Source organism: Tinamus guttatus, unplaced genomic scaffold (assembly GCF_059628265.1).
Source record: "Tinamus guttatus ecotype Peru unplaced genomic scaffold, ASM5962826v1 Tinamus_guttatus_pri_ptg000080l, whole genome shotgun sequence".
NCBI lineage: Eukaryota > Metazoa > Chordata > Aves > Tinamiformes > Tinamidae > Tinamus > Tinamus guttatus.
This window is the reverse complement of record NW_028288614.1, coordinates 586,950-694,044: the sequence shown is the minus strand read 5'-3', so window position 1 is coordinate 694,044 and position 107,095 is coordinate 586,950. Positions and strand designations below refer to the sequence as shown.

At 39.8% G+C, this 107,095-nt stretch overlaps 3 protein-coding genes across 4 annotated transcripts in view; 2 read left to right on the top strand and 1 right to left on the bottom strand.

Moving 5' to 3' along the window:
- ENPP5 (ectonucleotide pyrophosphatase/phosphodiesterase family member 5) overlaps nucleotides 1-4,636 on the top strand; it is a 5,760-nt gene extending 1,124 nt beyond the window's left edge. Inside the window, exons 2-3 of the mRNA XM_010227239.2 lie at nucleotides 2,856-3,032; nucleotides 4,124-4,636. Of these exons, the coding sequence (XP_010225541.2) occupies nucleotides 2,856-3,032; nucleotides 4,124-4,509 (563 nt within the window). The 3' untranslated portion in view covers nucleotides 4,510-4,636. The remainder of the gene's footprint in view (nucleotides 1-2,855; nucleotides 3,033-4,123) is intronic.
- A 6,023-nt stretch (nucleotides 4,637-10,659) lies between these two features.
- ENPP4 (ectonucleotide pyrophosphatase/phosphodiesterase 4) lies at nucleotides 10,660-15,264 on the bottom strand. Its single transcript, XM_010227240.2, has 3 exons — nucleotides 14,414-15,264; nucleotides 13,279-13,449; nucleotides 10,660-11,368 (listed from the first exon to the last, which is right to left on the bottom strand). Exons 1-3 carry the CDS (start codon nucleotides 15,234-15,236, stop codon nucleotides 11,004-11,006), a joined length of 1,359 nt encoding a protein of 452 aa, XP_010225542.2. The 5' UTR covers nucleotides 15,237-15,264; the 3' UTR covers nucleotides 10,660-11,003.
- Nucleotides 15,265-26,580: 11,316 nt separating this feature from the next.
- On the top strand, nucleotides 26,581-92,830 carry CLIC5 (CLIC family member 5). 2 transcript variants are annotated; one of them, XM_088520119.1, is made up of 6 exons: nucleotides 26,581-27,246; nucleotides 68,472-68,581; nucleotides 68,916-69,041; nucleotides 70,393-70,499; nucleotides 89,543-89,724; nucleotides 92,450-92,830. In XM_088520119.1, the coding sequence occupies exons 1-6, from the start codon at nucleotides 26,587-26,589 to the stop codon at nucleotides 92,615-92,617; spliced, it is 1,353 nt and encodes a 450-aa protein (XP_088376245.1). In that variant the 5' UTR covers nucleotides 26,581-26,586; the 3' UTR covers nucleotides 92,618-92,830. The 2 variants fall into 2 exon arrangements, with proteins under 2 accessions (XP_088376245.1, XP_088376246.1); XM_088520120.1 differs by lacking the exon at nucleotides 26,581-27,246 and adding an exon at nucleotides 43,689-44,077.
- Nucleotides 92,831-107,095: the final 14,265 nt, after the last annotated feature.

The following is a 107,095-nucleotide window of genomic DNA, read 5'->3' as shown; positions in this document are numbered from 1 at the left end:
TGAGAAATAAGATAATCTAAGAGCTTTATATAGGATGAATGCCGTTTTAGATAGATAACCAATTGGATTTTGTGTACCTTGCCTTTCAGCTAGATGCTATAGCCTTAGCTAAAGAATTAGATTTCATCTCAAACTGTAAGCTGAAACCAGATGGGACCTTATAACAAAGCCTGCACTGGTCATTCTGTTACCTAGGAGCTGTTTCATAATTCTGATTTGTTTATTTTTTCCACATTTCATGTCAAATAGACAACCAATTCTGTTCATACTGTTTACTTGGAAATGCTGGTGCGCGAATGACCTGACAGCTTCATTCGCTGCTTCAGCATGCTCATGTGCGTGCAGCTATATGCCAGTTGTCAGTGGTGCTGTGAGAACTGAGTTTGGGAACACTGTGGGTATAACACCATGGTGGTGCTAGTGGTAGCATGGTAATGCTGCCTAGAATGTGCTTATTAACGAAAGAAAGGAATTTTAAAAGTAAACTTAATGCTGAGACATCTCTAATGTATTAAATGAGAACTCTTAAAGCTGTGTAATCTGATTCTCCTCTCTCATAAAAATGCCAGAAAGAAATAGCTTCTCTGCAGCAGTCCAGGAGTGAATAGGAAAAGGCTCTTTGACTTACGAGAGCATCTGTCGTGCGAGGAGAGGCTGAGAGAGCTGGGACTGCTTTGCCTGAAGAAAGGGAGGCTCAGAGGGCTTTTATCAATGTTTGTAAACATGTGGTGCAAGGGTGTAAAGAATAGAGCCAGACTCTGCTCAGTGCAGAACAAACTGAAACACAGGGCATGCAGTTTGAACATAAGAAAACTGTGTTTTTACTGGGAGGTCAGTTGAATGCTGGAATGGGTGGCCCAGAGAGTTGTAGAGGCTCCCTCTTCAGAGATGCTTAGAACCAGACTGGAAGTGAGCAACCTGCCCTTGTTCACTCTGCTCTGAGCAGGTGGATTGAACTAAATGATCTCCAGAAGGCTCTTCCAACCGTAACTATTCTGTTATTTTGTAATGGACTACACAAATAGCTTTTTCCTAGAGGTTCTGATACTTATTATACACTATTAGTAAACTAGAATTAGCCCTGAACATAGCTAAGATTACATCCTTCTTCTTTACCAAACTACAACAATTTCATTAAAAAGCAAGATGCTTTATTCTCAGTCCAGTTATGAAAATAGCATTAATGTAAATACATAATGCTGATTCTTAAACACATTATTCCATTTGTCTTGCTTAAACCAGGGAATTGGTAAAATTTCTTAAGACATTCAAAAAAGTTTTGAACACTTAAAACAGATTTCTGCTACTCTGGCTCTATGTTTCTTACCTAGGAGATGGGTTAGAGCAGTCTAGCAAATGCCTTCTGTCTTACCAGCTACATATTAAACATTGCTTGGAATCATTATGAAATATTAACAAAAATACTATTGAACAGATAAACCTTATGGTAATCACTAAATGTAACAGTTTAGTGTGCTTTTTTAGTTTTGTAGTAAACTAAAATATTCTATGAAGCAAAATAGACAGTTTGCAGATAAAAACCTTAGTTATGTACAAAAAAATGAAAGTTGGATTGTCACAAGCTAGCTGAAGCCCCCCCCCCTCCAAAAAAAACTTTCACTTAATATGTTATTATAGTTAAAGTAGGGCAGTAACTCAGTGTACTGCATTCAGAGGTTCTTCCTCCCTGTTATCCCAAATAGGAAGCTGGCATGAGTAAATGTAATTTTGTACTAATCTAGTATTTCTAAGACTAAATTAGTTTGAGAGGGGAAACATTATATATTAAATGAATTGGGTTTCCCCCAGCATTTATACTGAACCGTGGAAACTGAAAGAGAAAGCAAAGACTGTTTAAAGACACTGGAGTCTAAAAATAAAAATCCTGAGAGATATTCAAAACCACATACATGCTGTAAATGGTAGACTGGTTTTTGCCCCTGGTTTCCTTCAGGAGATGTCTAAGGTCAGACTAAGGACTTGTTCTAGCACCTGTAGGCAGGAGTTTTCTGGGACACAGAGTTGCAGAACTACTAGCTCATGGAAACACCCACAGCAGGATGCACGGCTACGTGTGAAGGCAGAACATGCTCAAAGCGATAGGTCAGAATGACAGGATGTGCTTAAATCCCAGCACATCTGCTAAAAATATCATATTGGCCACAGAGAAAACATAGCCTTTTTACAGCCTTGTTTCAGACCTTGTAGTGCTGAAATGCGGCTTCGCAGACCAGCTGTGAACTTAGCTCTCTGCCTTAGCTATGCACGCGTGCAGCACAAAACATTTAAATAACTCGTGCAGCAGAGGTTTCCTGTCTGGTCGCAATAAGAAATGTTGCTGTTCGTCACAGCTAAGTGTGGGGAAGCTGCAGTATGGCCCTAAAGCAGAAATAACCTCGGAAACTGTTTTGAGGGTTCACCTGGCACTCGGGGGAACTGCTTTTTTCCATGGGACTGAATGCCTTTTAACTGCAGTTCTTGTGAAAAGCCTTACATTCTGACAACTATGTAATGAGGGATTTTTTTCTAAAATTAGGAAGAAAGCTACTAGCCAGAAACAGACTGTTAGAATCGCAGAATGGTTGAGGTTGGAAGGGACCTCTAGAGACCATCTAGTCCAACGCCCCTGCTCAAGCATGACAGGTCTGATGCTGAGTGAATTCTGTGAATGTCATTCTAGATTTCTCACATAGGAACTTCAGTAAACATCGTTATTGGCTCATACAGCTAAATTTAGCCTTCTAGGGAAGTACATTTTATCTTCTTTCTCCTGAAAATTTAATTACTGATTAGTTTGGTAAACATGTTTACTAAAACATATTTTAAGGTATTCTTGTTTGTTTGTTCTTTTGAAGGAAAACTGGATGAAGTCTATGAAGCTCTGGTCAATGCTCATCCCAGCATGACTGTTTATAAGAAGGAGCAGATTCCAAATAGATTACATTACAAGCACAACAGCAAAATTCAGCCAATCTTAGCACTGGCTGATAAAGGATGGGAAATTGTACACAATAAGTCTGACCGTTTTCTGTGTGAGTATTCTGCATCCATAGTGTTTTGTTGTATCTTCTCTGTCAGGTACCTTACGTGATATTTTCTCTCCTGACCTCAAACAATGTTAAATGTTTAAACTCAGGAGAGAGAACTATGACACAAATTATGTAGAGTTTACTTTATTTTTGTTTCCTAATGAAATAGGAAGCACCCACCTATTGTGAGGAGGGGAGTGGACTTTATGTTTCTGCAGTTAAATTTACTGACTTAAGATCATTCATATGTTTTAGTAATCTTATACTTGAGGTCTTCTGGAAAGATCTAGCAAAATGATAAGCACTTCCTGAGAGATAAGAAATCTTTAAAAACATACTGAAGAGAGGGTTAAAGCATTTTTTATGCTGTACTCTGCGTTTTATGATTTCTCTTTCTTTGGAGGGCCTGAAATACTGGATGAAGGTTTGGTTGCAACATTATTTTGCCTCATAGGATGAGATTTCATCATCACTCTAGATAACTTTGCTGCTTTTTATGAAGCTGAAGAGTGTTACCTGCAAGAGCCAAGTTTTTCAGCTGTTGACACTTGATAGGGGCTGCTGTTCTTAGCAGTGTGTTTACATACTCATTCTGAGTGCCCCTGTAAGGAAAGGGCACTGAACACTTAATAGTGAGATCTGTAAACTATTCTTGCTAATTGGTGCACAGTACACAACATCAGACAGGGTGTCAAGGCCATCAGAACTAAAGGTTTGTCTGCTACGAAGCATCAAGCAGAGTCTGGCCTTTTTTGGCCTTTTTTTCTCTAACAAACAAATTTGGTCCTGTTGCAGAGTGAGAGTCTTTCCTTGAGCAGAATGAAGGAAGCTTACATCTAGAATACCCTTGGCAAAGAACTTAGCTGGTTTTTTTTGTTGTTGTTTATTTTTTTCTAGAGCTCTCCGTTCTCTTTATAGTGTTTTCATTTTTCTGTGACTTGGTATTTGCATCATTAATGAAAATTATTCTGTCAAACCTTTATAGCATAAATGAGGATGGCTGTTCCTTTTCTGTGTATGCTGATTCTGGAAGAAGGTTCACTGCTTGTTCTGCAATTTCAGAATATTGACTTTTATCCTTCTTTTCTTTCCAGTGGGTAATCATGGATACGACAACATCTTACCAGAAATGCATCCAATCTTTCTGGCATTTGGACCGGCTTTCAGAACAAATGCCACCAAAGAAGCCATGAATGCTACAGACTTGTACCCTCTCATGTGCCACCTACTTGGTATTCCCCCTCTGCCGAACAACGGGTCGTTCCAAGATGTGAAAGATATTCTTGCTGAGGTGGTTCCAAGCTGGCCTCATCCTGAAGCCCATGAAACAGAGTCCTATGCTTACTTCATAGGAGTCTCTCTTGGCGGCATTCTTGTTCTGTTTTTCCTTTTTGTTTTTGTTAAGCATTTAACCCGCAGCCAGATAAATACCATGCGACTGCAACATACTGAAATTGCCCAGCCACTATTACAAGATTAATAGAATTGCTAGTGAAGGCACCATAAAGATTTGGTGCTTTATCCTGTTCGGCACTTTAAAGAAAGCTTCTATGAAATTAAGTGGCTCTGCAGAAATATGTGGAGTAAACCAAAAAGGGCACTGATCCCTTCGAACACTGGAGTACATAAATATCAGGTACATAGAGAAAGAGCGTGTTTCTGTTTCACTCTACAACCACTTAATCTTTCAGGGTTTGAGAATATTCTGGGTAAAACTGGAAAGCTATATATGTATCTCTGTACATATAGGATACATGTAGTAGCAATAGACCTTGAATACCCCATGGTGAACTGCTGACAGGGAAGTAACATCAGCTGAGCAACATGAATATTGCATGATGATTTACGTTCTTTTTTTCTCAGCAAGCTTTTAAGCCTCAGATTCTAACAAATCACTGGCTGGTTGGACTGTGCATTTGAGATTTCCCAGCCCAAGGAAGATGTGTTATAGATCACCATTAGAGATAGCTGGGTGGATTAAATCCTACAGAATACAACATTTAGAGAAGTCACATATAGTGCTAAGTTAGAGCTAGGCATCTTTCTTCTGAGTCCTGTGTAAATTATAGCACCTGTAATATTAATGTAGGTGGTACTGCCTTTAGCAATCAGCATTTAACTACCTGATTAATATAGTTCTAGGTAAATGTAGCTCTTCACTTTATTTCTTTTACACTGGACTAAGTTTTCTTGGAGTTCCTGTGGTTGTCAGATTAAAGACACAAATAAGCACAACGCCCATATATCCAAATGGAGTCGGTGGTATTTCTGTGATCAGTGGGCTCTTTCTGAAGGAGGCTAGTGGGGCAGTTAGTTAGTTAAGAAACACGCTGCACAAGCTTTTTTGAGGGCTGCAAAGCTCCCTCACTAGGTGAGGTCAGATCCAAAGCTTCACTAGGTGAAATCATATCCATCACCGAAGACAATTTGTTAGGGTGAGCTTGCCTCCTGTCTGCTGTTTTATATGATACGTGCGGGTGAGCCCTTGAAGCTTTGATTAATACCTCTAAAGACCAGACACACAATTTCAAGGGGCGGTCTTATAAAATGTACTCTTAAATCTGAAGAAAAAGAAAAAAAAAGGCTTTAGTATGAAATAAGGCATAGGAGATTATGTTGAATTTAATAAGATAGAAGACTGTTTTTCTGGGAGAAATCTGTATTTGGAAAAGCAATCCTAAATTGGACAGAGCTGTAAATTAATTACTCTGATTCTTTTGCGGGGGTTGCTGAAGTAAATCTTTTGTCTATTGCACCTTTTTTTCTGTTGGGCTCTCTTAAATGAGAGGTGAGAAGCTGCTAAGTTTTCTGTGAAAGAGGTGGTAAGTGGAAAAAAACTTTTCTAGTTGTTAGATTTCAAAAACTGATTTTCTTTTCTCTCTGAGTAGTATTTGTCTGTGTGTTTTGCTTCTGAATACAGTACATGAAGGAGAAAAAAAAATCTTTCCAAATTGACTCAAATATTCAGCCCAGTATTTCCATAAGTGCAATTTATCAGTACATGCACATGCTAGTGCTTTATTTGAAAACTGGATTATACCTTCCTCTAAACAGTGGAAACAACTTCATCCACAGCCCTTATTAGAGGGCAGAGATAAGAACATTGTGGCCTTGGATAGTCGGTGTGTCAAGAGAAACTAGTGATGTGACAGTGAAAAAGTGACTAACTGAAATCCCAAATTCATTCTGCTCAACTGAATTCTAGACTCATCAGAGGATGATGTCTAAGTGGGTTCACATGGGGATTCCACTTCTTGCTGCCTTAGTGATGATGCCACTGTGCTGTGATACTTCTGACAGAGTGAGCACTGGGCGCTTTGTCATCCCCTGGATTCCTCGGTGGTTGCAGAGACACCTGGAGAGCATCAAGCTCTGATGTGGCAAGTTTGCAGAAGCCACAGCTAAATACAGTGAAGGCTTGAGAGGGAAGGCAATGAAGTACATGAATGTCTTAAGGTAAAGGCTGAAAATCTAACATGTTGTATCTTTAAATGTCAGGAAACTATCAAATGTTTTGGTGCTTAATTTTGGGATACAGATTACTGTGTACTGTAATCTGACTCATCTCTGCAGTTACTCATGTCGGGGTACTGGTTGGTGTTCCTGCGTGCCCATTCTCTTAACAAAACACTGGAGGAAAGCCTCTGAGATAGATAGCCGTGCCTGACGTAAAAACTCATCCCCAATGAAGCAGACTGCTTACTCAGCCTTAAGTCTGATTTGTTGACACCAATTCAGACTGAATGCACAGCTAGAGGAGGAGCAGGTTGAAAGATGAATTCAGAAATAATGTTCACAGCAATCTGTAGAGAAGCTTGGGAAGTCCAAGTAGCAAATCTAGATTTCTGGATCCTTCCTCATCTTCCCTAGCTTTCTTCCAAGAAATGGGTGGCAGAGGGCAATTAATGTATTGATTCTACATTTTCTTTCTTATTTGCATCTTTAAAACTTTAGTAAGCAAGCACAAAATCTGTGTATTCCAATTTAAAGAAAGATAACAGTTTGGGTGAAGAGGAAAACAATAAATGGCTGAGATGGGCTGAGTCCATAATTAATTCCTTCCTGCTTCCAGGAGCTTCATCAGCTCCTCACTTTGGAGCATGTGACTTTACTAGAAATTTCCTAGTGATGTTTATTGCAGATGTTAAATTATGCTCCAATCTTTAAGGGGCAAAGTTGCTCAGTGTTAGTCATGCCACCATCTGTGTCCTACCTCCCGAACACGTGACAAGGGAAGTACATTTCCATTCTCTCTGCTTTTGGGAACAGAATATCCAAAATAGGAATGCAAGCATGAGAATTCTCTTTGGTTTTGTTCTGTATTGCACTGCGAGGCCCTTTTGAAGAGGGTAAAATGACACTTTATAGAAAACAGAAATTTTTCAGCAGTTGAGTATTTTGGTTTAGGTTAGAGCACATTTCTTATTGCAGTGGTATTTCTGTAAATAACCTCTTAGGTAGTTACCTTGCCAGGGTGTTTACCTTAAACACTGCTTCAAGCTAGTGTGTGTGATTACTGAACATAAAAGCACCTTTGTACCACTGGGGAAAAGAACAACTTTTCAGACTTGTGATGGGAGGTTCTTTGGAGTTTACTTTTCTAGCAGGAGGGGAGGAGGACATAGGATTTAGAGAAAAAACATCTATTTGGTGCCTTTTGGATTTATAAACAAGTTTGTCAGAAAGGGGGTTTGAATATACAATATATTGGCTTCTAGCTAAAGTTGGGGGGTTGAAAAGATTGCATGATTCTGCACTGCTTTACAGAGCTCTGGAACATCTCCTTTTTCTGCTTGGAAATGTCAAAGTCAAAATAATATATTTGCTATGTGCTATCAAACATTGTGTGATTGCTTCATTTACAGTAATTCTGGAATGAGCTTCCATTTTGGAGGAAGGGCTGGTAGAGACCTTACACCACATACACCCCAAATATTTCTAATATTCTGCACCATGCAAACTTTATTCAAGATATCTGTGTGATACAACTTTAAGAATTCTAGGTGAGAATTTTTATAGGAAAGACTTCTTGCTCCCAACTTTCCTAACACTTAAGAGAAATCATAGGTCACTGTTACCAATAGTCTTAATATAGCTTCTTAAGAAAGCTGGAGAGAATGTTTTGGTAAAAATCTGTGCTAGACTATCTGCTCTGAATTCATTTCAGTTCTCAAGGTCACTACTGCTTATTTTGAACTAAGGATGGTACCATGTATATGTGTAAAGTCACTAGTTTATTTTCCTAAGTGGTGCATCCTTTTGCTACAAGCCCAGCACAAGGATTTGCTAATCTATAGTTAGCTGAGCTCAGTTCAATTCTGGCACTTCAGCTGGTGCTCTGCACCTGCCTTTATAGACAACACTGAGACCTCACAAATGGCTCTGTGGCTTCAAACATTCATGCTCTTTTAGACTTCCATGCTGTAGCTTAAACTACGATCCACCTCTTCCCCCCCAGTTTAGGCCAGGTGAAAGACTGGGAAGTCCCACCACTTAATTCCATTCATAATCTTTAAAGCTTTTCACCTGTCCCCCAGACCACTCTTCACAGTCTGTGCCAAAGGAAGGAGGAGTAACAGGCCAGTAAGTGCTGCTGATAGTGCAGCTCAGGCTCTGCTTTCACAGCAGTTAGGCAGAGGGCCTTGCAAGCCCTGGCACACATGCTACCTTGAGCCAGAGGGCACAGTGCATTTGCACAGGCCCAGCTGTCTCCTTCTGTAACACTATTTATACTTCAAGATGGAATACTACTGCTGCCCTTGCTTCAGCATTTATTTTTTGATAATTTAAAATAGTGGCAATAACTTTTAACTGTGACCCAATAATGGTGTAAAGCACTAGGAAAACTGAAAGTACCTTAATCATGTAGTGCAAGACTGAACAGTTCTGGGGGAAGGAGGGGTAGGAAAGAACAGAGTAGAACATTTTCTCTGCTGGCTTGTTTTACTTCCAAGGAAAAAGCTCAAGCTTTGACCACAGTAGGGGTGGATCTTGCCCATACTGCCAGAAAGATGAAGCAACTTTTACTCCATATACAGAAGAGGCAGAGCAGCTCCCATGCAGCCTCCTGTCACCCTGCAAGAATGGCAGCTTTTATTCAGCAAAGTCTGAGGAAACTCTCCCAAATGGGAAGATGCCCTAAGCTCTTCCTTTTTCACAGCACTTTGATTTCAGCCCTGCAAAGCGCTTGTTAGACTCATTAACTTGACCTGTTACAGTAGGCAATAAGGTATTTCAAATCTTCCACCGGGGGGGGGGGGGGGGGGGGAGAAAAAAAAAAAAAGAATCCCATATTCAGTACAGATTTTTCAAGGGGCCTGAGTTCAGAGTAGAAAGTTATTGAGGAAGGAGCAGTCAACAAGTAGTAGCACAGGCTTTTTTTTTTTTTTTTTTTAAACATTTTGTCCCTTTAACAGTGTAACAGAAGTCTTAATAAACAGACAAATATGTTTTAGTAGAATAGATTGCAGCACATAATTTATACACATTTTTTCATATGGGCAGTTAAAATGAACCCTCCTCTCCAACACCCATACTCCCTCTCAGCTAAATCACTAAAAAGGAGACTGTAGTTAATGCCCAATTTCACTGAATGCAAGTTAGTGAACAAGAAGCTGTGCTCTTTGCTACCACTCTCACCTGTCTCACTGAAGAGCTGAGAAATTTAAAACTGACAGACTTGTAGAATAAGGACCAAGTAGCTATAGCTCATTTTTGGGGTTAGCATTAATATCTTAACCTCACCTCTCTTGCTGAAAGATGAAGCACCACTCTAGAGCTTTCTAAATTTTTTTTCCTTATACAGCAAGTTTTTAGTCTCTACTTTTAATCACCAAGGCTAGTAAGAGTTTCATTTTATAGAACCTTTAGCAGTGGTCTAGGCCAGAATTTTGAATCTTAGCAAGTCAAACACTGTAGACAAAAGATGACCTTATCTCAAAAGCCACATTAATGCTTAAAATTTGATCATTTAGCACAAGAGTTTGTCTCTGCACAAAGATTTCTCATTAAATTCTCAGTTTGTTGCTTCTTCCACGTGTCACAAGACTATTATTACCTCATACAAAAGGCAGTGCCCACCTTTATTACATAGAAACACGCAACAGCATTTCAGCAGCTGAGGAACTTTACAGGGTTTAGCAACAGTAGTTTTATTACTGCAGCCCCTCTGCCCGAGTTATCCTGAAAGTAACAGCTTAAATCAACATCCCTGAGGTAAGCGAGTAGCCCTGTCCCAGCTCACCAATGGCAGAGACTGGGGAATGGAATCAAGAGGTTTGTCAAGAGAACACAGAGTCAACAGATCTGTGGTTAGCGGCTTCAGTTCTAGCTAGTCCGTATCAACTACACTGCAGCTCAGCTGGACGCAACGAGCACAGAGCAACACTCCCTGCACCAATTCCTACCTCACTGGTTTCCTTCCCCATCTGCTGCTTCGTACAGTGCTGGCTTAGGGAAGAAACAAGAAGTACTGCCTCTTCCTTCCACCTTTTATCCCACAATTCTTAAGAACAAATGAAGATACACTGTCCAAATAGAACTTCTTCCACCTCTCAGATAAAAAAATAATCATCTTCTCATACAGGTACAAGAACATTGAAAAAAGTCATCATTAACTTCAGTTTAATACAAAAAGGCAGAATTTTCATTTCATTTACAAGTGCTAAAATTCACTAGCAGTCTATCCTCACTACCTTATAGTCTGAAATTTCATTTTAGAACCATTGAAAGGTTTGAGTGAAAAACAAAACTTAGTTTGCTAAGTATCAACTCTGGCAGAAAGCAATCTGTTCAAAATCTTTCTGAAAATAATTTTACAAGACAACTAGTCACAGAACACACAAAGTTAGCAGTTTCTGGCTGTACAGTATTTTACAGATAGCATTAAAGTGCATCAGAGAATGCTGTCCAGTGCAAGTTGAAACTCATCCCCAGAGACTGTTGCTTAGCAAGCAGGGTCGCGCTCCCTACACATTATCCGATTAAAGGATCATCGTCATCATCTTGTAACTGAAGCCGGGAGAAGGGCCGGGGAGAAGATATTCTATTCTTTGATATTATTATAATGCAGGTGAAAGCAGCCAACACTATTAGGGCCCCAACAACTATCCCGATGGCCTCAGGAAGATTTATGCACCACTGGTCAGCCAGCAGGCACTTGACGTTACCGAGGGTTCCGTTGTGGGGCTGAGGTGGTAGCCCCAGGATGTGACACATCATGGGGTAGATGTCAACAGTTCTCAGTGTGCGCTGCTTGTAACCCCGGCGGAAAGCAGGCCCGTGAGCAGCCAGGAAGGGATGCATGCTTGGGAGAGCGTTGTCATAGCCATGGTCACCTACTGGAGGAGCACAGAGTTCACAGTTAGCCTTGTGGTTTCTCCCTGTGTATTTGTCATGCTTCTCCCTCTCTCTCCCCTGTCCACAAAAGGCACCTATTTTAAACCAAGGACTAATACAGAAAATAAGAGCAAGCCTTTGATCCAAACCTGGAACTGATTCCTTCCCTCCTTCCTGCTCCCCAATAGTCCTTTTTCCCCTCACCGGCCTTCAAACATGAATCTTCCTAGTAATTATCTCTTTTTCTTCTGGTCATCAACTCTTACAGGTTTCCCTCTCCTACTGCTTATGTCAGAGTTGAAATGGTTGTTCCCAATCAACAAGAAATCAGGCTGGAATTAAAGTATGCATTCCTGAGATTTGGGGATTTGCAAGGCAGACACCTTAATTTCTTTCAAAAAAGCCAAGCACATTCCCCTTGGTAGTGTTCCGTTCAAGCATACTGAAGAACTCTCAATTCCTGTTTATTACATCAGCTTCTTCAGGCAAAGGGATACCCCCCATTTTTTTTTTTTAAAACATCCCTAAACAGTCAAAAAATAAACAAAAAACCCTAAGATCATGCCTGTGACAAGCATTTAACAAAACTGGCTACATGGTTTGGACACATGGTAGTTTTAAGAAAATACTCAGATTCCTGGTGGAATCTAAACACCTAGAGAACAGCTGTAGTCCATTATCCTAAAATCTGTTCTAGATGTCAAAAGTCTCTCTCAGCAGTCACAACAGAACTTGAGTGACTGTATTTAGTTAAGACTTCATTTCTTAAAAACAGTTTAACATATCTGCCTCCAGAATTGCCACCTTGTCTGCTTTTTTGCTGTTTCCAATTTGAATTTTTATCATTCCTATAGCTTTAGATGAAATCACACTCACCAGTTAGTATACTTAGAAATAACAGTGTTAAAGATGCTACTTGTATATCTTCTTGCTTGTTTGCTTCAACAAAATCTTGCATTTTTTATTAGTTTTTTCAACTAACTTATTTTGAGTAGAGTTATTCTAAGTTGCTTCCCTATGGAGTTTCCTGTTTGGAAGCATTTAAGTAGGAAGGCTGGTATGCACTGGCACTGCTAGGAATAGCACTGGTATAGGTAAATGTGCAGGTATTTTGCTGCCATTCTGTCCATGAAGACACATACAATGAGCACTTAAGTAGTTATTTATGCAGCTTTCTAGAGTTTGATGCACAAACCCACTCCCACTTGCTTTTGGGAAGCTTTGGCAAGTCAAATGCTTTTGAAGAGTGATTCACTTCAACTCATGTAACACTGTTACCTTTAAATACAGACTTATTAACTATTTTTAGGTAGATGAACTCAACATATAGCACACATGGAATTATGCTCTACAGTGCTGTCATTTTTTGTTAGATTCAGTTGGAAGATTTTTGAAAGTTAACATTTTTGAAGTATTTTTTTCAACATGCTATTTGATGACTCAGTGAGAACTCTGGCTTCTTCAACTATTATTGTTGTGTTGTTACTAGCTTTAATATTTTCTTCCACTTAACTTGTTTCTCAAGATGTGTATAATACCATTAAGAGGTATATCTTGCAATCTCCAATTTAAATTCCTGATATGTATTTTATATTCAAATAGTTTAAGCCATGCATCAGGGGAAGCTTGAGACACAGAGGCTGCATAACTTACTTAAGACTCCTTTTAAAGAGCACTTCAGGCTCTTAAATTGAATATGGTTAAGTGGAATATTCCTCGAGTCAATGAAATATCCCCCATCTCCTCCTCATCTGAGCAAACAGCCAGACTTGTGTGGAAAAATTTGGAAATTGCTGCCTTTGAGACGTTCCCAAAAATGCACATTACAAGGGCTCTTATCACTAAGCTAGGATCATCCTAGAGATGCTGAAATAACAACAAAACTGTTTACAAATGAGGAAGGCAAACTTACATTTTGGAAGCGACTCATTTTGTACAATTGTCCAGCCTTCATCTGCAACCAGAATAATGGGTTGAATTCGCTTATTATGTTGGTAATGAAATCTGTCAGGAATTTCTTCTTTGAGATACACTTTCATATGCTCACTGCAGTTTTTCAGTAAGTTATATACATAAGTTTTGTCTGTCAAAAAAAAGTTACATGTGAAATGGATGGAAATTACATCTTAATTACGACAACTTTCTACCAATTAACTTTAATCTATCCTTTTCAGAGCAATATTTTTTTCTTTGAAAAGCATGTGAGAATACTTTTTCCTTGTAAGAATATTTTTTCCATGTCCCCGATGAAATGCTCTACATATGAATGTAGGTTCCCCTTCCCCCCACCTTTAAACAGCAGATTAATGGCTGTGATCTAGGACCTACAATTCAGGCAACTCCTTGGAACTCTGGCAGAGGGGTGGAAGAGAAGGACCAAAATTCATGTAGAGAAAACAAAAGAACAAAATCATATACAGAAATAACCAATATTTTATCCAAAGCAGTGGAAGTATTTTAAAATTGTTATCCATATATAATTTGGTTCACGATAATCACTTCAGCAGCCATATTCAGGGAAACTCTCATTAGTATCTATCCTGACATACAAAACCTGACACTTCCTTCACAGAAGCAAAAGGCGTAGAGCAATCAAAGCTCATTTTAGATTTTTTATTCGTGCATTTGGAAGTTTAGACAGTGTTATTTTTAATTCTGAACAAACCCAAGTGTTATTCTGAATAAATCCAAGTATTTATAATGAGCAAATAAAATGCTCATTATGAATTACAAATCCATAACTGAATGACTGAGCAATAAAAGATCACACACACGATGTGCCTATTCATTTGTCAAGAATCAATCCCAGGCGCATCTTTAGCATCCATAGCAATTTGACAGGAAACGCACTGATTACCAAAACAAAGAAATCTCTAAATAAAGAGACATTCTTTCTTTAGCTTACTCATTACAACAAAGCTGTGCAATATAAACTACAGCAGTTTTGAAAAAGATGCAGACAACCTACCACACTGTGTACATTTTTAACAATAAGTTAAATAAGATTTGATTCTCAGTGTACGACTTAGAAAAATAAGAATACATACTTTGTCTCGGCAGCACTGCAGCAACTGGACTCTTGTCTACGAGAGTATAGTTTTTGCGACCAATACAGCTATCCAGGTTAATCAGCTTCTCTGCAGAACATGGGGCCATTCCATGATCGCTTGTTATTATGACATTAATAGTGTCCCACAAACCTAATGTTTTCAATTTTTTAGTAAGGAAACCAATATGATTATCCACTTGTTCTAATACTCTGCGCATGTTCTCAGTATCATCTGGTCCATATTTATGTCCACTTGCATCTGGTTCTTCCCAGTATAAAGTAGCAAAACTGACTGGTGGGTTGGAGTTGTTCAGCCATGTAACAATTTTCTCCGCTCTCTCCTCAAATGTTACCGAGAAATTATACTTCATAAAGAACTGAGGGGTTGTATTGTGAATTTTCACATCACTACCAGGCCACATCGCAGCAGCACTTGCTCTGTTTCCCTGCTGATTTGTTACCCAAATTGGGACAGCCCCATTCCACCAGAAGGGATCTGAATCATTGAACTGTGAGAATGTTTTCTTGGCATCTGCATCGTACATGTCATTAGCCACAATGCCATGGCTTTCTTCGTACAGGCCTGTCACTATACTGTAGTGATTGGGGAAAGTCTTCGTGATAAAAGAGTTTGTAACGTGGCTGACAAGCACGCCATCCTCGATGAACTCCTGGAGATGAGGAAGTTCATAGGTTTTCAAGTAATCAGCCCTGAAGCCATCAAAGGACACCAGGAGTAACCTGGATAGGGGATTACTAGCAGAGTTGCCACAACAGGCAGCTACTCCTGAAGAAAAAAGCAATGCTAACACCAAATTCATTGTTGAGGCATTCAAGTATTCCCAGCTGCTAATCTGATGCACCTGAAAAAATGAGAGAGAGAGTATTTGTAAAACAAAGTAGTTGTCTGCAATCAATCTACATTATGCATATCTTCCCAAGGCAGGTACCACAAAATAGCTCGTGCAGGAAGTAAAGCCAGTAACAAAGACAATGAGGGTTCTCCCCCCCCCCATTTAAGACTCTAAATGGAGAGAAAAAAAAAAAAGGTAATTATTTCATGGGTTTATGTGTTTTATTACAATTCTACAGTTAAAGAAAAGTGATCAGTATTCATCTCCTGTTCAGACATATGCACCTAAATAGGACTCTTGAAAATGAAGTTATGTACCCCAGAATGCCACTAGAGTTTAGACCACGAATCCATTTGCTACCATAATTCTCATTTTCCTTTTACCTCCTCAATACCTCGCCCGCCCTCAGTTTTGATCACCTTAAGCTGCTAATACAGTTTTACAGACTTTTCCTATTTATTCCCTGCTTGCTCTATACCTCTATACATGGAGTTGACAAGAGAAAATTGTGCAACAGTTCAGGAGAAGAGAAGCATATCCGCTTTAACAGTAATAAAACTTGTTCTTTACATCTCAAAAAAAAAAAGTAATCTCTGTTACTAAAGTTATAAGCAAGTTTTTCTTGATAAAAAACCCACAAGCCTCTTAATCATCAAAAATAAAAAGTATGATTTATAACATGATCATTTTTGGTTATAGACTAACATACAGCAGAAAGGAGATCTCTGAGTTTATGATGGACAGAACTGCTCCACTCAGGAAGATATCTCTCTCTATATATATATTTAAATATATATATTCCTCTATACACCTTTAAGACAGGATAAGCAAAGCTTCAGGTTTCAAAAACTATTGTTAGACTGCAAAACTACTCTGTTAGACAGTACATCTACTTCTAAAGAAAAGCCCCATTCCAGCATTTTTTCCTCTCTCATTGGCACAAACTAGGTAGATTTTAGAAAGAACTAAAAATACCTTCTTAAATAGCAGATTTCTAATAGCTCCTGCCCCATTTCAAGCCTTTTGCCAAATTACAGAGTTCTTTCAAAGTGCCATTGCTCATGGTTTCATCAAAAGTGCCAAGAGCTCAAATGTTCACCCAAGCTTTAGCAGTAAGGGGAATTCCAAGCCCAGGAAATTACTGTACTGTTTCCTCTCCCAAAGCAGAATTCTTTAAATTTTTGGAAAAAAAAAAAAAAGGCAATTCAAAGACTCTCAGATACTGAATTTAGGCATTACACATACATCAGGCTAGCACAAAACAAAACTGTGTATGGGAACAGAGCAGGAACCAAACTTCCCATTGCAGATGAAGTTTTGTCCTAGCTCTCACAGGGGATATTTATCTCCTTTTTGTTTTGGTTTCTTGTCAGTTTCTTGTCCAGCCCAGAATACCAAGCCCAGTGTGCTCCACCTCTTCCCAGGGCTTTCCTAAAGCATTAGCCTCATGCATGTCAAATCCACACTGCAGAGAAGGCATAAAACCTCACACCAGCCTGGAAACACCCCAAAGACATAACATCAGTTGCGTTTTTACTACACACAGCATTTCACAACTAACTCCAGAAAGTTTCCAGCGCGACAGCTCTTGAGCAGGGCCCCTGGCCAGCGAGCTCCGAGGCAGGACCTCCCCACCTCGCTCTGAAGGGGTTATCCCGACCTTGAAAGGGGGCGCCCGGCACGGAGGAAGCGCTCGGCGCCTCCTCGGCCGTCGCCGCCGCCTCCTCGGGAAACGGGCCGCGCAGCCCCGGCTAACAGCAGGCGGGAGCCCCGCTGACCTCATCCCCGGGACCCGGCACCATCACGACCGGCGAGACTCACCCCTTGCCCGGGCAGGGGAGCAGGAGTGACCGCCGGCGCGAGCAGCTCAACGACTCCTCCTCAGGGCAGGGGAGCGGCGCCTGCGCGGCCCCAACCGCCGTTAACGGCCGCAACCGCAGCCCGCCGCGCAGGGGTGGGGGCCCACAGGCGCGTTGTGATTGGTCGGAGCGCCCGTAGACGATGACTGATTGGTTGTAAGGGAGGCGAGGGGCGGGGCGTCGCGTAGTGAGTGATGGGGGAGCGGGTGCAGGTGCATGGGGAGCGGGGACGGGCTGATGGCCGCAGGACGGACCTGCGGGACACTAACGGTTACGCAGTTATTTGCCATATCTGCTAGCCAAGATGCCAAAACTGAGCCCTAGCTCAAGAAACGGGCAGGAACGAAGCAGTCAAACCGCCATTTCCCTAAAAAGTTTTCACTGAAATGACCGAAGGACAGAAAAAAAATGGCAAAGCAATGAGCTGTTGGCATTACCTGTCCCCTTTGATCTCACTTACGTTGTCCTGTGTATGCCCAACTACATACTGCTCAGCTGTGACCACACTGTTTTGACCCAAAACATTGACCATGCAAACTTAATGTGAATATATTCCTGAATGGAAGCGCCCTGTGCTGGCTCGAGGCAGCTCCTGCGTGTGCCAGTGGGTGTGTGAGATCAGGACGGGGTGAAGCGCTGAGGTTTGCTTTGGGTCCCAGCATTAAATTTGCTTTGTGACTCAAGGCTGACAGCCCAGATGCCCTCTGTCATCGTTTTTATTATGAGGAGGAACTAGTGAGTCTACAAAACATGCAAAGTTGCTGATGGTGAGAAAGAATGAAGTCAATTGTGTTTAAGTGTTCTTTAATAGTATATACCAGAGATCATAGCTCCCATTTTAAATTTCATCTTGAAAACAAAGACATGCATATAGCTTCACTGTTGACTTAAGTAGAGGATCTGGATTCCACTCTCTATCCTGGTGGCATGTTTATTCTGATTACTGCCTGGATTCCAGCAGGCTATTGATTTATAGGTGCCATGAGAAAACTGGTGAACAGAGTGGCACACCCCTGATTCACCCCAGCTGTGGAATGCAGCAGGTGGGCCAAAGCACAGGCACCTAAAAGGAGAAAAAACACTCCACGTGGGCTAGATGTCATGCAGCTGCTCAGATGGTTTATGTCAAATTTGAGTCAAATGAGTCAAATTCTTTTTTTTTTTTCCTTCCCCCTCCCCTTTTTTTCCTTCTTAGTTACACTAATGCAGCTCTGTAAATATGCACATGACTATTTATGACCCAGGAAACGGAAACGTCCTTTACAAGTGATCTTATTGCATTGTGTTGAGTGTTTACTACACAGAGTGAGTTTAAGGTATAGGGAATATATAATATGAAATGGCCACAAACTGAAGCACCAAAAGTTCTGCAGGAACGTAAGGAAAAAAATATTAGCAGTGAGGGTGACAGAGCCCTGGAACAGGCTGCCCAGAGAGGTTGTGGAGTCTCCTTCTCTGGAGATCTTCCAAACCTGCCTGGATGCCACCCTGTGCCACGTGCTCTAGGTGACCCTGCTGGAGCAGGGGGCTTGGACTAGATGATCTCTAGAGGTCCCTTCCAACCTTAGTGATTCTATGATTCTATGATAATATGTGTAGTCTTTTATCCTGCTCGATTTTGGTTTTATTTGGATCTTGTTACTCTCTTGACACAGATTCATTTTAAGCAACAAAACGTGTTTTGCTAACCCATTCTGGCAACACGCTTGCTCATCTATTCAGTCTTCAAAAGCGTAAGCAAATCTTCTTGTTTACCCATGGCCATGTGCTTTGAAAGGTGCTCATGGCCATATGAGCTCAGCCTAGAGTAATGTGGCCTGTTTGACACATCCTGAAGGCAGCCTACCCAAGCAACTCTGGACATCTGAAATGTGCCAGCCAGCACGTACAACCCATTTCATACAAGTCTTGTATTGTGTGTGTGCCTGTAAGAAATGCTTTAATTACGCATTTACTTAAATTAGCAGAAGAAAAACTGGGAAATACCTGTATTTTTGCCTTTCATCACCTTTATCTCTTCTTGCATTGCACTTAACCATTACATTCTTCTGTTAAGCTTGTAAACACTAGACTATACATAGTTTTGCCAGATGGTATACAGATTTACTGATGTACATCAGTTGAGCATTTGCAGCTTGAAAATTATTAGATAAATGCATTTGTGTTACTGGAATTTACTGAATGACAGGATGTAAAGGATAGGCAGCTATGAAAGATTCTCAATATTTGGCTAAGTTGAATAAAAGACTTGATTTCTGAGCTGGAAAGTATACCCCCCCTCCCCCATTGCTAATACTGAGGACAGAAAACTATTGCTTTTTATTTAGATTTTTTTTTTAAAAAGTGAGTATTTCAAGTACCTGTATTAAGAACTTTTGTAAGAAAAGGTTATTTTCAGTGCTTATAACCAAGAGGAGTGAAATTGAATACTGAAAAAAACACTTTTCCTTTTTTTTTCATGAGTTTTTCTCAATTTTATGCATATAGCAGAAGTCTCTCTGATTAGTTTTGGAAAATACCTTACTGTCAGTCATTTACTGTATTTTGATGTGTCCTTATGTAGTTGAGAAGAAGAAAAACATGAAAATATAGTTCATAAAACCATAAAAGGCAGGTGGTGACTAACAGCTGTCTAAATTTATTAGACTTTTATTTTTTAGTACCCCTTTAATCGGAAGAATAGGTTGTATATGGTGATTGTAAACAGAAAGGAACATTAACCACGTCATTTCTCAAACTGTCTGGAATGATATCCCTAGGGTTACATGACTGAGTGATACAGAGTGTTTTGGTGTCACTGTTCTTTATTTCATTTACTAGAGACTCCACTGTATAAAAGCTTGAAGTCTGGTTTCTCCAGCTGCACTTTATAAGGGTGCTCAGTTTCAGAGGTAAACAAGGATATTGAAATGATGCCAGATTTTAAGGGCAAACAAAACTGTTTTCCTTGGAGCAGTTGCTTTGTTAGGATAAAAAAGTCAACATTTCTTAGGCTATCAGATATTCTAATGGAATTTCCAACCACTGGGTTGAATAGCAAACTAAACAAAGATTTATAAAGAAGACGTATAAAAAGACCACAAATAAAGGACTTTGAAATATCCAAACCAGTAATAATTGTGTTGGTCCTCCAGTAGGTAATGTGGGCTTTCAAAGGTGTGTATTGACTATGCCTGGTATTTTTAACAACTGAAAACTGTTGATGTAATAGTTGAGTGGCCTGGACAAAACAATTTTGTATTTTGTTGTCCAGTTCCCAGTGGAGAAATGCCTGTCTCATATGGAGTCATATTTATTGGTGCATTGACTTTGTGTTTTATGTATTTTATTCAGGGTCAGTAGCAAGGGAAAATCTGCTGAAGATGAATTGTCATTATTACAGTGGAGCCCTGAATTCATGAGCCAGCCAGCACAGAACCCAGGTAAGTGCAGCAACAGATGGATCTCTGGAAACCATTTTCAAAGATGTGCTAGCTCTTTGTAAAAATGCATGATGATCAAAGTCTTCTATTAAACCAATATCTTATTGAACCTTTTTTTTTTGTCTGTTGTATTTCCTTATTACATTTGAGGTAGAATACAGAACCTGCCAAGGCTGCATATGTCAACAGTTCCTAGGAAACTGAACTTAAGCACGTGTTTCAGAACATGAACTGACTCCGTGCGCAGATGTGGAGCACTAAGGCTCAGTGCACCTAATCAACTTTCTGTCCTCCATATGGTAGCAGTTCACAGTAGCATGGTGTGGATCAGCGTGGGTGACCATCAAAAGCCTGGAGCAGAAGAGCTGCCTTGTTCCTCCTAAAACAACTCATTCCTTATTTTCAAAACTGTTGGGAGTTGCAGATGCTTGGACCTCTGGAATTCAGGGTGCTGTTGTTCGCCATCTGTCCCTATAATGATGTTCTGTGAGTGTAAACATCTATAGGTGTAACTGGATGCAAGAACTTGGGGCTGTCACTGTAGGTGCACAGAGCAGAGCCCAAAGAGCAAAGTATCTTGCACATCCTTTATTAAGATCTGAACGCTGGATAAAGATCCTGGCATTTGCATTATGCAGTCTAATGCAGTATCATTAGTGAATAAAACACGGTTGTTCACGAACAGCTGACAGACGAGGCACTTCTTTTATATAGAAGCTAAAATTGAAGATGTTGCAAGAACAGTTTAGGTAGGATTGATTTCATCCAAATAGTGCAGGGTGGAGTGAAAGTACAGTGGTATTATTTTATTATAACTCTTCTGTAATATATCTGTAAGCACTCAACAGTCTTTCTCCCAGAGCCCACAGGCTGGGCCTGATAATGTACTTGGATTGATTCAGCACAGGCTTCTAAGTTTTGGGGCTTTCATGATACGGGATTTTTGTAAAAGAGGCACCTGGAATGTCCATGAATATTCATGATTATTTCAGTTATAACTGTCAAGTACAAACTAAGGGCCCTACTATATGACATGCTAAGAACCTTTAGTTTCTACTGACATTTGAAAATAATGTTTAGCATTTTTTACTTTTAGGTTCAGCAGCTTCCAGAAATAGAGTGCTTTGTTTTAACCATTCCGTTTTCTTGCTCATCTTATTACTGGAAAAAAAAATACTTTAGACCAAATAATTGAAATAACTCAATTGGCTTAGTTTATCAAAAAAAAAAAAAAAAAAAAAAAGATTTGCAAGTTCTTTGCTTAGAATATGTAAGTATCTTCATTGAGAGTAAATAAAACTGAAGGACACTCTTAATTAAAGCAATAAAATCGTAGTAATAGCTACCTGGAAATCACATCCTGAGCAGTTCCAATAGAAATAGGTTTCTGTTTTCAAACAGCTAAGGCTACTAATTGTTAAAGCTACACGTGGAACTCAAGAATTTAGAATTGCTCGAAGTCTCGAGTACTGAATGTCTAGAAGATATGGATGTTATGGGATTTAAAAAAAGAGATACCTTTAATTTAGATGCTGAAGTTTTAGACATCTAAACTTAATTTAGTTGTTTATAAGAATGAGACTTCCTGAGATTTTACTGGTTGATAGTATCTTGGTCATATGTATACTAAGTAAAAGTTATGATCAGAATGTGACCATACTTTTGGTATTTGTATATATGTGACCATCATGTGACCAAGAACCATACTTTTGGTATTTCTTGCTATAAAATGATTAGAGTTAGGGTGAAGAAAGGAAATTCTGTCATAAAGTAAAAAAAAAAATGAAAATCAAGCCTTTTTTGGTGATATCCTCTGACATTATATAAATGTTGTTGCTTATGTTTTATATGATCATTTATCAAAGCAAATAATCAGTGTTATCAAGTCATGTGGCTCACGGGAGTACAGATAGTGCACACAGTAAAAAGTGACAACTTTAATCAAAGAACTAATACAGAAAAAAAATATTGCTGTTATCAAGCATCACTGATTTGGGACCAGAAGAATTTGGGGAGTTTATGAAATTGGAGATCTCTCTTTTTCATATCTTCCATTCTTGTGGCTGTAGAACTTGCTTGGAGGACTTCAATTTTCAATGGAGAGTGGAGTGAAAAGTGGTGCCGAGATCTCTTCTGCTTTCCTAACTCTACAGAGTGCAGAATCTCTTACCTTTTGCAACCTTTTTTTCTCTCTCAGTTCTTTGCTAAGACATTTTTGCCCAGGGATTTGAGAGGGAGCAGCACAGGGCACAGAAGAACACAAGACTAGTGTGACACGTCATGATGTGGGTATCTCCGTGTTGGTCTCTTTTGACATCGTGTATCTTGTGAGTTGTGTCTCTAAAACTATCTGTATCTCCTGTGAAGAGAACATGCAAGGGTTGAAAAGCGGCAGTGCGGTTCACAGCATCTGATTACAAATCCTTGTGATTTTCACCTGGATGAACTATTAGGTGTAACTGAGCGTGCCCTGCGGCTTCATCACTAAGCACCCGAGTGAAGTCTGGATCTTTGAGCTGAATGGCATTTTCTTTGCTCTTGGAAGCAGGGCAGAGGAAAGGAGAACTTCTATAGCTCACATTTCTGACTGAAAAAATCAACATAAACTATAATTATTTAAAGTACTAATATATGTAACACTTGCATTTTCATACCTTATGTTACCTGTGATATTTTATACCCTCCAGCAGGTGCTGCTGCATCCTGCTAATGTTTTCTTTGAGGGAAAAAAAAAATCCAAGCAGTCATTTAATTTAACACTATGCAACTCTACTTTGCTCTTGGTTTGCTCTGAAGGAGTCATGAGTGGGTCAGTATTATTTTCTACCTTAAGTGATTTGCCAGCAGAGTGACTAGGAAAGGAATTTTTACAATGTCAGAATATGAATCCTGCCATGTATGCAAGTTTTTAAGGTCAGTGGCAGTTGCTTATCAAGGCCGTGCTCAAAGTTGAACTGATACAGATGGAAATGCATTTGTATTTCTACAAAATAAGAAAAAATGCAAGTGTTTTCTTAAAGTAGAAATGTTTCCTGAAAATTTAAAGTTATGAAAGTTTCTAATAAGCTCCTCTGTTTTCCCAGTTCCTTAAACTTTGTGCCTCTTCAGTGTAGTAGACTCTGTGTACTGAAAAAAGCACAGAAACTTGTATATCTATGAACTGAGACAAAGGGACAAGGCCATTTTTTGGGAGGCTGCATTTTCCAACCTCTGAGGTATATGTGGAAAAGCTGCTTCAACCTCAAAAATTCTTGAAGTTGTTATTAAAATAAAGGCTCATTTTCATTTGTCTTTCTCTGACTCATGACTTGAATTTTGGAAGCTAAGGCTGAATTAGTGGTAGTTGGAGGCCCCCTGTTGAATGGGAGATTCAGATAAGAGAGGATCTCCATATTTCCATAAAATTTCTCTCTCCTGGGCCATGCAGAGTTGTGCCTACTCTATGCGAGGGAATGTCTGCAGGCCTCTAAGTGACAAAAGCTCTTTTAAAGCTTGTCACTTGCCATACGATTATATAGAAGCTTCCCACAGTGCTGCTCTGTGCAGTCGTTTGCTCTGGATTGCCCCTCTTTATATCACGTAATTTCATGAAATCCTTTATCTCAAGTTTCACTCTGTCCGTTATCTGGCACTTTCACATTCTTAGAGAAGGAAACTAAATTTCTCCAGAAGAGTCTTCTCAGGCGTTCAGGTTTCTACTGGGAGCTGTGCAGAAAGGGAGTGCCATAAAATCCCAGGTTAGGCAATAGTCAGTTTTATAACAGATTTTTGTCGCCAATACCACTAAATCTGTGATATTGATTTTGAATGCTGGAAGTCTGTAAGTCGGGTCATATACTGCACTCTTCAAAATCTTTTGCTTAGCATCTCCATTTTAAGAATTGTGCCTGGCTTATATCTGCAAAATGTGAAGAGTAAATGTTCTGTTTGCTGATGTATCATATGTGCTGAGCAAGATTGTGTGGGCCATAATACTTGAAATTAGGTCTCAGCTATATATCTTTGAAGTCCTGTTTTAGTGAGTTAGTCTGGAAAGTTTATAAGGGTTTTAAATGAACCCTCACCTTAGCATGATAAGTCAAATATTCTTTTGGCTCAAAAATGAGAGGTTAAGCCTAGTTAAAATTTAAGCAGTTCAGTAATCTGCATAAAGCAGGTGCTGTAAACATAGACAAAGGTCTTCAATCAGTAGGAGCTGAAGTTCTCATAATTTTCCTAGATTCAGAACGAGATCTTCAACACGTTTCATCTCCTTTGATTTCAGAGGCTCTGGAGTGCATGTCTCTTTTTAGAGGGCAGTTCGTTTTATCCCAAACCTCATGGTATTTGTCTCCTTCAGATTCTTTACAGATTATCCTGTCTCTATTCATTCATTAGTGAAAAGGAACTACATTGATAAGAGGGCTAACCCTTAGATTTCTGACGTCAAGCCAAATCAACCCACCTCCAGAAACTTGGGTATATCTCTTATAATATAAAGATATATAACCTCTACTTGAATATGTCGTCAATATATTAATTGTAAGTATATGTAAACACTTATTCAGTGTTTTTCTTTCTTTTTTTTTTTCCCTATATACCGAGGCATCTCATAAGACTTTTTACAGTTTTGGTCATACTTCATAGATAGGGGGATGAAGTGACTGATTCAAGGTCTTGAAATGAACCAGTGGTGATACTGAAAAGAGTGCAAGTTTGATATTTTTTTCTAATGGATATACCACTTTTATATTTTTTTTTATTTGTCTTTTTGGGGTGGAGAGGAACCTCAGAAAAGTTCAATAAAGGCAAGTGTGGGGTCGTGCTCCTAGGAAGGAATTGTGCCATGCAGCAGGACAGGTTTGGGGTTGACCTGCTGGGAAGCAGCTATGTGGAGAAGGGAGTCTTGGTGGACACCAAGTTAATCACGAGCCAGTGGTTTGCCCTTGTGGCCAACAAGGCCAATGGTAGCCTGGGGGCAGAGTGTTCCCAGCTGGTCGAGGGAGGGGATCCTCCCCTTGTACTCCGTCCTGTGCTTTGCCCAGTGCTGGGCTCCACAGCACAAGAGAGACATGAAACTACTGAAGAGAGTCCAGTGTAGGGCTATGAAGATGATTAGGGGGCTGTAGCATCTCTCAGCTTAAAGGCTGGGCCTATTAAGCCTTCAGAAGAGAAGACTTAGAGGGGATCTTACCAGTGTACCCACATACCTTATGGGTGGATGTCAAGAGACCATTTTCACTAGTGCCCAGGATTAGGGCAAGAGACAACTGCCATAAACTGAAACACAAGCAATTCAGTCTGAATCTGAGGAAAAACTTCCCGACTGTGAGAGTGACAGAGCACTGGAACAGATATCCCAGAGAGCTTGTGGGGTCTTCTTCTCTGGAGGTGTTAAAAAGCCTCCTTACCATGATCCTCTGCAACATGCTGCTGGTGACCCTGCTTGAGCAAGGGAGTAGGACTAGATGATCTACAGAGGTCTCTTCCAACCTCAACCATTCTGAGGTTCTGAATTTTTTATAAATGACCATTCATTGATTGGTTAAGGAACCACTGAAACACTGCAGGTTGTTTGTTGATGAGACGATTTTGCCTTTCTTTTTCTTGAAGTGTGTTGTGAAAATGAATATAATGAAGTCTACATTTCCACCTTTATATAAAAAACATACTCAAAATTTCCTGTGAAATTATATATATATATATTTACTGCAACTTTCTAGTGTTGATAGGTGTTTCAGCCATTTTTCACTATATTTGGCCAGGATATATCTGGAAGAACAAAAAATGATTGTAGATCCTAAGGTAAAGTTAGCAGTAGTCTGATCTAGAAAGGGGTTAAAAGTGAGACAGCCTCTCTCTTATTTCAGCGGAAGTATAGTTGTTGATTTAAAGGTCTGTAAATGATTGTTGGAGACCTGTCATGTGTAGCAGTGCACTGAAAAAGCATACCACAAATTCTGCTTCCTCCTAGACAGAGTTTATCTGTCAACATCCTACTTTAATTGCAATCTTTTAGGGTATCAGAAGGCAGGCAAAACTCACCAGCCAGCAATCATGGAAAGCAAGGACTTTACAAATATTGATCAAAATGCTAACACCAATATCTGTGACATTCCAGAGTCTGAGGAGGACAAAGAGGATCTCCTTAACGGTCATGTCCGTGAAGATTTAGCATCTCCTTCTTCCACAACTACCAATGCAGAGAGCATGGACTTAGGTCAAGAGACCCCAGAAAACAGTCGCAGTAATTCTGTGGCCTCTCAGCACGGGCTCGATGGGGAGAATGGCTCTTCTTCATCTCACCATGGTGCTGAAGACTACCAATACCAGGAGGCAATGGATCTGATGAGCCCAACTCAGGAAGATAAACATGTAGGAGGCAGGATGTTTGAGAACGGCATGCTTTCTCCTACAAGCTTCCATATGACCTCTCAGCATGGGGTTGAGGAGGAGGATGGTTCTTCTTCATCTCACCATGGTGCTGAAGACTATCAATACCAGGAGGAGATGGATCTGATGAGCCCAAGTCAGGAAGATAACCGTGTAAGGGGAAGGATGTTTGAGAATAGCATGCTTTCACCTACAGGTTTCCAGTTGCGTCGCAGCCAGAGCACTTCTTCCAACTCCCCGACTTCCATCAAGTTCCCCCTGAACAATAATTTGGGAGAAACAGACAACTTTCAGGAGGACTATGAGATACATATGTTTGTAAAGGTAAGAACTTGTGTGCTTCTCTGTATAGACTAGTTTTAAACCCCAAGTAAACCTGTTTGTCCTCCAGACTTGCAAAGCATAGCTGCTCTGAGTGAAGATTTGTTCCCATCTTTGCTGCCTGCACGCTGCAGTAGACTAAACTGATCAGTTAACCCTTGTGTGTCTTAAGGCACAGAGGGAGAGGGCGGTGTAGCCCAGGATTTTTTTTTTTTTAATTCAACTGGAAGCACACTGGAAGTATGCTAGTTGTTGCTGCAACTCATTTATTTTGTAAAATTACCTTGCTGCTACAGGTGCACTACTTCTGCTAACTGAACTGGCTTAGTTACAGCTAGTTTAAGTATCTCTCTGTTTCACTTACTATCTAGGTCAAGCAAGACATAAATTCCTGAGAAAGTGTTTCACACTTGCTCTAACTTGAAAAAGTTGGAGAGAGGTTGAGTTCCTAAACCATAAAACACCTGTATTCTTAAATAAACATCATGCCTCTCTTCATAAAATTCTTGTATTCAATCATTCCCAATATTTTTAAAGATGTAAGGTGAACTTGACAGTTCCTCCTTTTCAAGTACAAAAGATAACATTTTTCAAGTTTTTGTCTCTCACAAGTAAGACCTTGCACCATAAGTACTCTGATCTCAGCAGAGGTGTTGTACAGTCTGCCACTTTTCAATACAAATAAGATTACCAGAATCTGTTCCTCAGTTCCATAGATTTTTTGATTGCAGAATAAGACATTTTCTTACTACATATAGCAGGAAGCGTGTTCAGCAAAATCTGCATTGTGTGAATAAGTTTATTTGAGCAACAACACACTAAATGCACTGATGCTGATTATCTTGTATGAGTTAAGTCAGAAAAAATGCTTGATGGACTATTCTAACTTCATTTAGTTTCTGTAGTAATCAGAAAACTGAGTTAAGTAAAAATGTTTACTTATTCCACTCCACTATCCACATTTCACACAATTTCACATTTCACACAATTTTCCACAATTCTTTTCAATATATATTATCAAAATTATGATTTGAATATTTCCTGTAGATGAAAAATTAATGATATTCCTCCTTCATTTATCCCTTCTCTATATGTGACAATACTTTGTCATTGTGTGGTAATTTTTGCACAAATATATTTACATTTAGATTACTGATAGTTTTTAAAAAAAAACACACACACAAATAATGGCCATTAGATCATATTGCATATACAAATCAAAAGCTTCACTTGTTTATCTTAATTTTTATAAAAATACTGCAAATCCAGAAATCCCCCTTCTAAAAGGGGGGTACCCTGCAAGAGAGTATTCACTAATTACTTGGTAATGAATTATTCTCAGTCCATGGTTGTTACCACAGAGGGTTTTTGCTACTAATTTCTGTAGAACTGAGCTACAGTTAAAGGTTGTTGCAGTTGAATATGCATTGTTTATTGGCAGCTTCACAGCATTAGTTACTCAAAGGTTGTACTTTGAAATCATTCCTCATTCTTATTAATCACATTTATTCCTCTTGCTTTTGTTTCAAGATAATTGTGTTCTCTCTTTCTGTGCATGAGAATGAGCAAAATACATGCAGCCAGAGATGTTGTGATTAATTTACACTCTGGAAACTGAGGAGAGGGGCAACTTGAAAAGAGTTTGGCTCTAAAAAAGATTGAGGAAGTTATTTTCCTTGCTTTTGTTGTGCAGAAGAAGCTGAGTGACAGAGAAGCTTATCAGCTAGTCTAGAGAGGGCCACATACTTTGGACCCTATTCACGCTTAGTCCCATTTGCAGTTAAGATCCAAGATGTCCCTCCATGACTGGGGGATAAGACATGAGCTTTTCACGTGATCCATACCCCTTATCTTCCTCCAGCAGGAGCTGGAGGCCACGTGGGCTAGGCAAGGACTTCCTAACACCCAGGCACTTCTATATGGGTGACTGAACAAAATCTTTGTGGCTGTTTTAGTTTTGGAGAGATTGAGAGATTTCTGGGCTCTTGTTTTAGTATGTTTATTTTTTCTTTCGTTGTTATTAGTATGAAAGCAATAAAGCATTAACGCCATGGAGTGCAGAGCCAGATTTGCTATCTTTAATTATCTACAGAGCAAAAGTCAGCCTATAAAACAGAAGGTATTAGAGTAATATATAACAAGGATTGTGAAATAAAAGGTGACTTCTTTGTGACTGCATTCCTTCCTTTGGATCTTGTCTTTGGCTTTCCCTGCCCGTTCTTCATTCCCATGCCTGCTTTCTGGCTGTGCAGCCTGTACTTGTTCCTCAGAGGTAGCGTCATGTTTCATGTCACGGAGTGTCATGTTATGGAGGAATGATTTGCAGTTGTGACCATCCTCTGCTGGGTCTGCTCTCTTTTGCAGACACGAACAATGACAGCAGGACCTTTTGTTGTGCACAGTGGTCGTGTTGACCACGGCCTACACCTTCCTTTGGTTTTAGTGCTAATAAGTCTCTGTGAGTAGCTGGAAATATCAGTGTCTGACAGAGATGTCGAGATGGCTGCTGGTTGGAAGGCAGAAGAAAGTGGGAAGTCAAAATGGCAGCTAACTTGCAGTGTAGTTGTCTAGTTGCAACCCATTGCCTAGAAGAGAAACTTAACTCTGTTACTCCAGTAATACTTGTAAGTGCTATGGCCCTGGGACCACAGTTTCACTCAAACTGGATGAACTTTTATGCAGCTCATTCTTTTTTATTAGGCACCAAGAAAATATTTAAATCATGTAAACTTATCTTTCACTGAATCTCAGTGCTCTGTAGTTAGGTCATCATCAATGGACTACTTCTGGAGGTACCTAAAGAATTTTGGCTATTTAACAAAGAATTCACTGTACCTTTAAGTGTAGAATGTAGCAGGCACCAACATGGAAACATTTGTGTGAATTCAACCTGCCCAGGCTTGTCACAGGCACCATAATGTCCACTTACATTGTACTTTCTTCAAACAAAAGCCTTTGAAACTGAACAGAAAATGACCAATACACAGCTGTTACTTAGTGCACAGGGCAGCTTGACCTAGTTGCAACTCTTGGTCAGATGTCCAACTTTTTCACTTCTCTTTTATTGCCTTTTTTTAGTAGCATGTTTGTTCTGCAAGCTGAAATTTCCCTTCAGTCTTTGCTTTCCTAGACTAAACAAATTCAGTTCCTTCAGCCTTTTTCAACTTAAAGTCACAGTTTCTAGTCTTTGAATGGTCTGGGGAGGGGAGATGGACTTCTTCCAGCTTCGTCCAGTTTATCTATATGTTTCTTAAACTGACTTACAAATACAGGTAGGATATTTACCAATGCCAGTAAAAAATGTTATAGCAATTGCCTTTTCTATTCATTATCTGTCAAACTGTCTAGTTACAACACATCATTTTGGCATATTTGTTCATCCTTTAATACTTTGGTTTAGGATTACAATGTTCGTCTTTTAATCCTGATGTTTTCTCAGTAAATTTGTCAAATGTTTCAGTAATGATCTAGACCCTTCCCTGAAATGAGTATTTGCAAGCAGCTGTAATGCAATGGTGTTGTTGCACAGTTTATATCTACGTAATGTTAAGAGCACTGGGTACCTCTTGGTGATATGATCTGATTCTGACCCCTTGTCATCGAAAACAGAATACTTCTGAAGACAGAGAATTATACTGGTGGAAATCCAGTGTAAAGGATGCTATTATCAAGAGCTGCTCTACTAACTCAGAAAACAGAGGCCGATCTGTAACAAACCTTCACTGTACTGTGTATATAATACAGCTTTATTGCTCTCTTATAGAGGCTATCATGAGTAAGAGACGGGTAATCTTTTAGGTCTTAAGATCTAAGCTTAGTAGCTATGTAACCCTTATGTCTGGGGAGGAAAATGGGGTGGTTAAGCCTCTTCATAGCTTGATCTGAATTTTTCTGTGTTTGTAGTTGAAAAGATCAGCAAATGGCAGTTCCACACATAGCACGCAGTTCTCAGTTCCCAGACTATCAGCCCTGACCAGAATGTGTGCTTCAGCAGCAGGGCTTAGCAGTTTGCTTCATTGGTTGGATACAAAGAGCAGAAGGTGCTGCTCCGGACCCCTGCTCAATATGTGCCTTGTTCAGGCACTTTTCCTGCCTCTGGAAAGGTGCATGAATCAATGAGCAGTTGACACTCCTGTGCCACCTTCAGCTTTTGGCTCCAGCAGTGACTAGGGCTTGGTATAGCCCAGTAACATAGCAACAGCCTGAGAATTCAGAGCTGTATTGTCTGGAAAATTGTTACTCCTCACTGATTGCAGTGAGAGCAAATACAATGCAAATATGTAGGTCATGCTAAGAGAAAACTGAAACAGGGTTATAAATATATATATATTTTCTTTTCTTTGACTCTCTCTTTGATTCTTTGAAAATAACATTTTTACCACAGCTTGTTTTGTGCTTTTCTTTTGACAGATGCCAGTTTCTTTCATTAGGTTTTAGAGCAGAAAAGTAATTGGAGTTGTGGATTGATTACTTCCTGAATTGATTATTTTCTTGCTTATAGTGTCACTGACAACTTATCTGTGTGGCAATATTGACAGCTATTAAATGTTTTCTGTCCAATACAGAGAGATTGATATTAGTTTTAATTGGTAAAATACATAAAGGACAGCTCCACTGAAAATGATGTTTTACTAACACAAAGTAATAGGTAGCTCCTGCAGAGCAACTGGTAACAATATAAATTATTTTGGAATTCTGCATGAAAAAGATGCCAGAGAAGGCTGCATTCCCTCTCTGCTTTCTTGATTTGGCCCATCTGACTTAAGGCATTTCCAAACAGCATCTCTCCTGGGTATGCAGACTCCTGCAACAACAACAACAAAAATTAAAATAGTCGGTGCAATTGGGTGTTGAGTCAAGTGCAATTGGATGTTGAGTCATTAGACTAAGTGTAGGCATCTGCTATAGAATGAGTTCAGTTGTAATGAGTAGGGACCTAAGTGACCTATTCAGTGCCATTTTAGATGCCTTAAAGTTTTGCACTTGGCCTCCAGCTACTTCTTCAAGAGGCCAGGGGCCTTCTCACTTCTGTTTACAGATTAAAGAGGTTTTCAGTTATCTTGGGCCTCACAAATGGTCCTAGCTATCTAGGTTTAGGCAACTGAATTTTGCTGGAAGGGTCACCTGAAGACAACTTAAAGTAAGCTGAATCCTGTCAGTAAAGTGAGCTGCATCTTAGCTGTCAACGAATTTAAACTGGCTTCATGGTTAAGCTACAGTTGTCTGCAACAGTGAAAAACACTTTATTGTTGGACACTCAAGCTGTTTGCTGGACAGTCTGACTTAATTATCTTGTACATCTGATCAGGCAAACTTTATTCAATAGCTCCATTGGATGTTTGTTTTTTTATAGTTACTTTTTATTTTAGACACCACAGTAAAAGATAAAAGACAAATTAGTTTAGAGGGATTGAATTTCTAGGTACCAATTAAAGCAAAGAAACAAACAAATGACAAATGGCACATGGAATCAAGCCCTCTGAAGCCTCTTCATATAATACATAATTCATAAACTGATCAAGGTCTATACAGAAACTAATTGACCATTACTACTCATTTGGGAAGACAGTTTCAGAATGACATTACTCTGATTCTGATGCATTGACTCCTTACTCTAATTTCCAGATTACATTTATTCATGTGCAGTTAATACACCCATGTTCTTCTGCTGACACAGTCCATTAGCTTTTGTAATTTCTTATAGGACTTTTATTGTCAGCTTAAATTTATGCGTCCTCAGATGTTTCTGAGTTAGAGCCAGCAAATCCTCTTTGTCCCCATTTCTGCTAGTCATCATAGTAATACCCCTTTGTATGTGTAGTCCTTCTGCAAAGGTGTCTTTTTTTTTTTTTTTCTGCAGCTGCATCCTACATCCTATTTCTGGTTGCTTATGCTTTTTATATTTAGACTAAATAAGAAAAAAAAAGGTTTTTTCTTAATGTCATTAAAGCTTCTTTTTAGTGTTAATATCTGCTAGGAAGAACCCATCTGGATAAAATACTAGGGAAAATAGTTCAGGAATTGTTAATTTCGTTGTGCAGACCTATTGTCCTAAGAGGCCTTTTTTACCTATTGTTTGTATCATGCTGTGATTCAGGAAAGCAAACCAACTTTTCTTGTACTTAGCATGGGTCTTCTCACAGGCTATCAAGAAGGATGCTTAAGAATGATTATTGCACCCATACTCCAGTTGTTTAAAAAGCAAAAGATCTCAGTGCTACAGTATGCTGAAAGTTGTAGTCTTTGACCATGAAAAAGTTAAACAGATGCTTAACTTTTCAGCTGGCAATAACTTCCATTTCCATTTCTCACAACGATTTTTAAATCAAAGAATTTATGCTTCTACCTAAATACTTGGCTTGTTTGGGGACATGTAGGATAGAAATGAGGGCATTTTTTTTAAATGCTACTGAATTGTTTCTGGAGGACCCATAGTGTTTAAGTTAAGAGGTAGTTCAAAGGAAAATATAATGACAGCCTTCACTTTATGCAGATAGGGAGGGTTGTTAATTTAAAATATTATCATGTGGAGAAATCATGGAAAAAAATAGATGTAGGGTATAAAAGAAGATAATTGGTCTATTTTGATGCCATTATCTAATGTTTCAATTTCCCTGTTGGTCATTTCAGGGACTAAAGAAAATGAAACTTGGCAGAGCAGATGAATATTACAAAGGAGTATAGGGCAGATATTTTTAACAGAGTGATGCAATATGTACCAGTGTTAGTATGCTCCCTGTTCAGTGGGCCTCCTTGATATTTCTGAACAGTAACATACTCAGAATGAAAATGTAAGCCACACTGACATTATTAAGAGTATTTTACTGATTCAGTGCAGACAGGATATTACCCAGGATACGTTGATGCATACTCCTCAGATTCAGTTTGAAGGTTGTTTTGATTTGAGGATTTGTCTGTGTAAAATTTATGAAGTCTAGTTTTAATGATTCCCTGTCATACAGAAAACTGCTTCTTGAACAGGAGTCTGAAGTGCTTATTTTTCTCTTTTGTTTTCGCATTGAGCTGGAAGCTAAACGCAGGGAAGAAATAATTCCTACCTTGGCTATAAGTGACAGTTCTTCATTCTCAGAAACCATCTATTGGAATGAAGCACCCTGGGACAAAACACTCCCTGTCCTAAAGGGATTTGTGCAGTTCACATTTCTACCAGGTCAATGGCAGCTCAACTAATAGAGGAACTCTATAATCATGTGAAAAATCTGGTCGAGGTACTATCTGAGAAAGAGCATCTGAAGAATGAGGGAGCAATTAAGCTGTTTAAACATACAGAGAGTTGTTCCCATGAGCAGGATACCCCAGGGCATCTAATAGGGTCCTACATGTCTGTGTTTAAGCAGTTTAATTCCACCATCAATTTCAAGTCTAAGACTACTGGAAGCTGATATTTCTGTGAAAAGTTACTAGACAAATATACCGAGCAAGTTTCTAGTATCCAAAATGTTCCATGTGGCCTATTTTTAAGAGACACCAACCTTTCTCCTCTTTCTTTGGTGACTACACGAATTTGTAAATACACAACAGGACATAGTCTCCAGTTACCCACAGTATTGCTCCATAGTCATATAACAAAATATACCTCTGCTAAAAAGAGATATATTTTTAAAATAAGCTCCTGCAGGATAGCTTACTTTATGAGACTTTGCGAGGCACCCTAAATGCTCACTGTTTTCACCAAATACAAGTAGCTTGCCTATCTGTTGACTCAGTAACTTGGTCCTGGTCCTAACTGATCATTTACTTTGGTGTGCTAGAGCTTTGCTTTGTGTTAAAGAGACCATGTAACTAACAACAAAACTTGGAAGCAGCAAATTCATGGTCATTTGGCTCCTCCCTGTGAGATTGCAGAGAATGAAGTTTGGACCAGAGCAGAGTTTCCTTCTGGCATTGGGAGCTGATTGGCCCTGGGCACCACAGCTGATAACAGCTAAAAATAGTAACCGTATAAAAGCGTAGAGAGCAGCACAGCTGCCTGTACATTCCCTTCTCAAATCTCAGCAAGGGAGGATATGATGTTCTTCAAGCCTTTGCAAATATGTTACTAAGAACATTCTGCTTCTTAATTCCACTTAACAATTAACTCATCAGATAAAAAACACACTGGACTGTGTGACTCACAGGGGAAGTAACCAAGTTATAATTAAAAGAAAACACTGAAGACCAGATTTTCCAAGCGTAGATTGACAGCCAGGTGGGTCCTGGTTTTTCTTTGCAACTGTGCCTGCAGAATGACTGTGTTTTTCATGTGCAAGAATACTGGATGAGTGTTCACATCATCATCTTTGTGAGGAGTGTACTTTGTGACTGTGGAATTAGAAATGTTTGTAAAAACAACTGTGTCTTTTTATTTGATGGGGACAGTACTGTTTGCATTGTGCACTAAACTGTCATTGAGGAGTTCAGGAATCTACTCTCAGCTCTTCTGTGAGGAAAGGCCAAGCCAGCTGGGCCCATTTAGCATGGGGAAGATTGAGAGAGGAGCTGATCAACATGTATGAATACCTGAGAGGAGAATGTAAAGAGGATGGGCCCAAACTCTTCTCGGTGGTGGCCAGTGATAGGACAAGGGGTAATGGGTACAAGTTGAAACACAGGAGGTTCCACCTCCATGTGAGGAAGAACTTCTTTCTGTGAGGGTGGCAGAGCCCTGGCACAGGCTGCCCAGAGAGGTTGTGGAGTCTCCTTCTCTGGAGATCTTCCAAACCCGCCTGGATGCCACCCTGTGCCACGTGCTCTAGGTGGCCCTGCTGGAGCAGGGGGGTTGGACTAAATGATCTCTAGAGGTCGCTTCCAACCTCAGCCATTCTATGATTCTGTGATTCTTTGCTCTTGATTGTGGACAAATCAGATCAATTCCTTGCATTTCTGTTCCCTTTTAAGCTCTGCCTATCTCCTCTGTTTAAACTGTAAACTTTGGGGGAAGAATGACTTCTGCAGTCCGTTACATTGTAAAATAAAACTTTGGACATCTGAAGCACTGTAGATGCATAAAGAAGGCAGACGTTGAAGAACTCCCATTTTCTAAAGTCTGGAAGAAAAAAAGACATGGAATTGAAAACAGAGTGCCATCAGAAAAAGCACCAGGAAGTCTTAAAAATTGGTCAAAATCTTAAAAATTCGGTAGCAGTGTAACTCCTATCAATAATGAACTATTCCCTTATCTATTAATTCCACTTATTTCAAGTCCTTCTCTTGACTTTATAAGGTTTTACACTATGAAATTTGCCTGGGTTAATTCTCTTTCAGTTTAGTACTAGTGTATTAATTTTTCTTATTGTTTATAATGGGTTTATAATGTTCTGCAAGACTGAAAGATGGCCATGCTAACTTACCTTCAATTTTGATTTGGTACACTTAATTATTTCACAAGTATAACTACCTAGTAATTTTTCCTTTCATAGAAATATTCAATTACATTTTTATTCATTTCTTAATTGAGAGACCGTTCATAGCAAATTAAATAATTGTGAAGGATGTTGGTTCGGCTCTTCTGTAGAATAAAGTTGTCCTTTTGTAGTCAAGAGAGCCGGCATAAACAGCTGAGGTAGAAGCCCCCACACAATGACTTTGACCTACACTGTATATAGAGCTGAGAGGACCCAAAGTTCTTGGCCTTTCCTCTCTGAAAGTTACCTTTTTTAGTGTGTAACACGCAGCCAGGATATGATCTAAGAGTCTCTTATTGCTGCTGTCCTCTAGAGTGGGATTTAAGCTTTTGTTAACATCATGCAGTACCTTTATATATATTTATCAATTATTATGACATGAACAGCCATTTGCTGCTTGGCCAGGACTGGATGGAAATTGCTAATGCCGAGCAAAGGCCTCAGGAGCTCATTAGTGTTTTATGAATTGATGTAGGTCTCTCAGCATGACCTAGTCCATTTGTATCAGTAATTGTCATCAGGGTGAGAACAGTGAGCCCGAAAAGCTGGCCGGGTGCGTTGACATTTCGATGATCTATGAACTTCCTTCCTGGTATCACAACCAGGGACCAAGGGCAAGCAATACCTGACATGCACTCTAGAAATCTTATGATTTAGTGAAAAGATGCAAACAAATACGGCAAATCTTCCATTTGAGTGGAAAACTCTTACATTGTCCACTATTCCCAATTCTGACTGATTTAAATGAGAGCTCTTTTAGAATTGCCACCAACTTCTTTCAGTAAAAGGAAGGATTTCTTGTAAGGAAAACCACTCATGTGAGTTCAGTGGTTCTTTCACTCTGACCTTTCTGGCTTATATTTTGAACCTTTGGGCTGCTTTTATTAAGCTTGGGCCATCTACTTTAAGGTAAGGCATAAACTAAACCATCTAAATGCTGGTAGTCATCCTAATTCTTGCTGAGTTGCTAGGAAGACAGATAATGATAATTCACTGAGAAAGACTAAGACAGGACAAACAATGGTGGGATGCATCTTTGGAAGTTCTGATTACCTGTTCAGGGTTGTAATTGCCACCAGTGAAATTCTAATAGCTTAAAAGTGTAATTACAGGAGAGAGGCTCACGTCTGTGTGTAGCTAACCATGCTACTTGGATTCATGCTGGTCACCTGTGTTAATTCTGTAGTGAAGAGGATCCCTGAGTAAAGAAAAATGAAGATAGGGTATAACCAAATCAACTTCAGTTGAACCTTACACTGAAGAAAAAAGGAATTAAAAATCATGCTGTTATTAAAGGAATGGTGATGTGATGAACTAAGAAAAATGTGCTTGTTCACTGACAACCTTTTTGGAAACTTCTTCACAAAAGTTTCAAGAGTTGAAATGAAAAATGAATGAGGGCAATTTCCTAAGAAGAATGGAGAAGTTGTACAGCTGCCTGCAAGGATCCAGATCATCAAGCTGCCTATTTCTTTAGCTGCTGGCATACAGCATTAGCAGTGATGAGCTAGACCCTAATGCATAGAGAGGTTTAACTTTGCCGCTAAAAAGAATCACACAGAATCACAGAACGGTTAAGGTTGGCAGGGACCTCTAGAGATCATCTAGTCCAACCCCCCTGCTCCAGCAGGGTCACCTAGAGCACGTGGCACAGGGTGGCATCCAGGTGGGTTTGGAAGATCTCCAGAGAAGGAGACTCCACAACCTCTCTGGGCAGCCTGTTCCAGGGCTCTGTCACCCTCACAGGAAAGAAGTTCATCCTCATATGGAGGTACAAATGTGTTGAAACCTGCTATTTCACAATTAATATGTGGGTTTATCAGGGAGCCATAAACCAGAGTCCCTCTCTTAGCCCAGCAGTACATATGTTCTTGGGGAAACAGTAACCTGCTGGGCAGGGATCCATGTGTGACATCTGCTGGGCAGGTAGTTCATGGCTTTATGTGACACTGCTAAATTTGACTAGTGTGAAACTCCGAAATCTCTGGAAGCTGGGCCTTATTTACTGGGAGAGATCAAAGTATAAATGAGATCTGTATAGATACACATGTCACTTTGAAGCTTTTTCTGTATATATCAATTCCTTAAATGGGATTTGAGCTGTATGTTGTGTGCTGGTCTTTCGCGTGGGGGAGTTCATCCCCCTTGCATGTTTCTGGTACAAACTGTAATTAAGTTAGACCTAATTTAGTACAAGGAACACACCAATAAATGATCAGAAATAATCTAAATTCTGGTAAGACACATGAATTAAGACAAGAATATACATTATTTACACTGTTACAGACTTCTAAGTATAATAGTGTATTTCTATGACAGCAGTGATTTAACAACAATGGATACTCATCACACTACTTGGTGTTAATGTTTTATGTTACTAGTTTATTAAGTCTAGAAGATCTGTATTGCCCTCTATAATACCCTCTATGATACCACTTTCCAGAGCGTTCTCTGTCTTCACTGGAACATTTTTTCTTTTAATTGAAATGCCAGCTTTGGGTTGATAGTAAAATAAAGAAACATCTGCCTCTCTTAACAAATACATTAAGAGATGATTTGGTAACTTTGAAGCTCCACTTCCCAGTGCATGTTCAGCTCTGGCTGTCTCAATAAGAACAGTGAGATAATTATTCACAATTAAATCCCCTTCACATTGAGCAGATTTTTTTTTATTGAAGTTTTAATACTTTTTAGTATTACAGCAAAGTTTGATGTTGCCTCCATAAAAAAAACATAATTATACATTAAAATAATTTCATGCTTTTGGAAAATAACTTCTCCTGCTGAACTCCTGTCTGAGTTGATTCTTAGCAGTCTGACATTTTGGTAAATGTTGATTTTATTTAGAGACTGTCAAAACAAAAATGGTGCATTTTTATTAAATGCAAAAAGAGAGCTCCTGTAAAAGGTAACTTCTGTAGCTAGTGGCTACAATGGTGGCCTAAATATTTGAGGCAAATTCCTTGATTTTCCTGAAGACTGAGAGAGTGTCATGTTGTAGTTCAAAGGGAAATTTAAATTTTATTCTAGGTTTTATAGTTTCTTACATTTTTAAATAGGTAACACATCAAAGCTACTAGTACGCAATGATGTTAAAAGCAGTTGTCAATGACAAATAACTCAAAAATGTCCCCAGAAGATATTTTTTTCATAACCTGATCAAACAGGGTGGCTGAGTAGTTCTGCTTTTGCTGCTCAGCTGCACCCCTTTGGGAGAATTTAGCAGTTAAGTAATTGTTAGGCAAAAATTACAGCCCCAAATACCATTTACTGCAGCAGAATCAAGATTTTACTTCCTTTTTTTTTAAAAAAAAAGTCCATGATGGAAACTATCCACACTGTGAAAAGCCATGTTTCTGGTTTCCAGGAAAGGTTTACTGTTATTTTTTTTAAACATGCTTCTCCGACGGAGCGAAATGGGTGGCAGCGGCAAGCGAGCCGGGGGGACGCGCTCTGTGCACTGATCCCTCTTGGCGACCTGGCCGCCCGTTAGTGACCGCAGTGCTAGAGTTACACGCTGGGTTCTTGGCCTCTGAGTCACCTCCTCAGGGCAAATCTTTGCTGGAAGTGAGGCTTGGATCAGGCCTGTGAAAGCTGATAGTACCTCAGAGCTCACCCACAATAAGAGGCCTTACGTGATGATGTGGCAGGGTTTTTCTGGTGCTGTTCTTTTATTAATGGGGTGACATGGTCATATTCATTTATATACCTCATAAACCTCATTCAGTACCTAATGTTCTTGTGCGTAACTCAAAGCCTCTGCTTCTTCTGACTTGTGAGAAAATGATAGCTCGAACTAAGCCACTTATTCTCTGCAGTAAAATGAGAGTGCACTAATTATTTATCAATATCTTACCTTTAGAACAGAAGAAAGAACTGATTTCATAGCACAAAACAGAGCCATCTAGAGAATAACAACCATTATACTAAAAAAGGTTCCATGAAGGTGTAAGTGATAAGTCGGTTTTATATGACAGCAAAGCTGTAAATGCATGAATAAACTTCTGGAATATTTTTTTATATATGTGTGTGTGTATATATTTACATATGTATGTAGATATATATCTCCTCCTACTCACTGCCTCCTGCAATGTTTATCTTAAATTAAGCTTTCAGAATCCATTTTAAGAAACACAGCATAAGAAACACACCAGGACTCTGTTTTGCTTGGAGCTGAGCATCTAGTTTAAGAAAATAACTACCCTTTTCTTTTCTCTTAACCCTCATGAGTGAAAAAGTAAGCAAGCATCTCACAGAATCCAGCTGAAAGGAATAAAGGAAATGGTCTCCAGCAGGTCCTTTCCTACAGAAAACTGTTCCTTGGTATGCTTTTTTTTTGCATTCACTTCCACTTAATTAGATGCCTTGTAATCAAACAGGCTTGCTTCTAAGTTTTCATTTTGTCAGGAGTGCTTGAGATCATGCTTAGTATTAGCAGGCATAAATTTGAAGCATGGGGTCTCTTCTAGAGATTTTACTTCGAGATTTCTGAAAATCAGAGGTAGGCTGGATTGTTCTCTCCTTGCATACCTAAAAGCACAGCTACAACACCATGTTTGTGGTGTAGCTTTCTCATACGTCGTCTTTTGTTGCCTCGGAGCACCCTAGTTTAAGCCTTGGGTAGGAGGTGAGTGCAAGATGGTGTCTCATGGCAGACAACTCTGCTGCCCAGAAGCATCTTGAAGCACATGGTGTCTGACCCGTTCCATGTGAATTTGAAGAAAAACTTCGTGACTGCAATAGGCTGCCCAGAGAGGTTTGGAATCTCCTTCTCCGGAGATTTTCAAAACCCTCCTGGACACGATCCAGTGCCACGTGCTCTAGGTGACCCTACTTGAGCAGGAGGATTGGTCTAGATGATCTCTAGAGGTCCTTTCCAACCTCCACCATTCTGTGACTCTGTAACTGCGGTGGGATCTGTTGGACCATTGTGTCTATACCTGAGCTTGTTACCTCGGGCTCCTTTTGTCACCAGTGGAAAAAAATAGGTACTTCCAGAGCACAAGTTACTTCCTTCTAAAATAGACATCTAAATAGGTCAGATGAATCACCTTTTAGAAGTGCTGATCCCTTGTATGTTGATTGAATTTAAACGTTTTGGTTTAGGATTAATGGTATTTCCTCCTGACTGTTCTTCAGAGCTGGCAGGGTTTTCTTGCGGAGCTGCTGTGTGATATAAATTGTTCCAAATACTTCCCTGTGTCAGAACAGTGTTGGCAATGAGGCTGAAGCTCCAGGTAACCTCAATCAAGATGACCCACTTCCCGTGGATTCCAGGAGCAACCGTTAAAGGGAAATTACGCTTTCACATGAGGCACTTCAGGAAAACAAAATTTTCAGCAAAAGTAAAAGCTTACGAACAGCAGGTGATAATATATTATTTATGGAGGCATTTTAGAAATCCTGCGACTATAATTATCTTTTTGGCAGACTTCTGTAAGTGTTATATGTAACCACAGTGCAATGCTTCTTTTTGCTGCATGTAAATACACTTAGTCCATGTCCTTGAAAGTTTGCCTGCGTGCCTAAGAATAATTATACTATAAATGTTTGGTAATTAATGTACCTAGTCCAAAATTACATGTGAATTTTTGAAATCAAAGGAGTAATAACACTTAATTCTCTTATAGTTAACCTTCCAGTTATTTGAATGAGCGCTAATTAGAGCTGGAAGACCATAAGCACACTTTTACGCTAATTACGATGTTGATTATGCTGTAATTGCAGTTGCAGCAGAGTAACGAGATTTCCTTTTTTAACTATTTCAGTGGCTCACGCAACACCAGTTCTCATAGTGCTGGCCCAGAAAGGTGTCAAGCTGCTCGATGCTGCTTCTGTGGGTGCAAGTCAAACGCCCAGAGATCATAGGAGGGAATTAAAGATTATCCTGGGAGTGCCCAGCTAGGAACGCCTGTAGGAAAGATAAGTGTATGATCGTGTCAAAGCAACACCTAGAAGGTCCTGGGATGGCTGGAGTGGAAGGTAGGGCTGCTCCTTGGCCCGGTTGCTCAAGTTTGGTTTGTCTGGCAATGACAGCTCCTGCCTGCAGGTTGTCCCAGTCACCTCCCAGTGTGCGAGAAGGAGCTGTTCCAGTTCTCAAACAGGCCCAGAGGATGGGGAAGAAAGGGGCCTTTCAGGGCAGAAAGGCAAAAATGTAGCCCAGGGGGTTCCTGCAGGGCTGGGCTGCAATGAGGAGTCCCTGGGGCGAGCGGGGCAGAGGAGCAGCCAGATGAGCTCGGCTGTGACTCGCGGCCTGGAAGAACCAGGTGCTCTCCCCACCAGGGAGAGACCTTACCCAGGTCCTTCCTCACCCCAGCTCGCCCTTCCTCGTGCCTCGAGGTTGTGTCAGCCCTGTGGCCTGTGCCACCTGCGACGTGACCTCTGAGTCACACAAGACACTGGCAGAAGGGAGGCAGGGCAGGTGACGGCAGCGTGTCAGTAAGAAAGAGGCCTCTTAAAGAGTTTTCTTCCATACTCCCTGCATATCATCACTTCTCCCGCTCTGCTATTAATACACAGAGGGGCAGGTCAAGAAATAGTTATGGGACCCAAATATTTTCTGTTCCCAAGGCCTTGTAGCTCTTACTTCTTGTTCTGCTTAACCCTATTCCCCAGCACCTTGGCTCTTCACCAGACCTGTAGCACCAGTGCTCTCACTTCTGCACCGCTCTGTTTCTCATGCAGTGGTTTTCTCCTGTGCAGAGCCCTGCTTTTCTGCACACCCTTTGCACAAGCACAACCACCAAAACTAGGCTCCTTTTGTTTTCCCCCTCCTACCATTTGAAGCAATAAGGACGTCAGGATTCTGAAGAGCTAAGGAGCAGGACAGGCACCTTTCTGATCAGCAGACAAAACACAGCGGCTGCTTAAAGCAATGACACCAACCTGCTGCCAGCCTCTTCCTGCTCTCTTTTTACCAGTGCAGCAGCGCAAGGGAGGGAGCAGCTGAAACAGAAAACGCGGAGAGCCGAACTATTTATTTGCTCCTGTGCTAGGTACCAGAGCTTGTCTCCTCCCCTGCGAGTCTCCACCCTCTTTTTTTATGCCCAGGGCTATTTTGGGCTGGGAGCGCTGCACTCTGACAGATGAGGATCCTGTACCGAGCACAGCAGCACTTGTTGCTCTGAAGAACTGCACAGGCACAACGAGGGCTGTTTCTCTGCTAGCTCTGAATTTTTTTCCTTTCTTTCTTTTTAATTAACTTGGAAAGTTATTTCCTCCACTGCTGTGGAGTCTTATCCTTGCGAACGATGTTTTGAAAGCGTTGTGGGAGCCCTTCAAGAGCGAAACCCTCAGGCAGCTGCTGGCTGAAACGCCTTTCGCCTCCTGCTATAAGAGACCAGCTTCTAGCCTTGGGGGGGTGGAAGATGACAGATTATGTTCCCACAAATGGGGAGGGAAAGGACCCCGAGATCGAGCTGTTCGTGAAGGTAAGTCGCCCTGTGCACTGGACCCTCGTGTAGCGCTCGGGTCCTCTGGGCTCCTATTTAATAATCAAACTTTAATTTCCTGGCACCGCATGGAGACGGTTCTTTGACAGCCCCGTTATCTCTTGCAAACACGTTCGTGCTGCTTTGTCCTTCGTAACATTAGAATTAGGTAATGCTGTTAAGGGAAAGTCGGGCTGCTTTTATTTTCCTGTGAGTGCTCTCCTCGAGAGTTTGTTCTGTTATTGTTAGCCTGCTGCTGCCTGCATGTATGACATCTCCAGTGCCAGGCTTTCCCACTGAGAATCCTGACTTCTTTTTCATTTCTGGGAAGAAGAGGGTGACAAGCTGAGCGTGATTTGGTACCTTGTCAGAGGCTGTCAGGGCTGAAGCCCTAGCAGCTCCTAAAACAAAAAGGGCTGAGTGAAGTTGGTAGACTATTCCCTGGAAAAAGCCTATTCTTCTTTCTGAAAAATAAATCATTTTTTCACTCCATGTTACCACCTTCAGCTCATTCTTGTTCTATACCAAGGTATCTGAAGACAGAAACCCCCAAAATGAAAATATATAAAAATAAGTACACTTACTATAGGATTTCAGAATGTTTCAAATTTGGTGCGTCTGTTGGTCTTGGGCTGGGGAAGTCTTTCTGTTAAAATTAATAGCATAGTTCAAACCTGTAATTCATGCGACCTTATTAATAGCAAACTTCATGCAAACTCTGCCCCATCGAAGAGCTCAGATTTTTTGATGCTCAGAGCACATTTCAAGGCCTTTATGTACATCTAGGCTGAAATCCACTGTGCCCATATGAAGCCTGGGTATTTGGCCTTTCCAAGCCTGAACCAGCTCTGTAAACTGACAGGATTATTATTAATATGTGGGAGTTGTATGTGGCACTTGCCAATAGAGTACCAAATGACTGGGAAACAAATTCCAACTCCTCCCTTCTGCCAGGTCCAGGGTACATACGGTTGCCTTGTACTCCATGAAGGATATTTGGGGCTTTGAGGCTGAAATGCAAGCCTCGTCCCTAGTGCATATACATAGCCTCTTCATGCATCTTCCAAAACCAACCAGTTCAAATACAGCCTTTCTGAATGAGCCAGTGCAGAGATCTTTTTCCTTAACAGCTAGAGAATGCACAAGAACTCTTGGTTCCTACCTGCCCAACAGATCCCTGGGCAAAGCTTAGTGTTTTAAAAGGCACCTGCAGTGGTCCATGCATCCTGATAACCTTTCACTGCAAGCTCTTTCTACAGAGGTGAGTGGAGATGTCTGTGGGATCACAAATAGCTTAATAAGATTTTATGGCAGCCTTGTCATCACAAATGTATGAATGTAAGTCTTTAATTAGTGATTTGTGTAAGTGCCTACAATATTTTGTTGAGGTAGATATGGATACGTGTGATGTGCATGTGATGTGCTTGTGGACTAGCATCAGCTGTTGAAATGAAGACCCTTTTCCAGATTCACTGTGTGAAATTCTGGCACCATAAAAGTTAGCAGCAAAACATTAACTGAATTCAACTGAGCTATGCCATCATCTCAAGATTTATAGCCCCTGAGAGAACATTCTTAGTAGTCGATGATTTCCTGCATAATGCACAGTATAGGATTTCATAGAGACTCTTGCATAAAACTCATAATCTGCAGGGCCAGAGCAAACGAATTAGGTGTCTATCACCAAATTAGTATCATCCTTGAGACTTTCCATCTAGGCTAAAAATTTTCAGCTCCGCAAGTTTTGGAAATGTGCCATTTAATTTAATTAAAAGTCTAAAAAAAGTTGAACACTAAAGATTATGACAAGAGTATAAAAATGTACAGCTCAATATGAGAACAAATAAAAGAAAAGCTAAAAGGTGAAAGTAGGAGAATTTAAGAGACATATTAATAGATGAAAACGCCATTAGAGCATGAAATTTAAAAGGATAGCATGGTAGTAAAGGGAGGTAAACAGGAAAGCTGATCCAGGTGAGAATCTGCAAAGAAGGCACCTCTGTCTAAGATTGGAAAAAAGAAAAACAGTGGCAATTTCTAGATGAGTACAAGGCACTGGAACTATTTGAAAACCTAAAAAATACTGGACTGCACTTGGCGACGGTTCTATTAACAGGAGATATTGGGTCAGTGAGGTCAATTGGGTCAACTTCATCATTTGACTTTGTAGTCTCAATATTTCACTCAAGAAAAAGGATTCAGATCTCTATCCTTGAATGAAAGCCAGTGATAAGTATAAGATAGTGGTTGTGATCTGTATGTTCAGTAAGCAGGCGTGATCCAGAAAAGATCTGTGTTTCACCCACCATGAAGTAGCTATTAAAAGCAGCTTGTGTCTCAGGTAAAAAAAGAAAAAAAATGTTACACAATTGCTCTGTTCCCTCTTTCTGCTTAAGAACCAGAAGAGGAGAAGCCTTAGAAAGACAAGTAGAGAGATGGTTGTAAACAAAAGAGCAGGGCTGTAACCTAATGCAGGTTCGATAGCTGCCGAGCTATGCAGATTGCCTGGGCAGCACCAGCAGTACTTTAAAACACAGATATTTAAACTATTGTGGCAGAGACAGGTTAGGTGGTTATCACACCTATTTATTAGCATCACCATTGAGTCCAGTGTTTCTCTAACTCTGCCATGACCTGGATCTGTGAAATGATCTTTTTTTAACAAGCATTTGTTTGGTTTTGTTGTGAATTTTTTGTTGTTGTTGTTGTAAACTGATTGCTTTCCTCCCAGCACCCAAATCTGGGTCAGGATGCGAGGAGAGGAACAGGGCAAACCTGAGGGGTGGTGAAGCCTGACGGGGAGCTGGTGCCGCTTTAATTGGGTCTGCAGTTTGTGTAGCTCTGCCTGCTGCCAACGCTGACGCTCTCCAGCAGCAATTCCCTCCGTAAACTTGTTTGACAAGGAATTGGAAGGGGCTGCTGGAGGAGAGGCCTGTTCTGTGGCAGGGAGAGAAGTCGGCAGTACCAGCTTCAAGAGAGGAACCATCAGGAGGGAGCACTTGCGCTCTCCTTCACCCAGCTTGTTGGGTTAATTTTAATTCTCCAGGTGCTGGAAAAGCAGAATACTGCTCTTTGACACTCTGATGAAAGGTATATACAGCTTTTTTCTGACAGTCTTGTACTACGCTCGAATATAATGACTAACCTGAAATGATACTCTTTTTGGAGACTGTTGAAATACATATTGTTAAAATGCATAGGGATCACTGAACTTTTACGATTCCTTTTTCTTTTGCAGTGAATAGGTGCCTGGATACATTTCATAATTACAATAATAAAATTACTGCTAGAAAGTTATTTTCAAGGGGAGTATGTTGTAAACACGGAAAACAAAACATTACAAAAACAACAAAACTCGATAGTACAGCTGTCGTTTTGCATTGCTCAGGATGAATGCAGTCTGGAAAGCAAATAAGCCGCACAAATTGTCCACAGTACATTTCATCAAAAATATCTTCCTGAATACTGAATAAGAAAATATATAATAATGAATATTTTTGATACTCTAAAGACAGTAGTATCATCATGTTAGGGTAATAAAATGAGTAGGGAGGTAGGCAGACAGTTATTTTTGCAACCATTGTCATGATATTGAATGATTAATATTTTAGGTACGTTCATCAGATCGGTGTTTGAGGAGCTTTTGCTTGATAAATGTTAGCTTTTACTTCACAAAATGTTCCAATGTGATCATTCTGAGCTCCCATCCACAGAAAACATAGAGCTGTGTGCTAACTGAAAGCAAACTTACACCTCACAGGGACCTCCAAGTTCCACACTCACCAACTCATCCATTAAATATATTGTCACTTACCAATTTAAGGCATAAGGCTGCAACATGCCAAAGACATCAGGAGTTGAGAGGATCTGAGTTGTGCATGAGCAGATAGTGCAAAGACATGTGGGGAGTATCACACGGATAGAATATCAGCCAAGGCTCAAGGCCTAATGTTGTCACAGTGTTCGTAACACCCTCAAAAGTCATTTGCTGTCGGAGGGTTGTCACAGAGGGGTTGGAGACCTAGTGTGCTCATGGTTTCCCAGCGCCAGGAAATGAAATGCGAGGCACCCGTGATCCCTTGCTCATGTCCAAGTTTCATTTCTTGGACTGAAACAGGCACATGAGCAAACAGCAGAGCCTGCAGATGCCTCGGAGTCATACTGGGATGTTTGAGGGGTCTCTTAGGAGTAGGTTTAAAAACAGTGGCAAAACTCATCACCACCCTCATGATGACTGAATGCATTGGTCAGGCAGAGATCCTCCTGCTGATTGACAGGCTCTGCCCAAACCCATGAATCACCTCAGACCTTGCTCTCAGTAGGGCCTAGGTGCTCTTCTGCCTTTCCTTTGGGCATAAATTATCCCAGAAGGAGCAGGAAGGTGCAAACATTTTGTGCACTTTGGGATTCCTTTTTGTACATTTCTGGATTTTATTTATTTATTTATTAAATTCTCTCTGCCATCAGGCAATTTCAAACTAACCCTACTTAGCATTTTGGTCACCAGCTATAATGAAAAAAAAAAAGATACAAGTAAAGAAAGATGCTCTTAGTAAAAACAATTCTTCCCTACTATTAAGGTTTGTTTTAAGGTAGGAAAATCACTCTGATGAGAGACTAGATTTAGTTCCAACTTTCAGCGGTTATCAAAAGGCAGTAGAATATAATGGTTTTACAAACCAGAATCCTTAAAGTCACAGACTTGGTAGAATCCTCTTAACTCATTGTAAAAATCCAAGCTCTTCAATTTATTTGATTCATAGACTTCCCCCAATAAATATTCTGATGCTAGAGTGGAAATCACAATCAAATCTGGAAAGCACAAAGTTCTTTCCTAGTTCTTAAGAAGCTTCATATTTTCCTGGCTATTATGAAGTCAGGTTTTGGCTTCCATACAAAATTGTTTCTATATTTAGCAAAACTTCCTTGGTAGAAAGGAAATAATAAAAAGCAAAAAGCAAGGAAGAAGCATGAGACCAAAATGTCTGGTTCAGCCTTTCTGGTGCTCCGTGATAACCAAGAACATTTTTCTGGCTCCTAGGGCAGGTGATTTGCCAAGTTTTTCAGTTTTCAGACAGAGACACCTTCCCATGCAGTGCATGGGGCTTCTGACAGGAGGCTGTTGTGAGCCTGGGTGTTATTCAGGCTCTTTCATTTTTAACTGTTTTTGACTTATCCAGCAGTTGGAGGGCTGCATGGACACATCCCTTCCAAACTTCCTTCGGGATAACCGTGTCCCCCCAGTCTCCATCAGTTGCCTGAGAGAAGCAGTCTGGTCTTGTAGTATGCTGGCCTGGTGGATCTATATTAAGGTGACCAAATTTACAAGCTTTATTGGTAATCCAGACACTTGCACGTATAGAATCAAGGGGAAAACATCTGTGTTGGCAATATCTAGTTTTGTTTTAATCTTACATTGTTAACAAAGTATAATTCAATAAATTAATGAATAGAAGTCCCGCAAATGTTTTTTAAATTAGAAGTTGTTTATTTTTTCCCTGTGATGAAGAAAACCAAGACTCTATAGAGGCTTTAGTCCATGTTATACAGCTATGTGTCTGCATGTCTGTTTTTTCTCTTTGAGAATTTTCAGATTTTGTCTTATGTCAAGACAGGTGTCTCACTGGAGGAAAAATTAGACAAACAGTAAACAGTTTTAGTAGGCCAAGTTTATAAAAGGAGCTGCTGGGATAGATTACTATTCTTGCCATCTTGTACCTAGTCTGGGATGCTTTTAGAATCAATTGGAAAACTGGATTTATGCATCTCCACTTAAAGAGGTTTTTCACCTAAGTATCTTTCACCTAACTACATGATCTGATCCTTAGTGTATGACTGAAGGTGAATTGCACCATTGCCTGCTGCAATCTTTTGTTTTAATATAAATGGCCATGACTACTAGTTTTTTGTTGAACTTGATGGCATTTGAAGATGTTAAGTGGACCAAAACAGCTGATTAAAATGAAACATGCTTAAGTACTTTGCTGAATATGCGTAGACATTATTTCCCTGAATGCTTTTCTAAATTGGATTCATAATTAGTGTGGGTAAAGCTTCAGAAACATTCAGAATGGGTCATATACTATTAGTATTAAAGCTGATGAGATTTCTGCTGATGAGTTCAATGGCAGCAGAGTTGGTCCAACTTGCACGTTTTGAGAAACCTCACTTTAAGGATATTTAGTATCTCATATTTAAAATCTACCTACTAATTCCTTCCTTTGAGTCCAGTTTTTCTGAGTTCCATAGTTAAATCAGGCAAATATAGTGCGTTGATTCTAACATATGGATGGCGAAGAACTGGTGAAATCCATCATTATTATTGCTTGAGCTTAGAAATAGCTGTCAGTATCGTTTGGGTGCTCTATCTTTAGCTGCAGATAGCACTTTTTCCATCTCTGGACAAGCAGCATATAGCTCGTCAGGCTCACAGGTTGTTGTGTCATGGTTCAGCGATGACAGTGAAGCTCCAGTAAGTGTCCTTGGGAAACGTTTATCATCAATATATGGCTTTGCAGAGGCTATTCCAGCACAGTAAATGTCACTGAGATCACTTGACATAGCATCCCAAAAATACACAGGGATCCTTTCCAAGAAAGGCTAGGCTAAAACTGAATGCTCATATGACGCTTAATTCTTTAAAATCTGGCAGATATCAGCAAACAATTCCCATCAGTGCTGCACTAGCATTTTCATTTTGCAACTCAAAGCTCTGGTGGCAGATTTTTCAAGTTACTCAGGCAGATATTAAGGTGCTGTGCGTTCGTGACTCAGTTTTAAATATGAATAAAAGCAGATGGCTGTTACGCTTTTTTTTCTTTTCCCTCTTTCTTTTTTCATCAAAGGCTCACTCGGAGCCACAGGGAGAACCAACAGGTTATGGAAGATTTTGTTTCTGTGCTGGATTCATAGTGTATTCAAACCTATAAACCGTATTTAGACTTGGACACCAGAGCAGTCACCTAAAGTGCTTCAGTAAGTTCTTTGAAAACAGTTTTCAGTGATTTGTTTGACACACCAAATTTTAACACTGACAAAGTCTAAAGGAGATGCTAATTCCCTTCCCTACTTTGCCCCTTGCTCCACCCATTTGCTTGAACTTCTTCCATATTGCTGATGTGCAATAAAACTCACCCAGGTGTGATAACAGTGATAGATGTTCGTTTGGAGTTGCGAGTGAAAAATATCTTTGATTCCTTCTTGTGTCTGATGAATTTAATCAGCATCATTCTGTATTTCTGGAATATTTTTTTTATCTTAAACTGAGAAGTTAAAATGATAACAATGGAAGAAAGGTAACTCAAAGTATTCTCTGTTTTTTTTTTTTTTTTTTCAAAGATCCAAAGCCAGTGATTTTTATATAATAGCACTTAGGGGTAGCATTTTCTGTAACTGATTAGATGTTCAGCACATCATTGCCATTTTCTACAAAAATTAATAGCAAAGTTTACACATAAATGTAGTATGGGTCTGTAGGAAGAGTGTTTTCTCAGGCTGTATCAAAATAAACGACTGCTTGCAAATGAGTATTTTTACATGTCTCTCAGTGTGTGGTTTTACCCTGTTATTCTTGAATTTCTGATAAGTTAAAAAAGGATAAAAGAAAAAAAGAAGGCAAAAAAGGCAAGTTGCTCATCAAGCAGCTTAACTAATGAAGTCTAATGCAGTCTGATTAGATGACGCTCCCTTGGGCAGCAGTTTTGAGAGGTCCCTTCCAAGTACAGTTATTCTGTGATTTCCTATGAATTATGTACAGCACTTCATAGCAATAAATGCCACTTCTTACTGGCATTCACTACTGGACCACCTCTCCTGGCAAGACACAGCATGCTGCATGGTTGCCTTTTCTTTACAAAGGGCATTAATTTAGGTCTTTTTTTCTTTTACCTTCCTGGCAGTTTTCATGAAGTTTGCTGGAATGTAACTGTCTCTGAGGGATAATATAATCAAAGGAGAAATACATGTATAGTTCAATACCTTGGTTTTCCTTAGACACCTCGTCAAGTGGGGACCACGTAGATGTTCTGCCGGGGGCCAGTTTCACGTGGCTGTCTGCCTGGCTGTCTTTCTGTCGGGAAGGTGGTTGCTGATGTGCACTTAAGTGCAACCCTTTTTAGTAACAGTTTTATGAGCTTATGTCGATCTTCAGTGGTGTAGCAGAAATTCCTCTACAATTCAGCTGCCCTGGTGAGTCTCAGAAATTTATACCAATCCGTGCTGTAATCCTGGTGAGAGCTATGTCAGTCCCCAGAGTACCTTGATTCAGCTTCTACTTAAAGAATACTGAATATCAGGAGCTTGAGTGGCTCTCCATTTTTTTTCTTTTTTCAATGTACCTGATACCAAAAAAAGGTGAAATTTCCCCATTTCCCCTTAATGTGTAATTCTAGCAACCATGCATAAAACTCAGATAAAATGCTAGCTGGCATTTCAGGAGTGTTACATTTTATTTTTGTACATCACTTAGCATGGCTTGATTCTATCTGGGTATTTCATGTCTGCACACTAGTTGCATGCTTTAGTCTCTATTTTTTTCCTTTGCTATTAGTAGGGGTTTTGAAGGTTCAGATTATGTATAGCCTAGGTGATTTAAATGCATAAGTACCTAGACTGTATGACCTTGCTGGAAAAGATGTAGAGAAGAAAGTTTTTAAGGGTTAAAAAATATTCAGATTGCCATCCTTAAGGCAGTCTTTATTGTTTATGTAAAAGACCAAAGGTCATTTGACTGCAATATTGAACACGCCTGTGGAGGGCCTTCTGATCTACTGGTTAAAAGTGTAACAAGAAATATTAATAATTAGTTAAGGGCAGATATAGCCAAGTTAGAAATAAGCTTAATAACAACTTTGAAGATAATTAACTGTTGGAATAACCAAATGAGAATGTGCGGTTTGGTTGACTGTTCAGATCAAGGCTAGATATATCTTTAATGAAGTATGCATAGAGTCAATACAGGAATAAGCATGCCATAAAGTGTGCAAACCTAGCAGGTTTTGTTATGGAGCATATCTTTGTAAACTAGGACAGCCTGAGAAGGCTTGGCTCAATCCCAGATAGAGATAAAAGAAATCTTTGATTTCACTATCATTGTAAGATAAAATACTTTTGGTCAAAGCCATTCTGGTGGAAATTATGTTCACAGGCTGCTTTAATTTCTTAAAATGTCTCTTGGTGCCCTGGACATGACAGGGGGATGTGATTAGTGCAGGTGGTAGCTATATCCACCTGCACTGTTCACATCTGGGTAGTAGTAGTAGTTCGTCTTTGCCTGGATGTGCAAGGGCCACGTGTGGAAGGGCCTTAAAGACTAAAGCAGTGGGGAGACACCGAGTCTGCAGGGGCTGCCGGTCCATGTTTCAGTACAGATCAGACTTTGTATATGAGGTAAAATGAGCTAAAGGGCATTACGAGACCTGAATTTGCTTTGTGACTGGCATGGGAATATCGCATAAGTCATGCCACCCCTCTCTATCTTGGTTTAATTTCCCTGACACATTTACATCAATGTTATTTTTTGCCTCTATGCAGCTTAGTAGCTTCCCTAGCTAAAATACATGAAACACAAAGCTACTTGTGCTATGTGATTCAGCTCCTCATAAAACACTAAGCTAATTCCCAACACCAGGCGGCTGCTGCTTAATGCTCACTGCCAGGCTTGTTCTCCCCATACCAACTTTAGCACCCAAAAAACCATGCTGACCACTGCCACCCACCACCCGCAGCTCTCGTTTTGGGTGCTGCTACGGGCCTGTACCTGTGTATTGTGTGAAACAAGTGGAATTCGGAAGAAAAAAACAGCCCCTGATGGATCATGGCTATTGTTGGCAGTGTTTTTCTAGATCACGATTCTCTTTGTGTGGGTCCACGGGCATGTTGCGTTACTGCTTTCCATTTGCTTTTAGCTGCTGAATGAGCAGCTTACTTCAAACACATACAAGGGCATATCATGGGAGGAAATTATTTTCTTTCACTGCCCTGTGTTTTGTGATGAGCCGTTGTTGCTGATTCATTATACAATTGGAGATTTGTTTGGTTTGTTTATTTTATTTAGGCTCATTTTAAAGCTGTTCCAGGATGAGGAGGGGTTGAATCATGGAATATTCTTGCAGGTTACAGGATCCCACAGAACGGTGTTTTTAGCTGTTTTTCTGTGTCCAGTTCTTTCAATTTTTCAGGGAGTCCCCAAAAGTCACAGTGCTCCAAGCCCCTGCATTATTAAGCCTTGTTTCAGGCTCTTCCACTAGAACTTGGATCATTTTCATTTTCTGCTCTTCTCTGACTGTTAGTTGACACCTGCAATAAAGAGTGGTATTTTTTCGTGTTTTACCGAGTCTCTCCTGAATCGAGATGTGATAACTGGAGATTTTATGTATTTCTTTAATAACTTTAAATCAGAATTCCCCAGTTTAGCTCTAAATTCAGTTCTAGGTCTAGATCTTGCATTGAGGTTCAAAACTCCTCTTTCGTTTCCCCTGCATTAGCTCTCAGTCACCCAACTCCAAGGTAGAGCCAAGATGATTCTCTCGGAGCGCGGGTCGCTCAGACTCATGCTGCAGTGCTGCATTTCCTCAAGCAAATTCCAAAGGACCTGCTAATTTCCTAATTAGTCCCCCAGGCATCTCTTCCACACTGTGTGCCAGGGATTTGGGAAGAAATAAGCCATATCCAGAATCTCTGTGAGAGTGCTGCAATTAGTAGTAATCAAATTGTGCCCCCCTGTCAGAAGCAGGGTTTTTATACTAATGTTTGGCTATTCGATAGAAGTGTGAATTTATGGCGTTTCTCTGTGTTCTTACTTTTCAAGAACCTCCAGCATAGACTTCCATTCCACAATAACACGAAAGTATCTCTGTTTTGGAGATAATTATGTGTAAATAGGAGAAAATAGTTAATTCATCAAAGCTTACTCAGGTACTTAAGTGAATTGGGCCTAGCTCTCTACACAAACACACACAAAATGCTGAGAAATACGCTTGCCAAATACCAGTTTCTCAATTATCCTGTTAACTTGGACATTTCAATGAGCTTTTTATGGCTGATGTTTGGAGCATGCACTTCAAAGGGCAATCTGTAAATTGCGGTTGTTAAGACTAACAGTCGTCTCTGACAACCAGCAAAATGGGAACTGCTTTGCTCCCTTGCCAGGCTCACAGGGGAGCACAGAATAAACCAAAAAGCTGCCAGAGAAACTTTGGAGATCCAGCCTTTCCCAAAGTGCAGTGGTTAGGAAACGTGCTGCCCACCTACCTGATGAAGGGTATAGCCCCAGAAGGTGCACAGTATGAATTATAATTGATTAATTGTGCTGGGAAAGCAGGGCTTGTTAATAGTCTGCTTAAGAAACTCTAAAGAGTAAAAATATATAGAAATTGTGTAAAAAAACAGAGACATTGTAGTTTGATAGCCTTGAATGGCATCCATGTCCCCAGCAGAAGCACGGCATAGGAAGCGGTGTCGCTCTTGCATTGCTTTCAATTTTCCAGTTCTGTTGGATAGATAAATACTTAGGATAACCTGAGTGCTCACAGACTGAGCTGTGAGCAATAGGTTTTAATGAACATTTTCCTGCAGAACTGACACTACTACCAAGAAGGTGCAGATGAGTGTTTATCTCTATTTTATTAAGCCTGATGATAGAGTAAAAAAAGTGTGTGAGAAAGTACTTTTGTTTGTAAGAGTGCCCAAGGAGGGATTAGCTCTGCAGTGTTGCTGAGCATGAAAAGATGATGAAAATGAGGCAAATGGTGGTAATGTGACTCATCTGAGTCGTTACATGAGCTGGAGAAACAAGGGCTGGAGAAAGACAAACTCTGATGTCGCTTGTGAGGAAAACAAGGGTGGGTTGGATATGACTGTTGATGCGCAAAGCTTGAGAAGGAGTTGAAAGAAGTAGAAGGAAAATGATTTTGACAGCGGCATCAAGTGAGACTGAAGGAGCAAGGACGCTGGGTTTACTGTTTTGATTTGAGAGAAAACCAGTGTATGGACAGTATCTTTGCACTATAATATTCTGTTATGTCTGGACTGGTACATTCATTGTGATAACTGCATGCCAGGGCAGAAGGAAGGCAGGGCTTATAGAACAGGGTTGGACACTGTCTTAAAAGGAGGAAGAGGTGTAGATCTCTTGGGGGACGTTTAGGAACCACTTCCAGCATGTGACATTTGATTCGTTTAATCTATATGAAGCAGCTAGGTGACAACAGCAACAAAATGGAGAGTGGATGGTCAGAGGAAGAGGCAGGAGTGAGAAGGTGTGTGATGAGAACAAAAAAAAAAGCAGGCACTGAGAAAAGACAGCACACACAAGCATCTCAGAAGCAAGAGAACAGTAAAAGGTGAAGAGGTGCTAGATAAATTACTATGTCTTAACTAGATAAGATTTCACACAAAGGGAAGAAAAATAAGATGAATCATTTAAGTTTTTATGGTAGATAATGGGATAAATTGAAAATGGAGAAAATTCAGTCAGAGCATCAAGTTGAAATTACACTGATAAAGTGTTTTGAGAAGATCTTAAAGAAATACCCAAGTGCAAGGTTTGGAAGTTGCATCACTGGAGCTTTGCAAAATAATCGAACAATTTATACATAGAGATTTTAAGAATTCATCTTCCACTGAGATGGAAAGTAGATGAGAACTGTGGTTTCTCAGAAACTTTTAGATAGAATCAGTGATTTTTTTTTCTTGAGCATATATTTCTTGAGAAAGTTTTGAGACAGTCACATTCCCTTCCTTTGCAGATGGCTGTCAGAAAAGACTACCTAGTCATGTTACACCCCCTTTTATTTTCTGTAGGGATATTTAGCTGATGTGTGGCTAAGCCTCACTGTATGTCTGTGTCAATAATCACATGAACTAATACAGTAATTTTGGCAGATAAAAGAACACTAATGGTGCAAATATATCCCCAAACCATGAAGCTCTGTAATGATTTCTGTGTGAATATCTGGGAACTAGAAAAAGTGTTTAGTTTGTGTTGGTATTCTCTTAGTAAATGCTTTTCTACAGTAACATCAGATCAATCAGATCAAAACCTTTTTTAAAAATTTATTTTTACTGAATGTATTGTGGGTTCCATGTATTGGAAACTCACACTGAGATGCCAGCATAAAATCAATTTTTTTCTCATTCCTGCAATGCGCTCTTTTGCAAAGCAACTTGATCCACTTTCTGCGAAAGTCTTACACATTCATCACATCTCAGGATAAAGCACACTCTACAGCACCGGTAACTTCGGAGATGCAAGAAGAGATTAAAAGAAGAGATTATAAAGACCTAGTCCTCTATAAAGACCTGCAAATTGCAGAATATCTCTTGGGCATTCCTGATTGCTCTTTATTCCCATTTCAATCAATCAAAGTCACAGATGAATACTATGTATGTGATATTAAACAAGATACAAAATGAGACTATAATTAAGAGTAGATTATGGCCTGCACTCAGCTCAGTTAATTTGGTGCTAAATGCCTCTATCAGAGACAAAACTTTGCTCATCACATTACTTGCAAATAGCTGCAAGTAACCCACTCTTCCAATAGTGCTGCAAGTAAAGTCATGGAATTTCAATAAATAATTCAGCCCTGGATCTGATTTCGGGTTCAGCATTAACTTTCAGCACCTGGCTGCTGTTATTATTTGCTAGTCTGATATGATGCTTAGAGGCATGGAAATTTGGCTGCAATTCATCAGTATTTGTAGAATATACTATATGACCAGATTAGTGTCCCAGACTCAGTGATTTTTAGCAGACATTTGAATTCCAGATGTGCACTGATTTTTCTTTTTACAAGAACACCTACTTGCAGGATTCCAGAACTACATGGGGAACAACAGATCTCTGCATAGAGCTTTCTCTGAAAGACGACTCCTATACTTGCACCTGATCTCCTCTAGAAAGAGTAATAACTTTACTATAATTTGCATGGCCCATACCACCTTTTGACAATGATTCATCCCTCATTTGATTTTCCAGAACTTTCCTATGGTAATGATTTTTTTTCCACATATCTGAATAGCTCTCAGGATACAGAAACATCTATATTTGAAATATTATAACTGGTACTCTTTGAGTAGCTAAACAAGATTCCTCCACAGGTTTCTCTCTAGAGCCCATACAACCACCTGTGGTTATGTACTAGAAAGAAATCAATGAATCCAAAATGTTCCTGCTCTCATTGGAGTCTATGAAATATTTGTTTCTACTGGGTATTGACAGAAGATTGACTTTTATAGGAGCAGAATTAGATCAAATTTGTTATAGATTAGCCTACTAATAGCTGTGATACCAAAAGTGGAATATGGCCCTATAGGCATGGTCTTCAGAGATCTAAGAGCTATTCTATATGTGCAGAACATGAGTAGCTACTCAGCAGCAGTTTTTTCTTTTCTCCTTTTTTTTTGTGCAAAGAGTTTACACCTCTAGATGTGAAATACTGTGGTAGCCAAGGTAATCAAGCAATAGCTGGTGCTTGAGCATCTCCATTGACCTTTATTAAGATTGTGATTATTTTCTGACTGCCACCGTGGCCTGACTCGCTGTAATTAAGCTTCCTTCAGCCATATAACCCACAAAAAATCAATACAACTAATAGAAAAGAAAAAAAAACCACTAACAAATGATGGGTAAATTAGCTACATTTAGCAAAATCCTTCAGATTGGACGTTTGTAGTCCACTTGAAAGCCAAAATTTCACCCTGCAATGCAAACATATACCACTAGAGGGGATTTTACTACCACTCTATGTTTAACCTGAAAACCCATATGTTCCAGTTCAACCACAAGATGTTGGCTGCAGGCTGAGTGAAATCTATGGTTTATATTATGCAAAAGGTCAGAAAAGATTATTATAATTGTCCCTTCTGGCCATTAAAACTTATGAGTGAAATTCTGGTCCCAGCAAAATCCCTGGCAAAATTCCCACTGACTTCACCAGGGCCAGGCTTCATCCTGTGAAGGTCAGAGGAAAGCAAAAGTGTGGGCCACCATGGGTCTAGAGCTGACAGCAAGCATGAGAGCAAGTGTTGCTGCCAAAGAGTCACTAACATATAGTTTTAGAAAGGTTTGATAAAGCATCCTATACAATCTCTCTGCTCATTAAGTGTCAAGATCAGTTTTGACTTTTTTTTTTTTTTTTTTGATTTCTTCAAAGCCTCCGGTAATGTAGATTGTGCAACCTCCTTAGAAAGCCGGCTTTGTGTTTTGTTATTCATTTAATTACACTGGATTTTTTTCCCCCCTAACATTTTATTGTTGCAAATTAAGTAAAATACATAATGTTATCCTCTGAGGGCACGAACAACAATGGATCGTCATGCTCTTTGTAACAGGCTTCTACGTGCTTGAGGACTATTATACTGTCTGATACTCCTAGCAGTACGTCTCATGCAATGCATTATCTTGTTGCTGTCGTTTGTAGAAGCGTACATGGATGATTCATGTTGTTTGTGATGCATGTACAATCTTCCTTCTCTTCACCCTTGTAGCATCACCAGTTATTCCCCATTGTGCATTTGTGCTCAAGATTTTGTTCTTACATTTTATTCCATGCAGTTTTCTTTACTGAATACCACTTAAGTAATTTCAGACATTTCTTCCCCAATTTCTCAGTAATGTCTACTTCTCTCCCATAGATACCAATAATGTCTCCTTGCTTGTTGTTCTCAGAAAATTTTGTAGGAATCTTTTTATTCTGCCTTTCATTTTGTTAGTAGAAACATTAAATATAATCCATCTTGCAAAGCTCTACTTGTTGTGTATGCATAGGCTAACAGTAAAGTTGATTATTACTATAACTTAAGTATTCTTTCAGACTTCTAGACACCTACTGCTTCCTTCTTACGCATGACGGTGGATACCCTGTCAAAGAACAAAGTTAAATTGTTTTAACCTATAAGTCTATACTGTCTTGTCATCTTACTCTACATGTGATTGTGAATTTATTGTCTAATCCTTTCTTCCAGATTCTTTCTGTATGTTAATGTTAAGCTGATATATTTCAATTCTCTCTCTCTTTTTTTTTTTTCCCCATGGAATTTCTTTTACAAGATTGGTGAATATGGGTCTGACAAAAAGCAAAGCTTTTAAAAGGTGTTCACTATAGTTACCATCCAGTGACTAAGGTGGTTTCCTTGCTTTCATACCAGTCAGTGCTGGGAGCATCATTGCCTTGTTAGAGCCACTGGCAACTGTTCTGCTTGTAATATGTTAGGAGGCCTGTAAAGTGCATAGTCCCCAGCTGCAGTTCACTGGCATGCAACACTGGAAAAATGTTCCTAGCAGGCACTCTGGAGAAGAATTTCTGCATACCAGACCCAACTTTTCAATGGTAATGTATAAGGGATTTGCCCTGGAAGACTGAGAATCATTAAGTAACCTCATGAGTAATATAGAGACAATATTGTAGAGACAAACTGCAGAGAGCACACCTTTCATTTGTAAGAATTATTTTAATATGTGACAATATCTGCCAAAGGATAGGTATTACGTTTAGGCCAAGATTTTCCAAATGGCTAACACATGTAGATGCCTTGAGACAGTTTGAAAGTGACTGCTTTCTTGCAACTAGCAGCCTTCCACACTTTGAGAATATCAGAATCACAGGAATGGTTGAGGCTGGAAGGGACCTCTAGAAATCATCTAGTCCAACCCTCCTGCTCAAGCAGGGACACCTAGAGCACGTGGCACATGGTGGCATCCAGGCGGATTTGGAAGATCTCTAGAGAAGGAGACTCCACAACCTCTCTGTTCCAGGGCTCTGTCACTCTCACAGGAAAGAAGTTCTTTCTCATGTGGAGAAACTTGTATCCATTACCCCTTGTCCTATCACTGGCCACCACTGAGAAGAGTTTGGCCCCATCCTCCCTACATTCACCTCTCAGGTACTTGTACATGTTGATCTCCTCGCAGTCTTCTCTAGGCTGAACAGGCCCAGCTCGCTTAGTCTTTCCTCATGAGACAGATGCTCCAGTCCCTTCATCATCTTTGTCACTCTCCGCTGGACCCTCTCTAGAAGTTCCACGTCCCTCTTGTCCTGGGGAGCCCAGAACTGCACCCAATACTCCAGATGCGGCCTCACCAGAGCTGAGCAGAGGGGCAGGATCCCCTCCCTCGACCTACTGGCAACGCTCCTCCTGATGCAGCCAGGATCCCATTGGCCTTCTTGGCCACGAGGGCACATTGCTGCCTCATGGTTAACCTGTTGTCAACCAGGACTCCCAAATCCCTCTCTGCAGAGCTGCTTTCCAGCAGGTCAGCCCCTAGTCTGTACTGGTGTCCAGGGTTATTCCTCCCCATGTGCAGGACCCTGCACTTGTCCTTGTTTAACCTCATAAGGTTTCCCTCTGCCCAACTCTCCATCCTATCTAGGTCTCTCTGAATGGCAGCACAGCCCTCAGGAGTGTCGGCCACTCCACCAGTCACTCTGTGCCCTCGTCCAAGTCATTGATGAACAAGTTGAACAACACCAGGCCCAGTACTGACCCTTGTGGAACACCACTGGCCACAGGCCTCCAGCTAGACTTGGCCCGATTTATCACCACACTCTGAGCTCCGCCATCCAGAGATAGAGCAATCAATGTGGAAGGAACAGTTGTTTTAAAATTCCTGGTAAGAAATTGCCTGCTTTCCTATTTCGTGGCTTGTTTCCCCCTAGTTGTCCAGTCAGTGGTCTAGCAGGGTGCTGGGACCATGGAAAGCCGCAAGAGCACTGGGCCCAAGGTCAAAATGTGCAGCTGAGCCAGGATTCGCAGGACTGCAGGCTTTCCTGTAGCCCAATGGGGTAAAATTGCATTTGAAATATACTGAGACTATTTCAGCTTCTCTCCTCCCTGCAGAAACCCACAGCTCCTGTTGAATAAAGCTGCGAATGTTTTAAAATGTGTTATATTGCAGTTTAGAGCAAAATCCTGAAATTCTTCATAAATTACTTACTGAGCTGTTCAAATCCCTTATGTATGCTAATTTCATGGCATTGTGTACAGAGAGTGCATTGGACTGAGATGCAGAGATTCCTAGCTTTTCAGAATTAGAAGTACCTTTTCAGTGGTTCTGCTTGAGGGTTAGCTAGCCCTGAGGATCAACAGGACTTATTTTTATAGTTTCATTCCATTCATGAAAATATTCATGGGAAGAAGCTAACCTATATGACTGATGCCTTCCTGCCCATGCTGCTGTTCACCTGAATATAGAAACTGGAAAATAAAGATTCATTAAACAACAAGAAAATATTTGTCGTGGCTTCACTACCAATGCCGATGGCATTTCCAACCTGCAGTTCCATCTCCTGAAAATCCTAAATGATTCAGGAGTACAAATTCCTCTCTCCCAAAACTCTGGAGATCCAAGAAATGCAGCAGCTCTGTGGGTATCCTCAACTCTACTGACATGCTGCACAGTGCAACAGGCCAGCTTTCCTCAAATTGCCTGCAACGTAGACCAAGTTAAGCTTATGTGTATCTATAATATATGGCTGTATGTATGCCAAACTTCAACATTTTGGCTGGCTTTTGTGGAGCTGGCTAAAGAATTTCACCACTTCCTTTTTGTTTTGTTACTACCCTGACTTTATTTCTAGCAAATATTCTATTTTTATTTGACATATATGCACATGGTCCATTCCCATGTGTGTGCGTGCTTATGAATATATTTTGACTTTATCTTGTCCAGCCTTGGAAGACTGCTGCTAAGAATTTCTCCTAGCAAAATGAAATCCCAGAAAAAGTCCAATGAAGTTAAATTGCTATGCAGTAAATTTATTATTGTTGTTATAGGCCCCCATTCAGGAAAGTACTTAAGTGTGTGCTTAAGTCCCATTGAAATCATCAGGACTTAAGAACATGCTTAAAGTCAAGCATATACTTCCTTTGAATTGGGATATATTTCAGCACATGCTTAAATGCTTTCCTGAACCGGAGCCACAGTCAACAAGAATGTTCTGTGATACACAGGGCTTGTGCTGCAAGATTTACTTCTTACTTGAGACCTACCCGTGCTGCTTTATGAATATATGCTTCTTAACTTGCCTCTCTGTTGGTGGCACACCAAATAACTTACTGGCTTTTACATTTGGACAAAAAGTTGTGAAAGAAAATAGACTAGAAATTGGAAAAAAAAATCCTTACTAAAGCAATACCTTGGCATGTCTGATCTCATGTTGCAGCCAATGATTTTTTCCCTACAGTAGAGATTTGTGCTATTGTGTGTGTGGTATAATTACAAAGACAGATTTCTTTTTTTTTTATAGCACAATAAATAGGATATTTCCTGGCCTGCTCTACATTTTGAATAGGGTTTTCACTTCCCCTTTGGGTTCTGAGCGTAAGGAGAGTAAGTGTCAAAAGGCAGGTTCTTTCCCAATTACAAAACAGACCAAAACCATGTGTAACGTGAATCTAGATTTTGACTGTAGGAATGGTGAAATCAAATCTCTCCTTAATCCCTTAGTGGGATTAGATTGAACATTAAGATGAATTAGCCTGCCTGCTTTTGCTAACTTGTTAAAATCCCATTGAAAAATAAAAAATGTTTGTGTCATTGAAAATATCTGCATACTTTACATAGGACCCAAGAAAACATTGGACTGTTGTGCAGAATGTTCTCAATGCAATGAAAAATAAAAAGAGAAGCCTAACAGATAAAAACAAATACATCTTGATCCTTTAGAAAAAAAGAGAACAGCACTTTCCAATATGCAGTTCTTTCCAACACTGCAATGCTCTAGCTAGATGCTTAGTCATTTTTGTGATCATATTAACGAGAGTATTTTTCTTGAAAACTGCTGTATTTGGGAATAACAGGAGATAAAGATTGTTTCTCTCCTTTCCCCCTCCTTTATACAGTTGACTTTATACATTGCAGTCACTGTGCATTTACCAGCCGTATTTTCAGAACAAGTGAGGAAGTTTATTTCAGTTATTTCTCTTATAGAAAAGTAGTAGTTTAAACCTAGGAAGTGTTCCCTGTTCACATTGTTCAGCTGTGCTGAACAGGATATCTTGATATTACAGCTGCTTTGCTAAAAATATTTGGCTCAAGCTTGTAAAATCATCAAAACATTTTTTTTTTTCTGAAACCGCCTTAGTTTTTTTTTTTGTCCTTGATAATGTGTCAGTGCATTCCCGTCTTGTGCACACAAATATCTTTAAAGCTTTATTAATTCATTAAAAATAGCTAACGTGTTCAAGGAGGAGTGTCTTAAAATTATGAGGGAAAACATCTTATTCATTTTTTTCATTACTTTATGAGACACAAGCAGCTGGTACGATGATGGAGTTTTCCTAATATATTTAAACCAAGGTCCAGGGCAAGACCTTGTGTCATTTGGGATGTCTAAAGGCTAAGTAGAAATACATTAGGTATCTTTTTTTAGTAGCTAAATTAATTAAGTGTAAGGTCATGTGAAGCAAAGGGAGTGGAAGGTGATGTTTCCACAAAGGAGCAACATAATTTTCCAGAAATTTTGTGTCCACAAACTTGAAACACTTTTCTGTTTTGAGGGTTCAGATTCATTCACCTCCCTAAAATCAAACAGTCATCATATTCAATCTAAGTGAAATGTCTTTTGAAAGTGATTCCCTTCCTTGAGTTGCACAGGGACCTCAGATGACCAGACTCCTCGGTTGAATTCCTAGAGTTACGTGGGCTGAATGCTGGCCAAAGAGCATTCAGCCCCCAGCAAATCCTTGAATCTATTTTGCATTTCTGCAGTCAGTATATGAGTTGTTCTTCCCTGGTGAGTTTTTTTCCATAAGGAGCAATAATGATTGCTCTCTGCAGGGAGAAGGAGGCTCTGTAGCCCATTGTGAGTTACTGTGCACATTATAAATTTCTGCTTCTTTGAACCTACTGCCCCCGAGTGCCCACATCTACCCCCAGTTGCAATCATTAAAACAGAAATACCCATCACTACTGCCAGGGACAATGTGTATGTCATCAGTTTGGTCTTTTCTTGTCAGTGGTGCTGGGCTTCAGCATGAGGAAACACGTTCATCTGTGAACAGTAGCAGGCATGGGTAGTGTTTCTCCAGTTTGTCGGTTATTTGTCCTTTATTTTTCTGTCCGCGTTTTGAGTTCATAATTTTGATGAAGGTATTATTTAATTCCTCCATTTTTAAGCCTTTTACCGTGGACAGATACATATAGGCTTTTATTTAATCACTCCCAGAGTGCTTTAAGCAAGCTGTTTTTCTTTGAAGGAAAAAGCGACTAAGCCTGGGAAGTTCTCTGTTCTTCCTCATCTCCTCCTGGTATTTAAAAATAGACTTTACAAATGGTCTCATGATACTTTGATAAGCCTTTGAAGTTATTACCTACTAAGGGTTGGCTTTTTCTGAGTGCTGGGCATTGAATTACTGACTGCTGTTATCAACAAATGAGAAAGGACTCACAAACCCAACAGATCCTGGCCTATGATTTTTGCAGAAAGAGCTGAGTTTAATGGATAAATTGTGTTGCCAGGGAGATTTTGGATTCTGTTCCCCTCCCTGTCACCAGTTTGCTGTGTGATTTGTGGTGGCGTTTTCAGCTATGCCAGTCAATGAGATCAAAACCCTTGAAGTCAGACTCCACCCAAATCATGAGCTTGGCTCCCAGATCCATGAGCTTTCAAAAGGGACCATATCATATTTTTTTCTTTAGTTTATCTTTCATTTCTGGAATTTCCTTTCATTCCCTCATGCATTCCCAATGTGTGCCTAGCAATCAATGTTTTCCATCTCGTTTGAAAGGCAAGGAAGGGCAGCTTTGAACCTGTAGTGCTGCTGAAGGTCTCATCTGTTCTAACAATTCTATTTTTGATTTCCAAATGATTCTTATTTCTTTTAGGCACCACATTTTTCTTCTGTCCCCAGTGAATTCTACATTTCTTAGTCTCTGAGACCTCTGTGTGTTATTGTGAAACAACACCAACTGGAAGCCCTTTCTTGCAAGACTTAGTGAACTAATGTTTTATATTCACAAACTAATGTTTTATATTCACGAACTAATGTTTTATAATCACCTTGAAGCAAGTCAGGTGAAGCATGATTCAGACTCAACAAAGTATAAGCCAAAGTAAAACCAGAGCACATAAGATTAGAATGAAACCTCCTATCTGACTCTTCTGCCCCTCAATTCAGTGGTCAATCTGTTTTTCTGCAAATTTTAGGTTTGTTGTGCACTGCTTGTAAACTTGGGCAACTCTGCTATGAAGATTATGATTATGATGGTAATAAAGCAAAGGGAAATTTGGTGTCATATTCTTTTCCAGCATTTGCTTATTTTTAGGAAGACTAAAGTTAAAAGGTCTTGGCACAGGTTTAATAAGCCAAAGCCAAATCAACAAATATAGTTTCACAGTAGTTACTCTATGCAATACTATGGTGCCTGGTTTTCCATGGAAACACTGTCATTTTTTTTGCCATGAAATTTGCAGAACAGAGCTAACTACCTAATTAATGAGAATGCAAAACTAGCCTACCCACACCCTAGGCATCTGAGAAAAGGCATCATTTCCTGCTTGTTTTTGTACCTTACCACTCTTTAATCATACTGTTTGTTGGGTTCTTGACAAAACCAGGTATACAGCACATACATAATTTTAAGTAGAAGTGCAAGCAAACTGTACCCTCAGATCCAAATGTCTCTGGGGACTATTTGAATATAAATCTGAATCTAGAGAAAAGCTCATTTAGAGCAACAAAGACGATTAAGGGACTGGAGCATCTACCTAATGAGGAAGGACTAAGTGAGCTGGGCCTGTTCAGCCTGGAGAAGACTGAGAGGAGATCCGATCAACATGTACAAGTACCTGAGAATGTAGGGAGGATGGGGCCAAACTCTTCTCAGTGGTGGCCGGTGATGGGACAGGGGTCATGGGTACAAGTTGAAACACAGGAAGTTCCACATCCATGTGAGGAAGAACTTCTTTCTGTGAGGGTGGCAGAGGAACAGGCTGCCCAGAGAGGTTGTGGAGTCTCCTTCTCTGGAGATCTTCCAAACCCACCTGGATGCCGCCCTGTGCCACGTGCTCTAGTGTCCCTGCTAGAGCAGGGGGGTTGGACTAGATGATCTCTAGAGGACCCTTCCAACCTCAACCATTCTGTGATTCTGTGATTCCTTATGTAGGCCTAAACTTTACAGTGGGATATCTCTGAAATGTTTTTGCTAAACATTTTATATGAAAGGCCTGAGTTTGCAGCACAAGACACATCTCAAAATGCTTCTAGTTGTGCTGTGGATGTTTCACAGAGCTCCAATGGTTAGAAGTTATTTCTTCTTTAGGACTTAGAAATGCTACCTCACAGCTTCAATATCAAGAAGACAAAATTTATGATAGCAGAGCAACAAAATATTTTTCTCCAAAAGAAAATAACATTTATTTGCTTGTTCTTTTATCAGCCATTTTTAGACAAGCGCTATGTGCATAAAATAAAATTATGCAACCCATATGGGTCAACAAAAGAAGGTTGGTTGCTTCACCAGGACTGTAAGAATCTTCTGAAAACAATAGTACCACAAATTAAAATGAAAATCTATCAAAACCATTATCATCTTGAAAGCTTTTGCCACAAGCATAATTATTGTACAAGGATGTTGTCCTTGGACACAGATTTGGCTCAGTTTAGCCAGGGTTATTTGTATCCCTCCATGGCTCAAAGTCAGAATTTGCAAAGACCATAAATTTTTACAGGAGAAAAACAGAGTGTTTCCTCAATGCTAACACCAGCATTTTTTTTATTGTTTTGTGGTGGTTTATAGGCAACTCATTATGTACAAGAGATAGGAACAGACTGAATGTTGTACCTGAAATTTACCTTGAACTTTGGAAGAGATTAGGTTCAGATTTCCATCTAGATTTGTCTATCTGTCAGTTGTGAGGCTGTTTTTTTTATGGATGTGAACAGGGAGTCCTAGTTCAAATACAGTTGAATATTAGGATGGCTTGGATTTACATTTAGTTTTGAATGTCCTCATTTTGCACTTGTCTCAGTAGAACAGAGAAGGGGATATCAACAGAACTGTTAAAAGTTGTAGTTTATAGACCCAAATGGAGCAGAAAGCCTGTTTTCTACCATATCCATTAAGCAAGCAGTTTTCCAGGGATGAGAGATATTGAACGCATATACATTGAAAGCTCCTGAATGTAGTTAAAAATAAGCTAGAAAGACATTTTCTTTAGCCAGAACTGGCCTTATGGGAGGTACTTTGTTTTTTTCTTAATAAACTGATGATGAGAGCTAAGTCCTGGAGTAATTCCATTCTTTTGTTGATGATAAACTATATCAAATAATAGGTTCTGTAGGTTATTTTTGAACTAGGCATTTTTATTTCAACATCCGCTTTTCATTCTTGAGATACAAGTAACCAGCTTATGTCTACTCTGCTTTTTTTCTCTCTCTTTCTGTCCTTCAGGCTGGAATAGATGGAGAAAGCATTGGGAATTGTCCATTTTCCCAGCGGCTCTTCATGATCCTCTGGCTCAAAGGAGTTGTGTTCAATGTCACCACTGTTGACCTGAAAAGGTATAAATTGTTCAGTTTACTTGAAAATAGTTATATGATCTGGTGTTTGTCCTGTAGAAAGCCCCCACCGAGTTCACTGAGCTTTGTATCTGGCTCAGAAAGTCTGTGGTGCACAAGAAAATATTCAGGATTCAGGTTTAGGGTTTGGATTTTTTTTTCACTTGTGGAATGTTTTGATATTAAATAGGATTCTCGTGTTTTTTTCAAACTATTCTGACCACAGACGACTGAAGAAAGAGAAGGACAAACAATGGATTTTTGTAAAACTATAAATATCTGTGTGACTACATGATTATAAAGATTAGTGATTTCATGACTTTTTTTTTCTCTGCAGAAAGCCAGCTGATCTACACAATCTGGCTCCTGGGACCCACCCACCGTTCTTGACTTTTAATGGAGAAGTCAAGACAGACGTTAACAAGATTGAGGAATTCTTGGAAGAGACTCTTGCACCTCCAAAGTAAGAACTTGGGATTTTTCTTTTCAGTAAATATTCCGTTTCCTAGGAATGAATGATGTCCTAGAAGGAGTTCTCAAAAAGCAGTCCCTCCCACAATCTTTACTTACAGGAGTAATATTTAGGTATGAAACTTGCTGGCTCCAGTGAGATGACTTCCTTGTGTGAAAGTTGCTTGGATGACTAATAACTGCAGACTTTTGTCTCTGTACACATTCCGGGATAACCTTGTATACAAAACTAAGGAGATCAATACTAGGAATTTTTCATATGGTTCTGGTGCACTTTTTGTAAGCAAAAAGTGCTAAAAATAACTTGGATTGAATGCAGAGAATTGCAACACAAAAGTATGCCAGGAAAAGTGTTTTACAGTGAAAAACCTAAGGTTTCTGAACGCATGGATTATCAAAAATGTTGTGAGGGGAAATGATTACAAAGTGAAGGAACTCAGCAGGCAGAAAAGTGATTGCTATTCTAGTCAAGAAATGACAAGAGCCCATGTTTGGGAGTTGTAACCAAACTAATTCAGATTGGATATAAGGCACAGATTTTTCACTATGATGATTAGCCATTGGAACAAAGTACCAGGGAAAGTGTCAAATTCACCAAATATACCTAAGTTAGTCAAAGATTTTGGACATTGTAGAAGGATGAGGGGAAAAAAATGACTTGTGTTTTGGACCTTAAAAATTTGTGAATCAATGAAAACTGCCTAGGTGCCGTACAGTGTTTTACCTCCAACTGAATCAGCAGCTATTGGCCAGTCCTGAGGCAGGAGATCAGATATTTAAGTTTGATATACCCTGATCCAAGACCCACTGAAATCAGTAGGAGCGATTGGTTTGCGTTGGTCTTTCAAATCTTTATATTCCTTTGAACCAGATGTCTTTAAAAAGCAACAGTTCAGAGATTAAAACGTATTACCACCCTGGTAATAGTAACACTCCTGTTTGTTACTACATTCTGGAATACATTTTCGATATAGGGAATTAGGCACAACTGCCATTCATAATAGAAAGAGTTGGCTGCCAACCTACCCTGCACCTTTATTGGAAATATATGTTTCCTTCTGATTTAAGGCCACTGTATCCTGGATCATGGCCACATAAAGCACCAGTGCAATTACCTTTTTCATAAAACCATCAGTGTGTAACTGTCCAAATGCTTTCCTTGCTAGACAAAGATATTATTAAGAGGGTCTTGCCAAGCTGTTTTTTTGAGATGTATGACAATGTTAGTTGCAGTTTGTTGCGCAGGATTTTTTTTTCTTTCTTCTTGTAAATTGTATTTGTAATCACCATTACACTGCTGGTAAAAATAAGATGTTACTTTCTACACTTTCCTCTCTTTATAGGTATCCCAAGCTGGCTGCCAAGCACCGGGAATCAAACACTGCTGGAATAGATATCTTCTCCAAATTTTCTGCATATATAAAAAATACCAAGCAGCAGGATAATGCTGGTAAGTAGGATCATTACAAAATGTGCCAGGGTGTTTGTGTGCTTAGAAGTTGAACAATTTTGCCATTCTACAGTCATTTTATTGTAAACTGTATTCAAATGACATCAGTCACTGCTGCTGATCAGCTTGGCATGGTGAGTTCAGTGGGCTTAATTCACATGTCCGTAGTCTAATTAACTACATCTACACTAGTAAATAAAACAGCCCACAGGCTATTCAGTAGTACTTTTACCATCTGTCAGGACATGACTCCTGTTCATGCAGCTAAACATCCTCACCAAAACAGGGTCTCAAACTGCCTACTAGAAATGGGTAATTGACCAAGCTGCCTCCTGTACTCAGTCCAGGCAGGAACTGTTTAGAGGAGTGCTAGTTGACCAGACCCAAAAATGTGCTAAATGAAATAAGTGATTACTTTTTGCTTTAACAACTGTAATTGCACTCTGTAAGCTCCTGACTTTCTTCTGTGTTTTTTTTTTGTCAAAACAACAACACTTCTAGAATCTGCATGTTTGCAGTCATATACTACCTTCTTAATGAAATTGCTTTTCTTATATTCTTTTCTTTTCTCCACATATGCCTAAGAGAGGTAAAACTTCTGCTAGTTTAATCCACTATTGCTTCATGAAAGCTAATGGGTTAACACGGTCATATTTCTTGAGATATCTAGTAGAATATTTACAGCTGTTAACTGATGTACCTCTTACCTTCTATTGCTAGTTTTCACAGGCGAGACATAAGATATGTTAAATAGCATACATTCACATTGGTTATTTTAGAGAAATTGAATGTTGCTCATGGCTATGTTCTGCATTGCCCATACACAGCAGCTCTCAGCACTCGTAAATACCAAAATTAGAAATGAAGAATAATTAAAATGTGTAATTCTCGTGAGTTTATATATAAATCATGATATATTGCCTCCTGTCTACAGTTGACTCAATTCTAAGGATAACGAGGAAAGTCACATCAGTGACTGGGGCATTAGTTGCACATGATCAGAATAGAAAAGCACTCATTAAAAACACCTAAGCAGAGCAGCCACCTCAGAGTGTTATATCAAATATAATGTTGTGTTAATTTCTTTTGGTTTAGGATAGGTCAGCATTGAATCCCAAGTCACCTAAATCACCAGGCATCAGATTGTTTATATTACATTTCCTTAATTTGAAGGTCAAGGGAGTAAATTTGTTAATGTGCAGGAAATCAGGCTATGAATTTATAACACCAGCCTATCTGCAGCTGTGAGATCACAGAATCTCAGAACGGCTGAGGTTGGAAGGGACCTCTAGAGATCATCTAATCCAACCCCCCTGCTCCAGCAGGAACACCCAGAGCACGTGGCACAGGGTGGCATCCAGGTGGGTTTGGAAGATCTCCAGAGAAGGAGACTCCACAACCTCTCTGGGCAGCCTGTTCCAGTGCTCTGTCACCCTCACAGTAAAGAGGTTCTTCCTCATAAAAGAGTGGGTTGAATGAACTATACGCGACCATTCTTCATAGCATACTGGTTTAGCCGAGATCATGAGGTCTAAGTAACATGAGCTCTCCTTATAGCCTGTGGCTATTCAATTTTGCTCCAAAAGTGGATTAAGTGATTGAGATTATTAATGAGATTTATGCTCTTTGAGGATGCTGGAATAAATGAGAAATTTAGAATAAATGAGAAATTAAAAAGCTGGTGTCTCACCTAGTGGAGCTGATGTCTAGTCATGCAACAGTTTGAAACTTCAAGTGATACCATCTTAAGAAGGCTGTTTCCTTGTAATGTTTCATGTCCTCAGAGAGGGGGTGAGAAGCCACTGATAATGGAGACTGTAGCTTAAAAGAATCTCGGTGTTATTATTATTTTTTCCAAAAGTGGAAAAAATGTTCCTGAAGAAAACATTATTTATAATTTCTTGATCTGGTGTCCATCTCACTTCTTGCATGTAAAATGAACACAATGAGACACATGTACATTTGTTTCTAAGATTGCAATACCCTCTGCTGGCAAATATGTGAATATATAAAGTAATATACTTTACAGTCAAAGCTGAAACATCCCATTAACAAAAAAAGGTTTCCTTTTATCAAAACAGTTTTCTGTTACAAAAGCAGCACTGTCAAAAGAGAAGTGTTTCATAGTAACCTATCGATTTTGACTTTTTTTATGGAAAAATCTATATTTTTCCTGGATGAGTTAAAATACTTAGAAGTAAAATGCTCTAGCTTTACAGAGAAAAACAGTGCTTTCTTTTTTTCTGGATTCAGGCAGTACTTCATTAGCCACATGCCATTATGTTTTATGCCTGGCACAGGAGCAGGTGATAACCTTCTTGTGCAAGTCTGTATGGCAATATGCTATTGATCATGATTCATTTACTCACCAAAGGTATTTGGCATCTCGCCTGTCCTTCTTTAATGGTTCCCTGAATTTCTGATTCTTTTTTTCCATCTTTGTTTTGCTAACTTTTCTGTCTTATAATATAAAAACTTTGAAAGGTTTGGAACAGGCCAGCGAGGGCTGTAAGCCCAGAAGCAAACATACTCATACCATATCAAAGTCCCACTACTTTTAAGCTTCTTGAAAGGGAAGGAATTGATTCCAGATTCTCAGGATGTGGCAAGCTGTGTTTAAAGAAAGTGTGTGCGTTTATTATTTCAAGTCAGTTCAATTACAACAGGCTTGATTCCTTCCACCCCCCATGTCACTTGATAATTTTATGACAGGCTTCTCTAAGGAGTGGTCTTCTCATCACAGGAATAGTTCTCTGTCTTGCTCAGAGAGCACAGCTACACCAGTCAGTCCTCCAACCATTAGCGCTAGGCTGCACAGCTGCACTGGAAATGAGGAGTGTTAATTCCCTTCAAGAACAGGAGTCCTCTGAAGAACTCACTGATAGTAGTCTTAAAAATTGATTGCCTGGGTGCTCCTGCTCAGGTTTAAATTGCTTAAGTTTTCATAATTAATTTGAAAGGCCTTGGTTGAATGATTTTTTTTGTATACATATCTAGAAGGAGACCTGTTCAGAACACAGGAAAGGAAATCAGGATCTTGTCAGAGTTCCTCTTGTTGATATTGAGCAAATCACTCAGGCTCTGTGCAGTAACAAGGGCATTAACAATTTATCTGTTCATTCAAGAAGCATGAAATTTAATTAAGTGGAATACTGTGTGCATAGTCTGCATTATGATTGTTATTTTTTCTCGCGTGCCTATATACTGTGAATGAAGGGGACAACCTATAGTAACCAGCTATTAACAGTTACTCCTAAAATTGTGAGTTCTTTGGCTCCTAGAATGAGCCCTTTGATTATATTTATGAGTTTAAAAAGTTGTTCTTGAATTGAGTTCTTAGGGGGCACTAGCTCCAGTGTGGGTGGGCGCATTCATTAGTGGTACGGAAGGATATTTTACTGTACTGCTCTTCAGAAGGCTCTGAGCTGGGAGACCACCAACATGATTTCATTCATTGGAATTTCCAGCCGTCTGACCAGAGGATTCCACTTGTCTGGTTTGGATTTACATCAAGGAGCCAAAAATAAAAGAACATGTAAATCATTAATTTACATGTGATTAAATACCATTCACCTCCATCAGTAGCTGTATCATACTTTGTGGTTAAACATGTGAGGTGGGAAATACCTCTCTTTATGTGCTATGTGTGCAGTTATATAACAGATATGCACACACAGATACAGGCCTTGAATCTTAAGCTGACCTACATCAGTTTTATGCTACTTTAACTTCACTGAGTTTTATGGAGCTCTTCCGGCAGAGAGAGACAGACCCAGGGTATCAGCACGTGCACAGACTGGGCATTGTGCTCCGATCCTTTCTAGAAGCCATCACATACCTCTTCAAATAAGCAGAAAAAAAAACAACAAAAACTTCAAAAAATGTATTAGAATAATAGTCACTGTGGTGCAGATCGTTCCTAGATCTGATCTTAGGTTTCCTGATGCTGTGGGTCAGCCTGTGTCATCCTGGTGAGCATGATCTAGTCTGCTCTACAGAAGCCAGAGGGACGTAGATGGTGGTGGGCGGTGAGAAACCTTATGAAATCCAACAAGGCCAAGTGCAAGGTCCTGCACCTGGGGAGGAATAACCCCAGACACCAGTACAGGCTGGGGACCGACCTTGTGGAGAGCAGCTCTGCAGAGAAAGACCTGGGTGTCATGGTGGACGACAAGCTGACCATGTGGCAGCAGTGTGTCCTCGTGGCCAAGAAGGCCAATGGGATCCTGGGGTGCATTAAGAAAAGCGTCTCCAGCAGGTCGAGGGAGGTGATCCTGCCCCTCTACTCAGCCCTGGTGAGGCCACATCTGGAGTATTGTGTCCAGTTCTGGGCTCCACAGTACCAGAGGGATGTGGAGCTGCTGGAGAGAGTCCAGCGCAGGGCCACAAGGATGATCAGGGGCCTGGAACATCTGCCCTATGAGGAGAGGCTGAGGGAGCTGGGCCTGTTCAGCCTGGAGAAGAGAAGGCTGAGAGGGGACCTGAGCAGTGTCTAGAAGTACCTCAAGGGAGGTAGTGAGGAGGATGGAGCTGGCCTTGTTTCATTTGTGACCACTGACAGAACTAGAGGAAATGGCCACAAACTGAAACACCCAAAGTTCCGCATGAACTTAGGGAAAAAATTCTTACCAGTGAGGGTGACAGAGCCCTGGAACAGGCTGCCCAGAGAGGTTGTGGAGTCTCCTGCTCTGGAGATCTTCAAAACCCGCTTGGACGCAGTCCTGTGCCACGTGCTCTAGGTGACCCTGCGTGTGCAGGGGGTTGGACTAGATGATCTCTAGAGGTCCCTTCCAACCTTAATGGTTCTATGATTCTATGATTTTCTCTGTCATGCAACAAAGGAAGACTAGAAATAGATTTAAATTCATTTTAGATAGAAGAACTTTATGATGAGCTTGCTAGCTACAGATGGTTTGAGGATGATAGATCTTCAACTGCAGCATTTTGAAGCACAAGAGAGTACATTTTAAATAAGTTTTATGGCTCCATCCGAGCTGAATACAGTGGGGTTCACAGTAACTAAAGTGCCTGGCAGCCTTACAAAACCAGACATAATATAAAAAATACCCACTCTTTAAAGCATACGTAAAATAGCTTTTCTGCAACATTTGTGGCCCATAAAATACCAAATACATGTTGGTGAGTGTGATATAAAGTTTTATTGCCATTCATTTGGGATGACCCATATAACTCTGTCATGATATGTTAATAAAACTGTTCTCCACTCTGTCTCTTTATAAAAACACATACATAAAACCCCTTGAAATAGTACTGATAGCTATGTGCTAACTTGTTAAGTAAAGCGATGTTTCATTTATCATCTATCCTGGATCACTTTATCTGCTTTAAGCCCCCAGCCAAAGTCTGATTCTGAAATAATCAGAAACTTCAGTTTACAAAATAATTTTACTTGAGAATAATTTTTGAAAAACTTTTCTCAAAATTATGGTGACAAGAGACCTAGGACAGTCAATATTCTGTCTGGTACCAGTAACAGGTTTAAGGACTAATATTTTCTGACCTGCCAAATCTTAAGAACTAAATTTATGCCATCAGAAGGAGGAGGTTTTCGGTTTTCTAAAATGATAACAAACCATAATCTTAGCCTTGAAAATATGTACATTACTAGGGAAAGTTTCTGAAAGTCATATCATTTAGAGTTTTTCCTCCCTCTGAAACCTTTTAGCTTTAAATTACTAAGAAAAGTATGTAGCTCTCCTGGTGGAAATAGGTGAAAAATACTACTTAAGAATGAAACAAAAACAGAAGTGAGACTCCCTGCAAATCCAGATATGCTAGGACTGTAAGCTTTCGAAGCAGCGATCTCTGCATATTCCCCATGTAGAGCAACAGAGTCCAGGTTCTAATTAGCACTCTTAGATGCAGCCACTCTGGGAACAGTAAATATTTAGTACTTATGTATTAGCAGACATAATTTTCTAACAAATTTAAGTATTCATTTTTTCATAGCTTTGAAACCATTACATGCCATGGAGAGAGCGAATGAAAGAATATGTGTATGTTTGTGTGTGTGTATGTGTAGACATGAGAGAGAGTATGCAGAATATATATCTCGAAGTCAGTGAGGTTCACGATAGGCTTTAATTAAGGCATATTTGCAGACTCAGGGCCTATATGCACAGTCTAAGCCTAGACTGAAATACATACAATAGGAACAGGAGTTGGCAGATGCCTTTTTTTAAGAAGGAATTATTTCCCCTGTGTTTTTGAATATTCCTCCAAGTGCTGCTGGCTGAACTGGGATGCTTTGTTCTGCGTCCCAGCCAAGCTCCCTTGCTTGCACACAGGAGCAGTAGCACAGCTGGAAATGGATTAGAGCAATCTGGCGGCAGCAGTCCTGGGAGGAATTAAACGCCTTGCTGCTGGAATGGGAGGCCCAAATTACATTATTATTTAGAATTCAGTTTTAACTTCATTGCTCTGCTGTTTGCACTGGTGCGTAACTCCACTTATTTCAATATTCTTGGTGCATCTTAAATGTATTCCCCACAGCAAGGATTTAGATGAAGTTATGCCCTTGTTCAGTAACATGTCCAAATCTTACATGAGCAAATGTCTAAACACCCAAATAGCCTTTTTTTTTTTTTCCTCTCCCTAAGAGAATTATTCACAAGCTTATATTTAGCAGTTGTAGAAGATATCACATGATAGAGAACCCAGTGACTAGCTCCTGAAGTCAGTTTCCAAAACTTTTAGTGACTTCAAAGGGAAAAGGATTGGCCCAGAATCCTTTTTTTTTTTTCCCAAAACATATTTTTTGTTTTATGCATGCAAATGTTCTTCATAAAATAACCGGGAAAAGAATGAAACATAACTGAAAATCAATGTTGCTAATTTCCTTGTTAGACCAGATCTTAAATATTTGCCCTTTATCTTAAAAGTAGTGCTGGTAATGAGGTGATTAAATGATACCAGGAGGTGTACTTCCTTTCTAAATATCTAGATTCTTCAGACTGCAGAAAAAGCTTCATAATTTCTCAGTGTCTGAAGCTTGAGGAGACTTTGGATTATTTAGATTATTTATCTCCTTCATATGAAAGCCAAATCAATTTTGCATGTTTAGCACATATATTTTAGTATTTTAGTCCTTTGAAATACTATGCCTGTAAATAAAATAATAAATACTCATAGCCTCAGCTATAAGGTGTTCTGTGTCACAGGCAGAGGTCGGAGAAACCAGTTGTCTCTTGTGCACAATGTCCTCTTCAGAGGAAGATTTTATTGGATGTGAAATACCCAGGTGATGGTAATAGTTGGTCCACATTCTGCTTTGAAGAGAAAAGTGAATCCCTGCTGATTCAGACAGCCAGATCTGAAAGATAATTCTTTCCTGGGCCTTAATCTGGAACCAGGTTGACCCTGAATCTACTTACCAAAACTTTCTGCACCACTGCAAAGCACTGATCCACCCAACACTAAGTCCAGCTGTTCTCATTTCTGGCAGATGAACCCCAGAAAACATCTGGTTAATTGTATATTGTGAGGAAAGGTTTGGTTGTCTTTGCAAATATCTCCAGCCTTGAAACAGGAGATTTAATTATGGTAGTTAGCTAGGAACAAATAGACATTGAAGGCAATAGAGACAATCCACTTCTGTCCTTTTCCAAGACATAAAAGATGACATTAGAGATTCATAAGTGCCTTCATCACCTGCTTGTGTGACCCCTTCATTCCAGAAGTAGCATTTCTCCAGAACTGCATCAAGGTTGCTGTGTCTTAATCTCCTCATAAACACTCCAGGAAGTCAATCTACCTTCTCCCCATCCTTGTTTGTAGCTTAAATTCTTCATTGTTTTAATAATAAGGAAATAGATCGATTTTAAACTTGAATTTGCCCCACTTCCAACTGTTAGACCTTTTCATGCCCTGTCTGCAAGGCTGAAGGGCTCCCTTCTCCCTTCTCAGCTATTTTATCCATGGGTGAGTAGCTGACACATCAGCCTCTTAACCTCTGAGAAGCTGAATAAATAGACTCTTCAAACGTGATATTTTGAGGCTTGTTTTCCAGTCATTGAGCGCTACTGTTGTTCTCCTTTGGCCTCTCTCTGGAATTTCCAAAGCCCTCTTTACCTGGGACGACAGAACTGGGGAGAATGTTTTTTATATTAGTTGCAACAGGACAGTTGGGGAATGACCTTTCTACTAATACTTGAAGCTTTCTATATGTCCAAACATGATTATATCTCTTTTTGCTACTTCTTCTCACAGAGATCTTTATTTGAGGCTTAATCATGATGATCATGATTATGTCATTTTGTGGGGCTTGAAACAAAAATCTCAAAAGCAGAAAGGAAATGGGAAAGGACATATTGGGAAACTTGATTCATTTGACAGTTTCATCACCTTATTCATTTTGCATTTCCCTGTCCATTTTTGAATCCTGGAAACATTAGGATAAAAAAATAGGTCTGAAATTTGCTACTAGATTGAGAGTTTGGGGAACTCAGTAAACTTTAAAATTTCATCCTCTAATTCTGTTGGCTATGATATCTAAATGTATATATATGCTTCTAATAATTATGTTATGCCATATAATACACAAATGTTGTCTTAAGGAGTGGACAGTTTATAGACCAGTATAATCGACTACACTAGAATCATCTCCCTCCATCTTGCTCCAGATCTTGAGCCACTTTGTTTAGATCCCATAGATTATACAGAGAGTGACAAGTGACACTAGAGGAAAATCAGACTTTTCCCCATCTCTCTGCTGAGTTTCCATCTCTTGTATCTTCATTGTACCGCTGTGCAAGTGAAAAAACATAGTTTAAATCTGTGAAAGGTAACTGGAATTATATTGCTGTAATAAAAATAAAATTTCTCCACTACGGATGTAGCATTGAAAGAAATTGATAGTATTAAGCATGATAAGTATGATGAATATTAAGTTCATTAACATCAACCGCTTGTTTAGAAACAGTTTTGTTTGCTTAAATGTTAGAACACAAGGGGTCCTCATAGCACTGTCACTAAAGTCCAGTTCTACTGTACCAGAAGCTGACTTCAGCCTTATTTTAAAGCAAAAACAGTCTGTAGTTAGTTTTTCTTTGTTAGTTCCAGAATCATCATGTTTGCGCTTTGCTAGTTAAACAAAACTTTGCACTCTCAACAAACATACAGCATCTTAAAAATCAGGATATTGGAGTGATAATCTTATACTATAAATATGTGGCTTTATAATGTGCAGAGATTGATTTTTCCCTTTTTTCAAGGTTCTGATGCTGCTGCTTGTCTGCATTTGGTGTAGGGACAACTGCACAAAACTGGTATCATAGGGGTCAGCATTAGACCCTCTGCAATGTGCTCTAGAAATGATACTTGTCACTGACATGCTGCTACAGAGTTCAGATGATTTGTGAAATGCAAGTTAGGTACTGTTTTTTCCTGGGGCACTTGTAGGCCAGTAATTTTACATTCAGTTGCTTCCTGCCCTCAGGGTCATTTCAACTAGCAGGAGGCTTGGAAATGAACGCTTTTAGGGGGGCATCATTCTAACACCTGCGTTTTTTTTTCCTTTAAAACAGCGTTTGAAGATGCTCCAAATGCATTCTTCACAACTTTACAAATCTTATATTTGCTTTCTGCCTTCACTGTAAAACTGATTAAGCAAAGTGGAGGAAGAAATTTGAGTTGTTAATCTAGAGACAGAAATAATTCAAAAGCAAATCTTTTTAGATGCTTGAAAAAGTGTGTTTTCTTTTTAGTGATATTATCAATGCACCTGTTGCACTAGGCGTTATTTGGGAGTAGGACAGATGTTGTCAAAGAAAAAAAAAAAAAAGCTTGTTCTTTTTGTGATTCTTATAGTTGGACTGTCATGAAGAGACAAGAACATAGAACTGATGCCCTTGGTCTTCAAATTCAGATACTTCACACAGCTTTTCAAGAGAATACTCACCTTCCTATCCCCCTCTAACCTGAAACAAATGTCCATGGCTGGTGCATTACTTCTTTTAGCAATGTTGGTAAAAATCTAGTTCTGGAAGAGGCGAAAATTGACCCTTTCTATGATTCAACATAACTGGAAAATGGTCAGCTCTCCAAAACTAATATAGTCCCTATCTCCAGAGCACCTCAAAACATGTGATGTATTCATTTCTACAATGTCTGATGTGGTTGAAGAGGGTTATTGTTCTTATTTTGCCTATAGGAAATTGAAACACAGAAAATTTTAATCTTTTTTTGTAGGGTCATGTACATATCTTGGGAAGAACAAACTTGAACTCATGTCTCCTAAATTCATGTAAACTCTTTAGTCCACAGATCATCATGCTCTAGCTGAGGAAAGGGTAGGTGGAGATTAAAGGTTTCAACTCAAGGTCTCCCCTGTGTAAAGCAGCATATTTTCTGTGACTTTTTTTAGATGGATCTGCCAAAGTATCCCAAACCTTTGGGGAGAAGCTCTGATTAAATAATCCACATTGTTAAGAGTCTGTAGATAGGCTAGGAAGGTAAAGGAAGAGAGGGTAACAAGAAAGGGCTCGTATCTCCTAAGTTTGTTAGACCCAAAGATAGAGATCAGTGAGTCACTCATCTTGTTTCCTTTTGTGATCAGTAGGGAGAGACATAAAATGCGTAAAATCTCTGAAATGCAGTTTGATTCATGTAAAATTGAGATAACTTCCTCTATAAGTGCCTAACTTCATCTCTATCTATAATGCAGCCTAGTCAAACTAGGTTGGACTAGATACTGGGTACATTTAAGTGTGACACTAGCCACATTTAGGTGGCTCAAGTTAGGCAAAGTAAATCTTATCCTTAAGTAATTTAAGAACTTAGGTCAGTAAATTTTCAATGTGTCTGCATTTCTAGGTTTGCTTTGGCCATCTAATCACTGTATTTGAGCACCGTTCCCTAGAACCTTGGCTGAACTGCTGCTAGGATTTGTTATCTATGCCTGGACCTAAACAGAACATATGTGCCAACTTTTATGCAAAAATTTTGCCTATTTTTGCTTAGTTTAGAGCAAGTCTGAGAGGCAGCCTGTAGCCAATGTTGCTAGTTTGTTTGCCTGCATCATTTACTTCTCCCATTCCAGTTGTATCTCCTCCTGAACTCTTACCAGGAGTTTGCCTTCTTCAAATCCCAGGTCTGCCTAATGTGGGGGAAGAATATGAACTCCTGTACTCTAACCAGCAAAGCTGAGTGCCTGGGGAATGACAGATGCATCTCTTTCCCTGTGGTGTACACAATGAGATATTCATTTAATTGATCATTTAATTGATTCATTAAATGAATGAAAACAGAGTGCAACTTTTTGGTTTGCTTATATGGGCATTTAGCTTTATTGTGGGAATGTGCTCAAGTCTCTGTTCCAGTGAATATTGAATTATTTATCTAGAGTGGATCATCTTTAATAGAAGAGATGATTCACCCCAGAAACTCCCTCTGGCCCAGAGGTAGGCGTCTAAATGCCTTGGATTCATGGGAGCCAAACCTCCATCCGTTGCCTCCGCATTTCCTATGGCTAGCATGATGACTATTCACTCACTGGCTGCTCAATATATCCCTGGATTCCTGCTCAGAAATGGGACTCCCACAAAGCAGAAATATGCCTGGAAATGGGATGCTGCAGTGCTCAGATATGCAATATACTTTGAGAAGCTCCTCTGAGAGTTCCTGTTTCTTTGAGAAGTTAGCACTAAGTATGTAAACAACTTAAAAAAAAAAGAGGTATTATCCTATATCACTTGGGTGAACTGTGAAATTACATTCAAAGGATAGGATTCATCTTACTTAAATTCACCTCCTTGGGAGTTAAGTGTCTAGTCTGAGCTAGTTCTTCAAGCTTCCTCTAGAATTGGGGTAGGGAGAAGGGCATGTGCAGATGAGTCACACCAGCTTAAATCAGGTGTCTCAGGCATTCGGAAGGACTTGCCCTTTGGAGATGTTTGAGCAAAAGGGGAACATACACAACTAGTTTAGACAAGTTGCCTGACTTTTAAATGGCTAAGCAGAGGAGGCACTCGGATCTCAAGGGTTGTACTGAAATCACAGAGAGGGTCACAAACTGCTCAATCTAGGAAGATGCTTGCTGTTGTCAGAACTGTTCCATGTGAGGAGGATTAATTTATTTATTGTAGGTATTTATTAAAGTTGCAGTATTCTGTTGATTCTGCTTGAAAAAATGAGCAGGATTGAGGAAAACAAAAAAGAAAAAGAGAGTGGAAGTATGAATCCTTGGTCTTTAATCAGACTGTCAAACCAGCAGAATATTATTTTCTTACCTTAAATTGCTGTTTTCTTAACTGTTTTCCCTCTCCTACCAGAAAACAGTATTGGGTCTCATATAATATCAAAACTGTGAATCTGGAAGTGATCAGGAAAGGTGGTTTGTTTTTTTAAAGGAAAAATAAATCTCAGGTTGTTTGTGCGAGACTGTGAATATTTATATACTGTTCCCTCCTTTCCCTCATTGCATATTTCACCAAGTTCATTTGCGTGTGTTATGGGATAAATCTTAGTAGAAGGCAGTGGAAGAAAGTAGTAAAAAGAAAAAGCATCGATCAGTTATCCTGGGTAGCAGCAGGAATCATTGTTCATTTGTACATAGATTATAGTTTGTTGAACTTTCCTGGGCTTGACAAATAAGAACCATGCAGTTCTGCTGAGGTCAGTTTCAGGTGGGTTCAGATGACAGCTGGGCTTTGATAACTTTGAAGTCCTGTTGTCCCTGGGAAACTGGTGGCAACCACTTGTGAAGATGGTCGCATATATTTTACAGTGGATTGAATAAAAATATTTTGTGACAAAAAAATTATCTGACAAAAATACCATGGGGTGATTGGTGAACATGATTTATAGGCAAATGCAAGTGGAATTTGTTGAATCATGTCTTGTTTTGAAAAGTAAAGATATTTTCTCTTAATCTTTTTCAAACAGGAGTTTCTTTTTCTCTTTTGGAAAGGATTTTTTAAGGATTAGTAGCATTTTAAAAGTATTTTGAAAATGATTGAATAGCTATGAATGATTTATTTAATCAACCATCTCATAACATGCTTTCTTTTAGTTGTTTTGTTTGCTTGAAAATTTTCTGCTATTTAGTTTTTAGAAATTGAACTTTTTTTTTTTGCTTTGGTTTGACTTAAATGAAGTAGTTTTTATATTCAACTTGGCCAAGGAATACATTATTCTTAATCCCTTTATTGCGCCCTCTGTGCTCTGCATCTCCTCCTGTAATAACTATCAAGTAAAATCCTCAACCTTCAAATGGACCCACTCAGGCAATTTTTCTGACAAATAAAATCTGTATTTTTAGCTATGTTAAATTTAAGTAGCCAGTCTGTCCTCAGAAGAGAGAGAGGCTCCTGTGGTGGGAAATTCACTGTTTCCTGGGCTTCTATTTTAGGATGGAATGATTCGCCTTTCAGTAGCTTCTTCAGGCCACATAGATTGGTGCTTATGTTCTTTGTCTGCTTTGTTATTCCTCCTCATCCCAGTAAGGAAGGAAATATTTGGAGTTCAAGGAAGGGGAAGAAGAGTCCTTGTCTGACCTCTGTGAATGTTGTGGGTGTGGACAGTCTGAATCAGTTTTACTTTTTCCAAACCACTTTTCTTTTACTACTTTCTAGTTACTTTCCATTTTGCTTCAGCCTTATTTGACCCGTAGAAAATAGAGATGGAAAAGACTTAGGATGTTTGAAGTTTTATGGCCAGCATTATTTCAGAGGTCAGAATAACTGATTATAGGACTCCCTTTTGGCTTTGAAAGCTGTTGGAGGAATCTTAACTGAAGATTCTGGAGTCAACAGCAGAACTTCCACTGGCTTCAACATGGCCAGAATTTCACCCTAAGTACCTGGTAACGAGGCTTTGTCATCTAGCCTTGCCCTTGACTTGCAGGATTGCTCCATGCATTATATTTTCCAATGTTTTGTTCAGTTGTGGTATAAATGTTTCAAGACACAAGGATTTTTCTTTGTCCCCTGGAAATAGTTGCACAGGCTAATAGTTTAAGGAAGTTTTTGCTTGAAGAGTTGAGTAACAGAGCCAAAGTCTGTTCTTGGTTGAACTGGAGTAAATACGGAATAGCTTGTTGACAGTGTGAAGTTACTCTTCCTTTATGTCAGTGTAACTGAGAGCAAAATTTTGCCAATTATTAACTTTTGTTACATTATTTGTAATTCTGTGCTTGTCAGGATTTGTTAATCTCATTGTTCAGCATCAAGTAACCTTTTGCTGAAAACAGAGCGTCACTGTGAATTAGGTATTATCAGCTAAATTGAACCTCACCCTGTGCATTTGACAGATGGTAATACATTCATTAAGTGTTCTGTGGTTACTTTGAGGTTGGAAAGTGTTATTTTTCTGGCTTCTAGCTCAAGATTCTTAAGTAAAGTTGTATAAAGGCACGATTTGAAAGGGAGGAAGGAAAATCACAAAGAACTCATGAGGTTTTTTAATACTAATATATTTATTTACTTTTGGTGGTATAACATAGCAGGACCATGATTGCTCTAAGTTGTCTTTGGCAGCATAAATAGTCCAGAATGGACTAGAGATGAAATTGAGAGGTGGTGCCACCACATATTTTGTACCTGCACAGGTAGACCTCAGAACCTCTTGAAATTTGAAGCTATATGAAATTCATCACTGTGGAGGCAGTACAGTGGTAGTGTCTTTGTGCTTGGTGATTTCACCATCCAGAAGGATGGTTTCTATCAGTTCAGACATCTGCAGTTGTTGCATTGGTAACCTGATGACAGGACTTCTTTTCTAGAGCTGATCACATTGCGGATGTCTCAGTTTATACTAAAGGACTGCAGGGTGGGGAAGTAATTGGAAGTAAAATTCTTAAAATCAATGTAGTGCTACTTTCTCTGGCATAGCCCCACTTGGTGTTGCAATATTAAATCCTCCACCCTGCCGCTACCAAGACAATGCAAGATTAGGAAAAAGTTCTCCGTAAAGCTGACTTCGAAGCCACCCAAACTAAGTGCAATACAAAGAAGAAGATTCCACCAACTACAGAGGAAGATCAGGGGAGTTAATTCAAACCTATACATTTAACCTTAATTACTTACTTTAGTGGAGATTAAATGCAATTTTCAGAAAAGACTCAGCTGTTATCAACAAACCCATTTAGTTGTTTAACCATGTTGCCAAGGGGATAAAGGTACCATGAAAATTAGCTGCTGGGCATCTTTTGAAATTCTTTGTGGCAGTATATTCACAAATGGGGAATCAGTCACATTCCTTTAAAGGTCTGGATCAAGGGCTGCAAAACCTTTGGAGCTGTGGAATGTTCAAAGGAGGGCATTTCTTGATTTCTTGTCTCTCTGCTTTTTTTTTCACATTTCATAAAATTCTTAAATATTGACTAGATAAGATAGGAAGCATGAGAGCTAGTTTTTCAGGCTTTCTCCTTTGCTGTCAGGCTTCAGTCATGATCCAGTGAATGTTAAATGATTTATGGAAAGTGAAGCAGTTCAAGAGTAGAGCCATAGGGATTACCTGATACTCTACTAACCTGGGAGAGCTCGACTGACATCATATTGAAGGGGCATTTGAAACTGTCTTCCAGATTCCAGGAAATTGCTCTCCTTTTACCCTTGGTAAAAGTACAGCACTTCCTCATATGTTTTTGTGAGAAATTAAAATGGTGAATTATGATATATGATGGGTTCCTCCCGCCATGCCAGAATTAGACACTAAACTCTGGTATGTGGGGTTTAGAAGTCTCTTGCTTCAAAATTGTATGGACTATCTCCACAATCTCCTATTCAAGGTATAGATTTCTCTCAGTCCATTTCTTTAGAAATCTAAGATTTCCTATGCATTATATAGATAAACCTGGATGTTCACCTCATGGCAGTGATTGATGGGATGCCTAAAAATTAGGTTTTACCACGTAGACATTTGCGTATGGTTTTACAAAAAAGAAAGAAAAAAAAAACCTTTGCAAACATGTAAAGGCTTTAAAATCTGACTCTGGACACCTAAACTCCATTCAAAAATGGAATTTCGAGCTCTTAATTCTCTTAGCTTTTCAAAATTCTGTCATTACTCAGTTTGGAAGAAAAGCAGTTCTCCCTTGTTCTCTACTGTTCTTAATTCATGGTTGTCTGGGGAGTTTTACTAAGATCAGGAGGATTTTGTTTAGTTAAATGGGGTCATACAATACGCTGGTGTCACAAGTAGTGGTCCAGGTCTTCATTATCAGAATATGAGAGATGCTTGACCCTTGTGGTGATTTCATTGGGAGATCATAGGATCCCGTTGATGCCAGCAGAGCCTATGGAGTATGTCACAGATGCACTGAACCCTGAACACATGCTTATTTTTGGCCTAAAGCAGTCATGTGTGAGTGCCAAGTATGAATTCAGATAAATGTTTTTCTCACTGTCACAAGTAGGCTTCTCTCCAAGCATTGTTTTTGAGACAGCCATGACGCACTTTGATATATCAATAAGATGGGGGGAAAAAAAGAAAAAGCAAAATCCTAATAAGTTCCAGAGAAGAGTTGCATAAATACTTCTCACCTGCTGCTCCTGTCCTTAAAAGCACTGACCCTCTAAGGTAGCTCAGAGCATCTAACATAGTGCTTCTACTTGAAATATTGAATAGATGACGTGAAGAACCAAAAATATTACTGGGTAAAGGAAAATGCTGGAAAATGCTCAGTCTTAAACCAGTTTTCTCAAATCCAAATAAGCAAAATTGAATTAAACTGCAGTAATTTGATTCTATTGTCTCTAAATGAATTCACTGTAAGAGAACATAGTCTGAGGCTGACCAAGAGAAGGAGAACAATCTATTCAACAGGTGTTATGGGTCAAAACAAAAAAGATTGCTAAATATTTAGAGTGTTGCCACATGGGGGTATATTACACGCCATGTAGTTATTACCCTTCAGTAGAAGTTGTGCAGCAGAGCACAGCTGCAGATGATTAAGGACAGCACTGCCAGGATCTGACAGCAGAATATCAGTGTCAAAATTCAATTTGAATTGATTAAATAAGGGATGGCAACACTTTTGTTTTATGGATGGCAACACTTCAGTCGCTTTAGATGCTGTGCTTTCAGACATAAAATTCTTTCTCTCCCTGCTATGTTTGTTGGGGTGTTTTCACTTGGATCGCAGTCATTTCTCCAGTCAATCAATTAAGCTGTGATTTGCCACTGTGTCTAGGAGGCAGCCACAAAAGAGCTGGTGTGGCTCCTTGGTGCTTGGCCAAGAGGCTTCAGTGGAAGCAAGACATCGGGCAGCGTAATCTGACTTCCAACCACTGGCGTAAGGTTTAATGGATGTTAGGGCAGCAGAGAACACGCGTTCTGTGGTGTGCAGCTCCTGCTCGCTGAACGGCCCCTACACACAGCCTTTCTCCCCGTGCCAAGAGCACAGGAACAGTTCACAGCAGAGTCAGACGAGCTACCTGTGCCAACAAGCTGTTCTATACAGGGCTATTTCTGCAGTCCATTGAACTTATATTGTGGCCTGGAAATATATTTATCTCCCTAGGCTTTGTAGTCTTACATGACTTGAGTAACTCAACATATTGAGTAGTCTCCTCTAAGTTAGCATAGAATCATTAAGGTTGGAAGGGACCTCTAGAGGTCATCCTGTCCAACCCCCCTGCACACGCAGAGTCACCTAGAGCACGTGACACAGGACTGTGTGCAAGTGGGTTTGGAAGATCTCCAGAGAAGGAGACTCCACAACCTCTCTGGGCAGCCTGTTCCAGGGCTCTGTCACCCTCACTGTTAAGAAATTTTTCCTTAAGTTCCTGTGGAACTTTTGGTGCTTCAGTTTGTGGCCATTTCCTCTAGTTTTGTCAGTGGCCACCAGTGAAAAGAGGCCAGCACCATCCTCCGCACTGCTCCCTTGAGGTACTTATAGACACTAATCAGATTTCCTCTCAGCCTTCTCTTCTCCAGGCTGAACAGGCAGTAAGTTACTCAGAGGTATAAGATTTAGCAGGATTAGGCCTAAAATGCTGAATCTGGTCCAGATCTGCAGCAGGTATAAATCACTGCAGGTAATTTTCACCAGCTGAAACTCTGGCCCTAAGCCCATGAGTCATGTTGTTATTTTTTCACATTGTAAATTCTTGCTGTTTCTTGTTCATACTGTTTTAGCACTTTGGGACACTTGCTGGGAGCAAGAACTCCATTATGCTAGTCACCCTGCAAACACACAGAAGCAAAAGATCCTTCTTGCCCCAGAGTGTTTTTAGTTTGAATAACTTGCACACTCATTCAACTTTCCATGAATGTATTGTTACCAGCCATGTGTTTGTACAATCCTGATGGAAAACAACAACAAAAAAGCTTGATAAATTAAAAAAAATCACTCTACAGCATACTGCTATATCTAGGTGACATTTTATGTCTGGAGTTCATTGGAGCTGCAGCTTGAGCAGTTCTTGAAATGAGAGGTCCAAAGTCTCTTTTCTGTTGTGACATATGAAAAAAAAAAAAAGAATTTGCACCCCAATTGGACCCAAAGTAATGAGAATCTTAAAACTGTTTAAGTATTTCATCTGTTTTGTGTAACTCTTTATTTGTTTATCATCACATTACTTTTATTTCACTTGTTGTGTATCTTCCAACTTATTGAGGGAATCCAGTACCATAGATCTCTGGCTAGCGTCATTGGAATTATTGCTATTGCTTTTAATTAATCTGGAAGGGGTTTAAAAGTTATAAACCCACAATTTTTTTTAGACCTAAAGTCCCACCTGACTGCTTAGAAAAAATAATTTGTGCAGGGCTCCAACTTACTGTGAGATGGCCTCAAGAAACCAAAAAAACACCATAGGGCAAATGTGTAGCAGGAAATATCGTACTGACAACCAATTCTTTTCTTCCACAATCTCTTTTTCTGCTAGTTAGGAGGAGATGAGATTGCATAGCAGCTGCCTGTATTGCCATTTCCCTTTGGAGGGTTACCTTTACTTTCAGGCAACTAACAACAAAGAAATGGTTCTTGCCTTTTCTCCAAGTATTGTCAGAGCCATTGATAATGTGCATTCCCAAATAATTCCTACCGTGTCCTAATCGTTTATTACTTTTTGACAAAGCCCTTGAAAAAGGTTTGGTGAAGGCCTTGAAGAAGCTGGATGACTATCTGAGAACCCCTCTACCTGAGGAGATTGATGCAAACAGCACTGAAGAGGAGAAGATGTCTAAACGCAGATTCCTGGATGGAGATGACCTAACTCTTGCTGACTGCAACCTTCTGCCCAAACTCCATGTTGTTAAGGTAAAAGGTGGCAAGTGACAAAGAAATCTTCTCTGACATCACTTATGCCCTCATTCATATGTGTACTTTTGAGGCCAATCAATGCTGCTGCTGCTTTATCTGCCAATCACTTACTTTCTACATAAATGAGTCTGATATATGCAGTATTGCATCTTTTTTTAGGCATTGCCCAAAAGTATAAAGGTGGATTATGCAATGTGTAAAGGTTCCTTTCAGTGTTAACTTTCCTTGTTTTCCGAAAAATCCATTTTCTTTTGGGTGTATGTAAGATTTAAGGATCTGACTCGGCTCTCCAGTAATTCTTGAGAATTCACCTTCTATACCTAACCTATCTATACTAGCTCTTCTATACCACCTAACCTTCTATACCACCTATTCTATAGGATACCTAACTGTATAGGTAAAGAAAACAGCCTGTAAAAAGACATGGCCACCCGCTCAATGTTCCCTGAGAGATGTGCAGAAGACCACTGTGCTTTGTGAAACCCAGGTCTTTCCTCCCTGCACTAACTAGAATGGATGAACAAGTACACAGATTAGATAAAATGAGTACAGTGAAGATTTCTTCCATCATTCTGGCAACTAAGCATAAAGCCAACATGTGTATTAGCAAGTGTATCTTAAGTCCTGGAAGATCAGAATTTGAAACACAGGTTTTCAGCCTAAGTATTTCCTATTGGTTAACTTAGGCAACTTGTTACTTGGTACAGAGGGAACCAGAGTGACACAGTAGGTCACGTCATGGGTTAGCAGCAAAGACACTGTTACCATAAAAGTGTCCTTGTCTCTTATTATCACCCTGATGCAAGTAACAGCTCAGTGTTTCATATCAATTAGATCCCATTATTCTTAAAAGTGATGTCAAACTTCGTCGGTTCCCATGCGCTTGTAATTTGAGAACAGCAGTGCATCTTTTGGCAGGGATTTTGTTTCTGCTGATATTCTATAAAGAGAGGTTAACAAATCAGCATCACCACTGAGAGCCAGGATTCATGATGTACATGGTCACTTGCACAGTGCAAATGATGTACATCATCCTACTTATTTAATTTCACAAATAACATGTTTCTTTAGAATATAGCAAGTACCTGGCTGACCCTGACGTGGGCAATTAAGTAAGCTAGGAAGTAAAGCCAAGTCATGTATCCAACTTGGCTGCATGAGCCAAAGTATAAACTGAGCCATGTGAGCTGTCTGAACACATGTAAAAAGAAAAAGAAAGAAAGGAAAAAAAAAAAAAAAACCCAAGTCTCCAGTTAAGAAATGTGATCATATGCTCACAGGTTTGGCTTTTTCTTTGGCTCAGTTTCACCGATGACATTGGAGTCAGACAATGCAAAACCATTGTGTGATCCCTTACAACTTCCTGATTGCTTGAGATAAAAAGAAAGATGTCAAAAGATAGTTAAAAACTTTCTCAAATGGGAGAACTGTAATAACCATAAGATATTGTCTGAAAAGTGTTTTACAGGCAGAAGAGAAAGGTAAATTATAAAGACTTTCTCATTTGATGAAAGATGCTTGCTGGAAATTGTGAAAATACTGACTTAAATTGCCAGAGTGTTTTATCTTCCCTGTGTGTTGAAGGCACATCATTGAAGGCAAGAATGTTTAATTAAATGCAATTTAGGCAGAATTTGACCTTGCTTATGAAAAAAATGGATCATGGTAAGAAAAACAAATCATAATCATTTTTGAGAACATGACTGTCCTAAGAAACTTGGGATGGAAAACAAGTCTACCATGTACTTTAAAAATATAGGGGAACTTTGTGGCACATATGTATGGAATTTATGCCCAGGAACAATTTTATACTGTCAGAAAGATTAGAGATTGGAAGCATTCATTAAATTATCTAATTCATCCCTTCCTATCAGCTATTTTATTTTGTCAGCACAGAGTTGTCTGATATGGTATATTCTTACAGGAAAACTGAAATGTTGCAATCCAGCAAGCTACTTGACCAGCCAACTAGCTTTAAGCACAAATTAGTCCCATTGACTTCAGTGGTATTATACAGGTGCTTAAAATTAAGTATGCACTTAAATATTTTGCTGAATAAGGACATGAGTGTTTTAGTAATTGAGAATTTCCCTTGATAGACAATTTCCTAGTCTAACAAGTCTTTAAATAATCACTTTTTTCCCCAGTTTATCCTCATACTTTTATTTTTAACGTTTGCTAAATCATCTTGGTTTCTCCATCATGGGACCCATACCACCCTGGATATTTCCTGTGCATGATCATGGATAGATACTTCCAACAGCTGTAGGGGATTAAATTGTTTGACATCACCAGCCAAGCAAAATACACATTTATTTTAGTTGTTACTGATACCTTTACCTTAAATCTATCTTCCTTTTAAGCTTTCAGCTGATTGGCTCTCGTTTGGCACCTCAGCCAACACCTACATAAATATGGTTGAAAGCGCCAAAAATATTATTGTAAAAATAATTACGTCTTTAGGTAACATAAAAGGCCTTAATTTGGTCATAGTTTCCAGGCAATTGCATAGGAGTGTGCTCAGGTCAAGTAGCACCTTTGCAAGGTAGGGATGGACAAATGGTCCCTCTTCAAAGTCTTCTTTTATAAGCTTCTGAGCCTCCAAGCGTTTCTCTCCTGTGCAAATATGTGACAAGAAAGAGTAAGAAGCTGACCAAAAAAAAGAGTCTAGAGAAATATCACCAGCAGGTTGCTTTTATTTTCTGTTTTGTCTTTGTTTTAGATTGTTGCAAAGAAATATCGCAACTTTGAGTTCCCAACAGAGATGACGGGGCTGTGGCGGTACCTGAAGAACGCTTATGCCAGGGATGAATTCACCAATACCTGTGCTGCAGACAAAGAAATCGAGCAAGCCTATGCAGACGTGGCCAAGCGGCTCAGCAAATCCTAATTCATCTTGGCAGAGGCTCTATATCCCCGAGAGATCCCCATTTTACAGACTTATCCTTGTTGCCTTAAGATATTCTTATCATTATGCTATCTGGTCAGCATCCCTATGATTCCACCCATAGAAAGTGTATTGATCTGGGACAAATCTGCTTTTCCCTGGAGAAAGCAAAGGCAACTCCGGTGGGGAGTAGAAGCCCTTTGAAATCTGAACCTAGTATCTGGCACAACTAGTATTATTCACAATCAGTATTGGAAATGAATCCACCTTATTAGTTTCTTGCTTCATGCTGGAGTATCTCACACTGTGTTTTATTTGTAGTTTTTAAAATAAGATATTAGCTGAAATTTCGAATAAGTCATTTAGTAACATATCAGACTGGTTCTTCTCTAGGTTATTTCAAGGATGCATTTTTCTAGTGTGATCTATTCACTGCTATTGGGATCCTCGAGGCAGGGCACAATGTGAGTGAGGGCAAAAAAAGAGTTTGATGCCCAAGGAGATATCCTCCTAGCAGTTATATTTAAAAAAACCCTCTGAAATGCATCTTCTCTCTTAGCGGGCCCAGAAGTTTATAAGGTATTTATTTTTAACTTGGTGCAAGTGAGGAAAGCCTGAACGAATATGTCAGATTTGCAGATGCTACTTTGCTTAAAATTTACTTGTTGCTTTTGGATCCAAATGTTTAGAGGAATATTGAGCAGGAATATTGACCCTTGGAAGAGTGGTGCTAATATCCCCAGTAGATCTGCAGGTTGTTGGAAACACTGAGACCCAACAGTAATGTGGGCAGTGTATTGACTCGAATGAACAGGCTGATCGGCACAACTAATGAAACCATTTAGGATATTATCATACCAACTGTATGGCTGCTGGTTCTTTTATATTGCTATTTTGGGAAACTTGGGCGGGCAAGAGAAATATATTGCTACATACACATTTCAGACAGGAGAAGCACTCTTTTCTGCTTTGCACTGCTTTGGATGGGTCACTTTCAACAACTCATCTTCCTTTCCAGGGAGCAGATTGCTCTGCGAGTCTCAAGGAGAGCAGGCTAAAAGCAGGCACATTCCCAGACAGCAAATTGGCAAAAATGCTAGCAGAAATCCATGCATGCATGACACCTTTGTCACACTCCTCCAGGATTTATCAGTCCGGGTTGAATGGCTGTTGATTCTGCTTTCAGAAGCTGATTATTTTGTCCTGTCTGTAGCATCTGCATGATGCAATCTGCTTTAAACTAGTGACCAGCTGCACATTAATTTAGCAGATTTAGAATGACAGCTCTTTTGTGTGAAACTCACTTGCCCTAGTATTTACAGGGGTATACATGACTCTCAGCGTTCAATTTGAGGGCTTTTATAGTTGTTTACAAAGATACAATAATAAAATAAAGCTGAGCTCTAGCACGGAGGGGTTCCCCTTCTGATCAGAGCGGTGAAGAGTTGCCCTGATTTCCAGGGGAAGCGAATGCTGCTGAGCTGTGACGTGGAGGACTCCTGCAACAGGCTTGTTTGCACGCAGAAACCTGGAGAACTGGAGGCACAATATAAAGCTTGCGTCTGCCCTAGAATGCTCATGAGACCTGGAGTAATTCTATTGGTTTGGTGGGATTATCCTGCTTTTCATCCTGACCCAACCGGGAGCAGAATGTTGCTTGTTGACCCTGAAGACACTTCGTAGCTGGTTGTTTCACAGGCAGCCCATCAGTTTGGTCTGAACTTTCCCAAACCTTGGAAGAAAATCCATGAACTCCCACATCTTCCCATAGAATGGGACATTTTAACAACGGCTAGACTGGAGGGCAAAGGCTCACGCTCTTAAAAATATTGCTGAGAAATCAGCTGGCTTGGAGAACGCTAATAACAGCCAAAAAAGCCTAATGAGATTAAAAATGTCTGGATAAGCATATGTGGCTTGTTAAAAGAAGAAAAAAAAAAAAGAAAGGGTGAAAAAAGGAAAGAAAAAAAACCAACTCTTTATGGGATTGGAGTTATTTATGATTTTTTTTAATTAACTTGATTATTTATTTATTTATTTTAATTAACTCAGTCCTTTCTGTCTGTCTTTCTGTTTTTGTTTTCACCCAGCCCACTGGGTGTTCTGTCTGTTTAGCAAATTAGTATTGCCAATGCTCTGCAAATTCATTTCTAATGAAAAGTCTGCTTTCCGATTAAAGGTCACCTGGGTTTTTTACTTTCAGTATGGTGTAACTAAGAGCATGCTGATCAACAGAGTCTGCATATTTCTCAGTTGTTATGTTCCAGGCTTGTATTTTAATTAGTGGTTTTGCTTAATCACCATTACTAGTGATCTTTGAAGAAGCAGAGGCAGTTGTAGCTTCTTGCTCTGTGCTTATTATATATAGTTCCTTAAAAAAGACTGTACAAACATGCAGCAGATCTCAGGTAGGGTAAGTGAACCAGTTCAGGGTCTCTCCTGATTTCTTCCATCTCTTTGAGTCTTCACCAGTTTGCTGAATTTGTGATTCCAAAGTGTTCTAATATACCCTAATTTCATTTTTCTAAAAAGAGGGCCAAATCAAACCTCAAATTATGTATTTTTTAAATTGATGTTCACAAGTTATGATTATGTTTATAACAGAAAATGAGTTTTCAATGCAGTGAGCATTTCATAAGATAATTTGCATGTTTGTTAAATATTATTAGGATTTAGGATTATTATAAAAGGTGAAAATCCCCAAGCTACCTAGTTTTTTAATTAGTTATACAAAACCTAAATATTTGCATTTTCCAAAAACTCCTGCATACATTCAGCTAAAATGTATTGATGGATATGAAAAAAAAAGAGGAAAATGAAAGAGGTTTCTGATCAGCTACAGTGCCCATTCTGTGGGAATTCAAGTCTGGCTCTGCAGCCTAACTTTGCATTTTATTCATAACCCTATAATGGGTTGATCCAAGATTATGGACAGGTTCAGGCATTCTCTGACCTTTGTTTGCATTTGAAATCCAAGCTCATGTTTTCAGATCTGTAACTTTTGCTCACCTTTGTGCTTTTTGGCTTTAGCTGTAGTCAGAAGCAGGAAATACTGGAAATCCTACATAGAAAAGTGTTTTGCTAAGATTTTGAGCTCGACTTTCAAGACTCAGGATCCATCACCAGTGAGATTTTAAAGGGCTCCAGACTCCTTCATGCGGGGTATTTTTGGTGACCTTCCATTGTATTTAGATTCATAAGTAATAAATATTAATCATACAGGATTGTATATCTACATTGGCAAGGCAGCATTTCTGAAAAGAATCTAAGTGACAAGACAGACATTGCAGATTTACAATAACTTTGTTCATAAATTTTTTGCAAGATGTAAAGAAAGACATAGTGCAGAGGGAGAAGAAGCCAACAATATGGATTTAATCATCTGCATTTCAGAAATGCAGACCAAATGTCTGTAAAGATGTCCATTTCATCTAAACATTTCTTAGATATTTATTTCAAAGCTCCCTGTTCACTCAGTCCAACACTTCATTCGTATTGGAACTAATATCGATTTCTCTTATCCTAATGGTAATATGGGGGTGGCAAAGAATCTCATATACTGTTTATTCTTATTTTCTGTTACAATATTTGAATTGCCAGTAGGTCTTCTTGTTGTACAGGTATGACTAAGAAAGTATATTTTCCAAAACTATTTAAAATAAGGCTTCTGAAAAACATTTTATTTCCAATAGAATTCTATAACAGTCCAGCTCAATCAAGTCATAGTATGGCATATACAGCTAAAGGCTACAAGCTCTTATCCCTTATTTGTACAAGCTGCAAAGCTACTGCCAAGGAGAAATGACAGCATATATCACAAAGACATTAGGTACCTTTGTCTCCTAACAAAAGAGATTAACCAAATTATTGAAGTCCCTGCTCAAAGAAAATTTAGGAATTTTTTTGGTTCTTCATTTTCATAGATGGTAACAAAATGAGAGGCAAATAGGATTTTATGTGTTAGAGATTAAAAAAAAAATCTTCAAGTTAGCTGTAACCATTCCCAAGTGCTAAACACAGGGAACAATATTTTAGAGGAACTATTTTTTGTGGGATAACCCCAAAGGCCACTGCTTGCAGCACTGCTCCCACCACTGTCCCCAGGGGAAAAGTGAGAGCCTCCTTTCTGCTTTGGAGTTTAACTGATCTTAGGATATTGTTAAAATTTAGGCAGCAGAAATGCAGCATAGCCAATTCTGTAGTCATGTAAAGCCCCAAAAGCCCAAGGAAATGCTACTTTTGAAAAATGATTAATGCTTTCTTTAAAGAGCAGAGTAGCTCAACAGTCTTATGTCTGCCTTCATATGTGTTCTTTCAGGCAAGGGGACTTTCGCACTGGTTTATTTTTCTTCTAGATCTGATGATTATTCCTGAATTGCTTTTGATATTAAGGAATAGTTTTCCAGTAAGATTTTGCTCTTCTGCTGAATCTTGCATGTCTTCATTAGTTTTGATATCTGCAATGACCTGATGATTCCAGAGGAAGCAGGAAAGACATCATGCTTATACTTCTTGAGAAGTTGAAGTAGGTAATGATTTCGGGGGGAGAAAAGAGTATTAAAAGCATTTTTAAAAAATCTATACATAGGTATCTTTTCATCTGGGCTATTTTAACCAAGAATGATAGACTGATTAGTCTGGACTGTGATTTTCAGCACAGATCTGAGCAAATATCTGTGTTTAAGAAAGCCTTGCTTAGGGATGACCCTTCCCGTAGAGCGATTGATGGCCCATTGGGCGCAGTGGTCCAGTGATGAGGGGATGTGATGGTGCCACCTCAGCGAAAGGTCTCAGTGCCACCTTCCCCAGAGCCCAGCTCTCCAGCTGAGGTGCAGGAGCAGCCCGGCTGGGGCCATAATCCAGCACTAATGAGTGTTTTTTGCTTGCAGCATGTGAATGGAGACTACTCATGTGTTTAATGTTAAACATGTGCTTGCCTGCTTGGCTGGATTGGGGCCTAAAAGTCATGACAGAAAAGCCTATATTAATCAAGAGCATTATGGTTCTGGTTCCTTTGAAATCCAGTGGCAGAATTCCCAGTGGGGGAATTCCCAATAGGAATTCCCAGCGGAGCCCAAGGCTACATAGGCACAAAGATGCTTCAAGAGTGAAGATGTCCTTAGAGAGCAGTGAAAACCCCAGGGGAAAAAGGAAGCAACAGGGACAGATGGGTCTTGACATGGCTGCCAGGGGACCCAGCCCTGTCCTGGCTCCTTTAATTCCCCAAATCACTTGCCTTTCACATGGGCCCTTTCAGCCTCTTTCTGCCCCACTGCTGAGAAGTTGCCTTTTCCCCATTTCTCTGGGTCTATAAACTCTGAAGAATTTGGGAAATGGCTAAGGGCAGCAAATTAACCTTTTTCTCTGTGGCTTTTCTTTCTTTCTCTTCATTAACTGCTCTAGTTTGGAAACAAGTGCTAAATAAATAGCATTTAAAAACAGCAGATTTCTCCACTCTTTTATTAAGAAACTTTTAAAAAGCCATCAGGAAACATGAGATTATCCCCAGGCTTCTGAATAAGCTTTGGTATAAAATGTAATGTAGGAGGTGTGATTCTGACTAAATCTGTAGATCCTTTTAAGAAGTGTATTTAGGCCTGGATGGACAGAATAAACCAGGTTTTGCACTGAGGTCTTAAGATTCAGCTAATCTCAGCTTTTTTTGATAAATGACTGTACACACTTTGCCTCTATTGATTGGCAGCTGTTGATAGATTATTCCAGGAATCATCTCTTTCCCTTTAAGCTAGGAGAAAAAAAAATAAAATAATAATAAAAAACCCTTTAATTACTAGTAGAAAAAAGCCATTCAGCAGTCCCTTAGGAGAAAAGGGTAATTAGACATTTGGCAACCCAAAACAGCCCCACTTCATGTGGCCAAGGCACAGCAGAGCTCAGCCTTGTCTTTTGTAGGCGCTTGGCATCATTAGCAATAAGAAACTGCGGGAGAAACACCCAAGCCTCAAACGTAACCCCCCTTCCTAGTGCAAAGCTGGTGTGCTGATGTGCACGACCGCGTTTTCTGTGAATTAGTTCCCCATAACTGCTTTTTTTCTAGGATGGGCATCCAGTCCTCACATGGGCAAACTCCTCCTAGCTGTGAGGGCATCTCCTCTTTTTTCCTTTTTTGATTTTTAAGCCAATGAAGGCTCCTGCCTCATATTCTGTAGAAATTTATCAACTAGAGAGTGACAGAGTTACTTGTGTATTTTGACTGTCTCCAGTTCTAAAGCCTGCAGATCAAAAGCCAAGATGCATAGTGAGATTGGAGGGCAATCAGAAATACTTTTTTTTTCCCCTTAAAATCCGCTTGGTTTCACAACCTGACTCATTCAGGGCACAATCATGTTTTTACAGAAGGGGTTTGAGGTAGTAGGAGAGAGTAGCGAACCCACAGAATGCACGTGCCGCTCTCCTTACCCTAAACAGGGGTAACAGGACCTGGGCTGGAAGTCTTTAGAGGTACCTGGGCAAGTTTTCCATCTGCGATGTGAAACCAACCCCTCTGGAGACCCAAATGCCTTGGCCCACGGTTGCTTAAAAATCACAACAACATTGAGAACCGAAAGGAGGAACATGGGGGGTGACACGATGATTGGACACAGTACCTCTCCGGGACTCTATACAGGCACAAAATAACTCATTTGAAAGGACACTCAAAATTTTGAGATACCTGCCCGGAGGAATCCAACAATAGTTGGATTTTCTCCAAAAAAGATCATGAATCTCAGAAAAGCCTGGTGTCTGTTGGGAACGTAGCTACCTGAGGAAAGAAAAAAATGGTAAATCTTTAAGAGTGGGCAGGAATTAAACTTCAGAGCTGAGCCTGGCAAGCATCGAAAGTTGTTTATTTATAAACAACTATTTTGTAGTGGTTGGCAATGAAAAGCAGTTGTGCATCTAAGGGTCTCCATTGGGTGAGAAAGAAAGACAGGACAAAACCCCTTGGAATACTCAGATTTTCAGGTGAGACACATACTCTGTTAATGGGTAATTTTAGATTAGATCACAGCCCTTAAGAGTAGGAACTATGTATTTCTTCTGTGTATGTACAGCTCCTAGTACAATGAGACCCTGATTAGCGCCTTTGTATGCTGCTCTAACACACACAGTAAATAATAATAGGAATAATGTAACTAAAATGTCATTGCAGTTTGCCTTTAATATTAAGATTGTGTGGCTGTAGTTTATCAACTGTGAATAAAATCAATGTCCTTTTTGTATAATAGGTAGTATATTTTATTATTGAAAAAAAGCTGAATTTCACTTAAATATATATATATATATATATATATCTGCTCATTATTTCTTTGTAAGCCTTTGGATAACAAGTGAATGTTTCTTTTGTATCCTTTAAATGAGTATGGGTTAAATGAAGAAATCCACCTTCCTGGATTGGAACTGTTTATAATCTTATATTCTAAAAATGATTAACACCTGATAATTGAATAAAAGTGGTTTATTTTCTCATTGGGTTATTCTTGAACTTTTTTTGATTCATTAATTGTTTTGCAGTTTGAATACTGCTGTATGGATGTAGAGGGAAAATGGATTTAGAGGAAATAAAGGGAATGTCAGCAAGGAAAAATAAGCTACCTCTGCACTAGCAGAAGCAACAAGGCCAGTAGCACAATGTCCCCCATTTAGTTAGCACCTCGTGGTATCATGTTGGCCTGGGTCAACTGGATAGACTTCATGGGATATGTGAATTGAGAGCATTATAAACTGAGGTCTGTAAAATGATAGCTAGGGTTAAATGGGGAGAGATTATTCACTATTTTGAATTTAACCCAAAACTGGAATTGTACATATCACCTGCACCATCCATACGGGCAGCTCCGACAGTGACCGGTGCTGAATGCTGCAGGCTCCTGGGGTTCATATTATACTTCGCGCACACAAAACACCTTCCGCACCAGTGTTGTTTCTTTGGGTGTTTATTGCATTAAAAGTAGGTAGCTGTAGCCCTGGCTCCTCTCATCGTGCAAACAGACCAACTCTGCTCTCAGACTCTCAGGACGCTGCTGGCCTTGATGATCTTTCATGGCAATGAGTAGAATAGGTCCACCCTGGTATTGTGTTCAGCGTGATCATTCAGGTCCTTGCAGACCTGGGTGATGAAAAATGGGATAAGTAACAAACTGGATGATCCATTCCTTTTCCTGCATTTATTTTGTTGCTTGTTATGCATCAGCTATGCCCAAGGCGAAGCTTTCCCGCTTCCACCAGCTTTGCCACTGGTCACCTTTTTGCTACCCTGTATATGTCCCAGCTAGATGGGGCTATAATCAGCCCTGCAAGCATTTCAGCATCTCAGGTGTCATCCATCCTTCATATCTTGGGCATGATTTGCCTTGCATGAGCCCAGCAGATGCCTTTAATTGCCAGCCACAGCTCTTGACTTTCCAAGAAGTAGTGAAGGAGCTATGGAGTCCCTCTGGCGAAGGATGAAACAAAGGGGCCCAGACGTGTTATGACATTTTCTTGCACTGAATTGGCTTTGAGAAGAATGGGCTTTTTCCTCCCCTTAGATAAGCACAGAAATCTTAAGCAGATGCTTGGAAAACATCAAACAAATATATACTTAAAATAAATAAATATAGGCTATACCCACATGCCCCATAATCTTGCCAATATTCAGCCACCACTAACCATATCAAACTCTTGTTTTGGGAAGTTTGGAGGAAAAGTAAAAATCCACAGGCTGGGGACCCTGAAAAAGAACTAGCACTGGATGCAAAATCACAGTGTCCAAATCCCAAGGTCCCAAAAAAATAAAGGGGGGAGTGTTTTCTGTAATGCTTCAATAATGCTTATGCTCAACAGGGCAGAGATACTTTGAGGGGTGAAATTTCTTCTAATTCTCTTACACAGAAAAGTCACAGGCCTTGGTGCAAAGCTGGATGCAAATATATTCATTGGGAAGGCTGAGAAGGAATTTATTATGGACAACCTCCTCTCACCCAGCCCAACACTAAAGTAGACTAATGATGCCAAGGGAAACACTTAAAGTTAAAAACCTGATGGTGCTCACATCGCATCCTTGCTAACCCCTCTGTGCATAGGGGCTTGGGAGCGGTTTTTGTGAGCTTGCACATGCCATCTTTATGCCACCTTACTCAGCATTTTCAGGTCTTTAAAACAGCTGTTACATCCTACGCTATCTGTAAGGTCTTCATTAGATATATTGACGCATCTCCAAGCGTAAAAGGATGGTATTTCACAGCATGGAAACTGAGAGGGAGAAATTCAGATACAGGCTTGTGCTTTACGACGGATGCTCAGCTCGGCCTCCTTCACATGCGCTTTTTTACAGAACTTGCACCACACAGCAACGTAGGGGTACTGCAGTACCAGTAAATCCAGTATGCTGGGAACACTCCCCATCTCTGAGGCCAGTGGCATTAGGTGCCATACTAGTTTCACCCTGCCAAACTGGATGGCTGCCTGCAAGAGGCTTATTAGAAACCCTCTCTGGACAAGCCAACTCCCAAACCGCGCTGGAGCAGAGCCGATCCGTTGACCCATGCAGCGCTTGGTACCCAGAGTGGCTTCCTTCTTCCTCCCGCGCTCCCCTGCCTCCTTCTGTCCATCGCTCCAGTGAAAATGGGTCACCATCCACTGGCCCCAGCGTCACCTCTCCCATCTGGCACGGGGACACCCCAGCAGCACCAAGTGGCACAAAGGCAAATAGACTGCAGTCACACTGTGAAAAGTCCTACCCTAATGTTTATACGCAGGGAGAAGTCAATTTGGGTTGGAAAAGCAGTACTTGGCCTAAAGATATGAGCAGGTGACTTTGCAAGTATAGCGAGTTTTTTATTGTAATTTATTTTTATTGTAAATTTTGTTTTGTGCAATGTTATATGTGACTGTGCATATATACATCTGCACTACATGTATGCATCCATCAATTAATATATTTATGTAAGTTTACATGAGTGTGTGTACGCATGGCAGCATCCTTCCCACAGTGCAGCATTTTGACTTGGGATCACATGAAATCGGTGCAGCTGCCACTTGAGGTATGGCCGGAGACCTGCTGGCTTTCTCACTGCAGTGCAGGCAGAGCACCGGTCCCAAGGGTTATTTACAGCATCATGGCGAGATCGGTGCTTCCATGCCCATCCGTCCGAGAGTATTTGATACCCCTTAGCCCAGGGCACGATCCCCGGGGAGAGCCCTGGGCGATCGCAGCCACTTGTAGCCTCATATTTACGGTGTATGGGCTTAAATCTTTATTCATAAAGCAGCAGCTTTAACTTTTTATTGTCAACTGGGATGTTGAACTAATCAGAAAGGGGAGTGAGGAAAGGGTGGGGACCGGAAAAGAGGAGTTTGTGGGAACATAACAATGTTCAAATAAAAAAACTCTGCTTGCTGTCAGTTAAGTTGCTCCATTAGTTACCTCTACCATTATGGATTCATTTTAAGATCCAGACTTCAATATACATAACTTTAAATCACTAACATCCTTCATGGCTCTGTGATTTGCTGGTTCCATATGTAGCCTCTTGGCCCATTGCGTTGGCACCGGTTCAATTCTTCTTCTTCCTTTGGGTTATGGTTTCCTTTCTTTGATGGGGTGAGGGGGGGATAAAGAGAGAAGGAGCAAAAAGAAAGAGATGGTGAGACTGAAGGTAAAAAGAAAAAAGCAAAAGAGAAAAAGAAAAAGAAGAAAAAGAAAAAGAAAAAGAAAAAGAAAAAGAAAAAGAAAAAGAAAAAGAAAAAGGAAAAGGAAAAGGAAAAGAAAAAGAAAAGAAAAAGAAAAAGAAAAAGAAAAAGAAAAAGAAAAAGAAAAAGAAAAAGAAAAAGAAAAAGAAAAAAAGAAAAAGAAAAAGAGAAAAAGAAAAAGGAAAAGAAAAAGGAAAAGGAAAAGAAAAAGAAAAAGGAAAAGGAAAAGAAAAAGAAAAAGAAAAAGGGAAAGGAAAAGGAAAAGAAAGAGAAAGAGAAGAAAAAGAAAAAGAAAAAGAAAAAGAAAAAGAAAAAGAAAAAGAAAAAGAAAAAGAAAAAGAAAAAGAAAAGGAAAAGGGAAAAGGAAAAGAAAAGAAAAAGAAAGAGAAAAAGAAAAAGAAATGAAAAAGAAAAGGGAAAAGGAAAAGAAAAAGGAAAAGGAAAAGGAAAAGAAAAAGAAAAAGAAAAGGGAAAAGGAAAAGAAAAGAAAAAGAAAGAGAAAAAGAAAAAGAAATGAAAAAGAAAAGGGAAAAGGAAAAGCAAAAGAAAAAGTAAAGGGAAAAGAAGAAGAAAAAGAAGAAGAAAAAGAAAAAGAGAAAAAGGAAAAGGAAAAGAAAAAGAAAAAGAAGAAACAGCCTGAGGGAGAAGTAGAGAAACAGTGAAAGAGATGAAGGAGGTGAACAATGAGAAGTTTTGTCACGAGCAGCCTCCTTTATCCCACTGCTTGCAGCTGCTCTGGGCTGCCGAGGAGCGGGGGAGAGGGCAGATGCAGCCGTGAGTGAGCCCGAAGCAGCGGTGCCCATGGGCTTCCTGCTGCAAGTGGACCCAGGCCCTGCCTCAGCTTCATAATAAGCTCACTGAGATTTTGCTTGGGGTCCAGTCTGACAGCTGCATTGAATTTTAGTTTATCATGTGATTTATCAGGGCCGCCAATGGGCATCTGGGTGATTTAGCGCTGTAAAAATACCTTGGAATGCAACGCACTGCAATATCTGCATTATTAATAACAATAATAATAAAGACAAATGTCCCTCCCCAGAGGTTTTGATGGCCATGCCACTCAATTTAACATTTTAACAGTGGCATGTGGCCTCTCCGTGGCACCTGGTAATGTCTGATGGATTTGAGCAGGCAAAGAAAAGGTTATTTGTCAAGCGTTCGGGCTCAGCTGCACGGCATTTTGAAAGCTCCAGGTCAGAGCAGCCTGAGCCACATTCCTGCCCTTGACATGCAGCGAGACTGAACTTTGTCATGTTATTAAGCTGTCAGCAGTGCCGGGGCGTTATTTAGATTTCTGGTGGGAACTCCTCGCACATACTTGGGGTGCTCTAGTGGGATTATATCAACACCATTGTAAAACACACACAAACGAGCTGCGCCGTAATTACCACATGAAGCCCCTGCTTGACTGGCTTAATCAGCAGAGAATGGGAATACCAGATAAACACCAGCAGGCCCCTGGGATGATTATCCCAGTGGCAACGGTGCCATTGCTCCCTGCAGGGATGAGCCTGGCTCTGCGCACGGGGAGACCACGAAAGTCAGTCTTTGCTTTCTTCAAGCTTCACCAGTGGGATGATGGCTGGGAAGATCTGGGCAGTAGGGAGAGAAGGCATTCTGAAATAGTGTTCTTCTGGAAAAATATGGAAAACTCTTCACCTGGATCTCACCAGGTAGGGCAGAGCCCTGTTTCTGTGCATCTATTCCCATGGTACTCTCAGGAATGGAAGGGATGATTATGTCTTCATCAGTCCCAGGTACCTGTAGGAAAGGGTGCGCTTGCGAAAAGCAGCTGCCTGGCGGGGTTTGTTGGTTACCTATCAACAAGTCACATTTTTAATGTGCTTTTATTATTCACTCTCCATGGTTAGATACATCCTGAGTTAAACTGGCCTGGGAGAGACGGCGCAAGCTGTGGTGAGGAACGTGCATTGGGCAGTGCAGGAGGGCAGAGAGCTCCCTTGCATGTTCTCCTCTCCCTGCTCAGCACATCGCATCCAGTTTGTTGCCACAGCACCTAGATGCTCTGTCTGGTGCCATGGACCACAATTTACTGGGCAAACAGCTGAGCCCCAGGAAGGGAAGAGAAATAGGGCAGTGGAGAATTACAAGAGAAGCTTAGAAACACTGTGCAGGGCAGAGAAAGGCAGAGCCAAACAGCCACACTGCTTCCCCATGTGCAGTGAGGGCTTTTCTCTGGGGCTTTTGGCCACTACTATGGGGAAAATATAGTGAGAGCCTCCCTCTTCCCTGAGTCCCCAGGTGTCCCTGCCCTCACCCCCTTTGAGAACAGGCAGGACACCAGAGACTGAGTAACTGTGACAATCTCTGTCATTCCACACCTTCTTCATGATCTCTATCTATCCCATTCTCTAGGTTAGTCAGCTCTTGACTTCTTATGGAGGTCCACCAGCCTCAATAGAGACTATTGGGGCTAAAAATGCAATTGATAAAAATGAACTAGTGACCCTTATCTCCTCAGAACCAACTCTGCTGTGATAGCTAGAGACATGAACAACACAGACTTGCTCCTCCTCTGGCTTGACCTACTCCTCAGCGAGACCAGTGAGACCAGCGAAAGACCAGGTCTTCATGAAGCACCCAGAGAGCTGTGGGCACAGCTCAGCGCCCACAGAGAGATGCCAATGAGGGACCCGGCTGGGACCCCCTTAATGTACTTGTGTTTTTGATCAAAGGAGCACAAGCTACTTGTAAATGCATGCCTGAATTCACAGCTTGTAGATCTTCCGTGATGACGCCACGAGAGAGGCACCTTTGAAAAGCTCCAGCCTCTGAAAAGCACTAATCAGCACCTTTGAAACATCAGGTCTTCTCTAAAGTGTCCACAGCTGGACACCAAAAACTACTGAAACCTAAATTGCTGAAGACATCTGAAAGATAAACATACATATATATATAGACAAAAGAACTTGGAATAATCAGCAGTTATGCAGTGATGAATTGTTCACCATGTGATACACATTTTTCTTAGGGTTGCATGAATTATCCTAAGCAGGAAAGAAAGAAAATAAACACCTTTATTCCTAATATGCTTAAGCACTGCATATTTCATATGCCACAATAACCAGATTGCTTGCTTTGGTACTTGATTTCAATTTGCCTTCAATCAAGGACTTCAGCAGCTTCAGAAGGCAAAGCACATATATCATTTTTCTTGTAGCTGCAAGGGTATTTGCTTAATGTTTAAGAGCAAATGCAGAGCTCACTTGACAAAGAGTTAAAAATATTCCTCCTCAAAAGGGAAAGTATTGTGACATCTGTAAGCTAATTCTTCCTGGGACTCAGGATTTTAGCAGTGATCTGCATCCATAGCCTTTCCCAAAGCACTCTATCATCAAATGATTCAATGTCATCATCAAAGAATTTTTGGCTACTGACTTTCCTTTAATAATAGTTGAGAAATATAATGAAAGGAGAGATCTGCATAGACTTCTTCCTAAATTGGATGAAATCCTGCTTTTTTTTTCTTTTTTTTTTCTTTTTATTTTTGGTATTATTTCTGCACAGAGAAAATTATAGCCTCTGGTGCCAGTGATGTGCTCTGTATGTTTTGTTTATTACAGTGGTTTTAACTGGAACCATGGGTGAGGGAATATCATTACAAAATTCTTGATACCCCTGATATATTTGTGCAAACATAGTTGTGGGCACTGAGGGCAATAGATGAAATGATTTTTTCAAAGCATTTTCTCCTTTTTTATAATCATCTGCTCAGTCACTCAAATGGGGTACATGCCTCCTTCATTTCAGCCTGTCTTGATACCCTCTATGTAGACAGTCCAAGAT

Bases quoted from the DNA above. Each gene is read 5' to 3' on its own strand.
- CLIC5 (XM_088520119.1), top strand. From the start codon at position 26,587: ATGGAAAGCAAGGACTTTACAAATATTGATCAAAATGCTAACACCAAT. The intron at 68,582-68,915 runs GTATAAATTGTT...TTTTCTCTGCAG, and splicing joins ACCACTGTTGACCTGAAAAG to AAAGCCAGCTGATCTACACA. The intron at 69,042-70,392 runs GTAAGAACTTGG...CTCTCTTTATAG, and splicing joins GAGACTCTTGCACCTCCAAA to GTATCCCAAGCTGGCTGCCA.
- ENPP4 (XM_010227240.2), bottom strand. From the start codon at position 15,236: ATGAATTTGGTGTTAGCATTGCTTTTTTCTTCAGGAGTAGCTGCCTGT. The intron at 13,450-14,413 runs GTATGTATTCTT...TTTTTTTGACAG, and splicing joins TGCAGTGCTGCCGAGACAAA to ACAAAACTTATGTATATAAC. The intron at 11,369-13,278 runs GTAAGTTTGCCT...GTGCTCCTCCAG, and splicing joins AAATGAGTCGCTTCCAAAAT to TAGGTGACCATGGCTATGAC.